Source organism: Pelophylax lessonae, assembly GCF_965119305.1.
Source record: "Pelophylax lessonae genome assembly, chromosome: 6".
NCBI classification, from domain to species: Eukaryota; Metazoa; Chordata; class Amphibia; order Anura; family Ranidae; genus Pelophylax; species Pelophylax lessonae.
Genome location: NC_138773.1, coordinates 291,873,702 through 292,017,880, shown reverse-complemented (window position 1 = coordinate 292,017,880; position 144,179 = coordinate 291,873,702). Strand labels below are relative to the sequence as shown.

Sequence of the window (144,179 nt, the reverse complement as noted above, 5' to 3'; positions counted from 1 at the left end):
AGACCAGTGAAAGATGGAAGTGCCTGAGCACTGACAGTGAAGCGCTGCACAACATCCTTTGACATGTAAGTCTGTTTTTGTGAAGTTTAATTCTGCTTTGAATAAATAAAATGGGAAGCCCTTGTAATTTCTGCATCAGATGTACAGACCTGGGTTCTCGGGAGCAAATAGCACACCACCAGAGACCCTATGACATAAAAGAAACTGCAGCTAACAGAATCTGGAATGTCATCTTTAGGTGAAGTTCTTTTTTAGCTATCAAGTTTATGTGATCATTGTTATTTAAATCAATCCCTCAAATGTATATGATCCAATACACAGGCTTTTCTTCAGTTTTAGTAATATTGAATTCCTTTACATCCATCCCTACCTCCTGCTGATGCTGGATGAAATGGAAATCCATAGACTGCAATCATTTCCTCCTATACACTTTGCAGAAGATTGTCTGCTATGTGACCCGTCCCCTGTAATTCTAAAACACGATAATATGCTCTTTCATTCATTGTGGCAGCCAGTGTCTTCCATAGACTGTATTGAGATTGGGAGTTAAAGTGACACTATTGCTGAAATAAATGTATAAAATAAAATGTTCCCTGCAATGAAGACTTATCTTGCTCTCTCCTGCTGCCCAGATCTCTGACATGATTAAGAGAAATCACTCTGCAAAATTTGACATTTCTAGGAGTGTCGATTTTCTGGTCTCCCTCTGCACTCTGTGGTTTCTCCCACTTAACCTGTCCTCACTGCAGAACACAGTAGTGACATGGGGGATGGTGGATTAAACCAGCAGAAGCAGCAGGGGACAAGAAAATTAACTCTCCAGGAAGTTTTAGATTCTGAAGACTTTTCAGCTGGTGGCTTCTTTTGACAACAGCAGAGATCAAGGGCATGGGCAGCGTGAGAGATAATGTCTTCAATTCAGTAGTATATTTCAGTGTGTTAGTGCACGTTTGACGCAGTATATTTCAGTGCGTTGCTGCGCGTCTAACGCAGTGTATTTCAGTGCATTACTGCATGTTTAACGCAGTATATTTCAGTGCATTACTATGCGTTTAACACAATATATTTCAGTGCATTACTGCACGTTTTACGCAGCATATTTCAGTGCATTACTGCATGTTTAACGCAGTATATTTCAGTGCAATACTGCATGTTTAACGCAGTATATTTTAGTGTGTTAGTGCACGTTTAACGCAGTGTATTTCAGTGCATTACCGCATGTTTAACGCAGTATATTTCAGTGTATTACAGCATAATTAATGCAGTGTATTTCAGGACGTTACTGCATGTTTAGCGCAGAATATTTCAGTGTATTACTGTGTGTTAACGCAATATATTTCAGTGCATTACTGCACATTTAACACAGTATATTTCAGTGCATTACTGCATGATTAATGCAGTATATTTCAGTACGTTACTGCATGCTTAGCATAGTATATTTCAGTGCATTAGTGCATGTTTAATGCAGTATATTTTAGTGTGTTACTGCAAGTTTAACGCAGTATAATTTAGTACGTTACTGCACGTTTCAAACAGTATATTTTAGTGCGTTACTGCACGTTTAACGCAGTATATTTCAGTGCGTTAGTGCACTTTTAATGCAGTATTTTCCAGTGTGTTACTGCAAGTTTAACGCAGTATTTTTCAGTGCATTACTGCACGTTTAACACAGTATATTTCAGTGCGTGAATCGAGGCATAATGTATGGCCAGCTTTAGTCTATTACTAGGGGTCTTCAAACTTACTAAACACAGGACCAGTTTACTATCCCCCAAACTTTAGTGGGGCTGGACTGTGGCCAGTGGGAGTAAAAAATGTCCTGGCGTCGGTAACAATGCCCCATCATTGGTGTCCGTGTGAGAAATAGTACCCCATCATTGGTGTCAGTGAGAGGAATAGTGTCCCATTGTTGGTGTCAGTGGGAGGAATAGTGCCCTATTATTGTTATCAGAGGTAGGGATTATGCCCCTTTGTTATTGTCATTGGGAGGAATAGTACCCCATTATTGGTATCAGTGGGAGGAATAGTGCCCCCATTGTTGGTGTCAGTGGGAGGAATAGTGCCCCATTGGTGGTGTTAGTGGGAGGAAAAGTGCACAATTGTTGGTGTCAGTGGGAGGAATAGTGCCCCATTGTTGATGTCAGTGGGAAGAATTGTGCCCCATTATTGGTTTCAGTGGGAGGAATAGTACCCAGGGCAGCCATCAGGGGGGGACAGCCCATACACATGTAGGGGGCCCAGGCGTCCCGAGGGGCCTGGCCGCCTAGGCCCCAACCAACGAGACCAAGTTGTTGCTGATGTAGTAACTAGAAATTGCTAAAGCATGGCGGCTGCAGAGTTAGCCGATGCAGCTGAAGGGATGCGCTGTCTCTTTGCTAAAAGTATAAGGATGTCTCTTTGCTGGATTGGGATGTGTCTGCTGAATATATGAGGCTGTCTCATTATTGGATTGGGATGTTTCTTTGCTGAATACATGGGGATGTCTCTTAGATGGATTGGATTAATTTTCATTTATTAAGTTGTAAGAGTGTTAAAACAGAAGTGGGTACACGTAAGGACTTGGTGGGATGGCGAATGGGTGGATTCGGTGGGACAGCCAGAGGGTGGGCCCTGCAGAATGTTGGTGGTCAGGCCCGGAGGGGCCCAGGCCTAAAGCTGTGTAATGGGCCCTACAATTTCTCATGGCTGCCCTGATAGTACCCCATTATTGGTATCAGTGGGAGGAATAGTGCCCCATTGTTGGTGCCAGTGGGAGGGATAGTGCTCCATTGTTGGTGTCAGTGGGAGTTATAGTTCCCCATTGTTGGTGTCAGTGAGGAATAGTGCCCCATTGTTGGTGTCAGTGGGAGGAATAGTGCCCCATTGTTGGTATCAGTGGGAGGAATAGTGCCCCATTGTTGGTATCAGTGGGAGGAATAGTGCCCCATTGTTGGTATCAGTGGGAGGAATAGTGCCCCATTGTTGGTATCAGTGGGAGGAATAGTTTCCCATGGTTGGTGTCAGTGGGAGTAATAGTGCCTCATTGTTGGTTTCAGTGGGAGGAATAGTGCCCCCTTGTTGGTGTCAGTGGGAGGAATAGTGCCCAATTGTTGTTGTCAGTGGGAGGAATAGTGCCTCATTGTTGGTTTCAGTGGGAGTATTGGTGCCTCATTGTTGGTGTCAGTGGCTGGAAATATGCCCCATTGTTAATGTCAGTAGGGGGAACAATACCCCAAGGGCCTGGATAAAGGCAAGCAAAGGGCCGCAGATTGGAGACTACTGGTCTATAAGCTCTGAGTTTAACCCCACAAGATTACTTTAAATTACAAAAGACAGAGTTAAGTGATGCAGTCACCTCATTAAATGTCACAGTTCATCAGTAAAACATGTCAAGGACTTTTCGCTTAGTCAGCATTCGTTCCATCTGTCGGGATGGCGTACATCTGCACCGCAGGCCGCGGTATGCTCCTGGTCAGCAGAAGGACCCGTGTATCTCCGCAGAAGATCTGACTGCAACTTTTTAAAAGTGAAATATGTTTAGAGCAGCAAAACTATAAATAAAACTGCTTAAAGCATAGCACACGTTATTAAATCACTTTTTTCCTCCTTAACGTGCTCGTAACTTTAAATCAAGGCTAAGATCAGTCCGGGGCTTGGCAGTTCTCTGGTGATAGAGTGTCAGATATTCTTTGATGCATACCCTGTAGCTGGAATTATTTTTTCCTAGCAAATTTCTACTCTGCTAAAGGAATGGAAGCTTAAAGGGACTCACCAGGCCCCTGTGTGATTGGGCTCTGATGGAAGCAACACCAAACCCCTGTGTGATGGAAGCTTAAAGGGACTCACCAGGCCCCTGTGTGATTGGGCTCTGATGGAAGCAACATTTCCTCACTCATGTGCCATGTGTTCTGAGGCAGGAAAGGTCACACTTTGCATAGTGTGAACATGCGTTCCCGCTAGATTTTTTTTTTATTGTACGTTTTTTTTGCGTTTCTGCACATCTTTCATAGGACATCCCATTCACCTGAATGGGCTCTCCTATGCGCGCCAAATGCACCAAAGAAGGTCATGTGCCAAATTCTGCACCGAGCCAGGTGCGTTTGGCGATGCGTGTTTTGATCTGCAACAAATGTGACAAAATTTACCACATTTGGGGTGGCATTAATAAAAATGGCCCTGCAAGCAGGTTGCGCAAGCAAATGCCACATTTTTGCAAATGAGGGCAGAAACATGGGATTCTGCCTGCGCTATTAGAGCAGACAAGTGTAAATGGAGCCTTAAACCTACTTAGAGACAGTTCACACTGGAACGCGCACATTCTCGGTGCGTTCCTGTGCAGTTCGGTTTTGCAGTCTATTAGTTTGAATGAGCTGCAAAACGCACTAGACCGCAGAAAAAGTAGTACATGCAGTGCTTTTTTAAAAAAAACTGCACCAAACCACGTGGTACTGCAGTTCTATCCATTTTTTGTAGCCTGCAAATGCGTTGAGTTGGCGATTTGCATTTGGGGTACCATTGGCACCCGCATGCAGATTAGAGGGGCAGCGTGCTTACCTGTGGCGACCAACAGAATGGTCTAGTGTGAACCTTGCCTAAGACTTTAGGAACTGATTTTTAGGGTCAATCCTTGATATTTTTAGCAGATCATTCTAGGCTTTCTAAGCCTAGCATGACTTAGTCATGTATTGACACCACTTACTCACCCAGCTGTGTGCTGGGAATAAATTTGACTAGTGGTGTGACAGACCCAACCAGGACAGGGGCTTTTAGAAAGGACTAGGGGCATGCCTCCTACCCACTGATTATGGCCCATGGAGAGAGCAGATCATTCTATAATGATGGACATGGACAACTAGGGTTGCCACCTAATCCAGGACACCAATTCATTACAAAGTCCATTCAGTATTATCCACCCACCTTGGAGTTTGGATTGCTCTCACCCTCCTTGGGATTAGTGATGAGCTGGACGTGAATGGGTTTGGTTCAAGCAGGGTTTGGCGAACATTGGATACATTAGATTAGGATAAAATAAAAAAAACAATGGGAGCCTACTCTTTAAAAATTGCCAATAGTTATTTCTGGGCTATTGGGCTAGGGATTGTCAATTAAATGGCAAGGGGGCTGGGCACCGACCATGACATGTAATATTGTAATTACAAATAAATTAATAAATAAATTAATTAAGAATGTAAGCAGCCATTTTAATATTGCTTAAAGCGGAGTTCCACCCAAAAGTGGAACTTCCACTCATTTGCTTCCTCCCCCCCCCCCCCTCTGGTGCCACATTTGGCACCTTTCAGGGGGGAGGGGGGAAACGGGTACCTGTTTTTGACAGGTACCCTTCCCCACTTCCGGGAGACAGCGCTGTGGCAATGTCCCTCGGAAGTTCTGTCCGATTTCTCCTACCGCCGCCGCCGAGCCAATAAGAATGCGCAGCGTGCTTCCCGCATGCTCAGTAGGGAGCCGGCTGTGAGGCTGAAAGGCTTCATTGCTGATTTCTCTTACAGCGAATGGCGGTGGCAGCACCCAGTAGCCCATCAGAAAATCAGCTGGGGTGCTGACATTGCGGGCTCCCTGGACAGGTAAGTATCTATATATATTAAAAGTCAGCAGCTACAGGATTTGTACAGAATTTGTAGCTGCTGACTTTTATTTTTTTTCCCACAGCTGGAACTCCTCTTTAAAGTGAAACATTAACCACTTCAATACTGGCCCCTTTCACCCCCTTCCTGCCCAGGCCAATTTTCAGCTTTCAGTACCCAAACTACATTTTTATCATTTTTTTTTTTTTTTTTTTAGACAGATAGAGCTTTCTTTTGGTTGTATTTAAAACAGCTGGGTTTCTTGCTAAACAAACAAAAAAAGATTGGAAATAAAGTGTGAGCTGGAGTTTGGCTTCCATTTGTTAGTGTATTTAAATCTACTAATTCAAAGAGGACTCCCCTCCCCCCAGACTGACAATGCTGCTGTCCATTGTGCCTCCTGTTCTCCTTCATCCAGAGTGGTGTCTGTATAATACAGAAGGCGTGTTTTTGGCCAGATCCCCAGGTGACAAGAGAGGGGAAAAAACTCTAAAAAAAGAAAACGAATGCAGCCACCACATGTGATAATTGGTAATCTGCTATCATAGTTGTGCACAGCCTAATGCATTAGGGTGTGCAGCCCAAAGCTCAAACACATAAGCATGTGTGTGTGCATGTGTATAAATACTGACAGTGTCAGTAGGGTAGAGATTGGTGTCAGTAGTGCAGTGGATGGTGGGAGTAGGGCAGAGATTGGTGTCAGTAGGGCAGCGAACGGTGTCAGTAGGGCAAAGATTGGTGTCAGTAGGGCAAAGGAAGGTGTCAATAGGGCAGAGAAGAGTGTCAGTAGGGCAGTAGACAGTGTCAGTAGGGCAGAGATTGGTGTCAGTAGGCCAGCAGATGGTGTCAGTAGAGCAGAGATTTGTGTCAGTAGGGCAATGGATGGTGTCAGTAGGGCAGAGATTAGTGTCAGTAGAGCAGAGATTGGTGTCAGTAGGGCAAAGGAAGGTGTCAACAGGGCAGAGATGGGTGTCAGTAGGGCAGCGGACAGTGTCAGTAGGGCAGAGATTGGTGTCAGTAGGGCAGCGGGGGGTGTCAGTAGGGTAGATATCGGTGTCAGTAGGGCAGTGGATGGTCTCAGTATGGCAATGGACGGTGTCAGTAGGGCAGAGATTGGTGTCAGTAGGGCAGTGGACGATGTTGATAGGGCAGAGATTGGTGTCAGTAGGGCAGTGGACGGTGTTGATAGGGCAGAGATTGGTGTCAGTAGGGCAGTGGACTGTGTCAGTAGGGTAGAGATTGGTGTCAGTAGGGCAGTGGATGGTGTCAGTAGGGCAGAGATTGGTGTCAGTAGGGCAGTGGACTGTGTCAGTAGGGTAGAGATTGGTGTCAGTAGGGAAGTGGATGGTGTCAGTAGGGCAGAGATTGGTGTCAGTAGGGAAGTGGATGGTGTCAGTAGGGCAGAGATTGGTGTCAGAAGGGAAGTGGATGGTGTCAGTAGGGTAGAGATTGGTGTCAGTAGGGCAGTGGACGGTGTCAGTAGGGCAGAGATTGGTGTCAGTAGGGCAGTGGATGGTGTTGATAGGGCAGAGATTGGTGTCAGTAGGGCAGAGATTGGTGTCACTAGGGCAGTGGATGGTGTCAGTCGAGCAGAGATTGGTGTCAGTAGGGCAGTGGATGGTGTCAGTAGGGCAGAGATTGGTGTCACTAGGGCAGTGGATGGTGTCAGTCGAGCAGAGATTGGTGTCAGTAGGGCAGTGGACGGTGTCAGTAGGGTAGAGATTAGTGTCAGTAGAGCAGAGATTGGTGTCAGTAGGGCAGAGATTGGTGTCAGTAGGGCAGTGGACGGTGTCAGTAGGGCAGAGATTGGTGTCAGTAGGGCAATGGACGATGTCAGTAGGGTAGAGATTGGTGTCAGTAGGGCAGTGGATGGTGTCAGTAGGGTAGAGATTGGTGTCAGTAGGGCAGTGGACGGTGTCAGTAGGGCAGAGATTGGTGTCAGTAGGGCAGTAGACGGTGTCAGTAGTTTTTATTTTTATTATTTTATTTTTTATACATTTTTTATTATTTATAATTTAATTATAATTTTATACATTTTTATTTATTTTCTTTAACAATTTTTTTTAGTAGCCCCATTAGGAGGCTTTGGTGAAATACCAGGAGTCTAAACAGAGTAAATCTCACAAAGGGTGATTGGGGTGTACCCAGGCACATCTGGCACACCCTGTGCGCACCCCTATAGTTGCAATATACATTTCTGGTTTTGGTTTAATATCGCTTTAGGAATTATATTTAAGTTAAAGTTTTCATGCCTGGGGTTCAGCTTTAACATGGAAATAGCAGTTTTGTGTGGACTAACACTTTATTATATGCAGCACACATTGCAGCAGGTTAGTGAATCAATGCCAGCAGAGTCCGGCTCCCCTGCTGCTCGGCAAGGCTGTAAAAATATGTGACTTAGCTGGCAGCAGCCGCAGCCACAGAAGCCGTGACTCTGCACTCGTGTGCGGCTTTTCTAGAGGCGTAGCAACTATCAATGCTAGAAATAACCGTGATCGGGACATTTAATAGAAATGTCAGTAAATAACTTTGTGGAGTGTTATAGCAATATGTCTTACCCCCAGGCAGAACAAAACTTAATCTACTGCACCCTAAGACTAGAAAATTTAATTAAAAATAACAGCATTCTTTAGTTCATACGGAGTACATTAGATTCCGGTAATGGCCTCTCAGTTTGCATGTGACACTTTTGGAAATTACAATGTTTTTATTTTGTTGAACATATACATGGGCTGGAATTTAACCACTTGCTGGCCGCCCGTCATCTGCAGGCTGGCTCAGCTGCGCGAATCGAAGTACCTATACTTTGGTTCACGGGAGCCCCCATTAGGCAGTGGGGAAGCCAATCCACGGGGCCGGCAGCCGCGATTGCCGCCAGGCACCCACGATCGCTCCCTGTGGAGAGAGAACAACAGTCTGATTTTGTAAACACAGCAGACCGTTGTTCTCTCTGGAATGAACACAGAGCGCATGTCAATCCCTCTCACAGTTAGAAAACAACCCCTAGGCTCACACTTAACCCTTTGATCGCCCCTGGGTTTACCCCTTCCCTGCCAGTGCCATTATTACAGTAACAGTGCATATTTTTAGCACTGATTACTGTAGTAATGTCACTGGTCCCCCCAAAAGTGTCAAAAATGTCAGTTAGGGGTCCGATCTGTTTGCCGCAATGTCGCAGTCATATATCTTTATGTTTGAAGCCTGAATGTGGCAAAAGGTCGCAAAGTTCAAGGGGACAGAATACTTTCGCAAGGCACTGTATATATATATATAATGTTTAGGGGTTCTAAATAATTTTCTAGCAAAAATTACTAATTTAAACTCGAAAACAAAAAGTTCCAGAAAAGGCCTGGTAAGCAAGTCGCTAATCATCCATGCTTGGACTAAGACCCGGTTCACACTTCTGCGTGTGCCGGGTTCGCATGTCATGTCGGAGCGCACTGCTCCGACATGACATGCGATCAGCTGTGCGGTGCCAGTTTAGCCATACAGTTTGTATGGCTAAATTCGCACCGCACCCGCAGCAAAGACGCACAGGAGGCATTTTTGCTGCCGCATCAGGATCGGATCGCACAGCGGTTCACACTTGTGCGATCCGATCCTGTGCGAACTGCACGATTGCACTGCGATATTGTGATCAAACTGGGGGTGACGTTAAGATTACATTGACACCCCCAGCGGATCGCATATGGCAGTGTGAACTGCCGGGGGTGCGTGTGCGACGCGGGAACAGGCTGCGAATTCGCAGCCTTCCCGCATCGCAATAGTGTGAACCGAGCCTAAGAGTTTGCTATGGATTTTGGAGAGACCTTTTATTTGCATGGTGTTCCCCCTTAACACTCATGCCAGATCTGGGTGACGTAATACAGAACTATTCAGCTCTTCAGTCATACAGATTTTTTTTTTTTTACTTTTTTTCAAGATGCCCTATACTTCCTAGAATATGACACTGGCGCAGCCAAATAGAAACTAGAGAGGGCTGAAAACTAAGCACTGAGAAGGAAGTCATGCTCTACAGCAGGGTTTCTCAACCAGGGTTCCACTTCCTCCAGAGGTTGCTAGGGGTTCCTTGAGCAAGGAGAAATTTCTACCTCTCAGATAAGACCCCACTGACACCATTGATCTTTTTAGTGATCTGTAAGGGGGAAATTATTCCCAATGACCGCAAGTGTGAGGAGCATTTTTCCTACTGACCATCACACTATTGTATCACGAATTGTAGATATAGAAATTTTTAGCAGGGGTTCCCTGAGACCGGAAAGTTATTTCAAGGGTTCCTCTTGGTGGAAAGGTTGAGAAAGGCTGTTCTATATTATGATTGCATAGCAGAAGAATCCCATATGTGTGCAGCAATCATACTGATCCTATAAAACCAACATCTTCCAACAATAACTTCACACTTGCGCATAACGGGAACATGCAGAAAATTGCACTTTTTTCAACACACACATAAGTATGCTGCCCTTTCCTAAATAGTAAAGATGCAGTGGTGCTAATAATTCTTATATAGTTGCCAACATTTGAAAAAAATTTCCAGGGACACTTTGCAGCACAGCTACCAATTATTTGTCACACCCACTTCCCCGAAGCTCCGCCCACTCTGCATAATTAATCTCCGCCTATTTATCAGATTATAGGGTCTACTCAATAAAGAGAGAATTACAGGAAATTGAAAAGAGAATTTCAAACTTAAGGCCAAAGTAGCAGAGTTGGAATAATTCTCCCATTCAGCTGCACCAGGCGGCGCCATTACATAACGCCAGGCCGAGCCTGTACGAGCTTTCCCGAACCCGGCAGGATTTGGAACGGCGCATGCGCAGTTACAATGTCGGCCTACAACCATTTCTTTTTATGGGCACCGGCTGCCCTTAACGGGCATTTATGGGCAACCCGATTGACGGGCGCTTGCCGGGACAATGTAAATTACCCGGGACAGGCTCCAATTTGCTGGGACTGTCTCTGCAAAAACGGGACAGTTGGCAAGTATGTTCTTATGGGCACCCCCATGCACTTGCTAACATGGCCGTTTTACTGTGCACCAAAAGGCATTTCAACACAGCGCTATTTTGCAAAGGAGTCAGGGACATCTTTGCATTTCCCACGTGTAGGGCAGCCAATTAAGGCTGCAATCACACTTGTTTTAGGAGCATGCGCAAAATCGTGCAGTTTTCTGGCATGCACAGAAATGCACTGCCCTTTAGCACCCCCACGCATCTGCTAACCTGCATGGTGTGAACAGAGCGCTATTATATTAGGTATATTATCAATAAGACTGAAGTCGAAGTTCCTGGTTTACAATTTCAGGAACCGTCCGCAATTGCAGCCTCCATGTTTCTCAAAGCACAGGTTTCCTTGAAGGAAAAAAACAATACTGTGCAATAAATAACCACTTTCTAATACAAATATTCTTTTATGCAAATCCCTATTTACTGAACAGTTTTACTCACCTTTTCCATCCTTTAATTGGATGTGTCAAGAAAATGACTGCTCTTCCTATTGGAAAATTTGTGCTAATGATTTGTTTTCTTTAATGGGCAGATACAGGAGCTGCATAATTACTGCGATAGTAATAGACTGTCACAGAACTGAATGATTCCATTACATGGATCAATGCATGAACAGATTCTGTGCCTCTATTTTAAATATGAGCATTTTTCAATCGCTGTAAAAAAAAACAGAAAAAAAAAAAAAAGACATCCAGTTGTAAATGCTAGCAAAAGGCAGTCCTTCCTATTTAGTCCTTCAGGCAATGGAAACATATATTTTGACATGTAATAAAGAGATGCTGTCGCCAAAATAAAAAAAGATAAAAAATCAACACAAAAATGGCAACCGTACCAATCAATTTGTTGCTAGCTTTTTACTCTTCTATGTTTCTGTCGAAAGAGTAGTTGATGCTTAAAATAGACTTCCAGCAGAGGTAGTGAGTTAGTCAACAGTAAGTAGATTCAAACACGCCTGGTACAAAATATAGATCTATGCTGAGAAAAAAAAAAATTATTAGGGATCAACGATATCAGTTTTTCGTTGCCGATACCGATACTGATATTTTGGCCATCGCATATTGGTATGGGCTGATATTTTGTACCTCCTATGTCAGAGTCCGAGACTAGTCTTCTCCTCCTCTAACCATTAGGTGGTGATGCTCATGTAAGGGTATAATGATGTCACATAGCATAATTCCGTTTACAAATGTTATTGAATATGCCATTAACCACTTTAGCACTAGCCACTGTGCTGCTACTGCGGCACAGTGGCTTGTTATCGTCTAGCGACGTAGACCTACGTCGCTAGACTCCTCCCCTGTAGGCGGCGCTCGCGCGCCGCCGGAGGCGCGCTCCCGCTGTTTTCATTCACAGCGGGAGTCCGGCCAGGGGAGGAGCGGCGGCGATCGCCGCTGCTCTGCCCCGATCGTCGGGGAATCCAGTTTGGAGATCCGCCCGCCTGTGTAAACAGAGCGGGCGGATCTCCTCAGTGACAGGGAGTGACAGATCGGAGTGTTCAGCATAGCTGGACACCTGATCTGTCCCTGGCTCACTCAGTCACCTCCCCTCCCACACGTTAGTAAGCACCAGGCATACATTAACCCCTCCCTCTCCAATAAAATTAACCCCTTCCCTGCCAGTGTCATTTTTACAGTAACAGTGCATATATATAGCACTGATTACTGTAGTAATGTCACTGGTACCCCCAAAAGTGTCAAAAATGTCAGTCAAGGGTCCGATCTGTCCGCCGCAATGTCGCAGTCCCGCAAAAAAAATTGCAGATCGCCGCCATTACGCGTTAAAAAAAAAAAAAAACCAAAAATGACATAAATCTTTCCCTTAGTTAGTAAACGCAATAACTTTTGCGCAAACCAATCAAAATACGCTTATTGAGATTTTTTTTTACCAAACATGGGTAGCAGAAAACAAATTGGCCAAAAATTAAAAAAAAAATTGTTTTTTACATCTTTTTTGGGGGGAATTTCATATAAAAAAATGTTAAAAATATTGTTATTTTTTCAAAATAAACGCTCTTTTTTTTTATAGCGCAAAAAGTAAAAATCGCAGAGGTGATCAAACACCACCAAAAGAAAGCTCTGTTTGTGGGAAAAAAAGGACGTAAATTTCGTTTGGGTACGGCGTCGCATGACCGCGCAATTGTCAGTTAAAGTCGCACAGCACCGAATCGCAAAAAGTGGCCCAGACGTAAGACAGCAAAATGCTCTAGTGGTAAAGTGGTTAACATATGTACAAATTAAAGATATAAGCAATTCCACATTAGCAGATCTGCTGGTCGATGGGTATCTCTCACCCATTTGCTGTAAGTGATACCCGGTTGATACCGCTCCGTTCGGCATCCACTCAATACTGCTCTGTCTCTCACCCGCTCCATCTCCCACCCACCCGATACCGATCCGTGTCTCACCAACTTGCCGTAAGTGACACCCGGGTGATACGGCTCCGTCCGGCATTGCTTATATCTTTAATTTGTACATATGTGAGTGGCATAATCAATAACATTTGTAAATGGAATTATGCTATGTGACATCATTTTACCCTTACATGAGCAATATTTGGAATATCGGCCAGTTCCAGGGCCGATACAGATATACCGGCAAAAGTCAATATCGACCCTCGATATATCAGCCTTGCCGATAATTGGTTGATCCCTAATATATATATATATATATATATATATATTTATTTATTTATTTATATTTATATATACTTTATTACCAAAAGTATTGGGACACCTGCCCTTACATGTGTGACGGTGGTGGGTATCAGACCCGTGGCCTTCTCATCCAACTCATAACCAAAGACCAGGCAATCACACACCCTGCCGTCACTTGAGTAACAATGCCACTCTCAGCTGCACCCGGCACACAGATTGTCCAGCTTGCGGGACCACAATCTAGATGCCAGCAGGCTGAGAGCGGGCTGAGATTGTCACTGGGCTAATTAAGCAATTAACCCTTTCTCTGCCCCCACCGCTACGTTAGGATGAGCCCAGCAGACGCTTGTAATTTTAAAAATACCAATTATGACTTTAGAATAATCATCTGTAACACACACTGTCACCTCAGACAGGAATGTTCAGGGGATGTATTCTACACAGTAGCACTCTTCCAAAAGGCAGGTTCTTTGGTTAGCTTGCGTTAAGAGCTTAGAGACAAAATTAACACTTTTGAAAATAAGGTTTAATTATAAGAAAGGTTAAGATTGGTGCAAAAAAAAAATATTTACAGAAAAATGGGTTACAAAGGAATAGAGACACAATACAGCAATTTAGAAGAATAGATAAAGAATTAGAAATGAAATACTTGCATTCAAAAGTCCTGGGTATTTCAGAGTTTCAGAGGCTGAACACGTGTGATCGGTTCTTCTTCAGCGATGTTACTGCTTGATGTAAAAATTGAGAACTGAGAGCTCCATCAGCTCCTGTCTTTTTCTCTGGCCCGCAGGGGGTGTCACCAGAAGTACTTGACCAATAAACACTGAGCCATGGGTGGCCCCGGAGCTCATAAACTGCTAAGGGACCTCCCGGTTAGACAGATTTCTAACAGAAGTCATATCTCGAAATATGTAATGGTTACATTCTTGAAACTGATATTTTATTGTCCGGCATTAAATTTATTATCCACAGACACTAAACACGGGCTATCTCGGAATAAACTCTGACCCGTAAGGCATCTGATCGCTAGCTTGTCTTCCCTAGGATGAATGTGATCATGTGTGATCTTAATTCAAACGGTATTTTATTTGCCATTCAAATATATACTTTTTGTCAATATGTCATGTTCGGGTAAAAAGTTATGAATTTGTGTGTAACGGTGTCCAAATAACAGAGCTCTTGAATGCTTTGTTATATGACCTATTAGCCATATGGCTTTGCTCAGATTACAACATAGCTCTGAGCAGGAAGAGACATATCGGCTAGGAGGTCTGTCTGCTGCTTAAATAAGAGTTGTTTGAAGCCTTGCATACTAATGCAAAAGGGACCCAGGGGGTAATTAACACTGCAAAAAGGAGCTGGGGTGTGGGGCTGGTAAAGGAATTACCTTTTTGGTTTTGAAAACAGTCAGCTGAGCTCTGAAACACAAAATGGTTACTTTTATATCCCAGCGCAGGATATTCAGTGTACGATACCATTACAACATGCACAAGAACTTTAATGGTATCCCAGTCTTAGTCCATAGGGTTCAATATTGAGTTGGCCCACCCTTTATACAGCTTCAAAGAAAATAGAAATACCAATGCGCTACCAAGTGTAAGTAGAGGAAAAAAATGTGTATAATAAGTATCAGGATAAAACAGAGATAAAGCTGCCAATCCATGTAGTGTCACCGACTCACCGCATACAATGAAAGTAAAAATAGAAAAGTATGGAACGGTGCTATATCTACTCAAATACAGTGAAATAAGAAATAAATCTGCATATATACAGATTCCCAAAAAGGTTGAGCCAAATCATTTTAAAATACTAATCAGATAATCCTATCTGTAAAAATAGATACTGAATATAAACAAATGTGCAATATCTAAACAAAATCATGAATAATGTGCAACATACAGTCAGGTCCATAAATATTGGGACATTGACACAATTCTAATCTTTTTGGCTTTATACACCACCACAATGGATTTCGAAATGAAACAAACAAGATGTGCTTTAACTGCAGACTTTCAGCTTTAATTTGAGGGTATTTACATCCAAATCAGGTGAACGGTGTAGGAATTACAACAGTTTGTATATGTGCCTCCCACTTTTTAAGGGACCAAAAGTAATGGGACAGATTAACAATCATAAATCAAACTTTCACTTTTTAATACTTGGTTGCAAATCCTTTGCAGTTAATTACAGCCTGAAGACTGGAACGCATAGACATCACCAGACGCTGGGTTTCATCCCTGGTGATGCTCTGCCAGGCCTCTACTGCAACTGTCTTCAGTCCCTGCTTGTTCTTGGGGCATTTTCCCTTCAGTTTTGTCTTCAGCAAGTGAAATGCATGCTCAATCGGATTCAGGTCAGGTGATTGACTTGGCCATTGTATAACATTCCTGATTTGGATGTAAATACCCTCAAATTAAAGCTGAAAGTCTGCAGTTAAAGCACATATTGTGTGTTTCATTTCAAATCCATTATAGAGCTAAACAGATTAGAATTGTGTAGATGTCCCAATATTTATGGACCTGACTGTACATGTGTAGCAAACAATGCAATTCATGTAGAAAATCCAGTGGTAATGTGAATAAAAACATTTTTTAGACAAAAAAATATAGTAAAAGTATCCAAGTACAGTGCCATATAATGGTGAAATCAAGAAAAACAGTCTGTATCAATATGTGCTGTGATCCGATGAAATCAAAGTAAGTAGTGATTCAAACGGTGCTCTATCCCAGCCTTTTTCAACCAGGGTGCCTTCTGGGTTCTTCAGGGGTAACCTTGACAAAATGCCTAAAATTTGCCCCAAATTAGCCAAAAACTCATCAAGTGGGTGGATCAGGTCTGCCTTTTTGTTAAACAAAGCCACAGGTTTTTATTGTGCAGTACTGGAACCTTGGGCACTGTGTTGGTTAGATACCAGTATCTAAGAACCAATGACATCGGTTGATAAGGTGGACGTCAGGTGCCTGGGTAAACCATAGTTTGCCCTTCCCCTGCTCCTCTTTTTCAGCACTCTGGTCAAGTTAGCTAAGTGAGGGAGAGAAACTGAAAAAGAAGAGAAACTCTCAATACTAGTCAGTACCAGCGTACAAAGGTGTATTTGCTTTTTTAAAAATAAATGACCTCTAATTTTGGGTTTCCTACGTGCATGCTGCTAATGTAAGAATATTAGTTTTGTTTTTAAAATTTTAGTATGGGGTGCCTCGAGACTGTGAATAATTTTAAAGGGTGCCTTGACTGAAAAAAGGTTGAGAAAACCTGCTATATCCCAACAATCCACCACTGTGTGCAGTGGCCGCTCACCTTAAGATAAATATATTGTGCTTTCAAAGGGTCAGTCATCGACTGGTGAAGACCATTTTGTAGCAGATGCAGCTCAGCTCACACATGAAATGAAAATAGGGGTCTCCATAGTGCAGTAAATTAAAACAACTTTACGGAACATAATATTCACTTACATATAAAATCAGAAAGAGGTGTGTAGAGGAAGATGAAAGAAGGGTCACCCAATACTGCAAAGTGGAAAAATTCAGAACTTCCGGTCTCGGCCATAAACCGGAAGAAACGTCACCCGGCTTCTCCCATCTTGGATACTCTTACTCTATTTTTTTTGTCTATAATTGTTTTTTATTCACATTACCACTGGATTTTCTACATGAATTGCATTTGTCAGGTGCTAGGCAGAGAGAGTAGTTTTGGCTCTATCTGCTTATCAGAAGAGCAGCAGGCAAAACATATGTGGACTCTGCTTATCAGGGAGCATGATTTGTAGTCAGGTCTACTCAGTGTGCCCAGTGTGTATTCATCTGGTCTCAGGGAGTGTCCCCAGCTGATCCATTGGGGAGGCACGTTGGAAGCTGGAGGAAACCCGACCAATGGTACACAGGCTTTTGGTACTGTCCCAGTGGGTTGGCACAGACAAGTGGTGCATTATGGGACAGGGTATAAAATGCCACGGGCACATGAGGTAGAGGTCTTTGGGCAGGAATCCAGGTTCCAGAAGGAGGGTGGTGGCTGCCTCCTTTTCTGCAACAGTTGGTGGTGGTCACAGGCAGTTGGCCTGGTGAACCAGTGCATGTGAGGTTGAACCCAGAGGTCCAGGAGAAGCTGACTGCAGGAGATGGAGCATCAGTGAATCTGGAAAAATAGTGTCCGTGAGTACAGAGGAACTTGCCCAGGGGTCTGCCCAGGAAGGGGACCACTCCGGAGTGTCGAGTCTGTGGACGGGTGTCAGCTAGCACAGAGAGAAAAGGGGGTACTAGGGGAGTACCCTGAAGAGAAGTATCATAGCAACACTTACCTTATCTTCATTCAAGTGGCAGGATGAAGCAGCAGCCTTGCCGCACTCTCAAGTTAGATGTCCTCAGCATTGTGAATAGTTAACAGTTGGAGTATTCCAACCATCCCTTCTCCCATCCCAGTTCTAAATAAAACCACAAAAACAACACCCCCTGGCCTGATCTTTGACTGAGCCAAGAACCTAAAGTGCTAAGATACCTGCAAACAGTTGCTACAGGTAACCCAGGGGAATCCTTAAAGTGTAATACACAGCAGTCTTCTAGGGGTCAGTGCTACACATTATTTGCTACACATGTTGTATGTTGCACATTATTCATGATTTTGTTTAGATATTGCACATTTGTTTATATTCAGTATTTATTTTTATAGATAGGATTATCGAATTAGTATTTTTAGACAGTTTGGCACAGCCTTTTTGGGAATCTATATATGCAGAATGCAGATGTATTCCTTTTTTCACTGTATTTGAATAGATATAGCACTGTTCCATACTTTTCTATTTTTATAACAGCTTCAACTCTTCTGGGAAGGCTGTCCACAAGGTTTAGGAGTGTGTCTATGGAAATGTTTGACCATTCTTTCAGAAGCGCATTTATGAAGTCATGCACTGATGTGGACGAGAAGGCCTGGCTCGCAGTCTCTGCCATAATTCATCCCAAAGGTGTTCTATCGGGTTGAGGTCATGACTCTGTGCAGGCCAGTCAAATTCCTCCACCCCAAACTCACTCATCCATGTCTTTATGGACCTTGCTTCGTGCACTGGTGCGCAGTCATATTGGAACAGGAAGGGGCCATCCCCAAACTGTTCCCACAAAGTTAGGAGCATGAAATTGTCTAAAATGGCTTGGTATGCTGACGCCTTAAGAGTTCCCTTCACTGGAACTAAGGGGCCAAGCCCAACCCATGAAAAGCAACCCCACACCATAATCCCCCCTCCACCAAATGATTTGAATCAGTGCACAAAGCAAGGTCCTTAAGGACATGGATGAGCGAGTTTCAGGTACAGGAACTTAACTGGCCTGCACAGTCCTGAACTCAACCGATAGAACACCTTTGGGAGGAATTAGAGTGGAGACTGCCAGCCAGGCCTTCTAGTCCACATCAGTGCCTAACCTCATAAATGCACTTCTGGAAGAATGGTGAAACCTTCCCATAGACACACTCCTAAACCTTGTGGACAGCCTTCCCAGAGGAGTTGATGCTGTCATAGCTGGAAAGTGTGGGCCAACTCAATATTAAACCCTACGGACTAAGACTATAATGCCTTTAAAATTCATGTGTGTGTAAAGGCAGGCGTCCCAAAACTTTTGGTATTATAGTGTATATCCCCCTCTCTATCCGGGATCCCCACCAGCTATAGAAATATCTGGCTTTTTTTTTTTTTTTTTTATAAATTCTTAATTTTCTAAACCTTCAGAACAGAGCTAGAGGATATAGAATACAGTAACATGGTGGCATACAAATTAAAATCTCTTCAAAGGAGGGTCTATGTGAAATGTCAAAGACAGATACAAATGCACATACCATGGAATCTAAGTCATGGGTAATAAGAAATAATCCAAATGACCCTTAGGTAACCAGTGCTTAATCTCCTATTCTCTATTATCTGGGATGGGTAAAGAAACATGCACAAGGGGTAGATGAGACAAGCAACAAAATTAAGGTTGGGTCTGGCATAATAGAGAAGGGAAAAGGAGGATGAAGGGGGACAGCTCCCATGACCCATCACCCAGAGGATCTTTCGATGCGGTTAACTTGCGTGGTCTCAACCACCCACCACAACCACTACCACCATAGTTTTCCAGTGCAGCAAGGGAGCAGCAAAAGGCACTTATGGCAAGTGCCAGACTATGCCCACCCTTTTTTCTCAGTTCCGCCATTCAAAGAAGCCATACTATATCTATGAATAGAAGGGTGGACCTTTCAATTAGGGATCGACCGATTATCGACAAAGCCGATATATCGGGGACTGATATGCACTTTCCCCTATATATTGGAATCAGCCCCTGAGGTTACCGATATTGCCGATATTTTGGGAAAGTGCATGTACCGAAATGATGCCTGCAGCTAGAGGCATCACCCTGGTACTGGTGTCCATACCCGACGGTCGGCTGTCTTATAATGACAACCGATGTGGCTGAGAAGCCGCTCGGCTGTCATTACAAGGAGCGGGAAGGGACGCCCCCCCCCCCCCAGCCGCCTTCTGCGGCTCGCCCGGGTCTCCCATCCCCCAGGGAGACCCGGGCAACCAGCCTGCACAGATGCCAAAGACCCGTTCAAAGCCGCATTCTACTCTGATTGGGTCTCCATGTAAAACCCGGAAGTGATGTCATGACTCGGTGCCAGATTCAAAAAAATTACAGCATTCAAAACAGCCAAACTTGGCATTTTGAATGCTTTTAAGTGCAGAGGAGGGGTTTGGGGTCCTTTAGACCCCCAGATCCCTCCACAAGAGTACCTGTCAAGTGCTTAAAAAAAATTTAAAAATCTTAAATGTATGAAAATATCGGCCAATATCGGCCGATAACGATATGCATTGGCCAAAATATCGGTATCGGCCACGAAAAACCGATATTGGTCGATCACTACTTTCAGTTATTCACCCATCCTCCATTATTAGATCATGTTTCATTCATAGAAGCTTCAGTATAGGTTCTATGAATAGAGGAGCCAGGCGAAAAGGATGGGCATAGTCGGGCACTCTTAATGAATGTTTTTCACTTGTTTCACAATGTTTTTTTGCTTCCTCTGTTCTTTTGACCCCCACCCACCCTGCAGTGGAAGATTACAGTGGTATAAAGGATGAAAATTTCAAGGAAAGCGTGAGCTAGCAGCACACTGGAATAATGGTAAGTAATGTCCCTTGTGTGGACTTTAGTTTTTTTTTTTTTTAAACTTAGGTTTAAAAGCTCAATTCCATAAAAACTGTCCCTGTGACAATTATTTATTCCCTCTATAGGTATCACAGTTACAGGAAGTAAGAGAAAATCTCCCCGATGACAGAGAAAAAACTGACAAAAATTTTACATTTTCCCCATTTAAAAATAAAAAAAAAATTAAAAAAGGCTGAAGATTGGCATTAATGCAGGGTACACTGATGACACAAGTGTCATAAAGCATTTTGTGCCTTCAGGCAGTCAAACTCGAATTGAAACCCCGATCAAAGCCAATCTGAACTCCAGTGTCACCGAGATCAATGGACCAATTGTGTTACCAAGTACAATACCTACAACAGGCAGATCAGATGTTAAAGTGATATAAGGCCACAAAGCAAGGAGCAGACAGTAACAGTGTCAGAAGGCTGATGGTCAGATCAGATGGAACAGAGTTCAGGTTGCAAGCAGGTAGATAGAGCACAGACCTGGCAACAAGCCGTCCATCAAGATAAGCACAGGCAAGATGAATAACAAATGCAATCCAAATAATTTGCAGGGATAATCAAGGACATGAACAGCTATACGTCAGAAAGACCTAAATCCAGGGCAAGAGACCTGTTGATCAGGCACAGGCAGAATGTCCAGCATCCTTGTTAAGGTGTGCACTGCATAGATCAGAGCTGCAGTGCTGAGTGACAACAAGCAGATGGAAAATGTCTAAAGTGGTTCTAAAGCCTAAACATTTTTTACCTTATTGTATTCCTTGCATTAAGGTAGAAATGTTTAGGCATCAGCATCCCCCCCTATTACTTACCTGGGCCCTCACTCAATCCAGTGCTGTGCATGTCTGCAGCTCTTCACTCCACTTTCTTCTGGGTCTCACTGGCTTTGTGGGGCACCAGGATCTATTGTCTCCCAGCACAGTTAATCAAAGCCAGTGACGGGGAATGGGGGGGGCTGTCCCGCTGTCTGTGTCAATGGATGCAGCAGGGGGGCAAAATAATTCAATTTTTAGTCTCATCTTTACCACTTTAAACATACCTTGAAGTTTCTGAGGCCACATGGAAAAAGGTGTTATGGTCAGATGAGACTAAAATTGAATTATTTGGCCTCAACACCAAACGATATATTTGGCGGAAATCCATTACAGCTTAGCATCCAAATAATCCCATCCAAGTAAAGCATGGAGGTGGTAATATCCTGTAATGGGGGTGTTTCTCTGCAGGGACTGGAAAATGGAGAACTTGTCAGGATAGAAGGAAAAAGGGATGGGGAAAAATACCGTGAAATTCTTGAGGAAAATCTGCTGCCCTCTTCCAGAAAGTTGTCATTGGGAAGAAGGTTTACCTTCCAACATGCCAATGACCCAAAGCACACAGCAAAAATGACCACACAGTGGTTGAAGGAGAAAAAGGTGAATGTCCTTGCATGGCCTAGTCAGAGCCCAGACTTAAATCCCAATGAAAATCTGTGCAATGACTTGAAGACTGCAGTCCACAATTGGTCACCATCAAATCCAACCAAACTTGAGCAGTTCAGCAAGGAAGAGTGGGCAAATATTGCAAAGTCTAGATGTGCAACGTAGAGACAAGTCCCAACAGACTAAAGGCTGTAATTAAAGCAAAATGTGATCCAACAAAATACTGACACAGGGGGGTGATCCTTTTTCCAACTCAGTGATTCTATTTTTGAATTGTTTTATTTTTTCTGACATGTTGGTGTTATATCTTTCACTTGGATGTTACAAGTTGCACTAGTAAATACAAAGAAAAAAACGGAAGGTCAAAAGGTGATCCCCCTAAAAGTAGTTAATGAGGACTAACTGCAGTTTTCTAGAAATATGAAAAAAGCTTTATTATTGCAAAACAAAAAATTATTTCAGTCTATGGTTAAGTGACCAACAACCCTCCAAACTGTCAATAAAATAATTTGGACAAAGTTGTCTAAATTATTTTAGTGACAGTTTGGTGGCTTGTTGGCCATTTGGCCATAGTCTGAAATCATATCTTTGTAAAAAAAAAATAAAAGCTTTTTTCATATTTCTAAAATACTGCAGTTGCTCCTCATTCACAACTACTTTTAGGGGGGGTCACCTCTTGACCTTCCATTTTTTTCTTTGTATACTTATCAGTTGTTAAGGGACCTCACCCTAACGGGTGAGACAGTTAACCACTTGCCGACTCCCTAACGACTTACGTCAGCGGTCAGTCCCTCACAGGCAAAGCGACGTAGGTCTACGTCGCTAGCCTGTGAGGGTCTAGGGAGCAAGCGCGTGCCGCCGGAGGCGCGCTCCCGCTCCCACACGGTCACAGACCCCCCCCGCGCGTGTGACTGGCGGACCCGATGTCCGCCGGTAACTCGTGATCGTCGGTTACAGCGGGAGAAAGGCAGGCGGCTAATGTAAACAAAGCCGCCTGTCAGTCTCCCCTGTGTAACAGCACAGATCATACGGTCCTGCTATGTAGGACCGTTGATCTGTGCTGTTACACACACAGCCACATCCAATCACAGTAAGAATCACGCCCCTAGGGACACACTTAACCCCTCCCTCTCCAATAAAGTTAACCCCTTCACTGCCAGTGCCATTTTTACAGTAACAGTGCATATGTATAGCACTGATTACTGTAGTAATGTCACTGGTCCCCCCAAAAGTGTCAAAAATGTCAGTCAAGGGTCCGATCTGTCCGCCGCAATGTCACAGTCCCGCAAAAAAATTTGCAGATCGCCGCCAAAAAAACAATAAAAATGACAAAAATCTTTCCCTTAGTTAGTAAACGCAATAACTTTTGCACAAACCAATCAAAATACGCTTTTTGCGATTTTTTTTACCAAACATATGTAGCAGAAAACAAATTGGCCTAAAATGTTAAAAAATTTTGATTTTTACATTTTTTTGGGGGGGGATTTCATAAAAAAAATGTGAAAAATGTTGTTATTTTTGCAAAATTGTCGCTCTTTTTTTGTTTATAGCACATGATCAAAAAATCGCACAGGTGATCAAATACCCCCAAAAGAAAGCTCTGTTTGTGGGAAAAAAAGGACCGCGCAATTGTCCGTTAAAGTCACGCATTGCCGAATCGCAAAATAGGCCCTGGTCAGGAAGGGAGTAAAATCTCCCGGGGCTTAAGTGGTTAATTGACCTTTTCAATACGGTAATTCCCGACCATAACAACTGGTGAAAAGCCTTGACCCCATGTTTTTTTTTACCGATTATTTAGCACTAATAAATACAGCTGGATAAAACAAAAACTATGTCTGTCTTCAGTTGAGGCTTCACAGCAACAAAATGTGATTATTTTAAGGGGGGTGATACTTTTTTATATCCACAGTGCTACAATTTCTGGCTAAAAAAAATAAAAATAAAGGATATTCAATTCATATGCAATCCTTCAGACTTACTTGACTAAAAAAATATATTTTTCAGATCTGAACATAATAAAGAAAAGATATACAATAATACGATCCCTTTAAGGGTTTCAGTGCTGTCTTTCTCATTGGAAAAAGCACTGACATCTCGTAAGGCTCTTGATTAACTAGATGTTGTCTATAGTTCTCTTCTAGAAGGATGGGCTTTTCCCTTTTTTCATTTCTCTTGTGGCTCTTGATTCCATCTTTCTATCTCTGCTCATCACGAGCTTAGAATCCTAGTGACGTTCCCTGATACTTCTCCCCACCATGCTTCTGCAGCCCATTTATTGATTGTGCTGCACTGAGGGAAAAAAAAATTCAATTCGAGTTATTGACCTGTACATTTCACAAAGTTCATGCTCCGTACTATTATACATGCGGTCTATAGGTAAGAGCTGTAATATTTCTTTCATGCTGGATGATGGAGCCTCACTCTCCTTTAGCTAGTTTTTTCTTTTCTTTTTTCAATATTTCATTAATTAAATACTCGCATTCATTGGATTTCCTATTAATGAAGGGTCAAAATGATAAAACTGATATTATAATGAAAAGCTTTGATGCCTTTTTGCTGCCAAAAGGTCTAATATGCCTCCTCTGTATACATAGTTACATAGTTACATACATGGCTACATTTATGTACAGTATCTCACAAAAGTGAGTACACCCCTCACATTTTTTTAAATATTTTATTATATCTTTTCATGTGACAACACTGAAGAAATGAAACTTTGCTACAATGTAAAGTAGTGAGTGTACAGCTTGTATAACAGTGTAAATTTGCTGTCCCATCAAAATAACTCAACACACAGCCATTAATGTCTAAACCACTGGAAACAAAAGTGAGTACACCCCTAACTGAACATGTCCAAATTGTTCCCAAAGTGTCAATATTTTGTGTGGACACCATTATTTTCCAGCACTGCCTTAACCCTCTTGGGCATGGAGTTCACCAGAGCTTCAAAAGTTGCCACGGAGTCCTCTTCCACTCCTTCATGACGACATCACTGAGCTGGTGGATGTTAGAGACCTTGCACTCCTTCACCTTCCATTTGAGGATGTCCCACAGATGCTCAATAGAATTTGGGTCTGGAGACATGCTTGGCCAGTCCATCACCTTTACCCTCAGCTTCTTTAGCAAGGCAGTGGTCGTCTTAGAGGTATATTTGGTGTAGTTATCATGTTGGAAAACTGTCCTGCGGCCAGGCCCGGATTAACGTAGGGGCTATTGGAGCTGCAGCTCCAGGCCTCCACCTTAATATAAGCCCGGGCTGGCCAGATTCCCTGTTACCGCTCTTTACTGTCACTTGTAAACATAGAAGTCTGGCTTCTGTGCTACAAGGGAAGGCAGCTCTCTCAGAACCTCCCCACACAGCACGAAGGCCAGACACAGAGGGACAGTTCACAATGCATGGATGTGTTTATGGGCTTCAGAGAGGGCATCTCATGTTGTATTAGGCCTGCGCCGCTGCACCCCTCCTCTTCAGGGCGCATGTCGAGGCACGGACCTTAGGCTTAAGGCCCTTCAAAATCCTCAGCACTAAGCCTATGATGCTCTTAATCCAGCCCTGTCTATGGCCCAATCTACGAAGAGAAGGTTATGCTCTGCTTCAGTATGTCACAGTACATGTTGGCATTCATGGTACCCCCAATGAACTGTAGCTCCCCAGTGCCAGCAGCACTCATGCAGCCCCAGACCATGACACTCCCTTCACCATTCTTGACTCTAGGCAAGACAAACTTGTCTTTGTACGCCTCACCTGGTTGCCCCCACACACGCTTGACAAAAACCGCTGTATGGTCTTGGCCACCATGCTGCTGCTCAGTTTCAGGATCTTGGAAATCTTCTTATAGCCTAGGCCATCTTTATGTAGAGCAACAATTCTTTTTTTCAGAGCCTCAGAGTTCTGTGCCATGAGGTGCCATGTTGAACTTCCAGCGACCAGTATGAGAGAGTGAGAGCGATAACCAAATTTACCACACCTGCTCCCCATTCACACCTGAGACCTTGCAACACTAACGAGTCACATGACACATGGGAGGGAAAATGGCTAATTGGGCCCAATTTGGACATGTTGACTTAGGGGTGTACACACTTTTGTTGCCAGCAGTTTAGACATTGATGGCTGTGTGTTGAGTTATTTTGAGGGGATGGCAAATTTACACTGTTATACAAGCTGTACACTCACTACTTTACATTGTAGCAAAGTGTAATTTATTCAGTGTTGTCACATGAAAAGATATAATAAAATATTTACAAAAATGTGAGGGGTGTACTCACTTTTGTGAGATACTGTAACTATGCCTCCTCTGTATAGTGCTTATGACATATTCTATTAATTCTTTATTGTCTTTATTGTCTAAATCAGGGGTCTCCAAACTATGGCCCATGGACCACATCTGGCCCACTATGAGGTTTTACCTGGCCCACAGCTAGGGTCAGTGGTATATCCTCAATGTGCACTGATTGAGGATTAAAGTGGTTGTAAAGTTGTAAAGGGATTTTTTTTTAAATAGCAAACATGGTATACTTACCTGCTCTGTGCAATGGTTTTGCATAGAGAAGCCCCGATTCTCCTCTTCTCAGGTCCCCCGCTGCACTCCTGACTCTTCACCCCTTCTAAGTGCCCTCTTAGCAGGCTGCTTGCTATGGTGGGCACTTATGCAGGCTTGATTCCAAGCTGTACTGCCTGCATCCATTGACACACACAGTGTGGCTCAGGCCCGCATCCCAGTCTCTCCTCACAGGCTGTAATTAACAGCCAATGGCTCCTGTTGCTGCCTGTTTGGCCAGTGGGGAGAGAGAGAGTGGAGAGAGTCGCTGCTCTTGGGCACAGCGCTGGACCGAGAACCCCAGGGGATGCAGAGGATGAAAAAAACCTTCTGCTTTTAGAACCACTTTAAGGTCAGCTTTAGCTGCTTATGGTCTCCACCCTAAAGGAAGGGGGACTATTATGAGGACCCTGATGGAAGGAAGAACTCCTGAGGCATATTTTGAAGTAAGGAGGCTCTGATAGGGATCCTAATATAAGAAGGAACTCTGATAGGGACCGTGATGTAGGGGGGACTCTAATGGGAACCCAGATGTAATGGGGACCCTAATGGAAGGCAGAGCTCCTAAGCAGTGCCATCTTAAGAGCGTTAAAGGGCCCCAGGCAATGCAGTGCACTGGGGCCCCGCCTACACAATCACCCACAAGAATAAAAATGCAAATTATCGATAAGGCGATATTTATTGGTACAGCAGTGCCAGGCTAATGACAGCTTCCAAGTTGGGCGGATGGGTTCGGTGAACACACACAAGGACGAGAGTCAGACTCGACTGTCCTGTATGTGCCTGTTCCCGTGGAGGCGGATAGGCATTCCTGCAGTTGTGGGCTCCACCTCCATGACCGAAGTAGCCTGACAGCAGCGCAGGGCTGACAGACGCTTGCCACTTGCTAAGTTAGGCAGCGGGATGCACACGGAAATTGGGACTAATGCTTGGCTGGGGGTGGGTCGCTGGGCAGGTGGGGCCCCCCAAGCAAATGGGGCCCCTGGGCAACTGCCCAGCGTGCCCATTCGGTAAGATGGCCCTGCTCCTAAGGCAGACTCTCTTGTAAGGAGGGCTCTGATGGGGAACCTAATGCAAGGGGGGCTCTAATAGGGACCTTGCTTTAGGGGGATTCTGATTTAATGCAAGTCTCTGATGGGGACCCTGATGTAGGGAGGGACTTTGGTAGGGACCCAGATGTAAAGAGGACCCTGATGGGGATTTTTTTTTGGCCCATGATTATTTGTAAAAGATATAACTTGGCCCTTGTACTAAAATGTTTGGAGACCCCTAGTCTAAATAAATAAAGAAAACAATTTCATGCTTCACCCACCAGTATGCCATGCCATGCCCTTCCCTCGTGAGGAAACACTTTTATGAGCTGGGTGCAGCTTTTCTATCCAAACTGCACAAATCCCACACACTCCAGAAGAGCTCCATTCTGTTTTACTAAAATATAACTGGCCAGAATCCAACAAATTACCAAAGTTCCAAGACTTCTTGTGGTCTCTTTCTCAAGGTACAAGTAGGACAATCAAAGCAACAGCAAATGGTTGTACCCATACACTCTAAGTGGTAGCTTGAGAGTGGAAAAAGTTGCTATTGCTATTGGATCCAGAATAGTAAGTAGGCATTGAAGCTTGCTGACACAGGAAGTTTCATCCAGGTGGACCAGGTACCCGAGGACAAAAAAGGGATGCTTGTGCATGTAAATGGGCATATTAAGGCATATACTGTAGGTAACACTGATGTATGTGAATTGGGCACCCAGAGACCTATAGGGAATGCTAGTGTATGTGGACTGGCCGTCTAAGGGCATATAGGTATAGCTGGTGTGTGTGCCTGGAGGAAAATTAGAAGGATTTAGAAGAAGGAGATGAAAATCAAGGACCAGGGGGAGAACCAGAAAGCACACTAAAGGAAACCAGCAATAAAAGAAGAGTAGGAAGAACAGAGGAGGGAATGAGGAATAACCTCCACCACCAACACACACACACCACACGCAATCACGCAAGCAACCCCCCCCCCCCCACACACACACACACACAATCACCCACACACATGAAATCACACACAACACAAGACAGGTTGCTCTCAGCGAGGACTCTGATATAGGTGCCACATCCCTTAACCGGTTGCCGACCGCAGCAAGTACATATACTGCGGCGGTCAGCCCCGGCTAGGCAAAGTGACGTATGGGTACGTCACTTGCCTGTCACTTGCTTGTGAGCCAATAGCGGGCGAGCGCGCGCCCGCCCTGGCTCGTTCCCTAGGAAGTCCGTGCATGTGACCGGCGGACCCGATGTCCGCCGGTCACTCGGCGATCGTCGGTGGAGAGGGAGAAAGGCAGGCGGCTAGTGTAAACAGGCCGCCTGTCATTCTCCCCTGTGTAGGAATAGTGATCATACGGTTATACTATTTAGGACCGTTGATCACTGTTCCTACACCAGTAGCCATGCCCAATCACAGTTAGAATCACGCCCCAAGGGACACACTTAACCCCTCCTTCCCCAATAAAGTTAACCCCTTCCCTGCCAGTGTCATTTTGCAGTAACAGTGCATATATATAGCACTGATTACTGTAGTAATGTCACTGGTAACCCCAAAAGTGTCAAAAATGTCAGTCAAGGGTCCGATCTGTCCGCCGCAATGTTACAGTACCGCAAAAAAAATTGCAGATCGCCGCCATTACGCGTAAAAAAAAAAACACTTTTGCGCAAACCAATCAAAATACGCTTTTTGCAATTTTTTTTTTACCAAACATATGTAGCATAAAACAAATTGGCCTAAAATGTTAAAAAATTTTGATTTTTACATTTTTTTTTTTGTGGGGAATTTCATATAAAAAAATGTGAAAAATATTGTTATTTTTGCAAAATTGTCGCTCTTTTTTTGTTTATAGCGCAAAAAGTAAAAATTGCACAGGTGACCAAATACCACCAAAAGAAAGCTCTGTTTGTGGGAAAAAAAGGACGTCAAATTCGTTTAGGTACAGCGTCGCACGACCGCGCAATTGTCCGTTAAATTCACGCAGTGCCGAATTGCAACAAACCCCCTGTTCGGAATGGGGGTAAAATCTTCTGGGGCTTAAGTGATTAATTCTCACACACACACACACACACACACACACACACACACACACACACGCACACACACATCCTTTGTATTTACTGCAGGAGTAAATAATCCATATATAATAAAACAACAAAAGACCAAAACCCCTGCAAAAAACTGCCAGGCAATTACTCAAACTGACAAATATGTAGTGCAAGTGATTGGCTTGCAGGATTGTGGACAGTGTCACCTGGGTTTCTCACATATACATAGTGGGAGGGCTCCAGGGCTTATGGCCGATGTTGAAAAAACAAAATATTTAAAAAGTCCTGTACTGGGTCCTGGAACCGGAGACTTTTTAGAGCTTTATCTAGGATAAAGCCTCCATTACTAAATACACATCCTATCTGCTAGCCAGACCTCATTTATTAGCCTCAGCTTTTCACATGCGTTTTCATAGGTGAACTGGCTGACACACAGTAATCTCTATTTCTCTCTTTCTGCTGTGGGAATCTGCTGCTGGGTGAAAAGGCTGACTGCTGATGAACACTAAAAGGTTTAAGAGCCACTGGTTTGTTTTGGGAAACCCACTGCCGGCACCGTGTTAATCAGAAACTGACCTGAGTGTAGTTAGTGGCTCGAATTCGCTGATTTTTTGTTTTCTTTATGCTATGAACTTGCTTTACAAAGTCCTCCTGCGTACAACTGTATTTGTTTGCTGCCTGGTTGAATAAAGTACAGGACAAACCTGCTTGGACTGTTCCTGGCTGTCCCTGTCCTTACTTCCAATATCAGTTGAGCCTGTCCCCCTTACAATAAGATGAGTCACAGTTCTACGCCCTACGAAAAAACGAAACTGTAACATACATTACTTTGAATATGCCGGATACACCTAAAGATCAAAGGCACCTTTGTCCCAGAAAAATATTATTTTATGGATGGCAAAGGAAAGGGGATTTTGATGGTGCCAAAACACATAAATGTTAAAAAAAAATATTCTTTTTTTCATTCAAAATTAGTAAAAATTGGGGCAAGCAGTTGCTCCCAAATACCACAGTTCTTAAAAAGATTTTACCATGTATAACACACAATTATACAGTTATTCTGCTATTCACAATTCTTGTTGCTTGACATGTTTCGCTTTTCTGCTTCTTCAGGAGATTTAAGGCTATGTTTCCACTAGTGCAACGCCAAAGTCACGTGATTCAGAGTGCGACTTTGATGCAACTTTGAGTGCAATTTTGATCTGACTTTACACTCTCTGACTCAAAGTCACATCAAACGTCACATCAAAGTAGTGCAGGCACCTTTTCAAAGTCGCTGCATCTTTAGGTTGCATAAATTGGAGCGGGTGCCATTGAAATCAATGGACTGTGACTTGTCATTCGACTTTACGGGTCCAAAGTCGCACTAGTGGAAACGGAGCCATAAGCATGTATAACTATAAAAGATAAACTACAATCGAACCATGATCAAAACAAACAATGTCTACATACATATACATAATATTTGCATATACAAATATTACTAGACTGACAACCACATAAAATATACTGTATAGTATATACAAAAAATTGTACACAAATCTATGACAATTAATGAACTACATTGATCTCAATGAGAGTCTGACCACCCTGCAGAAAGACACAAGGCCAGGGAACACTTACCATCTGTATTAACCCACACAGGGCTGCTGATAAGGCAGTACAGCCAGCCCTCCTGTAGTGGGCCCAGGCCTCATCAGTTCAAAAGGGGGCCCAGATACTTGCCCTGCAGTACTGCCTTATTGATGACAATTGTACAGTCCTGCTGGCTTCTACTTTTCTTCCTCCAGCTGCACTTCAGGGGGAACGATTCTAGTATCTACGCTCCAAGCTGTCTGGGACCCCTGTGTGCCCCTTTCCCCGCAGTGCTGCCTGTTTCACTTCTCTCCTGCCGGAAGCTACTGGGGGCACACAGGGGGGTTATTTCAGGATGTTGAACAGGTTGGGGGGCTTACCATCCTGAATGAACACAGTGAGCGATTAGTACCGATCGCTCACTGTTGGGGTGTAAATATTGCCTCCGTGCCGATATTTGCTTGAATGGGTCTTATTCAATGGGGGAATAATTTCCTCTATGGCTGCAAAGCTCAGCAATGCAGACGTTGCATTTTAGCAAAAGTATCATTTAAAATTTTCATAGAAGGGGGGCCCTGTCAGGTAGGCTGTACGGGGCCCCATGATTTCTATCAGCAGCCCTGAACCCACATACACTACCTGCAAAAAGAAAGTGTTAAAATCAGTAGCCAACAAGCAGATGCCAGCTATTATTTCTGTAGTGTGAGTAACAAAATGAACAGGCTAACATACATTTGGTCTGAATTCTTTGGCTATGACCTCAATTTTTATTTTTTTGGTCAGCAATTGATCCTTGTCTTACAGATGACACATTCTGGTAGGCGCATTATAATTTACAACTGCAAATATGTCAAAGAGTATGGCTGGGCAAAAAGACAAAAGCTTTAACAAGCGTTGCTAATGCTTATTTCCTTAAAAAGAATAGTCAGCGCTAGAGACAAAGAGAATATTTATGCACCTAGCAAGAAACGTAAGGTGGTCTCCCATCCAAGTATTGGCCAGAACCAACCTTCCTAACTTCCAAATTTAGGTAAATGCAATACTTGTTTATAAATTTTATATTATATATTTGCACTTTATTATTGAGCAAGCGCTATAGGTAATCCTTTATTAAGGTTACTCCATACCCATTTCATATGGGCGCAGTGTAGCTGACCATGCAATTGTCATTTAACCACTTAAGCCCCGGAGGATTTGGCTGCTAAAGGACCAGGGGTTTTTTTGCGATTTTTTACTGCGTGACTTTAACGGACAATTGCGCGGTCGTGCGACGCTGTACCTAAACGAATTTGACGTCCTTTTTTTCCCACAAACAGAGCTTTCTTTTGGTGGTATTTGATCACCTGTGCGATTTTTTGATCACGCGCTATAAACAAAAAAAGAGCGTAAATTTTGCAAAAATAACAATATTTTTCACATTTTTTTATATGAAATTCCCCAAAAAAAAAAGTAAAAATCAAAATTTTTTAACATTTTTCGGCCAATTTGTTTTATGCTACCTATGTTTGGTAAAAAAAATCGCAAAAAGCGTATTTTGATTGGTTTGCGCAAAAGTTATCGCGTTTACTAACAAAGAGAAAGATTTTTGTCATTTTTGGTGGTTTTTTTTTTAACGCATAATGGCGGCGATCTGCGATTTTTTTTTCGGTACTGCGACATTGCGGCGGACAGATCGGACCCTTGACTGACATTTTTGACACTTTTGGGGGTACCAGTGACATTACTGCAGTAATCAGTGCTATACATATGCACTGTTACTGCAAAAATGACACTGGCAGGGAAGGGGTTAACTTTATTGGACAGGGAGGGGTTAAGTGTGTCCTAGGGGCGTGCTTTCTACTGTGTAGGGACATGGCTATTGGTGTAAAAGCAAAGATCAACCGTTCTACATAGTAGAACGGTCAGATCTTCACTTTTACACAGGGAGAACTGACAGGCAGCTTGTTTACACAAGCTGCTCTGTCTTTCTCCCTTCACAGGAGCGATCGTAGTGTGGCCGGCGGACATCGAGTCCGCCGGTCACACGCACTGACTTGCCTGTGAACGAGCCGCGGCGGGCGCGCGCCTCGGCGGGCGCGCGCCCGCCCGCGATAGGCTCGCAAGTCAGTGACAGGCGAGTGACGTACCGATACGTCACTCTGCCTGGCCGGGGCTGACCGCCGCAGTATATAGTCGTGCGGCGGTCGGCAACCGGTTAAAGTGCGACAGTAATGAAAGCTGAAAATTGGCCTGAGCAGGAAGGGGGTGAAAGTACCTGGTAGGCAAGTGGTTAAATATGTATATACATTTGGAGGTCTCCTAGGATGAATTCCTACATATTGTCAAATGATGCCTCTGTTTCAACTAGTTATGAATTTGTTTCTGCACACATTAAAAATTACGTTTTTGCAATAAATTGCTTTTTTTGTTTCAAACTATTAACTAGCTATTGAACAGAAAATCTTGATCATGATGATGAGGATAATGGAGTATTAATTAGATAAGAAAATAAAGCAGGTTACGGTACATTAAAAAGCTGAGCTGGTGTATCACCATCACAATGCATCAGCACATGGCTGCCATTGGCTGCTCCTACTCATTATAATACATCACGCATGCACTTCCACATTACATTTCATTAGCCCTAATTGCTGTAAACAAGCCGCTCCTTACTTTTTCACCAGAAAATCAATAACGGAAAGGTCAATAACTTAATGGAATGTGTTTTAAACACAAGGAATGTAAACGATTGCTGTATTTTAGGGAAAAGTGAGTATAATTTATTCAGATTCAAAGAATCCATGGAGTTCTCGCTAATTAATATTAATGGGACTCATTAAAAAGCGAGTAGAGGAAAGAAAAGTCTCACAATTGGCCATAACCACCAATCAGATCCTGTTTTTCCTTTCCTTGCTTAAAGGCCAACTCCGGTGGATGTTCGTTTTGTCCAGGAGAGAGAAGAAACCATTATACTTACCTAATCCTCCACTCCCCTGGCAGGCAACTCTCCTTCTCGATCCAGGGGCCTCCTAACATGGCAATGAACCCTACTTTGGTCTTGATGAGGTCAGAATCCTAGAACGGTAGAGCAAGGGGGTGCAGAATTTAGAAAACATTTGCAGAGCTATTTATCCTCAGAAATTGCATGTACATTTTTTCGGTGTGAATGCCAGCAAAGTCAAATGTTAGTAGGCTATTTTCTCTGCAGGTCAGATGTTGTTTATTTAGAAGAATAGCATAAATAAGGAAAATACTGCATTATGGCCACTAAATGGAGCAATCATATTTATTTCCTATGATCATCAGCTCCATCTATTGGTCATAATGCAGTATTTTTTCTTAATTCACATTATTCTTATGAACAAAGAACTTCCATCCTGGAGAGAAAATAGCCTAGTAATCTATTTTGCCATCATTTGCACAGAATGAAAGTACATGCAGTTCTGCGGGATACATACAGTATCTTACAAAAGTGAGTACACCCCTCACATTTTTGTAAATATTTTATTATATATTTTCATGTGACAACACTGAAGAAATGACACTTTGCTACAATGTAAAGTAGTGAGTGTACAGCTTGTATAACAGTGTAAATTTGCTGTCCCCTCAAAATAACTCAACACACAGCCATTAATGTCTAAACTGCTGGCAACAAAAGTGAGTACACCCCTAAGTGAAAATGTCCAAATTGGGCCCAAAGTGTCAATATTTTGTGTGGCCACCATTATTTTCTAGCACTGCCTTAACCCTCTTGGGTATGGAGTTCACCAGAGCTTCACAGATTGCAACTGGAGTCTTCCTCCACTCCTCCATGATGACATCACGGACCTGGTGGATGTTAGAGACCTCGCGCTCCCCCACTCTCCTTTGAGGATGCCCCACAGATGCTCAATAGGGTTTAGGCCTGGAGCCATGCTTGGCCAGTCCATCACCTTTACCCTCAGCTTCTTTAGCAAAGACAGTGGTTGTCTTGGAGGTGTGTTTGGGGTCATTATCATGTTGGACTAGTGCCCTGTGGCCCAGTCTCCGAGGATGGGGATCATGCTCTGCTTCAGTAAGTCACAGTACATGTTGGCATTCATGGTTCCCTCAATGAACTGTAGCTCCCCACTGCCAGCAGCACTCATGCAGCCCCAGACCATGACACTCCCACCACCATGCTTGACTGTAGGCAAGATAGGCTTGTCTTTGTACTCCTCACCTGGTTGCCGACACACACGCTTAACATCATCTGGAAAAAAAAAAAGTTTATCTTGGTCTCATCAGACCCTGGGACATGGTTCCAGTAATCCATGTCCTTAGTCTACTTGTCTTCAGCAAACTGTTTGTGGGCTTCCTTGTGCATCATCTTTAGAAGAGGCTTCCTTCTGGGATGACAGCCAAAGACAACCCCTGCATATGATGCTGAGCACTTGCACTCAACTCCTTTGGTCAAGTATGGTAAGGCCTGTTCTGAGTGGAACCTGTCCTGTTAAACCACTGTATGGTCTTGGCCACTGTGCTGCAGCTCAGTTTCAGGGTCTTGGCAATCTTCCTATAGCCTAGGCCATCTTTATGTAAAGCAACAATTCTTTTTTTCAGATCCTCAGAGAGTTCTTTGCCATGTTGTGCCATGTTGAACTTCCAGTGACCAGTATGAGAGAGTGAGAGCGATAAAACCAAGTTTAACACACAAGCTCCCAATTCACACCTGAGACCTTGCAACACTAACGAGTCACATGACATTGGGGAGGGAAAATGGCTAATTGGGCACAATTTGGACATTTTCACTTAGGAGTGTACTCACGTGTGATGAGTTATTTTGAGGGGACAACAAATTTACACTGTTATACAAGCTGTACACTCACTACTTTACATTGTAGCAAAGCGTCATTTCTTCAGTGTTGTCATGTGAAAAGATATAATAAAATATTTACAAAAATGTGAGGGAGTACTCACTTTTGTGAGATACTGTATACTTAACAAATGTGCCCCAGAGAAGCAGGCCAGATGGTCATTTAATTTAGTTGGTTGAAGCAATATAATAAACACCTAAATACAATGGTACCAATGAAGCAAGAAGCAAATTGAGACCTATGATCCATAATTTCAGCGATGAAGAATTCACATTCCATCAAACACTGATTCATGTGACAAAATGGCTATTTCCACTTTAATAAAATATATGCTTACGCCACTTTGGTTGATGGCGTTGGCCTTGGCCTTGGCAAGCACGATTTCTGGTGTATCAACCACATGGGAGAACTTTTCAAAAGACTTTGAGTCGACCTGCTTTTTCATTAGACCTTTAAAGAATTAACAAATCATGCCAAATTCATTAGTTATTTTCGTTATAATTTCTTTCGTATTAGTTTAAATTCTGTATTTTTTCTTTGTATGTTCAAAGGCAACCGAATGTCCGAAAGATGCAAAATTTGTCTGAATTTCAATTAGTTATGAAACGAATTGCACATGCCTAGTTATCTCATCCAAGCCACTCTTTCAGCTTTCTCAGTTTCATTATACTCATTAGAACAGAAGAAGTGGGTTGGAGAAGCTAAAAAACATTTTCAGCATTACAGAACAAGTCCAGTTGAATGTGATTAACTGCTACTGGATAATTGCCTATTCATCTTAAAATTCATTTGTAATTACCTTTAAGGAAACTGGTTATAAATGAGATTCAAGTCTCTCAAAACAGTACCAGAGAGTAATACAAACACAAACATTGAAAAATATCTCATTTGATTTCCTCATCCACACACTCAAGGTGGATTGGGGAACCCTGAGATGGATTGGGGAACCCTGAGGTGGATTGGGGAACCCTGAGATGGATTGGGGAACCCTGAGGTGGACTGGGGAACCCGCTGAGCCATTGTGTTCTGACAGAGGAGAGACATCCCGCCATCACAATACCATACTTGCCAACTGCCCCTTTTTTCCTGGGACAGTCCCTGCAAATAGGAGCCTGTCCCAGGTAATTTATATTGTCCCTGGAAGTGCCTGTTAATCGGGCTGCCCATAAATGTTACGCAGAAGTAGTGCAGCTGAATGGGAGAATTATTCAAACTCTGCTACTGTGGCCTTAAGTTTGAAATTCCCTTTTTAATTACCTGTAATTCTCTCTATATTGAGTAGACTCTATAATCTGATAAGTAGGTGGAGATTAATTATGCAGAGTGGGCGGAGCTTCAGTGAAGTGGGTGTGATAATTGATAGCTGTGCTGCAAAGTGTCCCTGGAAATTTTTTTTAATTGTTGGCAACTATGCAATACATTCATTAGTGTTGCAGGCTATAGCGGGGAGAACCTGATAGGGTGGTTGAAGAGAGGCTGATTGGTACATGGATTGAAATTCTGCCGGGCCCTCTGAATTTTGATCCATGTACGGATGGTTTTATTTCAAATCCACCTCGTTCCCTGCAGATCAGTAACACAGGGTTTATAATAAGAATATCAGCAGGTCCCACAGTTTCCTGCATTGGCAAAAGGATGAAAGCTGCTTAGTTCCCTTGCAGGTCCAGCAGGGACCGGCTGAGATTAGATCAGTCTATAGGCAGGCTGGTTGTCCCCAAGTTGATCCATCAGATTTTTTACATACGATTACTGCCGGTGGCTATAGCCACTAGTAGTAATCATTGTGTTCTGCCGGTCGGGAAGGCTCCCCCCTCCCTCCGTGCAGGCAGAACACAATGGATCTGTGGGAGACATTTCCCCATCAACACTTAGGCCCCTTTCACACATACGGTCCGTTCAGTTTATCAGTTCAGTCACGTCAAATGTATCAGTTTTCCATCCATTTTTCTTCCATTTTTCATCCGTTTTTCATCTGTTTTTCGTCAGTTTTTATCTGTTTTTCATCAGTTGCTATCTGTTCTTCATCCGTTGTCATCCGTTTTTCAAACGTTGTCATCCGTTGTCATCCGTTTTCATCCGTTGTCATCTGTTTTTTATCCGTTTTTCGTCCGGTCCGTTTTTTTGACGGATGAAAAATAGGGCATTCATCCGTTCAAAAAAACGGACATTGACGGAAGCTGATGAAAACGGATGATTATGCGTTGTCATCCGTTTTTACATAGAGATACATTGATGTCAGTTTTTCATCCGTCAACAGATGGATGAAAAACGGACAAACGGACAGCATGTGTGAAAGGGGCCTTACTGTGTTGATGGGGGAATTGAGCAATTTTCTTTCCTTCCACCTGTGGTGGTAGAAAAGAAAATGTAATCATTTATAGACTGCTTTGGGTTCTGTTTTTGTAGGACGTTGGATTGTGATTCCATACATAAAGAATTACAGAATATGGAGTGTAATATTTGGGACGCTGACTAATTCAAGCAATGACTGCACAAAAATAAATGAAAAGAGTAAGCAGGTAGGAAGTGATCATTTAGACGGGTCACAGATTGCACTGCCCTTTTCTATGAAAAAAAAATATATATTTTGCATATTATTTATCAAATTTAGCAGTGCAACAGCCATGACATGGAAGGATAGATAAATGGTGCCACCTGAAAGGTCCTCTCCTCTGTCTTAGGCCAGTCTCAGAAATAGAGCTGTGACAAGGTCGCTGAACGTTAGAAAGGATGCGGTTGGAAGGAAAAGCAAGTTAAAGGTTTCCAGTAAAGGTCATCCTGAGAGCTTCCATGAAAGTTCCAGAATTCACAGTGAGATTATTTTTCCAATTATCTACTTCACCTACAAAGACTGGATAAATGTGGAACTTTCTATTGGTCAAAGCAAATGTCCATCACCACTATCTATTCCCAAAATAACATAGGTTAATATTTGGTTTTGTGGTTTTGGCTATTACTAGTTCTAATATGTCTAACATGTCTTTGATAACGCCCATAATAGGCTGGCGAAACGCGTCGACGCACTTCCGGGCAGAGGAACATCACACGACGTCACTTCCTGAAACCACGGTGGAATGCACGCCGGCAGCGTACGCGGAAGTGGAATGATTCTGCTATATTCTAATGCTGATAATTACTGCACTTTTGTGTGTAGTTTTAATACATTTTATTTATTTAAAACACCCCACGGAACACCCTTTATTGTCTATGAATTTTGTATGTATTGATTATATTATGCACTGATTCACTTTATTATTTTTCACAACAATTATATGCCTGTTAGTGCTGCTTTAAGATTGTTTTTTAGTTTTTCTTGGTTTTTACCTAAGTGAGTAGCAGCTTCAGGAGGTATTTATTTTATTTATTTATTTCACTTTCACATAGCGCGGGTTTAAACACTTCGAGTTTTAGTTCTAATATACTGTACATTTCAGTTTTTCTAAGCAAAATTAGAGTTCTCAGCATTGCTACCTAAAACTAAAATCATCCATAGAGTTGTAGGTTTTCATTTACCCAGGTAGTGGTATAGCAATAGTAGTAAGTCACATTCAACTGGACTTGTCGTTTTTTCACAACTCATCTGAGAGTCTTCAATTTGAAGTTTCTCAGTTCAGGCTGACTTTTCACACCTCCAGTCATGTTCTTAGACAGTTAACAGCTGTGTCAAGAACATCACATTAGCTATCAGAGAGATCATGTCATCCATAAGGCTGCACATGTTTTTAGGCATAGGAGCCTAACTAAGCATGCAGAAATGCGCATGTGTGAACGCACAAAGGTGCATGCCCAGGGCTGCTGTTAGCAATCACGGGGGTCCCATACAGCCTAACTGAAAGGGTCCCCTCCACCCCCGGCCTAAAAGTGACTGAGGACATAGATTTATCAGTCCCTTTCTCTACAGACTTAGCTGCACAGATGAATGAACAGGAAGCGCTCTGAGGCTTCCTGCTCATTCACGTACTAAAGTATAGTAAACACAGTTTACTATGCTTCAGTGATGAATGGACACAGAAGTGATTGGAACCGATCACTCACTGTGTTAATTCATGAAAGGAAGGGGCCAGTAGTTGACATCCCCCTGTGTGCCCACAGCAGATGCCAGTGGGAGAAGAGGGAAGCCATCAGCACTGTGGGGGAAGCGGAATACAGGGGGCCCGGACAGCAGACGTAAGGGGCGCATGTGCTAGAACAAATCCCCCTGCAGTGCATCCAGAGGGAGGGAGAGGAGGAGAAGCTGGCAGTGCTGCAGTGGGAGACCGAAGAGGATAGGTGTCTGCAATAAGACAGTACAGCCAGGCCTCCTTCTCAGCAGGTGCCTGGGTCCACCTTTGGAACTGATGGGGCCTGGGCCCAGTACAGGAGGGCTGGCTGTACTGCCTTATCAGCAGCCCTGTGAGTGCCAATGGGTGCACGGGGATACTGGTGTCTTTTGGCCTATTTAAACCTGGTCCGTGGAGGGGATTAGTACTGAATTGTCTTTTAGCTTGTATCTCTGTTATCCTTGATCCTGAATCTACTTGACTCTGTTTTTGACCCAGCCTGCCTCTGGAATATCCCTGCCTGTTTATGTCTGCTGCCTTGCTGTGTTACTGACCTCAGCCTGGACTCTTGACAAAGATTGCCTACCAATTCTGTACTTCGTGGCATGTACTTTACCAACATCTGCTTATTTTTAACCTTGATCCTGACCATGATTTGGTGACATTCTGCTCAGCTGTTACAGAACTGTTACAGAACTCAGCTCTTGACCCAGTTCTGCTCCCTACTGATCTAGGTAAAGTCGAAGACCAATCTGCAGTTCCTGCTTCCAGGCATCTGTGCCCTTCCATTGTCATTGCAGTCCGTCTCAACTTTCAGGGGTGCTCGGATGGGAATTGTGCAAGAGGCTTCAACATCTTGAGCTCCTCATACAGACATGTGAGAATCTGCCTTGACACAATTTTGAACATGTACTGTGAGTGCAAGGTGTCATGGCCCCTTCCCCCGAGTGGGTGTCACCATGGCCTTTATTCATAATGTACTGGCGTAGAGAGTAGCACGGACATAATCGCGTCAGCACTGCTTTCTGCATCTGCAAGAACCACCCAGCCTGTAGAGGAGGCAGAGGACAATTCCATGTCATTTGAGTTGTCTGAAAACTTTGGAAAAGGTGAGTATTAAAAAAAAGCATAGAATACGTCCAGTGGGGGTAACAAGTATGGGAAGGGTGGACACAAAATTTGGAGTTATAATAATATAAATAATTTGAAAACTACATTTACATGTTGAAGCTTATAATATTTTTGGTGATTTGGCCAAGAAGTCCACCCCATAGCCTTTTTAAGAGGACCTACTCTAATTTAACTTCTCTGCTGAGTTAAAAAAACTCTGACACTGGATCTACTGGTCACACTTGGGTCCTTTGATACATTTCATAATGTAAATATTTGCCAGCACACCAAGGACCTTCAAATATGTCTAAAAGTTTTTTTTTATTGAAGAAAGACAACATCACAGACAGTGAAGTGCAACGTTTCGGAGCCCCTTTCTTATCACACCCTACAAGTGGCGGCCTGTCCATAAGGGACACAGGGGCGCCGCCACCCCTAATCCATGCGCCTGGTCCCTAATCTCCATGCAAGGCACCTGACACATCGATTCCAATAGTTTTTTTTTTTTGAAAGCACATGATTAGAGCCTGAGGCTCTAAATGGCTTAAAAAAAGGGTGGGCTCAGGGCGCAGAGCACTGCGCCCTGAGCCTACCCAGTTTTGTGACAATAGCAAAATAATATTCGCTATTGTCTTCCTGATTCTCCTACTGGCCAATCAGAAACCTGGTCCTGAGACCTGATTGGCCAGAGAGTCTTAGGACTCCCTGCCAATCAGGACCCACTTCCTGTTTGGCTCGGAGAAGAAGCCTGTCTGTTCGGCCGGGAGTAGAAGCCCCAGTTATTCCGTTGGCTGGAGCGAGGAGCAGCAGCCCTACCCCTCCTTATCTCCTAAGGTAACGCTGACCTTCCCATCCGTCACCCAGGCGGTGCAAGTAAGGAGGGGAAGTTTGTTTGCCGCCCCCCCCCCCCCAAAATATTGAGCACCAGTCACCCCTCGGCCCCATGCTTCTCTGAAACGTTGCACTTCTCTTTCTGTGATGCAGTCTTTTTTCAAGGACAAAAATGTTCCCAATTATTTGAACTATTGCTGCTGGAGAGTCACTGTAAGTGACGTGGTTGGAGATTTTGGTGAGTTGGAGTTTTCGGCAAAACACTGGCAATGGAACCGTTCATATCACCGTGACTCATGTTGCAGCGATTACCAAAAAGGTTCCTAGACTACTTTTTGAGGATTCCATTGCGACTTGCATAGACTTCTGTTAAATGAAGTCGCAAGCCACAATGCAATCAGCAGTGCAAATCGCACTAATGTGTGGCTTTGAAATCACTCTGAAGTAGCGCAATTTTAAAGCCGCACTGGTGTGAACGGGGGTTTAGTAAAATAGAGTTTTATTTCTTTTTCGATAGGCGTTGCATATGTTATAGTTTTCCAAATTTATCTACAATAATAAAGGTATAGTCACATACACTATATTACCAAAAGTATTGGGACGCTTGCCTTGACACACACATTAACTTTAATGGCACTACACTGACCTTTATACTGACCTACCTGACCACTACACTAACCTACCTGATTCCTACACTGAAATACCTAATTCTTACACTGCCCACTACACTGACCTACCTGTCCACTACACTGACCACTACACTGACCTACCTGTCCACTACACTGACCACTACACTGACCTACCTGTCCACTACACTGACCTACCTGATCTTTACACTGCCCACTACACTGACCTACCTGTCCACTACACTGACCTATCTGATCCCTACACTGACCACTACACTGACTTACCTGAGCCCTATACTAACCATTACACTGACCTACCCGATTCCTATCCCCTCTATTGGGAGGGGGGCTGTCACATCCTCAGCTCTGAGGGGCTTATGCTGGGACCTGTAGTCCTTCACTTTTGGGGGGAGGGGTCACATCCACCACAAATGAAGCACTACAAGTTCCAACATGAACTCCTTAGATCTAAGGATGTGACCCCCTCCAAAATTAGTCCCAGCATAAACCCTTGAGATCTAAGGATGTAACCCCTTAGATCTCCGGGGTTCATGCTGGGACCTGTAGTCATTAATTAGGAGGATGGGATCAGTGGCAGTGGTGGGGGTGGGGTTGATGAGTTAGGGTTGCCACCTCATCCCTTTAAACCAGGTCACACATTAGCCACAAATGTGGCTGATTAAAGTGGTAATTAAACTCACTTAGTGCCTGATGTGCATTATATTAGCCACAGAATCTGTGTCATTAATATGTGTCTTGTAATAAAAGGATGAGGTGGCAACCCTAGGATGAGTGGCAGTGCTGGGGGATGGGTTCAGAGGCAGTGCCTGGGGTGGGGAGGGATGGGATCACTAACTCTCACTTGCTGTCACCTGTTAGTCAATGTCCACTTGGTCCCCCCTCCCTGCATGCAAGAGGCGGGGGGGGGAGAGAGTGGTGTGAGAGAATGAGGTGGAAGAGGAGGTGTAAGAGAAAAAAAAGGGCGAGAGAGAGGGGGAAGTAAGAGAGGGGAAGGGGGAGAGAGATAGGGGGAAGGTGAGAGAGATAGTGGGAGGGGGAGAGGTAGAGAGAAAGGGGGGGATAGAGGGGGGTGGAAGAGAAAGAGGAGGGTGGAAGAAAGATAGAGGGGGTGAGAGAGAGTGAGGGTGGGAGAGGGTTAGAGAGAGGGAGAGTGGGAGTGAGGGGGGGGGGCCGAGGGAGAAAGGGGGTGAGAGGAGGAGGGAGAGAGAGAGGGGGTGGAAGAGATAGAGAGGAGGTGGGTGAGAGAGAGAGGAGGGTGGAAGAGAGAGAGAGGGAGTGAATAAGAGAGAGAGGAGGGTGGATGAGAGAGAGAGAGGGAGTGAATAAGAGAGAGAGGAGGGTGGATGAGAGAGCGAAGGGTGGGTGAGGGAGAGAAGGGTGGGTGAGAGAGAGGAGGGTGGAAGAGAGAGAGAGGGGTGGGAGAGGGGGTAGGGGGGAAGGGGGCGAGATGGGGAGGGAGAGAGAGGGGGTGGAAGAGAGGGAGTGGGAAGGGTGAGAGAGAGAGGGGTGAGGGTGAGAGAGAGGGGGGTGGAGGAGAGAGAGGAGGGTGGAAGAGAGAGAGGGGTGAAAGAGAGAGAGAGGTGGGTGAGAGGGAGTGGAAGAGAGGGAGGGGGGAAGGGTGAGAGAGAGGGTGAGAGAGAGGGGGTGGACGCGAGAGAGGAGGGTGGAAGAGAGAGAGGAGGGTGGAAGAGAGAGAGAGGGGGTGGAAAAGAGAGAGAGGGGGCTGAAAGAGAGAGAGGGGGGTAGGTGAGAGAGAGGGGGATGGAAGAGAGAGGAGGGTGGAAGAGAGAGAGGGGGTGGGTGAAAGGAGGGTGGAGGAATGAGGGGGGTGGTTAAGAGGGAGGAGGGGTAAGTGAGAAAGAGGGGGTTGGGTGAGAGAGAGAAGGGTAGAAGAGAAAGAGGGTGTGGAAGAGAGAGAGGGGGTGGGTGAGAGGGGGCTGAAAGGGAGAGAGGGGTGGGTGAGAGAGAGGGGGATGGAAGAGAGAAGAGGGATGGAAGAGAGAGAGGGTGGTGGGTGAAAGGGGGATGGAGGAGAGAGGGGGGTGGGTAAGAGGGAGGAGGGGTAGGTGAGAAAGGGGGGGTTGGGTGAGATAGAGGAGGGTGGAAGAGAGAGAGGGGGTGGGTGAAAGGGGACTGGAGGAGAGAGGGGGTGGGTAAGAGGGAGGAGGGGTAGGCGAGAAAGAGGGTGTGTGTGTGATGCACCTACCTCCTGCTCGTCCTCTTTCTCTGGGCCCTCGGTCAGCCTGTCTTACTTCTTGTTGATAACAGTGACAGCTGTGAGCGGAGGTTGGAGAAGGGGTGCAGGCTCTGACTTGGAGGTGCCAGGGATGCTGCGCCCACTGCTGCTCAGGTCAGGGTGGTGGTGAGGTCTTCTCCCACTCCCTCCCGGGCTGTTGCTTCTACCCAGCCTTGTGCTGCTCACGCTGTTTCAAGATGCGGCTGCCCTGCACCCCCAGCGGGACTGTCACCCCCATGACAAGGGGGCGGCGGCAGGGCTCAACTCAATGGGCATCTGCTTTGGGCCCCAGGAGCACTAAGCGTGGAGGAGAAGGAAGTTAAATCCTCCCATGCTTTCAACGCTGGGCAGGGAGGGAGTTGCGGCCATGACGTCACTGATTGCTAGACGCCAGGCGGCTCTAGCAACCAGTGGCCAGTAGTAGTCAGGTGGAGGTGGAGCCAGTGCTACGGCAGCTCAGTCCGCCCCTGTCCCCTGCATTCCAGACTGCTTCCAGTGCCAGTTTCATTCCGGGACACTGTATTGTCCCAGGATGAAGGTGCTTGGGACCTGGGACAGACCTGCAAAATGCAGGACTGTCCCGGGCAATCCGGGACACATGGTCACCCTACCACCAACTACCCATTAGGGTTGCCATCTCATCCCTTTAAACCAAGGCACACATTAATTAAAAAGGTTCTGTGGCTGATTAAGGTGGTAATTAACCACTTTACCCCCGCTCACTGTGCCTCTACTGCGGCAAAGTGGCTTGTTCCCGTCCAACGACGTAGACCTACGTTGCTGGACTCCTCCCCTTGTGGGCGGCGCTCGCGCACCGCCGGAGGCTCGCTCCCGCTGTATTCAGTCACAGCGGGAGTCGGGCCAGGGGAGGAGCAGCTGTCGGGGAATTGAGTGTGGAGATCCGCCTGCTTGTGTAAACAGAGCGGGCGGATCTCCTAAGTGACAGGTAGGGTCAGATAGATTGCAGGGTCCAGCATAGTTGAACACTCGATCTGTCCTTGTGTCACTCAGTCCCCTCCCCCCACACACGTCAGTAAGCACCAGGCATACATTAACCCCTCCCTCTCCAATAAAATTAACCCCTTCCCTGCCAGTGTCATTTATACAGTAACAGTGCATATATATAGCACTGATTACTGCAGTAATGTCACTGGTACCCCCAAAAGTGTCAGTCAAGGGTCCGATCTGTCCGCCGCAATGTCGCAGTCCCGCAAAAAAAATCGCAGATCGCCGCCATTACTCATTAAAAAATAAAACACCAAAAATGACAGAAATCTTTCCCTTAGTTAGTAAACGCAATAACTTTTGTGCAAACCAATCAAAATACGCTTATTGTGATTTTTTTACCAAACATATGTAGCAGAAAACAAATTGGCCAAAAATGTAAAAAAAAATTAGATTTTTACATTTTTTGGGGGGGGGGGAAATTTCATATAAAAAATGTGAAAAATATTGTTATTTTTTCAAAATTTACGCTATTTTTTTGTTTATAGCGCAAAAAGTAAAAATCGCACAGGTGATCAAATACCACCAAAAGAAATCTCTGTTTGTGGGAAAAAAGGACATAAATTTCATTTGGGTACGGCGTCGCACGACCGCGCAATTGTCAGTTAAAGTCACACAGTGCCGAATCGCAAAAAGTGGCCTGGACGTAAGGCAGCAAAATCCTCCGGTGGTAAAGTGGTTAAACTCACTTGGTGTCTTATGTGAATTATATTAGCCTCAGAACCGGTGTAATTATTATGAGTCCTGGAATAAAGGGATGAAGCGGCACCCTAGGCACTTTACCTCATCCATTCACCTGCCTGAAGTTGTAAAAATATCATTAGAATATTTCAGTACAGGTGATGCTAAACACAAAAAAAAAGCACATAAACATTTAATAGGCATTATAATGTATTAATAGGCTATTATTAAGCATGATTTTCCCTCAGTGAGAGAAACATGTTGCACGTGACTCAGCCTGCCGCTGCAGTGCACAGAAAACAGCTGCCGCGCATGCGCACACTGTCCTCTCTTTGACAGCTGCTCTATTTGAGTGCGCATGCTCCATTCTCCGCCTGACCCTACCCCTCCGCACTCCCAGGGCGCTTGCGCTCTGACATCTCGCGTCAACAGGGAGACCCGGCGGGACGAGAGTTGAGTGGCGCATGCGCGGAGTGTACGGCGAATCCTGTGAGGTGCCGGTACTCAGCTGGGTAGGAGTAACGGCGGAATAACCGGAAAGTAGCCGGTCACGTCCCAGCTGCATTATGTGACCTTCCCGGAGCCCGCGTGTGCCGAGGCTTGCCCATGGAGCCATGGAGTGCTGGGACTGAGAGCCCCCCGGCACAGAGAGCCAGGACTGTGTGTGCTGAGCCTGATCACCGATAGGAGGCGCCATGTCTGTCGGGTCCACAGCGCCCCCCTCCGCTCAGATGGCGGCCGGAGGACCTGTGGCTGAGAGCTGGTGTTACACCCAGGTAATGGGGAGACCCCATATTATACTTCTCTATTACTGCACCCAGATAATGGGGGAACCCCAATATTATACTTCTCTATTACACCCAGATAATGGGGGAACCCCCATATTATACTTCTCTATTACACCCAGATAATGGGGGAACCCCCATATTATACTTCTCTATTACACCCAGATAATGGGGGGACCCCCATATTATACTTCTCTATTACACCCAGATAATGGGGGACCCCCATATTATACTTCTCTACTACACCCAGATAATGGGGGACCCCATATTATACTTCTCTATTACACCCAGATAATGGGGGACCCCATATTATACTTCTCTATTACACCCAGATAATGGGGGACCCCATATTATACTTCTCTATTACACCCAGGTAATGGGGGAACCCCCATATTATACTTCTCTATTACACCCAGGTAATGGGGGAACCCCCATATTATACTTCTCTATTACACCCAGGTAATGGGGGAACCCCCATATTATACTTCTCTATTACACCCAGGTAATGGGGGAACCCCCATATTATACTTCTCTATTACACCCGGTAATGGGGGACCCCCATATCATACTTCTCTGTTACACCCAGATAATGGGGGACCCCCATATTATACTTTATTACACCCAGATAATGGGGGACCCCATATTATACTTCTCTACTACACCCAGATAATGGGGGACCCCATATTATACTTCTCTATTACACCCAGATAATGGGGGACCCCATATTATACTTCTCTATTACACCCAGGTAATGGGGGAACCCCCATATTATACTTCTCTATTACACCCAGGTAATGGGGGAACCCCCATATTATACTTCTCTATTACACCCAGGTAATGGGGGAACCCCCATATTATACTTCTCTATTACACCCAGGTAATGGGGGAACCCCATATTATACTTCTCTACTACACCCAGGTAATGGGGGAACCCCATATTATACTTCTCTACTACACCCAGGTAATGGGGGACCCCCATATTATACTTCTCTATTACACCCAGGTAATGGGGGACCCCCATATTATACTTCTCTATTACACCCAGGTAATGGGGGACCCCCATATTATACTTCTCTATTACACCCAGATAATGGGGGGACCCCATATTATACTTCTCTATTACATCCAGATAATGGGGGACCCCCATATTATACTTCTCTACTACACCCAGATAATGGGGGACCCCCATATTATACTTTATTACACCCAGATAATGGGGGACCCCATATTATACTTCTCTACTACACCCAGATAATGGGGGACCCCATATTATACTTCTCTACTACACCCAGGTAATGGGGGAACCCCATATTATACTTCTCTATTACACCCAGGTAATGGGGGAACCCCCATATTATACTTCTCTATTACACCCGGTAATGGGGGACCCCCATATCATACTTCTCTGTTACACCCAGATAATGGGGGACCCCCATATTATACTTTATTACACCCAGATAATGGGGGACCCCATATTATACTTCTCTACTACACCCAGATAATGGGGGACCCCATATTATACTTCTCTATTACACCCAGATAATGGGGGACCCCATATTATACTTCTCTATTACACCCAGGTAATGGGGGAACCCCCATATTATACTTCTCTATTACACCCGGTAATGGGGGACCCCCATATCATACTTCTCTGTTACACCCAGATAATGGGGGACCCCCATATTATACTTCTCTATTACACTCGGATAATGGGGGGACCCCCATATACTTCTCTATTACACCCGGTAATGGGGAACCCCATATTATACTTCTCTATTACACCCAGATAATGGGGGAACCCCATATTATACTTCTCTATTACACCCAGATAATGGGGGAACCCCATATTATACTTCTCTATTACACCCAGATAATGGGGGAACCCCATATTATACTTCTCTATTACACCCAGATAATGGGGGGACCCCCATATTATACTTCTCTATTACTACACCAATATAACGGGGGACCACATATTATACTTCTCTATTACACCCAGGTAATGGGTGACCCCCATATTATACTTCTACTACACCTAGATAATGGGGAGATTCCTATATACTTCTCTACTACACCCAGATAATGGGGAGACCCCCCCATACTATACTCTGGTAATGAGCAGAACCCCCTTATACTTAGGCAAAACCCCAAATACACTCTGCTAATCCTGCACTCAGGTAATGAGGAAACCTGTATGTCTTACTCCTCTACTACTATACTCAGGTTGTCAGGAGACCCTTCATATTCACCCCAAAACCCCATGCTAGTATTATAATACACCCAGGTAACAAGATATCCTATTCCCCAGAAACCTCATACTATAAAAATACTACCCACTGTAATAATACAACACCCAGGTACTAGGAGGCTGCTTCTCTCACCTCATACTAATATTACACCTACCCCCCCCCAATACTGCTTACATAATGTCACACATTACACCCAGTTAACCAGATGCCCTCATATACACCCCTAAAAACTCTGTACTCCTCCTACTATTAGAGCTATAATAATTCTCTCCACCCGGTCGGGTTTACTATATCCTGATCTGTCTAACTAGGCGATCCCTGAAAACTCGTCCCTTCAGGGAAGCCTATTCCATCTCCACCAATCAGCTGAACCTTTACTTTCTTCATCAACGGATCTGCACACAGTTATCACCTCTTCTATCCCTTGCACATCGCATTCAGATTGTAAGCTCTCCTAGGCGGAGCCCACTGATCCCTCCTGTCTCCCTTTTAAAGTGGTAATAATCCTGAAAGCAGAGTTCAGGGACACGCACCTCCATGGGTGTCAGTGTGAAACCAGAGGCTGTGTCCAGACTGCCGCTGTGTCCCAACAGACCTTAATAGGACTGCCTGTACTCGCATGCACGGCACACCTGCCTATCCTCTGTTGTCTCAAACAGCCCTTGCCATAGGGGTATGCTTCAGTACCCCCGTGTGATATGAGGCCTATATTTTAAATCTCTGAGCAAACTGTTGGTGCTATATAATTCCTCGATAAAAATAATACCCCCCCCCCCCCTCTCCCCAGTACTACTACTATATCCATATAATAGGACATTTTGGCTTGTTTTCCGGGGAATTGTAGTGTGTGTGGTGTTGTGTTTTGATTGTATGTGAAGTTGGCTCCATTGATTTAATTTAAAACCAGAAAAAGTGATGGAAAATAAAATCTATTTTTTTTTTCTGCTTTCCACTGTCCTTGCATCAGAATTTCATTTGTTGAACCCCTCTCAGACTTTTTTTTTTTCTTACATGTACATTTACCTATATATATATATATATATATATATATAATATATATTACACCTCTTAGTTCAATCATGGGTTTTTCTTACTCTGCAGTGGCAGTGGGTAAGCCTTTACTCCAGGGCTACTGTGAGCTGAGGCTGTCCTCAGCCCTGGGGTACTTTGGGCCGAGGCGGTGGTCGGTCCGGGGAGTATTTTGGGCCGAGGCGGTGGTCGGTCCGGGGAGTATTTTGGGCCGAGGCGGTGGTCGGTCCGGGGAGTATTTTGGGCCGAGGCGGTGGTCAGTCCGGTGATTCTTTGGGCTGAGGCAGTGGTCAGACTGGGGTACTTTTTGGGCCGAAGCGGTGGTCGGTTCAGGGGTACTTTGGGCCAATGTGGTGGTTGGTCCGGGGAGTCACCGTGGGCCGAGGCAGTTGTCAGTCTGGGAGCCCCCTCAGTGCAACCCCCTCCCCCGCCTTTTTTTTTTTTTTTTTTTTACTTTTATACCGTTCAGCCATAACCTGGACCACCCACCATAACTAATGGAGACATGGACTTCTCCAGTACATCTCTAAGGGTATGTTGGGGTATCTGGCACCAAGCTGTTAGTATCGGATCCTTTAAGTCCTGTAAGTTGGGGAGGTGGGGCCTCCATGGGTCAGACTTGTTTTCCAGCACATCCCACAGTTGCTCAATTGGATCGAAATCTGGAGAGTTTGGAGGCAAATTTAACACTTTGAACTCATAATGTTCCTTAAAAAGTAACTCCAGATTCCTATTTTTTTTTTTTTTTTCTTCTGAAGAAATAGCGGTTTGTGTGTCTGTGTTCATATTCAGAGTGAATATGTATGGGAGGGATTTCATAATTATCAATCAGCTGCTGCAGGGCTCTAATGAGGAAAGTGGCAGGATCTTCATCCCATTTAGATGTGATTTCCCTTTGGGACTATCTTCCCTAAAAATAGCATTTGTTTTGAATAGCAAAAATCTGATGTATCTTAGTGCAGACCTCTGGGAAAATCAGTGAGCCAATCACACAAGCAGGAAAAGACATTTCTAGGAGGCGTTTTATACTCCCATCTGTGAACAGAACACCTCAGGGTGGCCATATTGTATTTTACAGAACATTACAGAACTGCGGATTGAGAAGGAAAGGTAGTTTTTAATAAATTACAATACGACTTAATAATCATAATGGTATATGCTATATAAGTTTTTTTTTTTTTTTTTTTTTCCAGTGGAGTTACCTTTTAACCATTCTAAAATTCATCAGAGCAGGCCACCTTCTTCCATTGCTCCGTGGTCCCAGTTCTGATGCTCAATCTGCCCATTATAGGTGGTTTTGGCTGTGGCACAAGTCGGTACCACACCCTGACTGGTCTGCAGCTATGCAGTCCAATACATAAAAAAAAAACATGATGTGTGTTCTGAAAACTTTTTATGGGAACCACATTTAGGCCTTTTGCACATGGGGTAAAAACGCCACATTTTTTTTACTGATCTGGAACAAGATGCATTGCTGTCTATGTAACCATACACACAGCTGTGTAAAGATGAGTAATGGAGTGATGAGTACAGAGCCATAAAACAAAAATATAAAATTTTATATGTTTAAGCGCAGTCATCTATGCATGTATGCGTGTTTACTCGCCTATATGCATGTTTACACACGTACAGGGCTCGACAAGTCCCAGGTCACCATGGCAACAAGAAATTGCATCCTGGGGCCTGGACTGCCATCTGAATGCTCCACACAGCCCACCCATCCTGGGCTATACTTGCCCATCTGCGGGACTGGGATAGTGGTTGCTGCCAGGTAGAAAGGAGGGGAGGAGAGCGGAGACCCAACCTCCCCTTCTTGTCGCTGATCCAGAAGTGAGGTGTGACATCACTTCCAGGTCCCCGTTGACGGTTTCCCTGGCCATGAAGGCCAGGAGAGATTGTAATGCAGTGCGATGTGCATTGCATTTCATTTAGTGGAGCACAGGGGAGACATTGGGGTTCTTTTAGACCCTGGACGTCGCATTAAAGAGCACCTGTCACCTAAAAAAATCATCACCTTGTCCCCTGTGTAATAGGAAAAAAAAATGTAATTGTTAAAAATTTAAGTTGCACAGTTAAGCACATAAAATCCCCCCCCCCGCCCCCCAAAAAAATAAATAAAATAATTTGAGCCCCCACCACATATACACACATACAAATGTAAACGTACTTGGCGGGGCGCCTATGCCTGAAAACGTTGATTGCGATACACGTTGCATATGGCTGCAAATGCCGGAATTCTAGCACCAGACCTCCTTTGTAACATTAAACTGATGACCTGTAGGGTAATCAAGTTTGTCGCCGTTTCATAGGCGCACGCAAGTTTTAACCACTTTACCACCTGAGGATTTTGCTGTCTTGCGTCCAGGCCACTTTTTGCGATTCAGCGCTGTGATTTTAACTGACAATTGCGCGGTCGTGCGACGCTGTACCTAAACGAATTTGACGTCTTTTTTTTTCCCCCCACAAACAGAGCTTTCTTTTGGTGGTATTTGATCACCTGTGCGATTTTTTGATCATGCGCTATAAACAAAAAAAGAGCGTAAATGTTGCAAAAATAACAATATTTTTCACCTTTTTTTTATATGAAATTCCCCCCCCCCCCCAAAAAAAATGTAAAAATCAAAATTTTTTAACATTTTCGGCCAATTTGTTTTATGCTACATATGTTTGGTAAAAAAAATCGCAAAAAGCGTATTTTGATTGGTTTGCGCAAAAGTTAACAAAGGTAAAGAGTAATGGCGGCGATCTGCGATTTTTTTTTTTTTTTTTTTTTTGCGGTACTGCGACATTGCGGTGGACAGATCGGACCCTTGACTGACATTTTTGACACTTTTGGGGGTACCAGTGACATTACTACAGTAATCAGTGCTATACATATGCACTGTTACTGTAATACACTGGCAGGGAAGGGGTTAACTGTATTGGACAGGGAGGGGTTAAGTGTGTCCTAGGGGTGTTCTTCTAACTGTAGTGGGACATGGCTCCTATTGTAAAAACAGAGATCAACGGTTCTACATAGTAAAACCGTCTGATCTCCATTTTTACACAGGGGAGAATGACAGACGGCTTGTTTACATAAGCCACTCCGCCTTTCTCCCGCTCTACCGACGATCGTAGGGTGACCGGTGGACATCGGGTCCGCCGGTCACACGCGCGGACTCCTGTGTGAACGAGCCGAGGCGGGCGTGCGCCTCAGCGGGCACGCGCTCGCCCGCTATTGGCTCAAAACCCGGTGACAGGCTAGCGACGTAGACCTACGTCACTCTGCCTGGCCGGGGCTGACTGCCGCAGTAAATATACTGTGCGCAGTCGGCAAGGGGTTAAGCACGTAAAATCCCCCCCCCCCCAAAAAAAAATAAAATAATTTGAGCCCCCACCACATATACACGCATACAAATGTAAACGTACTTGGCGGGACGCCTATGCCTGAAAACGTTGATTGCGATACACGTTACATATGGCTGCGCATGCTGGAATTCTATCACCAGACCTCCTTTGTAACGTTAAACTGATGACCTGTAGGGGCTTTGAAAGCGTCTCCTACGGGAAAATATAGGGTAATCAAGTTTGTCGCCATTTCATGGGCGCATGCAAATTTTAAGGCTTGACATGTTGGGTATCTCTTTACTTGGTGCAACCTCGGCTTTTATATTTTACCAAAAAATTTATTATGTGTTTGTGCCCCCTTATATTGACATTTAATTGTTTGTTTTTTACTGAAATTTTTTGTTTCCTAGACCTTTGCGGTAATATTGTGTGACATAAAAAATTGGAACTACCCTTATTTTACTCTCTAGGATGTCTGCTCTCAGAAAATATATAATGTTTGGGGGATTTTATGTACAAACCCGATTCAAAGTTGGGACACTGTACAAATTGTGAATAAAAACAGAATGTAATGATGTGGAAGTTTCAAATTTTATTATTTTATTCAGAATACATCATAGATGACATGTCAAATGTTTAAACTGAGAAAATTTATCATTTTAAGGGAAAAATAAGTTGATTTTAAATCTCATGGCATCAACACATCTCAAAAAAGTTGGGACAAGGCCATGTTTACTACTGTGTGGCATCCCCTCTTCTTTTTATAACAGTCTGCAAACGTCTGGGGACTGAGGAGATAAGTTGCTTAAGTTTAGGAATAGGAATGTTGTCCCATTCTTGTCTAATTCAGGCTTCTAGTTGCTCATCTGTCTTAGGTCTTCTTTGTTGCATCTTCCTCTTTATAATGCGCCAAATGTTTTCTATGGGTGAAAGATCTGGACTGCAGACTGGCCATTTCAGTACCCGGATCCTTCTTCTACGCAGCCATGATGTTGTAATTGATGCAGTATGTGGTCTGGCATTGTCATGTTGGAAAATGCAAGGTCTTCCCTGAAAGAGACGACGTCTGGATGGGATCATATGTTGTTCTAGAACTTGGATATACCTTTCAGCATTGATGGTGCCTTTCCAGATGTGTAAGCTGCCCATGCCACTCGCACTCATGCAACCCCATACCATCAGAGATGCAGGCTTCTGAACTGAGCGCTGATAACAACTTGGGTTGTCCTTGTCCTCTTTAGTCCGGATGACATGGCGTCCCAGTTTTCCAAAAAGAACTTTGAATTTTGATTTGTCTGACCACAGAACAGTTTTCCACTTTGCCACAGACCATTTTAAATGAGCCTTGGCCCAGAGAAAACGCCTCCGCTTCTGGATCATGTTTAGATTTGGCTTCTTTTTTTGGCCTATAGAGTTTTTAGCTGGCAACGGTGAATGGCACGGTGGATTGTGTTCACCGACAATGTTTTCTGGAAGTATTCCTGAGCCCATGTTGTGATTTCCATTACAGTAGCATTCCTGTATGTGATGCAGTGCTGTCTAAGGGCCCGAAGATCGCAGGCATCCAGTATGGTTTTCCGGCCTTGACCCTTACGCACAGAGATTGTTCCAGATTCTCTGAATCTTTGGATGTTATTATGCACTGTAGATGATAACTTCAAACAGCAATTTTTCTCTGAGAAACTCATTGCTCCACTATTTGTCGTTGCAGCATTGGGGGAATTGGTAATCCTCTGCCCATCTTGAGAGCTGAGAGACACTGCCACTCTGAGAGGCTCTTTTTATACCCAATCATGTTGCCAATTGACCGAATAAGTTGCAAATTGGTCCTCCAGCTGTTCCTTATATGTACATTTAACATTTCCGGCCTCTTATTGCTACCTGTCCCAACTTTTTTGGAATGTGAAATCCAAAATGAGCCAATATTGGGCATGACATTTCAAAATGTCTCACTTTCAACATTTGATATGTTATCTATATTATATTCTGAATAAAATATAAGTTTATGAGATTTGTAAATTAGTCCTTTCCTTTTTTACTCACAATTTGTACATTGTCCCAACTTTTTTGGAATTTGGTTTGTAATCCTCAGGCCTAAAATGATATTTTAAACATGTGCAGAAAACGCAAAAAAGATCACCTTTTCCGAACATGTTACATGTTCCACCTGTAAATTTTGTTAGTTAAAAAAAATTGGCTACTAACTTTTTTTTTTTTTTTTTTGCTGGCTCCTAGATTCAAGCAAGTTTTGTCAAGCTCTATATGTATGTATGTATTATGTTGCAATACTGGCAATGAAAAATAATTTTCCGCTTGCACGTCTTTTACGCGCTTTCCTGCAAGGTCTTTATTGAACGTTTTAGTGCAGGTTCACACTTGTGCGATGCGGTAACGCTGCGAATATACAGCGTTTTTCCTGCATCGCATCCGCACCCCTGGCAGTTCACATGTTTTTTAGATTTTGCGCTCTAAACAAAGAGTGACAATTTTTAAAAAAAAACACAATATTTTTTTACTTTCTGCTATAAAACTTTCCAAATTACATTTTTTTTTTTTTAAATTCTAATTTTTTTTTTATCAGTTTAGGCCAATTTGTATTCTGCTACATATTGTTGGTAAAAAAAAATCCCAAAAAGTGTATTTGTATTGGTTGGTTTGCGCAAAAGTTAAAGCGTGTACAAACTATTGGATAGATTTTTGGACTTTTTTTATTTTTTATTAGTAATGGTGGCGATCAGCGATTTTTGCCTGTCTGACAGGAGAGCCGTTTGCTTTGTTTACATAGACAGGCGGCTCTCCTGTCAGTTTCCTCGAAGATTGCGGGAGGCCAGCAGGGATCAAGCCCGCTCCTCCCATGGTCTGGCTCCGGCTATGTCCAATCACAGCGGGAGCGCAGCTCCGGGCACATAATCGCGATAGATCTACGTGATTATGTGCAGCCGAACTGCTCTGCTGCAGTAAATCTGCATTGGGCGGTCGGCAAGTGGTTAATGTCTTTGATACCCGCTGTCGCCACAGACAGGAGTATCCAGAGCTTTACCATATAGTAGCACTCTTTAAAGAGACGGGTTCTTTAAATTCTGTGTTAGTCCTTTGGAAAACAATTTTAAAAACTTTATTTTTAATAACAGAAAATGTAAAACGGGTTGCATTTTTTACAGTTTTACATGGAAGAGAATTACAAAGGAAGCAAAGTCTAAAAGTGAAAATAGGTAATACATTTCTGTTTCTTAGTTCAGCCCAGTCAATGAGCATAAGTCTTCGGTGACTGAATGTGGCTTTGAAATCGCACAATTTCTAAGGTGCATGTCAGTGCGACTGCACGTGCCACTTGGAAGGCATCTGTGTGACTTCATGCACAAATGTCTCTGCAAGCCGCGCCCGAACTTGCAAAAAGTAGTGCAAGAACTACTTTCAATATCAGTGTGACTCCAATAAGAGTTGAAGTCGCACCGATTCGACTGCAAATTCTCTTGGGACTTAAATCTATCAGATTGCATGACAAGTCGCACTGGTGTGACCGGGGGCTAAGGTCGGCCATAGACGGTTGGTTCAACCAGAACCATGTATAGGCAGGGCAGGCTGAATGCACCAAGTTTATCGATCAGTCAGCTTGGGCACAACCAGCCTGCTGGATTTTACACGCAATTTTTGCTAGTAGCTGGTATACCGATAATCACTGTTGTCTTCCGGCAGGGACAGCTTCCCTTGTAAGAAGAATACTACGGCTCGGCAACACTGGTTGCAGTAAATAAATTTGCTTTGTGTATTAGGGATAGACCGATTATCGGTGGGGCTGATTTTTCTTTTTTTTTTTTTTTTTTGAAGTATCGGTATCTGCCACAAACTTGCTGATATGACCAATATTGCTTCAAGTAGTTGAACTGAAGTGATGCCTGCAGCTACAGGCATCACCCCGGTACTGTGTGGTTTTTTTTTTTTTTTTCTTTGAGCCGACCGGTTGGCTTTTTTGTAATCACAACTGATGCAGCTAAGCCACCGAAAGGCCCGAGAAACAAGCTGGCACATACACCGGCTGACCGTAGACCTGAACAAAGCTGGAATCGGCTCTGATCACGTCTTCGATGTAGTAACCTGGAAGCGATGTCCTGACATCACTTCCAGTTACTGAAGCCTTAAAGGTGCCAGATTTTGAAAAAATAAATAACCGTATTAAAAACAGTGAAACTTGGCATTTTTGAATGCTTTTAAGTGCAGAGGAGGGGTTTGGGGTCAGATCCCTCCATAAAGAGTACCCGTCACTGCCTATTACTGTCGCAAGGGATGTTTACATTCCTTGTGACCGCAATAGGCGATCAAAAAAAAAAATAAAAAATTTAAAAGGACAGTGTAAAAACAAAAACTTTAACTGTGCAGACTGTCTATCGGCCTGAAGGGTGGCAGGAAAATAAATATTGGCCATGAAAAAAAGATATTGGTCGATTCCTACCATGTATGACCTGCATCTGATGGATCAGTGGCTCCCATAGATCTTGGCTAATGTTTTTGTGTGATTGTAAAAGAGCTCCAGACTTCTGACCAGTTTCCCTTTTCTGGTCCCTGAAGAAGGTGTGGACAGAAATGATCTGACCAATAGGAATGTGTGAGGAGTGGCTGATGGGATATCAGTCTTTACAATCATTCAGCTGCTTCTTCTTCAAGTTTTCTGGATGTAATTATATTTTCAGCATACAGGCGGCCCCCAGGTTACAAACATCCGAATTACAAACGACTCCTACTTACAAACGGAGGGAGACAACTGGAAGTGAGGGGAAATCTACCCCTAGGAAGGGAAATTCTCTCCTGTAGGAGTTCTCATGGGAAAAAGGTGTCTCCTCTGAAGCTTTATCACCAATCTCTGTTTCCACAACAACCCAAAATTTTCAAAATTCAGTTGTCATAGGGACAGAAAGTGAGGTGAAATCTTCTGAACAGGGGTACAGACAGCAAAAAAAAAAAAAAAAAAAAATGGTACAGGGGTGTTAACCCTTCCCTATGCTATCCAAAAAACTTAAAAATTATTCTTTTGGCTGGGGCTACACTTAAAGAAATGTTACCTGTTCCAACTTGCAAACAAATTTGACTTAAGAACAAACCTACAGTCCCTATCTTGTTTGTAACCCGGGGACCGCCTGTACCCCACTTCAGGATCTGGTAACACACATATTATTGTGCTGCATGCAATTGCCATTTCAGAGATGCTAAATATGATATTCCTCAGATAGGCAGGTCATCCATGAGGTGGAAAGACCTCTATTCCGCCTCCTGTATTTAATAGCCTGGTCATGTGTGATCTTGATCCATTCTTTCTTCAACATTCAAAAATATAATCAATAGTACTATAGCATGGTAATGTCTGATCCAATATTACTATAGCTTGGTCATATGTGATTTTTGAATTGTGGAGATATTTAAACTGTGAGTTGGAGGTCAAGTATGATGGCTATCAGTAGAGATATGGGCAAAATGGCTTTTACGATATCAATTAGCCCTGGAGAAGACATTTTATTACACACCATGTACTTCTAACGGGTTTAATTACCCCAAGGCCCAGAGTGTGACAGCGCTGAAATGTGTTTACCACTTTATAATGGGATAATCACTTTACGGTGGGCTAATGCAACCACGGGTTGCAGGTAAGAAATTCACAGGATTCCCCCATCAACAGACAGTACTGACAGGGGAATCCCCCTCCTGCAGAGTAATTGTCTGTCTGCTCCCAATGCGAGGGCGGGCGGAGGAAGCCGTCCCTGCTGGGTGCTGGGACAAGACAGCGATTGCTAGCGGCTATAGCAGTCGATAGTGATAATCACAAGTGAATCAGACAGGCTGGTTGCACTCCTTTTGCTCCTAGCAGAAAAAAAGCCGCTTAAAAAACGCACCTAAAGCCAGATTTTGCAAATGCATTTAGGCATCTCAGGCAGTTAGACATTCATTCCATTGGCTGGAGTATTAATTTTATTCTGGTCATTGGAATAAATGAACGCTCAAGTGCTAAAGGCATCTAGTGTTTAAGCACTTTATGTGCATTTACACACGTTTATGCATGTTTTTTTTTTTGCACAAATGTTTCTCTCCTGAACACTCTGGGGGTTTTTAATTTTTTTTCCCCCGGTCTCTAAATGCTCCTCTTCGAATACATCTGTAAACGCCTATGTGTGCATGGACACACTGGCTACCATGGAGGAGTTTTGGAGGCAGGGAAATATACTGTATTTTCTGGCGTATAGGACTACTTTTGAACCTCAAAAAAATCCCCCAAAAATGGGGGGTCGTCTTATACGCCGAGTATAATATCTCCAAGGTAACCTAAGTATAACTATTACCGGTAGATGTAATCTCTCAAGACGCTGGCTGTGTGGGAATCCTGTACCGGTATACCGTATGTACCGTAGCTTCGGCTACATACAGTGTACCACGCTGAGCCAATCAGGGAGAGCGATGTATTCTATTGAATGCAAAGCCTGCTCGGATTGGTGGAGTTACATCAGCCCACCTCTCTGACTCTGCCAATCCGAGCAGGCTTTGCATTCAGAATACATCGCTCACTGTGATTGGCTCAGCGCGGTATACTGTATGTAGCCGAAGCTACGGTACATACGGTATACCGGTACAGGATTACCGCACAGCCAGCATCTTGAGATTACATCTACTGGTAATACTTAGGGTACCTTGGAGATATTATGAGAGATTACATGTATTACAGTACTTGGGGTACCTTGGAGATCTATGAGAAATCTGATGTTTTTCAATGGTGTTGCCTTGCTTTGGAAGGGGGGTAGTCTTATACGGCGAGTTTAGCCCAAAACCTATGTTTTAACTTGAAAAATTAGGAGGGTCGTCTTATACGCCCAGTCGTCTTATATGCCGGAAAATACGGTAAATGCCAAATGCTCTCAAAAGCTGCATTTTTTTATACGGCCAGCTGAACTCTGGGCAAAAGTCACTCCTTGTCACGTACCTGGCTTGAGGAGCCTTATACGATGAGGAAGTAACCCGGAGGTGCAGGAGTACAGAGTGTCATGAGTGCCTGTAGGTCTTGCTAGCAGCAAGTAGGTATCCATGCCAGGTAGGGGAAGTTGTCAGTGGCCTTTGATACAGTTGGTGAGCTGGGTATCAGCCGGTGAGCAGCAGGCGGTAACAGGCAGGTACTGGTGACTGCAGACAGGCAAGGTGTAGGCTGGTAGCAGGCAGGAAGTAGCAGTCGCACAAGCCGAGTCATACACAGGCAGGCGATTCAGGTACAGATGCATAGGCGAGGGCGGAGTCAGGATGCGGGCCAGGGTCAGCAGCAGATCAGCGAGACAGCACTTACAGGAGCAGGCAGTAGCGAAGGTCAGGAGACAAGTCGGGGTCATTACAGATGGAGTTCAAGGAGCAGTCAGCATGGAGTTCACCAGAGCTTCACAGGTTGCCATTGGAGTCCTCTTCCATTCCTTCTTGATGACATCACAGAGCTGGTGGATGTTGGAGACCTTGCACTCCTCCACCTTCCATTTGAGGATGCTCCATAGATGTTAAATAGGGTTTAGGTCTGGAGACATGCTTGGCCAGTTCATCCCCTTTACCCTCAGCTTCTTTAGCAAGGCAGTGGTCATCTTGGAGATGTACTTGGGGTCGTTATGTTGGAATACTGCTCTGCGACCCAGTCTCAGAAGGGAGGGATCATGCTCTACTTCAGTATGTCACAGTACATGTTGGCATTTATGGTTCCCTCAATGAAGTGTAGCTCCCCAGTGCCGGCAGCCCCAGACCATGACACCACCATGCTTGACTGTAGGCAAGACACACTTGTCTTTGTACTCCTCACCTTGTTGCTGCCACACACGCTTGACACCATCTGAACCAAATAAGTTTATCTTGATCTCATCAGACCACAAGATATGGGTCCAGTAATCCATGTCCTTAGTCTACTTGTCTTCAGCAAACTATTTGCGGCCTTTCTTGTGCATCATCTTTAGACAAGACTTTTATTCTGGGACGACAGTTATGCAAACCAGTTTGATGTAGTGTGCAGCGTATGGTTGGAGCTAGGGCTGCACTATATTGAAAAAAAATTACATTGCGATATTTTTTTCCCAACGATATATATTGCGATATTGAGAGCCATCAATCCAGGCTATGACCATACAGGGTTAATGTAGGGCAGTACTGCAGCCTTCTGATTGTACCATACAGGGTTAATGTAGGGAAGTATCACAGGTTAGGAGGGTTACAGGTGTACCATGCCCACAGCACTGCATCTCTTGTAGTATGCCTACAGCCCCGCATAATGGCAGGTAGTGCGGCTGTGGAGGAGTCTCACCTGTTCCTGAAGCACGAGGGCCATTCCTCTGGGTTGCCTTAGATTTAAAAATGGCGCCGCCCGGCGCCAACATGTCATTGCGCATGCGCTGCTGCTCGGGAAAGCTCGTATACGTTCGGCTATTCCCGGGAATAGCCAAACGTGTACGGCCTTACCCGAGCGGCGGCGGCGCATGCGCGGTGACATTTTGGTGCCGGGCGGTGCCATTTTTAAATCTAAGGCAACCCAGAGGAATGGCCCTCGCACCGAACGGCCCACCGGGAGAAGTCCCTATTAGCCAATCCGGGCCTGATGTCAGGCTGTGTTCTTCTACTCACTGTGAGTCCTGCCTTCTCTGCCTTCCACACTGTCTTCTTAACCTGTGATACTTCCCTACACCATCGCATGTTCCGGCGATGTGACTATCGCTCGCGCTTATATCGCGATGTCGATGTAAAAACCGAATATTGTTCAGCCCTAGTCTGAGCACTGGCAGGTTGACCCCCCACTACCCCCCCCCTTCAACTTCTGCAGCCACGCTGCCAGCTCTAATACGTCTATTTCCCAAAGACAATCTCTGGATATGACTCTGAGCACGTGCACTCAACTTCTTTGGTTGACCATGGGAAGGCCTGTTCTGAGTGGAACCTGCCCTGTTAAACCACTGTATGGTCTTGGCCACAATGCTGCAGCTCAGCTTCAGGATCTTGGCAATCTTCTTATAGCCTAGGCCAGTGATGGCTTAGCTTGGTACCCCAGATGTTTTGGAACTACATTTCCCATGATGCTCAACTACACTGCAGAGTGCATGAGCATCATGGGAAATGTAGTTCTAAAACATCTGGGGTGCCAAGGTTCGCCATCACTGGCCTAGGCCATCTTTATGTAGAGGAACAATTCTTTTTTTCAGATCCTCAGAGTTCTTTGCCATGAGGTGCCATGTTGAAATTCCAGTGACCAGTATGAGAGAGTGAGTGATGAAACGAAATTTAACACCCCTGCTTCTCATTCACACCTGAGATCTTGTAACACTAATGAGTCACATGACACCGGAGAGGCAAAATGGCTATTTGGGCCCAACTTGGACTTTTTTACTTAAGGTTGCACTTTTGTTGCCAGCAGTGTAGACACTAATGGCTGTGTGTTGAGTTATTTTGAGGGGACAGCAAATTTACACTGTTATACAAGCTGTACACTCACTACTTTACATTGGAGCAAAGTGTAATTTCTTCAGTGTTGTCACATGAAAAGATATAATAAAATTCTTCAGTGTTGTCACATGAAAAAGATCTAAAAGATATAAAAAAATGTGAGGGGTGTACTCACTTTTTTGAGATAGTGTATCATTTTATTTGTGTACAGGTCTGCTTTAGGCCCCTTTCACACATACGGTCCGTTCAGTTCTTCAGTTCAGTCACGTCAAAATGTATCAGTTTTTCATCCGTCTTTCGTCAGTTGCCATCCGTCTTTCGTCAGTTGCCATCCGTCTTTCGTCAGTTGCCATCCGTTTTTCGTCCGATCCGTTTTTTTGACGGATGAAAAATGGGGCATTCATCCGTTCAAAAAAACGGACATTGACGGAAGCGGAAGAAAATGGATGTTAACGGATGATCATCCGTTGTCATCCGTTTTTACATAGAGATACATTGATGTCCGTTTTTTCATCCGTCAACGGATTGATGAAAAACAGACAAACGGACAGCATGTGTGAAACGGGTCTAAAATGACGCTATAGAAGTATCTGTAATCAACTATGGCTAGCTTCACCACTACTTCCTGGTATGGGAAGCATGTACATCCCTCGTGACAGAGCTGGTGCTAGGCTGCTTAGGCACCTTGCCCCCTTCCTCAGCAGTCCTTGTCAGGGCAGAACGACACTGTCATCGCTGATGTTTGCTGTAAGCCAACCATGTTATTTTCAAGGCCCCATTAGGAGGGTGCAGCATCATGCAGGCTGGGCTTACACGCCATTATATGAGTGCCACTCAGTCCAGAAAGAACGCTGCCACCATCAGAAAAAGCTGCAGTGATTACACCGGACTGACAAGAACAGTTAACCACTTTGCCGCTGCTCACTAGAGCTCTACTGCGGCAAAGTGGCTCTTGTAGGACTGACGACGTAGACCTACGTCGGCAGACACTCCCCCTTCTCGGTGGCGCGCTCCCACTGTATTCAGTCACAGCGGGAGTCGGGCCAGGGGAGGAGCAGCGGCGATTGCCGCTGCTCTTCCCCGATCGTTGGGGAATCGAGTCTGGAGATCCGCCCGCTTGTGTAAACAGAGTGGGCGGATCTCCGAAGTGACAGGCAGTGACAGATTGCAGGGTTCAGCATAGCTGAACCTGAGATCTGTCCCTGTGTCACTCAGTCACCTCCTCCCACACATGTCAGTAAGCACCAGGCATACATTAACCCCTCCCTCTCCAATAAAATTAAACCCTTCCCTGCCAGTGTCATTTTTACAGTAACAGTGCATATTTATAGCACTGATTACTGCAGTAATGTCACTGGTACCCCCAAAAGTGTCAAAAATGTCAGTCAGGGGTCTGATCTGTCCGCCGCAATGTCGCAGTCCTGCAAAAAAAAATCGCAGATCGCCGCCATTACTCGTTAAAAAAAACCCACCAAAAATGACAAAAATCTTTCCCTTAGTTAGTAAACGCAATAACTTTTGCGCAAACCAATCAAAATACACTTATTGCGATTTTTTTTTTTTTTTTTTTTTTTTTACCAAACATAGGTAGCAGAAAACAAATTGGCCAAAAATTTAAAAAAATTTTGATTTTTACATTTTTTGGGGGGAATTTCATATAAAAAAATGTTAAAAATATTATTTTTTCAAAATAAACTCTTTCTTTGTTAATAGCGCAAAAAGTAAAAATCGCACAGGTGATCAAATGCCACCAAAAGAAAGCTCTGTTTGTGGGGAACAAAGGACGTAAATTTTGTTTGGGTACGGCGTTGCACGCCCACGCAATTGTCCGTTAAATTCGCACAGCGCCAAATCGCAAAAAGTGGCCCAGACGTATGACCGCAAAATCCTCTAGTGGTAAAGTGGTTAAAAAGTAAAACTAATGTAATATAAATAGAAGAAAAATTTCCGCGCTAGATGTGACAGAAAACCAAATGATTAAGAACAATAGTGAGCAGCTGGCACAAAATCAACTAACAGTGATTCAAAAAATACAATAAAAACCAAAAAGTGCAGCGCTGAAATCAGTATACAATTATATAGCTGAAAAGCTCATATAAAGAAAACAAAAAAGGAGAGGGGATAATGTCCAAATGAATAGTCCCAATATTAAGTGCAGAGATGTGAATCCACGTGCAAAATAACTTTCTTCCAGTGACACCAGGGAAAAGTGTAGGAAGGGGACACCCTTGTGCTCAGGTATAACAAGCAGCTTACCGAAATTCCGTGGCTGCTCAATTTAATGAGACAGCCTCTCCCAGCTAGTAGTAAACCAGTAGGTCAACCGATATCAAGCTCAGGTGCTTCGAAAGACTCCAAAAGCCGAAAGCCGTTTCCGGTGTGTTGTTAAACCGATCACATTAATATGTGGCACACTTGGAACTTCTCATATACTCCATTGAACGTAAAGCCATATGTAGAAAGAAACAGAGGCCCATAGCGTAATCCCGTAAACCAATAGGTAAATTTATTAAAAAAACTACTTACAATTTAAAAGACAAAAACAGGCATGTAGTATGTGCCGGTCATGGATCTAACCGCGGCGTCCCGCAAGTCTCCAGATCAGCATATGGATAAACAGCCGGCTTCGTTGGGGGGCGTGTGGACGTTTATGTCTGGGATCGCCAACGTTTCGTCATAAGAAAGACTTCTTCTGGGCGTGACCCCAGACGCAACACACACGCCTATGTACCCCCACACCTATGTCACATGACGGTCACCTCTGCCAATGGGTGTTCAATCCCAGGGGGGCGGGAGTAATATGTTAATAACTCGATTCCAATAGGTTAAAAGACCAAAGGAAACCGTCTGGAGATAGGTGGTACAAAACGCTAATAGGAAGTGATGATCCGTCTTCCTTAATGCCCATTCGTTCAAAAGGCAAAGGGGCAGGGAGACGGTCGTCACGTGATGCACATCACATGATGAACAGGAAGTGATGGTCAGTATCCTCCGATGACTCATCGTCATCCGGGCGGAAGTGACACGCTCACGCCCATAGCTGACAGGGTAAGAGGGCGGAGGCGGAGGTGCGGTCGTCACTCCAGACACATCCCTTGTAACAGGAAGTGATGATCCTCACTGTTCAAGAGTGGTGTCAGCAGAGTATGTCAAACCCTTGTAACAGGAAGTGACGATCCTCACTGTTCAAGAATGGTGTCAGCAGAGTATGTCAAACCCTTGAAACAGGAAGTGATGATCCTCACTATTCAAGAGTGGTGTCAGCAGAGTATGTCAAACCCTTGAAACAGGAAGTGATGATCCTCACTATTCAAGAGTGGTGTCAGCAGAGTATGTCAAACCCTTGAAACAGGAAGTGACGATCCTCACTGTTCAAGAATGGTGTCAGCAGAGTGTGTCAAACCCTTGTAACAGGAAGTGATGATCCTCACTGTTCAAGAATGGTGTCAGCAGAGTATGTCAAACCCTTGAAACAGGAAGTGAAGATCCTCACTGTTCAAAAATGGTGTCAGCAGAGTTTGTCAAACAACACCGTCGGTATTCAGGCGCCCCTGTGTACAGAGTGCAACCTCCAACAACATAATATGGTTAAAACCAAAATACATATATACCAAGGTCTATAACGGAATTAAAAATTATTAAGGATATGGTGGAATGCTAGATAATCGTTGAAACAGGCAAAGGAGTTGATGTCCAATTCCTTCTATGTAATGAAAAATTTCTTTTACATATTTAATAATTGGCCATTGTGATACTTCATTCCATTGATATAAAACGCCATCTAGTGGCCAAATAAGTGTGACACCACTGAAGGAGATAAAAATCAAAAAGGATAAAAATTAATTATGTGAAAAAACACTGTTGGTGAAAACAGTGAAAATGGGAGTGGGTTAAAATAAGTGATATTTAATCGAATAATATAAATTAACATGTGAATGAACACATATTATTTTGTGAAATAATTAACCCTTACTTACTCTCCCTATATCCAAAATTTCCATAAATTTTTTTTTTTTTTTTTTTTTTTAGTGAGTGAATAAAAATAGTGATAAATATGTATAAAATGAAAAATATGTGAAAAATGCAAAATATTAATAAATGGAATGTGTATCACACATAGCCTCACAATTTAGAACCAGCCTGTATAAATCAAGATATACATCAACTTATGAGAAAGATTAAAAGGATTAAAAAGGTTGAAATCAGCTATTATTAATAAAACAATTTACATCCCATTCCACATTTAACCCATAGGGAATATAGGATTTTAGGCAATAGATCCAGCGAGTTTCCATCCTGGAAATTTCTCGCCTTACGTTGGATCCTCGCCAGTGAGCTTTAAACCTATCTATCCCTATAAAGAGTGTGTTTTTTGGGTTCTTGTGGTGGCATTGGTCATAGTGTTTGGAGACACTATGACCGGGGAAGCCTTTCCTAATGTTGCCCACATGCTCTCCTAGCCTGATCTGTAATTTCCTCGTTGTGCGTCCAATGTATTGTTGACCACATTTACATTGCAACATATAAACAACGTTGGTGGACGAGCAAGTGATGAAAGAATCTATCTTGTATTCTCGTCCAGTCGTGGAGGATACAAATTTTTCGATTTTTCTCCCTTTGAATGAATTGAGGGAGCAGATCTGGCATCTGTGACAGGGGTAGAAGCCTCTAAAATCTCCAAAGAAAGTGGGCTGAATAGGCCTTTCAACAACGTTTTGAGCTATTTTATGTCTCAAAGATGGGACTCCCCTGAAAATAACTTTGGGATGTTCAGATAAAACAGGGCCCAGAACCCGGTCATTTTTAAGGACCGGCCAGTGTTTTTTAATAATATTTTTAATTAAAAAATGCTGGGTAGAATATGAAGTAATAAAAGAATTTTTAAAACTTTGGTTGTTATTACCCTTTAGACTTGGACGTAGCAACGAGGATCTGTCGACAGCCGCTACGTCTCTAATGGTAGTGTCTAATTGGGAAACGTTGTACCCTTTCTCTATAAATTTCATTTTAAGGGTGTTAGCCTGTTGAAAAAAGTCATTTAATTGGGTGCAGTTTCTGCGTAATCGCAGGAACTGTCCCTTTGGGACAGCATTGAGCCATGATTGGTGATGACAACTATCATGTGGAATGAAGCTGTTCCGGTCCGTTTTCTTAAAATGAGTGGTGGTAATGATTTTATCCTCCTGTACCACCAGATTCAGATCAAGAAACGTGATTTGTGTAGAGCTACTAGTGTGATCTAGTTTAATACCTCTATTGTTGATGTTTAAGTTCGAGATAAAGGAGTCAAGTGAGGGGGCATTGCCATCCCATAGGAGGAGAATGTCGTCAATGTAACGCCGCCACAGGATCAACTGCGGCGGTCGATTCGCAAAGACGACATCCTCCTCCCACTTGGCCATAAATAAGTTGGCCAAGCTGGGTGCAAATTTTGCCCCCATCGCGACCCCCCTGTTCTGCAGGTAATGAGTGTTGTTAAACCAGAAGAGGTTATGAGACATCGCAAATTTGATAATGTCTACTATAAACCTCTTCTGTTCGCTGGATAAAGAGCTCCACAGATCTAGATAATACTGTACAGCCTCTAATCCCTGCTCATGGTCAATTATGGTGTACAGGGACGCTACGTCCGCTGTAGCCATAATATACCCTTCTTTCCAGGAAATATCTTGGAGGATATTTAGGACATGGGTCGTGTCTTTGAGGTACGACGGAATTTGTTTAACAAGGGGTTGTAAAAATTCATCAGCATATTTGCCTATCCGGGAGCAAAGGGAATCTATCCCGCTGATTATGGGGCGTCCCGGAGGTTTAACGGGATTCTTGTGGACTTTAGGTAAAAAATAAATAATAGGCAAACGAGGTGCGGAAGGTATTAAAAACAATTTTTCTTTTTTGCTTAAAATCCCCTCTTCATGTGCCTTATCAACTAAGGATTGTAGCTCCTTTTTATACTTAGGAGTAGGATTGGAGGCTAAAACTTTATATGTCTCTCTATCGTTTAAGATACTATTCATTTCAGAAACATAGTCAGTTTTATCCAGAACTACTATGCCGCCCCCCTTGTCAGCGGGGCGGATCACTATGTCCTTATTATCACAGAGTTTTTGAAGCCCTGTATGGAATTTATCCTTAGTAGGAGGTTTTTTGATTCTGATGTTTTCTATGTCTTTCAAGACCAGATCTTTGAAAACCTGGACTGAGGGGGCGATTTTTCCAGGGGGGTTGAACAAGGAAGCGTTAGCCAGGGATGTGTGTACATACCTATGATCGGTATTAGCCAAAGTGCGAGTGGGATTAGAGATAATATATCTCTGAACGTTCAGTTTCCTGACGTACTTTTGCACGTCTATAAAGGCGCTGAATTTATTCAGCGCCTTAGGTGGTGCAAATTTTAATCCACGATCAAGAACGGCTTTTTCATCGTCAGAAAACTGAGCCTTTGACAAATTGAAGATGCCAGGATCTTTTACACTCTTCTTCTTTTCCTTCCTTGTCCGCCTCCCCCCTCTGGTCCCTCTCTGTGTTCTATATAGCGTTTGTTTCCTCCTCCCCTGTGAAAATCCCCTTGTTGATAATTATCTTCACGTGAATACTCGTAGGAAGGATAATTTGAACGGGGGGTATTCCTGGGTGGATAGTATTCATTTTGAGGTCTCCTGGTGGCTGACCATCCATTATTAGAGATATCACCCGGATGACGGGTGATTACTCGGTCTCCAGTGTCCAGGGGGGAATCCCATCCCCCATTTTCTAGGGGGGTGAACCTATTATAAAGGGGAACCTCAGACCGTCTTGGTGTTATAAAATTAGGGTTAGACCCTTGTTGATTGCCATTATTATTTCCCCTATTGTAGGGTGGATTTCTATAAGGCAATAGGGAATTATTTGAGTTGTTATTTCTCAAGGTCTGGGGTCCCTGTTTGTTTGGGGGGGGTTTTCGTCCTTTTCCCCTCCTTCCCACCTGTTGTGGTCTAGGGGGAAGGGGGGGGGGGAGGAAGAGGTGTGTAGGACTGTGTCTGGATCTCCATTTCCTCATCACGAGGGTTAGAGGTCGCAGAACCTTCAGAATTCCTTACCATTTGCCATTTAAAAACAGTATCATTCTTATAGTCCTGTAAATCCCTATTGTATTTCCGTTTCTTTTTATTTTTTTGTTCAATTATTTCTTTTTCCAAATGTTTCTTGAGTGTGTCAGATCTCTTTTTGTATTCCTCATCATCTTTAAGATCAGCAAGGGACGTCTTGAGAGTCTCAATTTCCTCATTGATCTTAACCAGTTTACTTTTTTTCCTACTGATAAGGAATTGGATAAACCTGACACCTGCCTCATTAAAGTATTGAAACCAGCCTTCTATATCTGGTTCATCGCTTTGGGGGTTGACTTCCCACCTGAGGCTGCGGGGGACCATTTTATCAACTACGTATTTTTCTAAAAATGCAATATCCCAATTTGTATGGGTTTCAGATGTCATCAAATTTTTAAGGCGTAGAAAACGGCCAGCGATGTCATCTGAAACGACTCCGCTGCCATCAAAAACGTCCCCTACATCTAGAATATAGTTACTTCTATATTCAAAAATGTCTATATTGGTTGCCATGATAGACACAAAGTTATAAGTGATAAGCTGCAGAAATGGTGTTAGTAAAAACCAATGTAATATAAATAGAAGAAAAATTTCCGCGCTAGATGTGACAGAAAACCAAATGATTAAGAACAATAGTGAGCAGCTGGCACAAAATCAACTAACAGTGATTCAAAAAATACAATAAAAACCAAAAAGTGCAGCGCTGAAATCAGTATACAATTATATAGCTGAAAAGCTCATATAAAGAAAACAAAAAAGGAGAGGGGATAATGTCCAAATGAATAGTCCCAATATTAAGTGCAGAGATGTGAATCCACGTGCAAAATAACTTTCTTCCAGTGACACCAGGGAAAAGTGTAGGAAGGGGACACCCTTGTGCTCAGGTATAACAAGCAGCTTACCGAAATTCCGTGGCTGCTCAATTTAATGAGACAGCCTCTCCCAGCTAGTAGTAAACCAGTAGGTCAACCGATATCAAGCTCAGGTGCTTCGAAAGACTCCAAAAGCCGAAAGCCGTTTCCGGTGTGTTGTTAAACCGATCACATTAATATGTGGCACACTTGGAACTTCTCATATACTCCATTGAACGTAAAGCCATATGTAGAAAGAAACAGAGGCCCATAGCGTAATCCCGTAAACCAATAGGTAAATTTATTAAAAAAACTACTTACAATTTAAAAGACAAAAACAGGCATGTAGTATGTGCCGGTCATGGATCTAACCGCGGCGTCCCGCAAGTCTCCAGATCAGCATATGGATAAACAGCCGGCTTCGTTGGGGGGCGTGTGGACGTTTATGTCTGGGATCGCCAACGTTTCGTCATAAGAAAGACTTCTTCTGGGCGTGACCCCAGACGCAACACACACGCCTATGTACCCCCACACCTATGTCACATGACGGTCACCTCTGCCAATGGGTGTTCAATCCCAGGGGGGCGGGAGTAATATGTTAATAACTCGATTCCAATAGGTTAAAAGACCAAAGGAAACCGTCTGGAGATAGGTGGTACAAAACGCTAATAGGAAGTGATGATCCGTCTTCCTTAATGCCCATTCGTTCAAAAGGCAAAGGGGCAGGGAGACGGTCGTCACGTGATGCACATCACATGATGAACAGGAAGTGATGGTCAGTATCCTCCGATGACTCATCGTCATCCGGGCGGAAGTGACACGCTCACGCCCATAGCTGACAGGGTAAGAGGGCGGAGGCGGAGGTGCGGTCGTCACTCCAGACACATCCCTTGTAACAGGAAGTGATGATCCTCACTGTTCAAGAGTGGTGTCAGCAGAGTATGTCAAACCCTTGTAACAGGAAGTGACGATCCTCACTGTTCAAGAATGGTGTCAGCAGAGTATGTCAAACCCTTGAAACAGGAAGTGATGATCCTCACTATTCAAGAGTGGTGTCAGCAGAGTATGTCAAACCCTTGAAACAGGAAGTGATGATCCTCACTATTCAAGAGTGGTGTCAGCAGAGTATGTCAAACCCTTGAAACAGGAAGTGACGATCCTCACTGTTCAAGAATGGTGTCAGCAGAGTGTGTCAAACCCTTGTAACAGGAAGTGATGATCCTCACTGTTCAAGAATGGTGTCAGCAGAGTATGTCAAACCCTTGAAACAGGAAGTGAAGATCCTCACTGTTCAAAAATGGTGTCAGCAGAGTTTGTCAAACAACACCGTCGGTATTCAGGCGCCCCTGTGTACAGAGTGCAACCTCCAACAACATAATATGGTTAAAACCAAAATACATATATACCAAGGTCTATAACGGAATTAAAAATTATTAAGGATGTGGTGGAATGCTAGATAATCGTTGAAACAGGCAAAGGAGTTGATGTCCAATTCCTTCTATGTAATGAAAAATTTCTTTTACATATTTAATAATTGGCCATTGTGATACTTCATTCCATTGATATAAAACGCCATCTAGTGGCCAAATAAGTGTGACACCACTGAAGGAGATAAAAATCAAAAAGGATAAAAATTAATTATGTGAAAAAACACTGTTGGTGAAAACAGTGAAAATGGGAGTGGGTTAAAATAAGTGATATTTAATCGAATAATATAAATTAACATGTGAATGAACACATATTATTTTGTGAAATAATTAACCCTTACTTACTCTCCCTATATCCAAAATTTCCATAAATTTTTTTTTTTTTTTTTTTTTTTTTTTTTAGTGAGTGAATAAAAATAGTGATAAATATGTATAAAATGAAAAATATGTGAAAAATGCAAAATATTAATAAATGGAATGTGTATCACACATAGCCTCACAATTTAGAACCAGCCTGTATAAATCAAGATATACATCAACTTATGAGAAAGATTAAAAGGATTAAAAAGGTTGAAATCAGCTATTATTAATAAAACAATTTACATCCCATTCCACATTTAACCCATAGGGAATATAGGATTTTAGGCAATAGATCCAGCGAGTTTCCATCCTGGAAATTTCTCGCCTTACGTTGGATCCTCGCCAGTGAGCTTTAAACCTATCTATCCCTATAAAGAGTGTGTTTTTTGGGTTCTTGTGGTGGCATTGGTCATAGTGTTTGGAGACACTATGACCGGGGAAGCCTTTCCTAATGTTGCCCACATGCTCTCCTAGCCTGATCTGTAATTTCCTCGTTGTGCGTCCAATGTATTGTTGACCACATTTACATTGCAACATATAAACGACGTTGGTGGACGAGCAAGTGATGAAAGAATCTATCTTGTATTCTCGTCCAGTCGTGGAGGATACAAATTTTTCGATTTTTCTCCCTTTGAATGAATTGAGGGAGCAGATCTGGCATCTGTGACAGGGGTAGAAGCCTCTAAAATCTCCAAAGAAAGTGGGCTGAATAGGCCTTTCAACAACGTTTTGAGCTATTTTATGTCTCAAAGATGGGACTCCCCTGAAAATAACTTTGGGATGTTCAGATAAAACAGGGCCCAGAACCCGGTCATTTTTAAGGACCGGCCAGTGTTTTTTAATAATATTTTTAATTAAAAAATGCTGGGTAGAATATGAAGTAATAAAAGAATTTTTAAAACTTTGGTTGTTATTACCCTTTAGACTTGGACGTAGCAACGAGGATCTGTCGACAGCCGCTACGTCTCTAATGGTAGTGTCTAATTGGGAAACGTTGTACCCTTTCTCTATAAATTTCATTTTAAGGGTGTTAGCCTGTTGAAAAAAGTCATTTAATTGGGTGCAGTTTCTGCGTAATCGCAGGAACTGTCCCTTTGGGACAGCATTGAGCCATGATTGGTGATGACAACTATCATGTGGAATGAAGCTGTTCCGGTCCGTTTTCTTAAAATGAGTGGTGGTAATGATTTTATCCTCCTGTACCACCAGATTCAGATCAAGAAACGTGATTTGTGTAGAGCTACTAGTGTGATCTAGTTTAATACCTCTATTGTTGATGTTTAAGTTCGAGATAAAGGAGTCAAGTGAGGGGGCATTGCCATCCCATAGGAGGAGAATGTCGTCAATGTAACGCCGCCACAGGATCAACTGCGGCGGTCGATTCGCAAAGACGACATCCTCCTCCCACTTGGCCATAAATAAGTTGGCCAAGCTGGGTGCAAATTTTGCCCCCATCGCGACCCCCCTGTTCTGCAGGTAATGAGTGTTGTTAAACCAGAAGAGGTTATGAGACATCGCAAATTTGATAATGTCTACTATAAACCTCTTCTGTTCGCTGGATAAAGAGCTCCACAGATCTAGATAATACTGTACAGCCTCTAATCCCTGCTCATGGTCAATTATGGTGTACAGGGACGCTACGTCCGCTGTAGCCATAATATACCCTTCTTTCCAGGAAATATCTTGGAGGATATTTAGGACATGGGTCGTGTCTTTGAGGTACGACGGAATTTGTTTAACAAGGGGTTGTAAAAATTCATCAGCATATTTGCCTATCCGGGAGCAAAGGGAATCTATCCCGCTGATTATGGGGCGTCCCGGAGGTTTAACGGGATTCTTGTGGACTTTAGGTAAAAAATAAATAATAGGCAAACGAGGTGCGGAAGGTATTAAAAACAATTTTTCTTTTTTGCTTAAAATCCCCTCTTCATGTGCCTTATCAACTAAGGATTGTAGCTCCTTTTTATACTTAGGAGTAGGATTGGAGGCTAAAACTTTATATGTCTCTCTATCGTTTAAGATACTATTCATTTCAGAAACATAGTCAGTTTTATCCAGAACTACTATGCCGCCCCCCTTGTCAGCGGGGCGGATCACTATGTCCTTATTATCACAGAGTTTTTGAAGCCCTGTATGGAATTTATCCTTAGTAGGAGGTTTTTTGATTCTGATGTTTTCTATGTCTTTCAAGACCAGATCTTTGAAAACCTGGACTGAGGGGGCGATTTTTCCAGGGGGGTTGAACAAGGAAGCGTTAGCCAGGGATGTGTGTACATACCTATGATCGGTATTAGCCAAAGTGCGAGTGGGATTAGAGATAATATATCTCTGAACGTTCAGTTTCCTGACGTACTTTTGCACGTCTATAAAGGCGCTGAATTTATTCAGCGCCTTAGGTGGTGCAAATTTTAATCCACGATCAAGAACGGCTTTTTCATCGTCAGAAAACTGAGCCTTTGACAAATTGAAGATGCCAGGATCTTTTACACTCTTCTTCTTTTCCTTCCTTGTCCGCCTCCCCCCTCTGGTCCCTCTCTGTGTTCTATATAGCGTTTGTTTCCTCCTCCCCTGTGAAAATCCCCTTGTTGATAATTATCTTCACGTGAATACTCGTAGGAAGGATAATTTGAACGGGGGGTATTCCTGGGTGGATAGTATTCATTTTGAGGTCTCCTGGTGGCTGACCATCCATTATTAGAGATATCACCCGGATGACGGGTGATTACTCGGTCTCCAGTGTCCAGGGGGGAATCCCATCCCCCATTTTCTAGGGGGGTGAACCTATTATAAAGGGGAACCTCAGACCGTCTTGGTGTTATAAAATTAGGGTTAGACCCTTGTTGATTGCCATTATTGTGTCTGGAGTGACGACCGCACCTCCGCCTCCGCCCTCTTACCCTGTCAGCTATGGGCGTGAGCGTGTCACTTCCGCCCGGATGACGATGAGTCATCGGAGGATACTGACCATCACTTCCTGTTCATCATGTGATGTGCATCACGTGACGACCGTCTCCCTGCCCCTTTGCCTTTTGAACGAATGGGCATTAAGGAAGACGGATCATCACTTCCTATTAGCGTTTTGTACCACCTATCTCCAGACGGTTTCCTTTGGTCTTTTAACCTATTGGAATCGAGTTATTAACATATTACTCCCGCCCCCCTGGGATTGAACACCCATTGGCAGAGGTGACCGTCATGTGACATAGGTGTGGGGGTACATAGGCGTGTGTGTTGCGTCTGGGGTCACGCCCAGAAGAAGTCTTTCTTATGACGAAACGTTGGCGATCCCAGACATAAACGTCCACACGCCCCCCAACGAAGCCGGCTGTTTATCCATATGCTGATCTGGAGACTTGCGGGACGCCGCGGTTAGATCCATGACCGGCACATACTACATGCCTGTTTTTGTCTTTTAAATTGTAAGTAGTTTTTTTAATAAATTTACCTATTGGTTTACGGGATTACGCTATGGGCCTCTGTTTCTTTCTACATATGGCTTTACGTTCAATGGAGTATATGAGAAGTTCCAAGTGTGCCACATATTAATGTGATCGGTTTAACAACACACCGGAAACGGCTTTCGGCTTTTGGAGTCTTTCGAAGCACCTGAGCTTGATATCGGTTGACCTACTGGTTTACTACTAGCTGGGAGAGGCTGTCTCATTAAATTGAGCAGCCACGGAATTTCGGTAAGCTGCTTGTTATACCTGAGCACAAGGGTGTCCCCTTCCTACACTTTTCCCTGGTGTCACTGGAAGAAAGTTATTTTGCACGTGGATTCACATCTCTGCACTTAATATTGGGACTATTCATTTGGACATTATCCCCTCTCCTTTTTTGTTTTCTTTATATGAGCTTTTCAGCTATATAATTGTATACTGATTTCAGCGCTGCACTTTTTGGTTTTTATTAAAAAGTAAAACTCGCATATTTTATATAGATGTGTTTTTACACAGAGAGTTATATATTTCAAGTATTTCTTTCTTTTAATTTTGATGATTATGGCTTACAGCTAGTGACAACCCAAAATTCAGTATCTCAGAAAATAAGAATATTACATCTAATTTTCTGAGATACTGAATTTGGGGTGGTCACCAGCTGTGAGCCATAGTCATCAAAATTAAAAGAAAGAAATGCTTGAAATATGTTCTGTGTTTAATGCATCTATATATACTATGAGTTTCACTTTTACAGTTTTTAATTACTAAAATAAATTTTTTGATATTCTAATTTTATGAGATGCACCTTTATGTAACATGCACATGCTTGCTGTGTTTCTTCAATTTGTTGGACCATTTTTCTGTACAACAAATCCCCAACCTCTGAGACCAATTTGTTTGCATCAGCACACAGATGGAGGTGTTTTCCACTCTCTTGCCTAAAGGGAAATCCCCTTTGTCTTTGCTAAAGCAGCTTTTATGTTGTTTCTATCTTTCCTTGTGTATTTCTACTCAACATCCCCTTAGTTTGCTTACTGAGCACTTCTTGTTGTTTTCCTTTTTAATGTTAGATTGTTGGTGAGGTAAATGTCATGTTTTTTGCTCCCTTCAGGTCAAGGTAGTGAAGTTTTCCTATATGTGGACCATAAATAATTTTAGTTTTTGCCGAGAAGAAATGGGAGAAGTTTTAAAAAGTTCTACTTTCTCTTCGGGGCCAAATGATAAGATGAAATGGTAAGCGGCCTTCCTTCACTGTATTATGGGAAGCGCATGTTTCCATCCTCTCTGTGAAACACATGTATTCATTCATTTGAAAAACGTACCTCCTTTTCTAGGTGTTTGCGAGTTAACCCCAAAGGGCTGGATGATGAGAGCAAGGATTATCTATCTTTATACCTGCTACTGGTTAGCTGTCCGAAAAGTGAAGTTCGAGCAAAGTTTAAATTTTCTCTATTAAATGCTAAAAGGGAAGAAACAAAAGCCATGGGTGAGTTGTTGTTTATATCTGAAAGATTGTATGTTGTCCAATTGGGGCCTCATCATTTGCAAACACAAGAATGGAATAGAATGGAGTTGTCTTTTTGTTTTTAGTATAGCTTTCAAGAATATGTTAAAAAAAAAAAAAAAAAAATATATATATATATATATATATATATATATATATATATATATATATATATATACACACACAGGTCCATAAATATTCGGACATTGACACAATTCTAATCTTTTTGGCTCTATGCACACCACCACAGTGGATTTGAGATGAAACAAACAAGATGTGCTTTAACTGCAGACTTTCAGCTTTAATTTGAGGGTATTTACATCCAAATCAGGTGAAAGGTGTAGGAATTACAACAGTTTGTATATGTGCCTCCCACTTTTTAAGGGACCAAAAGTAATGGGACACTTGGCTGCTCAGCTGTTCCATGGCCAGGTGTGTGTTATTCCCGCATTATCCCATTTACAAGGAGCAGAGAAAAGGTCCAGAGTTCATTTCAAGTTTGCTATTTGCATTTTGAATCTGTTGCTGTAAACTGTCAATATGAGATCCAAAGAGCTGTCACTATCAGTGAAGCAAGCCATCATTAGGCTGAAAAAACAAAACAAACCCATCAGAGATAATGAGGGGAGGGTGGTAACCAGCGCTATGGATAAGAACTACCAGGCTCGTGGGGTATTTAGGTTGCAGCCACATCACCCTGAACGCAGGATCTCGTCTGATCTCGGATGCTAAGCAGGGGCGGGCCTGGTTAGTACCTGGATGGGAGACCGCCTGGGAATACCAGGTGCTGTAGGTTTTCCTCTTTTATCTCACCCGCATTTTTGCACATGCGCTAGGTAGCGCCGTTTCCAACTTCCTGTCTCCACAACTTAAACCCATCAAAGAGATAGCAAAAACATTAGGTGTGGCCAAATCAACTGTTTGGAACATCCTTAAAAAGAAAGAATGCATCGGTGAGCTCAGCAACACCAGAAGACCCGGAAGATCACGGAAAACAACTGTGGTGTATGACCGAAGAATTCCTTCCCTGGTGAAGAAAATACCCTTCACAACAGTTGGCCAGATAAAGAACACTCTCCAGGAGGTAGGTGTATGTGTGTCAAAGTCAACAATCAAGAAAAGACTTTACCAGAGTGAATACAGAGGGTTCACCACAAGATGTAAACCATTGGTGAGCCTCGAAAATAGGAAGGCCAGATTCGTTTGCCAAACATCTAAAAAAGCCTTCACAGTTCTGGAACAATATCCTATGGACAGATGAGACCAAGATCAACTTGTACCAGAGTGATGGGAAGAGAAGAGTATGGAGAAGGAAAGGAACTGCTCATGATCCAAAGCATACCACCTCATCAGTGAAGCATGGTGGTGGTAGTGTCATGGAGTGGGCATGTATGGCTGCCAATGGAACTGATTCTCTTGTATTTATTGATGATGTGACTGCTGACAAAAGCAGCAGGATGAATTCTGAAGTGTTTTGGGCAATATTATCTGCTCATATTCAGCCAAATGCTTCAGAACTCATTGGACGGCGCTTCACAGTGCAGATGGCCAATGACCCGAAGCATACTGCGAAAGCAACCAAAGAGTTTTTTTAAGGGAAAGAAGTGGAATGTTATGCTATGGCCAAGTCAATCACCTGACCTGAATCCGATTGAGCATGCATTTCACTTGCTGAAGACAAAACTGAAAGGAAAATGCCCCAAGAACAAGCAGGAACTGAAGACAGTTGCAGTAGAGGCCTGGCAGAGCATCACCAGGGATGAAACCCAGCGTCTGGTGATGTCTATGCGTTCCAGACTTCAGGCTGTAATTGACTGCAAAGGATTTGCAACCAAGTATTAAAAAGTGAAATTATGATTTATGATTGTTAATCTGTCCCATTACTTTTGGTCCCTTAAAAAGTCGGAGGCACAGATACAAACTGTTGTAATTCCTACACTGTTCACCTGATTTTGGATGTAAATACCCTCAAAGTAAAGCTGAAAGTCTGCAGTTGAAGCACATCTTATTTGTTTCATTTCAAATCCATTGTGGTGGTGTATAGAGCCAAAAAGATAAGAATTGTCGATGTCCCAATATTTATGGACCCAACTGCGTGTGTGTGTGTGTGTGTAATATATATAAAATGTGTGTGTATGTATTTTATATATATATATATATATATATATATATATATATATATATATATATATATATATATATATATATATATATATATATATATATATATATAATATATATATAAATTTTTTTTATTTTTAATTGGATAGATTTTAAAATATTCAAGATATTTCCTTTCCAGTCCCAGAGACCCAGCAGGAAGTAAGAAGATGTTTACAAATTGAAAGGAAAATCCCCTTGTAGACAGTTGTGACTAGACAAACATTCCCATTGATTTTTTTTTTTCTTTCCTTGCTTTCTCTTCCTGTGACTACTCACAACCCCCCCCCCCCCCCCCCCATGGTGACACAGGTAGCAATAACCTTTCACAGCTCTAACCCCTCTATTCACAGTCCCAAAATACCAAATATTTTGGCTTTACATATACTTTAAACCATGGGTGCTAAACCTATGGCCCTCCAGCTGTTGTGAAACTACAAGTCCCTCTGCCTTTGGGAGTCATGCTTGTAACTGTCAGTGGCTTGAAATGCCTCATGGGACTTAAAGTTCCGCAACAGCTGGAGGGCCACATAGTGAGCACCCATGCTTTAAACTCTTCCTGCCAGTGTAACACTCATTCTTCCACACCTTAAATCGGCCTTAAAGAATATGTTCATCTTTTTTTTTTTTTTTTAAAGGTAAAATTGTGTGTGTGTGTGTGTGTATATATATATATATATATTAGTGCCTTGCAAAAGTATTCGGCCCCCTTGAACTTTGCGACCTTTTGCCACATTTCAGGCTTCAAACATAAAGATATAAAACTGTAATTTTTTGTGAAGAATCAACAACAATTGGGACACAATCATGAAGTGGAACGAAATTTATTGGATATTTCAAACTTTGTTAACAAATAAACTGAAAAATTGGGCGTGCAAAATTATTCAGCCCCTTTACTTTCAGTGCAGCAAACTCTCTCCAGAAGTTCAGTGAGGATCTCTGAATGATCCAATGTTGACCTAAATGACTAATGATGATAAATAGAATCCACCTGTGTGTAATCAAGTCTCCGTATAAATGCACCTGCACTGTGATAGTCTCAGAGGTCCGTTTTAAATAGCGCAGAGAGCATCATGAAGAACAAGGAACACACCAGGCAGGTCCGAGATACTGTTGTGGAGAAGTTTAAAGCCGGATTTGGATACAAAAAGATTTCCCAAGCTTTAAACATCCCAAGGAGCACTGTGCAAGCGATAATATTGAAATTGAAGGAGTATCAGACCACTGCAAATCTACGAAGACCTGGCCGTCCCTCTAAACTTTCAGCTCATACAAGGAGAAGACTGATCAGAGATGCAGCCAAGAGGCCCATGATCACTCTGGATGAACTGCAGAGATCTACAGCTGAGGTGGGAGACTCTGTCCATAGGACAACAATCAGTCATATACTGCACAAATCTGGCCTTTATGGAAGAGTGGCAAGAAGAAAGCCATTTCTTAAAGATATCCATAAAAAGTGTTGTTTAAAGTTTGCCACAAGCCACCTGGGAGACACACCAAACATGTGGAAGAAGGTGCTCTGGTCAGATGAAACCAAAATCAACCTTTTTGGCAACAATGCAAAACGTTATGTTTGGCGTTAAAGCAACACAGCTCATCACCCTGAACACACCATCCCCACTGTTAAACATGGTGGTGGCAGCATCATGGTTTGGGCCTGCTTTTCTTCAGCAGGGACAGGGAAGATGGTTAAAATTGATGGGAAGATGGATGGAGATGAATACAGGACCATTCTGGAAGAAAACCTGATGGAGTCTGCAAAAGACCTGAGACTGTGACTGAGATTTGTCTTCCAACAAGACAATAATCCAAAACATAAAGCAAAATCTACAATGGAATGGTTCACAAATAAACATATCCAGGTGTTAGAATGTCCAAGTCAAAGTCCAGACCTGAATCCAATCTAGAATCTGTGGAAAAAACTGAAAACTGCTGTTCACAAACGCTCTCCATCCAACCTCACTGAGCTCGTCTTGTTTTGCAAGGAGGAATGGGCAAAAATTTCAGTCTCTCGATGTGCAAAACTGATAGAGACATACCCCAAGCGACTTACAGCTGTAATCGCAGCAAAAGGTGGCGCTACAAAGTATTAACTTAAGGGGGCTGAATAATTTTGCACGCCCAATTGTTCCGTTTTATTTGTTAAAGTTTGAAATATCCAATAAATTTCGTTCCACTTCATGATTGTGTCCCACTTGTTGATTCTTCACAAAAAATTACAGTTTTATATCTTTATGTTTGAAGCCTGAAATGTGGCAAAAAGGCACTGTATATGTATATGTGTGTGTGTGTGTGTGTGGATATAGATATAGATGTATATCTTACAAAAGTGAGTACACCCCTCCACATTTTTGTAAATATATTTATTATAGCTTTTCATTTGACTACACTAAAGAAATGACACTTTGCTACAATGTAAAGTAGTGAGTGTACAGCTTGTATATCAACAAAAGTGAGTACACCCCTAAGTGAACATGTCCAAATTGGTCCCAAAGTGTCAATATTTTGTGTGGCCACAATTATTTTCCAGCACTGCCTTAACCCTCTTGGGCATGGAGTTCACCAGAGCTTCACAGGTTGCCACTGGAGTCCTCTTCCACTCCTCCATGACGAGTGGAAGAGTACTGCCCTCTAGGGACTGCCCCTGCGGCCTCTCCAAAAAGTACACTTTTTTTAGTTAAATAGGAAAATGGTAAATTTGATACCTAACATGTCATGCTTTCAAATTGCACATGCTTGTGGGATGGAACAAATTTTGGTTGGTGCCTAAAAATCTCCATAGGCGACGCTTTAAAGATTTCTATAGGTTATCAGTTTAGAGTTACAGAGGAGGCTTATTGTTAGAATTATTGCTCTCAATCTAACAATTGCGGCGATACCCCACATGTGTGGTTTGAACACCATTTACATATGTTGGCACGACTTGCGTATTGCGTATGCTTTTACTTCTGCGTGCGAGCTCGGAGGGACGGAGTGCAATTTATTTTTTTTTATTTTTTTTTTTTATGTCCCTTTTTCAAAAAGGAAATAATATTTTTTGATCACTTTTTTATTCCTATTACAAGGAATGTAAACATCCCTTGTAATAGAAATAGGCAGGACAGGTCCTCTTTTTTCATTTGAGATCTGGGGTGAAAAAGACCTCAGATTTTACATTTACACTTAAAAGCAATAATAATACATTTGGCCGGTTAAGGCCGTTGGGCCTCCAAGGACATAGTCGACGGGGGGGGGGGGCGCATCTTGCCCTCACTCGACTTCCTGCCCAGCAACACGGGATTGGATTATTTTCCCTGCTACTGACGGCTCCGGTAAGCGGGGAAAACGACCGGGGCAGGCGGGAGGGGAGTGGGCACCTCTCCCGTCGCTTAAAAAAAGTGATCTTGTGGCAAATTTGTCGCTGGGGCCACTTTTATGTTAAAGCGAACCCCTGGCCCTTTAAAAAAAATACTGGAGTTATGGCAGCAATCTGCTGGCAATAACCCCTGTATTTACCTTCAAAGTAGCGACGTGAATACACGGTGTGCGGTCTGAAAGTAGTTACAGCTTACGTATTTATACAATTGGCTGAGTTCACTGTTCTGTGCTGAGACCTAAGGACAAGGTGGGAATATAGGAATTCTGTATTTGCTGATCTCTCCTGGTGAAAAAGCTGGTCTCTTCATCTTCGCTCACATATGGTGGCAGAAATCTGATTCTATTTGGCACGCTATTGCTTTGCTTATAAAGAACACCCTTGTGACACCCTTTGGAGGCTTTGACCCACCTTTTTTTTTTTTTTTTTCGTTGTATGAGACCTTCCTAAGAGTTATCCAGCATTTCTCTTAAATGATGCTAAAACTAACGCCTAGATTCTGGAAATCCATGAAACGTCTTCCTTAAAGACCTGACATACTTTGGCTGACTACTATACATCTTTAGAAGCTGTGTCATGCTCTTCACACCACACACAAATACCCTGAGATATGGACTTGTTGAAACAAGTTCAAAAACTCACAATAAAGCCCTTGAATTATGTTGTGTCTATAATTTATATATCCTAAGGGTAAAAAGATGGCTGCCGAGATAAACTAATGCCTAAAAAAAGATGATTGTTTATTATTCTTTACCTTGCTTACACCCCTTTTGGATATTGCATGGTTTTCCTGACTTTTGGTGCTTTTCCACTGCATGGAACCGAACGGTTCGGCTCGCTTTTGTGCTTTTCCACTGCTGGTACCGCATGGTACGGTGTAGGAACGGTACGGTACGGCGGCGCTTTTCCACTGCATGGAACCGAACGGTACGGCTCTCAAAAACAGTACTTACTCGATTGTGGTTCCAAGAGGTACCATATCCTACAATCCTTTGCATGCAGTCACTACTAGCCACTGATTGGTCAGAGAATCGTTGTTATCCCACCCACTTAACTTTAGTACTACTTTAGTGGAAAAGCAAACCAAATGGCACTTTTCCACTGCAAGTACCGGCTAGTACCGGCTCGGCTCTACTCGGCCCTGCTTGGCCCGGTTTGCTTTTCCACTGCGGTACCGCATGGTATAGTGTCGGAACGGTTCGGTACGGTACGGTATAGGTTTGCTTTTCCACTAAAGTAGTACTAAAGTTAAGTGGGTGGGATAACAACGGGGTGGGTGTGATTCTCTGACCAATCAGTGGCTAGTAGTGACTGCATGCAAAGGATTGTGGGATATGGTACCAGTTTGGTACCTGTTGGAACCACAATCGAGTAGGTACTGTTTTTTCAGAGCCGTACCGTACCGTACCGTTCGGTTCCATGCAGTGGAAAAGCAAACCTATACCGTACCGTACCGAACCGTTCCGACCCTATACCATGCGGTACCGCAGTGGAAAAGCACAAAAGCGGGCCCAACCGGTACGGTTCCATGCAGTGGAAAAGCGCCAATAGCGTACCGTACCGAACCGTTCCAACACCGTACTATGCGGTACCAGCAGTGGAAAAGCAAACCAGGGCCAAGCAGGGCCGAGTAGAGCCGAGCCGGTACTTGCAGTGGAAAAGTGCCATTATTGTCTCGTCCAACTTTTTTTTAACCAAATTTACTTCTATGCTTACATCTTGTGGATGCTTGTACAACTGCCCAGGTTGAGCTCCTAATAATCTTGACTAATTCAGAGAAACTTAGGGCCATGAAGGCTCTGAGGATATACAATACCTGAAGTATTTGAACATCCGTTTATAGGGGTTGATTTACTGAAACTGGAGAGTGCAAAATCTGGTGCAGCTCTGCATAGACACCAATCAGCTTCCAGTTTTTATTTTTTTATTTTTTTCTTTTGTAAAAGCTTAGTGGTTCTAAAGGCAGAAGGTTTTTTTTATACCAATATATTCTATGCATTATGATACAAAAAAAAAAACTTCTGTCTTCATCAGCCCCCCTGAGCCCCCTCTTGATCCAGCAATGTTGCACAACAGCCTTGGCTGTCCGAGACTCTCCCTTCTCATTGGCTGAGACAGCAGCAGGCGCCATTGGCATCTGCTGCTGTCAATCAAAGTCAGTGAGCCAATGAGGACAGAAAGAAGACAGGGCCAAGCTGTCAGGTGCCCCCATAGCATGCTGTTTGCTGTGGAGGCACTCAGCAGAGGGGAGTGGCCAGAAGCGCAAACCATTACAAAGAGCTGATAAGTAGAAAATGTTTGGTATTTTTAACCACTTTACCACCGGAGGATTTTGCTGTCTTTTGTCCAGGCCACTTTTTGCGATTCGGCACTGTGCGACTTTAACTAACAATTGCGCGGTTGTGCGACGCTGTACCCAAACGAAATTTACGTCTTTTTTTTCCCCACAAACAGAGCTTTCTTTTGGTGGTATTTGATCACCTGTGCGATTTTTACTTTTTGCGCTATAAACAAAAAAAAGAGCGTAAATTTTGAAAAAATAACAATATTTTTCACTTTTTTTTTTTTTAATGAAATTCCCCCCCCAAAAAAATGTAAAATCTTTTTTTACATTTTTGGCCAATTTGTTTTCTGCTACCTATGTTTGGTAAAAAAAATCACAATAAGCGTATTTTGACTGGTTTGCGCAAAAGTTATTGCGTTTAACTAAGGGAAAGATTTCTGTCATTTTTGGTGTGTTTTATTTTAACGAGTAATGGCGGTGATCTGCGATTTTTTTATTTTTTTTTTTCTTCTTTTGCGGGTCTGCGACATTGCGGCGGACAGATCGGACCCTTGACTGACATTTTTGACACGTTTGGGGGTACCAGTGACATTACTACAGTAATCAGTGCTATAAATATGCACTGTTACAATGACACTGGCAGGGAAGGGGTTAATTTTACTAGAGAGGGATGGGTTAATGTATGCCTGGGGCTTACTAACGTGTGTGGGGGGAGGTGACTGAGTGACACAGGCACAGATCGCAGGTTCAGCTATGCTGAACCCTGCAATCTGTCACTGTTTGTCACTTAGGAGTTCCGCCCGCTCTGTTTACACAAGCGGGCGGATCTCCAGACTCGATTCCCCGACGATCGGGGAAGAGCGTCGGTGACCACCGCTGCTCCTCCCCTGGCCCGACTCCCGCTGTGACTGAATACAGCAGGAGCGAGCTTCCGGTGGTGCGCGTGCGCCGCCCACAAGGTAAGGAGTCCAGCGACGTAGGTCTACGTCGCTGGACGGAAACTAACCACTTTGCCGCAGTAGAGCTCGAGTGAGCGGCAAGTGGTTAAACAAAAAAAAGACTTTAATCACTTTAAAGTGGTTGTAAACCTCAGACATGAAATATGAACAAAGCATACCCCCTAAAGTTTGTACTCAATCTAGAGCAGTGTGATGCTTTTGGAAACCTTTAAAGTGATTGTAATTTTTTTTTTTTTTTCATTAAAATAATAATCATGTTATACTTGCCTGCTCTGTTCAGTTGGTTTTATACAGAGTGGCCTGAATCCTCTTCTCGGTTCCCTCACCTGCGCTCTTGACTCCTCCCTCCTGTCGGGTGCTCCCCACAGCAAGCAGCTTGCTATGAGGGCACCAAAGCCGAGCAGCTGCTCTGTGTCCGTTCACACACGAAGCCGCAGTTCGGCCTGTCCCCTTAATTTCCTGATTGGCTCACTTTCTGTGATTGACAGCAGTGGGAGCCAACCTAATAGCCAATCAGGAGTGTGAGTCCCCAGAGAGGCAAGGCTCTAGGAGGACATTGCTGGATCGAGAGGGGGCTTGCGTAAGTATTAGGGGGGTCTGCTGCACACAGAAGGTTTTTTTTACCTTCATGCAAAGAATGCATGTAGGTTAAAAAAAACCTTGTGCCTTTTACAACCACTCGAAGTTCTGCCACTCATGTGGATGTTACTAATCTACCTACCTAAGCATTGATGACCAAACACACCTCATTATGGAAATGCCATTCCCTGATGGCAGTCATCGGGCTAATGCGCCCTGCCGCACTGCAAAAATGGTTCAAGAATGGTTTGGAGAACACAAATGAGTTTGAGGTATTGACTTGGCCTCCAAATTCTCCAGATCTCAATCCAATTGAACATCAGTGGGATGTGCTGGAAAAACAAGTCTGATCCATACTGAACATTATCCTTATTCCTGTTAAGAAAAAAAAACAATAAATATTTAATATTCAAAAGAGCTAGATGCCGGAGTGTCCTGGTGATATAATGGCTTCAGTACTTTTGGAGTCACTGACCCCCAAACAAGCATGCAGATCAGGGTTTGTTACTTCACTTGCTACATAATTGTTCTAGGTCAGGGATTTGGGAGGGTCAGCATGACAACCAGGCAACTGGCACTTTCAGAAAAATGTCGTTCTTGCAGCACTTATGTGTGTCTTTAAATTTATATGTTTAGCCAAGGTTTTTCTTTTACCTTATGATATAGTGGGATGGGGTTAGAATCTGTCAGGATGTAATATACCCAGAACCATTCAGCCCAGTTCCCATGAGCCTGTTAAGCTGCCTGAATCCTCAGTCAGGATCACCCTGCCTTGGTAGAAGAGAACATGTGACCTCACATAGTGGTAGAAGACTGCAGGATTTATTATATGCTTTGGTGTGTATACAGTGATTTAACCACTTGCCGACCAGTCACGTTGACTGTACTGCGGCAAAGTGGTTCGTTATCGTCTGGCGACGTAGACGTCACCAGACATTCCCCTCTCTCGGCGGCTCGCGCGCGCCGCCGGAGGCTCGCTCCCGCTGTATTAAGTTACAGCGGGAGTCGGGCCAGGGGGGGAGCGGCGGTGATCACCGACGCTCTTCCCTGATCGTCGGGGATCGAGTGTGGCGATCCGCCCACTTGTGTAAACAAAGCTGGCGGATCTCCTAAGTGACAGGCAGGGACAGATTGCAGGGATCAGCATAGCTGAACATGCGATCTGTCCCTGTGTCACTCAGTCACCTCCCCCCACACGCGTTAGTAAGCACCAGGCATACATTAACCCCTCCCTCTCCAATAAAAATTAACCCCTGCCCTGCCAGTGTCATTTTTACAGTAACAGTGCATATTTATAGCACTGATAACTGTGGTAATGTCACTGGTACCCCCAAAAGTGTCAAAAATGTCAGTCAGGGGTCCGATCTGTCCGCCGCAATGTCGCAGTCCCGCAAAAAAAATCGCAGATTGCTGCCATTACTCGTTAAAAAAAAAAAAAACTCCAAAAATGACAAATCTTTCCCTTTAGTAAACGCAATAACTTTTGCGCAAACCAATCAAAATACGCGATTATTGCAATTTATTTATTTATTTTCCAAAAATATGTAGCAGAAAACAAATTGGCCTAAAATGATAAATTTTGATTTTTACATTTTTTGGGGGGGGGGGAATTTCATATAAAAAAAAATGTGAAAAATATTGTTATTTTTTCAAAATTGACGCTCTTTTTTTGTTTATAGCTCAAACAGTAAAAATCGCACAGATGATAAAATACTACCAAAAGAAGAAATCTCTATTTGTGGGGAAAAAAAGGACATAAATCTAATTTGGGTACAGCGTTGCACGACCGCGCAATTGTCCGTTAAAATAACGCAGTGCCTAATCGCAAAATGTGGCCTTGTCAGGAATGGGGTAAAACCTTCCGGTCATAAAGCGGTTAAAAATACGCTCATTGAGAATTTTTTTTTCAAAGACATGTAGCTAAATACATTGTGGCCTAAATATATGACAAAAATTTAATATATTGGATATTTTTTAACTGTCAAAGTAGAAAAATATTGTTGTTTTTTCAAAATTGTCGCTTTTTTTAATATCGCAAAAAATGAAAATCGCACAGGTGATTAAATACCACCAAAAGAAAGCTCTGTTTGTGGGGAAAAAAAGGACGTAAATTTAGTTTGGGTACAGCGTTGCATGACCGCGCAATTGTCAGTTAAAGTCGCACAGTGCCGAATCGCAAAAAGTGGCCTGGACTTAAGACAGCAAAATCCTCCGGTGGTAAAGTGGTTAAAAAAACTATAAAAATTACATAATGGGTATAAAAAAGCAGCATTTGACCCCATGACAAGAGCTTTCCAGGACATTTACTAGTCTTGTGCCTAATACACACTATGAGGAAAAACGTGGGGAAAAATATCACTTTCGGGAGCGATTTTTCCATTTCATTCAAAAATATCCCAAGGGACAAACATGCATGTTTTTCTCGTACAATACCAGAACAAACCATTTTCATGTACTTTAGTATAATATTTGTTTACAAAAATTGTGCGACCAAGACTGCGCATGCTCTGACATGAAAGAATACATTACATCCGAGATCCCCAACCCCGGGCGAACCGCTGCCGGTCCATGGCCTGTTGGGGACCAGGGTGGGCAGCGAGCGAACAAAGCTCCATCTGCATTGGCAGCCGCCTGGACTCCGCCTCTTGTTTGGTCAGCGGCAGGGGTCCTGGTGTGTGTGTGTGTCTATCTGGTCTATTGTGTGGGTCCAGTGCACTGTTGCCCCCTGAGCTTGAACCCTCCCCTTCTCCCAGTAGTACCACTCCCTTCCCTCTTTGTGGTCATGTCTCTCAGTAAAACCATCATTTGTATCTGTTTGGCTGATTATATGATCCCTATTTAATATTAATTTTGAATTGAGATCATGTAATCAGCCAGATACAAATAAAGATTCAATTTTTTTTTTAAAAGTAATACATGAGCTTATGTGGCCAGCTTATGTATTAGTATTATAAAAAAAAAAAAAAAAATTGATTCTGTTTCCTTATACAGATACAAGTGCTTGTGCTGTCTAACCTGCCCCTCTGGAAACTGTAAAAAAAACCTGGCTAATATTCTGCTAGTTTCTACCCTCCCCTCTGTAAACTGACCACAGTTTATCACGACTGCGGAGCCCTTACACCCCGGTCAGTTTACATGCCTCCGTCACCCGCTGTCTCTCCTCTCTGCTCTCCCCCTTCCCCTCCCCGCCTGTCAGCTCTGGAGTATGTGTCTGTCTCCACCCCCCCCAAGCTTCTAAATGCCTTTTTTGTGCTGTATCTTCAGGCCGGGCACGTGACTCCCGGCCGCTCTGCTACAACAATCCAGGGTTACAGCAGCAGGGGCCGAGCGGCCACGTGACTCCCAGCTGACGTCAGAGGGAGAGCTCAGCTCCTCCTGCTGTAGCCCTGGATCAGAGTATTAGACCAACCGGGAGTCACGTGACCGCCTTGAAGATACTTCACAAAAAGGTATTTAGAGGCATCGATGCTAACAAACGCTTATACAGTGCAGGATGGCAGCTTAAAATAGGGGGGGGGGGCTGGCAGCAAAGCATTATTTAGGGTTACAAACCCTTTTAATCTTTATTTGTATCTGTTCGGTTGATTACATGAGCTCAATTCAGTATTATGAATAATTATAATAACAGATTTTCAAAATTACATTTTCAGTAATAAGAATAATTTATTTTTCTAATACAAATAGACGTGAGTGGCTGGTGAGGTGACAGGCTGCAAATCCCACACAAGTGCTCCTGTCTGTGTTTTTAATTATATATTATATATATATATATATATATATATATATATATATATAAAAAAAATGTATTTCAGAGTGGCTCTTGGCGATCACGTGACCGGCCGTCTCCTCTCCCCCTGCCTGACGTCAGCAAGGGAATCTCTGTCCCGCCCCCTGCATCTGTTAGACGGAGAGAGGAGAGAGCCGGCCGGTCATGTGATCGCCGAGAATCACTCTGAAATACGGTAAAGAAGGCATTTCTGTTTTTCTTAAAAAACAGAGACAGGAGCACTTGTCAGGGAACAGAAAGGACTTAAATAGTCAAACTGGGTAAACAAACACTTTATTGTTCCTCCCTAACTCCAATAGCAAGAAGCCTGAGTTTATTAGTTATGTAACCGCAACTCACATTGATTTCCCCCCCCCCCCCTCCCTTAGAAGAACAATTTCTTTGGGTTTTTTCTCCTTGATTGAACACTTTTTTTTTTTTTTTTTCTCTTTGAAAGCTTTAATATTCATTTCTATTTATTTTGGTATTTTATTCAGAAAGTCAAAGAGCTTACCGGTTTGTTCAAGGCAAAGACTGGGGCTTTAAGAAATTTATTCGGCGAGATTTTTTACTTGACGAAGCTAATGGTCTCTTACCAGATGATAAACTTACCTTGTTCTGTGAGGTAGGTGGAATTCTTGCTTTCCTCAATGTTTTCACTGATTGCAATTGTAATGCGTGAAATGATTCTGTGGTTCATGGAATTCATTAGATCTTAAAGTAAAACTGTGGCCAGGCTATTGACATTTGTTTTTTGTGTTCTTAACATGAAGTCTCATTGTCTACGCACTTTGCTGTCTTTTTCGCTCTTCTTGTGTACCTGCTGTGTGTTAAAAGCCAACACTTGGCTTTCACTAAAAATATTTGATTGTCCCCACCCCCCACATATACATAATATATTTCTCTTTTAATCTGGGTTTATAATAAAGACCAATTCCTTAAACCTTGATCCTGGGGAAGCAGGTTTTATTCTTTGTCCTACAAAAACAAAGAAAAATTCCCAACTCAACTTACCAACCAACCAGCCACAATGTGGGCGTGCCCTCAGCCTTGGCACAAAGGTGAAAGGGGCAGACACATGACCAGTAAAGAGGAGCAGATTCGGGGGACCCATAGTCCGTCATTAAGGAAGCATGTGGGGCTGTAAAGTGAGGCATTCTTTGATCCACACTAAGCTAAAAATGTAAAGTGTGGCATCTATCAATTTTTGATAGACTGGAAGTTTGTCAAGTCACTGATGAGAGGGGGAGCAGGAGGACCTGATGTGATAGAACTGAAAGTATTCTCTGCTATAAATAGAAGACTAAATTATTCCTCAGTAGCCCCAGCTACAGAGGACAGCTGGGACTTGTTGTAAAGTAGAACTTTCAATTTTTTTAGGGTGTGATCCCCTTCCTCACCAGAGATCACTTTCTGCACAGATTTTGCAGGATGTGATTCCCCCTTCCCCATCAGTTTCCTTTCTGCAGATTTGTCAGGGTATGATCCTCCTTCCCCACCAGAGCTTCCTGTCTGTGGATTTTTCAGGGTGTGATCCTCCTTCCCTCTACTAGAACTTCCTCTATGGATTTTTCAGGGTGTGATCCCCTTTCTCCAAAGCTTCTGTGGATTTTTCAGGGTGTGATCCTCCCCACTAAAGCTTCCTCACTGTGGATTTTTCAGGGTGTGATTCCCCTTCCCCGCCAGAGCTTCCTCCTGTGAATTTATCAGGGTGTGATTCCCCTTCCCCGCCAGAGCTTGCGCCCTGTGAATTTTTCAGGGTGTGATTCCCCTTCCCCGCCAGAGCTTCCTCCCTGTGGATTTTTCAGGGTGTGATTCCCCTTTCCCGCCAGAGCTTCCTCCCTGTGGATTTTTCAGGGTGTGATCACCCTTCCCCGCCAGAGCTTCCTCCCTGTGGATTTTTCAGGGTGTGATCCCCCTTCCCCGCCAGAGCTTCCTCTGTGGATTTTTCAGGGTGTGATTCCCCTTCCCCGCCAGAGCTTCCTCCCTGTGGATTTTTCAGGGCGTGATTCCCCTTCCACGCCAGAGCTTCCTCCCTGTGGATTTTTCAGGGTGTGATTCCCCTTCCCCACCAGAGCTTCCTCCCTGTGGATTTTTCAGGGCGTGATTCCCCTTCCACGCCAGAGCTTCCTCTGTGGATTTTTCAGGGCGTGAATCCCTTTCTCCACCAGAGCTTCCTTTTGTGTAATTGTGATGCCAAAACCAGAAGTCCCATCTCTACGCATTTCGTCATACAGAAAGACTTCCTCCGCACAAAGGAAGCTCTGGTGGAGACAGATCACACCTTGAAAAATCTGCCCAGAGGAAGCTCTGGTGGAGAAGGGGGATCACACCCTGAAAAATCTGCCTAGAGGAAGCGCTGGGGGGATGGGGGAATCACACCCTAAAAATGGAAGTTCCACTTTACAACAATCTCTAGCTGATTTCCTAGATAGGTGTACTGAGGAGTAATTCTTATATTTATAGCAAAGAATTCAGGAAGTAGTGGAGCAGTGGTGGTCACTGAAAATTAATTCCGTTGACTAGTTTCTTCTGGTGCCAGACAAACGCAATTAAATTGTGAGTGAAAATTCTTTTTGTGGGTTATTTTTAAAAAAGAGATTTTTGAAGAAAAAAAAAAAAGGAGGTATGTGGTGATATTTCTGGTCCATGTCCTCTACATCCTTTGAGCATATGAGATGACCAACAGGGAAAGCTTTCTTCCATACTATTATCATCTCGGAGGGTTGATGGAGGAGAGCTGAAGATTTCGTTCTGCTTTTGAGTGCATTTAGAGCTGCTTTATTAATCAGGGGTCAATCAATATTGGTGAGTGAGCACTTTGAAAGGGTTACTATTTAGCACATGTGTGATTTTCTTGAAGATTTGGCATGATTTTCATGATTGGACACCTAATATATTTTTATTTTTTGTGCACAGGACATTATTAAAACGTGTTTTTTTCCTTTGGTAGTTTGAAGAGACTTTTTAGATAATGAGCATTTTAATTTTATTATTGAATTTAAATTAAAAACTTTTTTAAAATTGTCATGATAGCGCTTTAGTGCTGGTCACGTTGTTTAATGTAGAGAGGAAGTTTCCCCTTCTCCCTTCATGAGCATAAATCTGTAAACTAATCTTCTTCCGAGCTCCTCACAAGTTTAAAGTGGAAAAAAAGATGTGTGTGTGTGTGTGTGTGTGTGTGTGTGTGTGTGTGTGTATATGTGTATATATATATATATATATATATATATAATCAGTGGGTACGGAAAGTATTCAGACCCCCTTAAATTTTTCACTCTTTGTTATATTGCAGCCATTTGCTAAAATCATTTAAGTTCATTCTTCTTCCTCATGAATGTACACATAGCACCCCATACTGACAGAAAAACACAGAATTGTTGACATTGTTGCAGATTTATTAAAAAAGAAAAACTGAAATATCACATGGTCCTAAGTATTCAGACCCTTTGCTCAGTATTTAGTAGAAGCCCCCTTTTGATCTAATACAGCCAGGAGTCTTTTTGGGAAAGATGCAACAAGTCTTTCACACCTGGATTTGGGGATCCTCTGCCATTCCTCCTTGCAGATCCTCTCCAGTTCTGTCAGGTTGGATGGTAAACGTTGGTGGACAGCCATTTTTAGGTCTCTCCAGAGATGCTCAATTGGGTTTAAGTCAGGGCTCTGGCTGGGCCATTCAAGAACAGTCACGGAGTTGTTGTGAAGCCACTCCTTTGTTATTTTAGCTGTGTGCTTAGGGTCATTGTCTTGTTGGAAGGTAAACCTTCGGCCCAGTCTGAGGTCCAGAGCACTCTGGAGAAGGTTTTTGTCCAGGATATCCCTGTACTTGGCCACATTCATCTTTCCCTCGATTGCAACCAGTCGTCCTGTCCCTGCAGCTGAAAAACACCCCCACAGCATGATGCTGCCACCACCATGCTTCACTGTTGGGACTGTATTGGACAGGTGATGAGCAGTGCCTGGTTTTCTCCACACATACCGCTTAGAATTAAGGCCAAAAAGTTCTATTTTGGTCTCATCAGACCAGAGAATCTTATTTCTCACCATCTTGGAGTCCTTCAGGTGTTTTTTTAGCAAACTCCATGCAGGCTTTCATGTGTCTTACACTGAGGAGAGGCTTCCGTCGGGCCACTCTGCCATAAAGCCCCGACTGGTGGAGGGCTGCAGTGATGGTTGACTTTCTACAACTTTCTCCCATCTCCTGACTGCATCTCTGGAGCTCAGCCACAGTGATCTTTGGGTTCTTCTTTACCTCTCTCACCAAGACTCTTCTCCCCCGATAGCTCAGTTTGGCCGGACGGCCAGCTCTAGGAAGGGTTCTGATCTTCCCAAATGTCTTCCATTTGAGGATTATGGAGGCCACTGTGCTCTTAGGAACCTTAAGTGCAGCAGAAATCTTTTTGTAACCTTGGCCAGATCTGTGCCTTGCTACAATTCTGTCTCTGAGCTCTTCAGGCAGTTCCTTTGACCTCATGATTCTCATTTGCTCTGACATGCATTGTGATCTGGAAGGTCTTATATAGACAGGTGTGTGGCTTTCCTAATCAAGTCCAATCAGTATAATCAAACACAGCTGGACTCAAATGAAGGTATAGAACCATCTCAAGGATGATAAGAAGAAATGGAAAGCATCTGAGTTAAATATATGAGTGTCACAGCAAAGGGTCTGAATACTTAGGACCATGTGATATTTCAGTTTTTCTTTTTTAATAAATCTGCAGCAATGTCAACAATTCTGTGTTTTTCTGTCAGTATGGGGTGCTATGTGTACATTCATGAGGAAGAAGAATGAACCTAAATGATTTTAGCAAATGGCTGCAATATAACAAAGAGTGAAAAATTTAAGGGGGTCTGAATACTTTCCGTACCCACTGTATATGTGTATATATATATATATATATATGTGTATTAGTGATCGACCAATATAGTTTTTTTTTTTTTTTAATAAGCAAGTGGTTAAAGTAGTTGTACACCCATGAATAAAAGATAATCACAGCTCTAGGTTGGTTTCCATCTGTATCCCCTCCACTGCATGCTAGCAGGTGCCAACCCTGTTCATCACAGGCTTGACAGCAGAAGAGAGAAATCTGGTCGGCCTCACATCCAATAAAATCACTGTTATTTAGACCTATTGAAAAAAGACTCTCCACACTACATTCAAGGGAATATAGCACTCCAGCTAACGTTGCACTTCAGAGCTTAGTCATAGCTAATTCTAAAATGTTTACACAGGTGTGTGTGTGTGTGTGCCACCCACAGGCCCTGTACCAGCGACCCAGCCACCCACAAGCCCTTTACCAGCCACAGGCACTGTGCCAGCCAGCCACCCACAGCCCCTGTGCCAGCAATCCACCCACCACAGGGTGCTAGCCAGCTACCAACCACAGCGTGCCAGACAGCCAGCCACCCACAGGCCCTGTACCAGCCAGCCACCCACCTCAAGCCCTGTACCAGCCAGCCACCCACCTCAAACCCTGTATCAGCCAGCCACCCTCCACAGGTTGCCACCCACCACCACAGGGTGCCAGCCAGCCACCCACCACCACAGGGTGCCAGCCAGCCACCCACCACCACAGGGTGCCAGCCAGCCACCCACCACCACAGGGTGCCAGCCAGCCACCCACCACCACAGGGTGCCAGCCAGCCACCCACCCACCACCACAGGGTGCCAGCCAGCCACCCACCCACCACCACAGGGTGCCAGCCAGCCACCCACGCACCACCACAGGGTGCCAGCCAGCCACCCACGCACCACCACAGGGTGCCAGCCAGCCACCCATGCACCACCACAGGGTGCCAGCCAGCCACGCACCACCACAGGGTGCCAGCCAGCCACGCACCACCACAGGGTGCCACCCACCCACCACCACAGGGTGCCAGACAGCCAGCCACCCACCACCACAGGGAGACAGCCAGCCATCCTCCACAGGGTGCTAGCAAGCCAGCCATTAAGCATTAAACAAAAATGAACATGTTCAGTACCAGATTTGTGTCAAAAATTATTTTATTTTTCAATACTTTAAATGTGCAAAATATCAGCTGATACTGATACGTTGTGACCAAAATATCGGTATCGGCCCTGAAAAAAACATATCGGTCTATCCCAAAAAAATGCACGCACGCACGTGCACACACATTCTTAATGATTTCTTAATTGTAGGTAATCCTGTGAGGGACAATGAGGCACAGTTGCCAGCAATTGTCGGTAATTAACAGTTTCACAATCCGCAGAGCTAATACAGAAAAAAAATAGATCACATTGGAGAACTATAAAAATACAAGGTGAAAAAAAGCAGTATCCATGTGTATATTTGCTACTATCCATACACTTCCGCATGAATATAAGGGTAACTTAAATGGGTGTCCGCTCACTAACTAGGCACAACAAAAGCAAAAAACACCGACCATACAGAAAGAAAACCAATTAACTCAGTTTGAATGGATATTTCCAATATAAACCAAAACTTTATTCATAATAATATCCCATTCATGATTGAGTACGAACGGTTTCCTGGAGCCTAAAGTAAAGATCCAAAATACTTATTTTTTTGGTTGTACACCCATACATATATACCCAGTGAAGTGAGATGAAACCGATCCCACTACATAAGTTGTATCCGTTTCCCTGTAGCCATCTCATCTCTACAGCCTTCTAAAGCACACATTTTACATAGGATCACGGAGCTCCAGTAGGTAAGGGGACAGGAATCTGGCATCGCGCACAGCTCAGAGCGGAGAGCCGAGTGTATTCTGAGATCTGAGTGGAGGGATTACACCCCCCCCCCCCATCATACAGTCTCATTCGGAATCCTGCAGCGGTAAGGCTATGTGTGCTGGAGCACTGCCACACACACAAATCCATCCCTCCTTGATCCCTTGGAGTCCACAACCTGTCAGAAGTGACTCTGTCTGCTCTGTGATATGGATTGAGACAAGTACACACTACTATGATAGGAAATGCTTTGTTAGTTTTTAATTTCAGAGGTTTTCAGCTATTTTTAATAATTTTGTGTCTATAGTGTACTTGCCTAAAAAAAAAATATGCTGAAGTTTCCTTATAAAGCCAAATGATAGCTTTGGCTTTATAGGGAATACAGAGTTTGGTGATTGTAATTTCTTCGTTGTATGCTGCGCGGTGCTCAGCAATACTCCACCATGGCTGTGGCTTGCAGCATGACTTGAGTTTTTTTGTAACCCCCGTCATATGCGGAGGGGCAGATTCAGAAGTCGGCTACTAAAGACATTTTCATATGCGCTCCCCTCCCCCTCCCCCCATCTTCCCGCTCTGCTTGATTAGTAGCGTGCGTGGCTTGTGAACGGTTAATACACTTCCTTGTGGTCTGCGTCTCCTGAAAATGTGTAAAATTGTCAAGATTGCAACTTAATTATATGATATTATTGTGTGCAAGGGAATAATTGATATACAGCCCCTGAGACCACATGGTGCAAATATAGCACATCCGATTTCCATTTAGACAAGTGAAATGAGCTGTACAATGAATTTGTTATGAATACAATTAAGGGGCTGACAAAGAGGATGTAGCGTCTGTCTGTCTCGGAATGAGCACAATCTGAGCTGACTGCCGCTCTTTCCCCTTAATGGCCTAACCGTTTGGTAATTTTGGTAATCTTTAGGATGTTATTAGCAGATAGAGGAAGACGGGCATTTGTGGATTTTTATGAAGTTCATTGTTGCATGTATCGAAATAGGAAGACAAACGTGACCTGTATTTTAATAGGTACAATGTATTGCCTGAAGTATTAGTAATGTTACCTGCTTATTAGAGGTGCACCGACTTGGAATTTTGGTGCCGAAAATTCAGGATGCACTTGGCTGAAACTGAAAGTGACAGTTTTTATATATAATTGTATTCAACTTTTTAATTTTAATATCATGAATATAAATGAATATGACTTTGTCACCATTATCGGCACCTTTTAGTGCAAGAAATGCTCAAGAAGGTATCCCTTTAAAAATTCTATGTTTGTCTTCACACTGGTCTGTTGCGCTTCTGTTGAGGTGTTCTTGCTTCTTTCTTGGTCAGTTAAAAAAAACGCACCTCCCCGTTTAAATGCATTAACACAGCTAGAACGCTTCAATAATGCACCCGTGTTACGTTTTTGATGCGGTTTTTGAGTCCCATGACCTGGTGAAAAACGCACCATAAGCACAGTAAAATCACAGCAAAATCGCTTGTGTTTTTGGCGCCATTATCGGAACCTTTTTCTCTATTCGCAAAGTCTTGAAAACTCAATTTTCTGCCGATTTACGTTTTTGGCAGCTGAAATTTCTAATTCTTTTATAGACCGAGGTTATTCTTGGTAAAGGCAGAGACGCTGGACATGCTTCTCTGTACATGTGTTGATGGCTTTATGTAAAATATAGGTGTATTGACAGCTGTATTTGACAGTCACCTTGACCCTGTGTCCACCTTCTAGTTCTTAGGCAAAGTACAATCAACTTACTAGGTGTGTGTGCGTGTGTTTTTTTTTTTTTTTTTTTTATGGCAAAGCAGTGGGTCTATCTACAGCCTTCATTTTGCTTCTCTGCTACCAATCCCCCTCCTTGAAAAAGTGTCTGTGGGTGTGTGCACCCAACCAGAACTGTATGCATGCACAAAACGGGAGGGATCATTTCACAAATGCGTGAGAACCCTGCTCAACAGCCTTTGTCCATAGTTACTGACACCGTTGACCAAAAAAGATGGTGGTGTCCTGTGGATCATCGGATGACATCGCCTTTCAAACCAAGCGGATAGGTTCTCGTTTAAAACCTCAGGCAACTTAAAAATTACCCTTTGCAGTAAGGCTTTTACTGCACTACAAGGGTTAATAGCTGGTTTTGTTTAGGGGGACCCTGGTGTAAGGAAGGGACTATGATGAGGGACCCTGGTGTAAGAAGGCCGCTATGATGGGGACCCTGGTGTAAGAAGGTGACTATGATGGGTACCCTGACGTAAGAAGGCGACTATGATGGGGTACCCTGGCATAAGAAGGCGACTATGATGGGGTACCCTGGCATAAGAAGGCGACTATGATGGGGTACCCTGGCATAAGAAGGCGACTATGATGGGGTAATCTGGCGTAAGAAGGCGACTATGATGGGGTACCCTGGCGTAAGAAGGCGACTATGATGGGGTACCCTGGCGTAAGGAGGCGACTATGATGGGGTACCCTGGCGTAAGAAGGCGACTATGTTGGGGTACCCTGGCGTAAGAAGGCGACTATGATGGGGTACCCTGGCATAAGAAGGCGACTATGATGGGGTACCCTGGCGTAAGAAGGCGACTATGATGGGGTAATCTGGCGTAAGAAGGCGACTATGATAGGGTACCCTGGCGTAAGAAGGCGACTATGATGGGGTACCCTGGCGTAAGGAGGCGACTATGATGGGGTACCCTGGCGTAAGAAGGCGACTATGTTGGGGTACCCTGGCGTAAGAAGGCGACTATGTTGGGGTACCCTGGCGTAAGAAGGCGACTATGATGGGATACCCTGGCGTAAGAAGGCGACTATGATGGAGTAATCTGGCGTAAGAAGGCGACTATGATGGGGTACCCTGGCGTAAGAAGGCGGCTATAATGGGGGACCCTGGTCTAAGAAGGCGGCTATAATGGGGGACCCTGGTGTAAGAAGGTGGCTATAATGGGGACCCTGGTGTAAGAAGGCGGCTATAATGGGGGATCCTGGTGTAAGAAGGCGGCTATGATGGGGTACCCTGGCGTAAGAAGGTGACTATGATGGGGTACCCTGGCGTAAGAAGGCGACTATGATGGGGTAATCTGGCGTAAGAAGGCGACTATGATGGGGTACCCTGGCGTAAGAAGGCGACTATGATGGGGTAATCTGGCGTAAGAAGGCGACTATGATGGGATACCCTGGCGTAAGAAGGCGACTATGATGGGGTAATCTGGCGTAAGAAGGCGACTATGATGGGGTACCCTGGCGTAAGAAGGCGACTATGATGGGGTAATCTGGCGTAAGAAGGCGACTATGATGGGGTAATCTGGCGTAAGAAGGCGACTATGATGGGGACCCTGGTGTAAGAAGGCGGCTATAATGGGGATCCTGGTGTAAGAAGGCGACTATGATGGGGTAATCTGGCGTAAGAAGGCGACTATGATGGGGTACCCTGGCGTAAGAAGGCGGCTATAATGGGGGACCCTGGTCTAAGAATGCAGCTATAATGGGGGACCCTGGTCTAAGAATGCAGCTATAATGGGGGACCCTGGTGTAAGAACGTGGCTATAATGGGGACCCTGGTGTAAGAAGGCGGCTATAAGGGACCTTGGTGTAAGAAGGCGGCTATAATGGGGATCCTGGTGTAAGAAGGCGGCTATGATGGGGTACCCTGGCGTAAGAAGGTGACTATGATGGGGGGGACCCTGGCGTTAGAAGGCGACTATGATGGGTTACCCTGTCGTAAGAAGAGGTCTATGATGGGTTACCCTGTCGTAAGAAGAGGTCTATGATGGGTTACCCTGTCGTAAGAAGAGGGCTTTGATGTGGGACCCTGGTGTAAGAAAGCAGCTATGATGGGGGACCCTGGTGTAAGAAGGCGACGATGATGCAAAATGTAATCTAACGGGAACCCTGATTTAATGGTGGTGGTGGTGGGGCGGGGTGGCAGAGTGGAAGACTGATGGCCTGCAAATTTTTGCAAAAAAATGCAATGTGGCTCTGATACTGAGACGTTTGGAGACCTCCGCTCTAAGGAATGTATTTTCCTTTCTTTTTCCCATTTTTTTTTTTTTTAGGTGAGTGTGGTTCAGGATTCTGTGAACATGTCAGGCCAGTTCAATACCAACAACTTGAAGGTGCCAGAATGTCGTCTAGCGGAAGACTTGGGGTATCTCTGGGAGACAACCCGATTCACAGATTGCAGCCTCTATGTAGGAGGTCAGGAATTTAAAGCTCATAAATCTATCCTAGCAGGTAATTGCTCAATAACCATTCCCATATCTCTGCTGCTTTCCCTGAAAACACTGACGCTGTCCTGACTGCTCTCTCCTGCTTTGTTCCAGCTCGCTCCCCCATATTCAGTGCAATGTTTGAACACGAGACGGAGGAAAATAAAAAGGTATTAATGTTTTACTGTTTCCTAGCAGGGTGATAAATCTGTCTTTTTATCTCTGTAGTTCTGTTTTGGTTTTGTTTCCTAATATTTCACTGGAAAACCTTTTACAGTCAGAATCCGGTGTTATTTACAGCTGTGCTTCCACTTTCATTGTTATTGTACTTTTTCTATCGCTTCTCTTGTTACATAACACCAGACATGTTTTCATTGGTTCTGTGAAATATCTTCTGGTTTTTGGATCATTGCAGTGATCTATTTATAGGCTGTTGGTGTCTACCTAAGTAGAATTGTGTAAGTTTAGAGGAGTTAACTCCACTTGAGCTGAAAAATAGCAACAGTAATGTTATATGGCTTATACAGTGCCTTGCGAAAGTATTCGGCCCCCTTGAACTTTGTGACCTTTTGCCACATTTCAGGCTTCAAACATAAAGATATAAAACTGTAATTTTTTGTGAAGAATCAACAAGTGGGACACAATCATGAAGTGGAACGCAATTTATTGGATATTTCAAACTTTGTTAACAAATAAAAAACTGAAAAATTGGGCATGCAAAATTATTCAGCCCCTTTACTTTCAGTGCAGCAAACTCTCTCCAGAGATTCAGTGAGGATCTCTGAATGATCCAATGTTGACCTTAATGACTAATGATGATAAATAGAATCCACCTGTGTGTAATCAAGTCTCCGTATAAAGGCACCTGCACTGTGATAGTCTCAGAGGTCTGTTTAAAGCGCAGAGAGCATCATGAAGAACAAGGAACACACCAGGCAGGTTCGAGATACTGTTGTGGAGAAGTTTAAAGCCGGATTTGGATACAAAAAGATTTCCCAAGCTTTAAACATTCCAAGGAGCACTATGTAAGCGACTAATTTTGAAGTGGAAGGAGTATCAGACCACTGCAAATCTACGAAGACCTGGCCTTCCCTCTAAACTTTCAGCTCATACAAGGAGAAGACTGATCAGAGATGCAGCCAAGAGGCCCATGATCACTCTGGATGAACTGCAGAGATCTACAGCTGAGGTGGGAGACCCTGTTCATAGGACAACTATCAGTCGTATACTGCACAAATCTGGCCTTTTATGGAAGAGTGGCAAGAAGAAAGCCATTTCTTAAAGATATCCATAAAAAGTGTCGTTTAAAGTTTGCCACAAGCCACCTGGGAGACACACCAAACATGTGGAAGAAGGTGCTCTGGTCAGATGAAACCAAAATTAAACTTTTTGGCAACAATGCAAAACGTTATGTTTGGCGTAAAAGCAACACAGCTCATCACCCTGAACACATCATCCCCACTGTCAAACATGGTGGTGGCAGCATCATGGTTTGGGCCTGCTTTTCTTCAACAGGGACAGGGAAGATGGTTAACATTGATGGGAAAATGGATGGAGCCAAATACAGGACCATTCTGGAAGAAAACCTGATGGAGTCTGCAAAAGACCTGAGACTGGGACGGAGATTTGTCTTCCAACAAGACAATGATCCAAAACATAAGCAAAATCTACAATGGAATGGTTCACAAATAAACATATCCAGGTGTTAGAATGGCCAAGTCAAAGTCCAGACCTGAATCCAATCGAGAATCTGTGGAAAGAACTGAAACTGCTGTTCACAAACGCTCTCCATCCAACCTCACTGAGCTCGAGCTGTTTTGCAAGGAGGAATGGGCAAAAATTTTCAGTCTCTCAATGTGCAAAACTGATAGAGACATACCCCAAGCGACTTACAGCTGTAATCGCAGCAAAAGGTGGCGCTACAAAGTATTAACTTAAGGGGGCTGAATAATTTTGCATGCCCAATTTTTCCTTTTTTTTATTTGTTAAAAAAGTTTGAAATATCCAATAAATTTCGTTCCACTTCATGATTGTGTCCCACTTGTTGTTGATTCTTCACAAAAAATTACAGTTTTTTTTATATCTTTGTTTGAAGCCTGAAATGTGGCAAAAGGTCAAAGTTCAAAGGGGCCGAATACTTTCGCAATGCACTGTACTTGCCGTAACATCATCTTTCATGTTATACAAAAAAAATGGGGTAACTATTTTGTTTTTGTTTTTCAATTCATTAAAGTGTAGTTTTCCAAAAAAATTGCGTTTGCAAAACCGCTTTACTAATACAGTGTGACATAAAAAAAAATGCAGTTATCGCCATTTTATTTCTAAGGGTCTCTTAGAAAGTATAATGTTTGTTTACAAGTTTAGATCAATATTTTTTGCTAGAAAATTACTTAAAACCCCCAAAGTACCAGAAAAAGCCTTGTCTTCAAGTGGTTAATCACAGGAAAGCTAACCCAAAGTTTAAAAAAAAGAAAAATCACTTTTTTTTTTTTTTTTTTTAGCTGTGTATATAGATTTCTTGCTCCTGATGATCGCAGAGATACTGCATATGTGCATGTTGTTTTTACCTGCAGTAGGGACAAAAAACAATGGTGTGCATTTTGCTTTATCTTACCCAAAACACACTGATGAGGATACATTTTTATTTATTTATTTTTAATCCTAAAATACATTGATTTTGACCCTGGCCTTAACCGTAATGTCTCGTACACACGTTCAGATAATCGTATGAAAACAATCGCTTTTGATTTGATCGCACGATAATCTGATCGTTAGTACACAGCTTTTGACAGCCGATCACGACAGTTCGTCCAACAAAATCGGAAGGGACAAACAGGAAAACTTCTGTCGTACGATAGCCTAGCGACCGACAATCGTTTAATCAGTACAGTATTTGTCCGCTAAAGATCAATTGACAAAGATCGTGCAAGATCAGAAACACGAAAATAACCCGGAAAAAGCCTGGCTTGCCTTTTGTTTTTGTTTTGCACTATCTGATACGTAGCTACGCAACCAGGAAGCTTTTCCAGAATCGTGCGACAATAATCATACGGTTAGTACCCATTGTTGAATTTTGATATTAGTATCATGCGACAAAATAAGAACGATAAGCTGTCAGATTATCTGAACGTGTGTATGAGGCATAACACCTAGATTGAACCCTGATCTAGCTATTCTTTCTTTTCAATTTGTTGGTTTTAACTTTGCAAAGTAGCAAACAATGCATAGCAATGAAGTAGAGGCCCACAATCCCAGGTTACAGCAATTTGTGAAAACAATAAAGTAAGTTATAGTAAAGATATCTTTAAAGTGGAGTTCCGGCCACAAAATCTACATAATCGATTTTGGGCCATCCGCTTGCTCTTGGTGACTTGAAAAACAAATGGATAGTTAAGATTTTTTTTGTTTTTGTCTACTTACCTTGTTATTGAAGAAAAATATACTCCCCTTTCTTCCACTTCCTCCCTCTGCGGCCGCGGCCCGCGCCGTCACTTCCTCCTTGCATTGATTCCTGGGAGCTGAACGTCATCGCTCCCAGGAATCAATGCACCTGCACCGGCTCCGCTCGTCACTTCCGCTGTGGGTGCCTCATTCCCTGCTAAACCGCTTCTGGGCATGCCCAGAAGCTGTGGAGGGATGACGCGCCCGCACCGGAAGTGAGGAGCGGGGCCGGTGCAGGCGCATTCTGGGAGAAGAGGACACAGAAGAGGACGCGCTGGCTTCAGATGCCCACATCTGAGATGGCAGCGCTGGAGAAGAAATTTTCAAGGTAAGTATTTCTTCTAAAACATGGGTGTCCAACCTTTTGGCTTCTCTGGGCCACATTGAGTGTAGAGAAATTTTCTCAGGCCGCATATAAAATCTATACTATAGTTAAGGTATATAAGTAATAAAATCCCGCCCGCGCCCCCCGCACTAATTTAACACAACTAGAGGCTGATCAATTGAAATTGAATCAGTATACAGAGGTCTACTTCTTCTGAGAGATATTAAAGGAACACTCTAACCACCATGACCACTTCAATGATTTGAAGTGGTCATGGTGGTAGGAGTCAGAAACACTGCATATGCCCCCCCCCCCCCCCCCCACCCCTCTGTGGCAGCCTCTGCCTACCGTTAGTTGGAAGCTGCTGTGACCGTGCCCCCGACCTGACTTCTTCCTCCCCAGCAAAAAAAAAATTGTCAGGTGGCAGTGGGCCGCATTGCCTGAGGTTGCGGGCCGCAGGTTGGACATGCCTGTTCTAAAAGGTAAGTGCGACCTGGGACAGTTCAGAGGCTATCCATTGTGGAATGTACTAGCTCTGACTGTCCTGTGGGTATTTTTAGCTAAATTTCACCCCCGTGGCCGGAACTCCGCTTTAATACCTTAGTGATCTAGCTTCTTTTTTTTTTTTTTTTTTCTTTACGCATTCTTTTTTTGTTTACATTTTTCTCCTCTAGCAAGGAAAAAAAAAAAAAAAATGCACAAATGTAACTTTCATTCAGAGGGGCAAACATACAGGGGCTGTACAGTGATTGATCGCTGTGATAGTCAGAGGCTAGCAGAGTGATCAGGTGATTGGGAACTAGGCAGCTCTCTACTCATGGAGCTGTGGGAACCGAGGGATCGGCAGTGTTCTCAGTGCAGAGGCCCTGGAGGACAGATGCAGCATTGGAGAATTGGAGTAAGTATAAATTTAAAAAAAAAAAACTCATGCATCTCCTTTTAACCGCTTGCCGCCCGCCCGCCGTCATATGACGGCGGAGCGGTGCGACCATTATCCTGGGCCGCCATCATATGACGGCGGCACTTTAAGCAGGGCAGGCGCGCGATCGCGTGCGCGCCGCCCTGCACTGCCGGTGTCGGGGTGTCCCCGGGACACCCCCCGTCACCGGCAGGGGGGAAACAGCCAATGGGCGTGGCTGTTTCCCACGTGATCGGCTGTGTTCCAATGACACAGCCGATCACAATGAAGGCGCCCACAAAATGACCGCGCATGCGCGATCGGGAGCGCGCAGCGCGGTCATGTCGGTGGCACTGTGTTCCGTAGGAACACAGCTGTCACCGGCGGTAGTAAACAGTCACTGACAGTGACTGTTTACTATGTGATCGGCTGTGAATCCATTCACAGCCGATCAGAAAATGTAAACAAAGAGCAGTAACTCACTGTTACTAGCTCTTCTCTCCTCATACAGCTTCCAGTATGAGGAGAGCAGAGCTAGAAATAGTGAGTTACTGCTCTGTACACATGTAAAAAGTAAAATCACACAAATAAATGTCCCCACACAGTCCTCAGCCCCCCCCAATGTCACCTGTCACCCAACAGTCACCTCATCAGTGCCCAGAAATTGACACCCATAATGTTCACATGTGAGCGCAGCGATCGTGGGCAGAATCACCGCGATTCTGCCCGCGATCCGGAAATCATTGCAAATCGCGGGGCGCCTGTGCGTTGCCCGTGATTTGCAATAGCACCCCAAACGCTGTGCGATGTTGCCGCCATTTCCACCTGCCGAATCGCGGTAACATCGCGCAAACAACGCATGACGCCCAAAAAAGGTACAAGAGTTTCTTTGGGGCGTCATGCGTTGTTTGCGCGATGTTACCGCGATTCGGCAGGCGGAAATCGCTGCAACATCGCACAGCGTTTGGGGTGCTATTGCAAATCACGGGCAACGCACAGGCGCCCCGCGATTTGCAATGATTTCTGGATCGTGGGCAGAATCGCAGTGATTCTGCCCGAGATCGCTACGCTCACATGTGAACGTAGCCTAAAGTTCACCGGTCACCAGACATGAAAGTGGGGGGTGTCATGGCGCTCTTCTAATATCCCAAGGTGATACAAGGAATGTGGGTGGATGGGAGGGGGGGGGGTTATGGGGCTGCGTGGGGGGTAACAAAGTTTGGTACTGTAGGGAAGCTATAGTCCGCGGCAGCCGGCTGAAGCGTGGAGAAGCCCTGAGAGATGCAAGAAAGGAGAGAGCGGCGCCAGCTTAGTATAGTACAAGTTTATTTAACACTGTTAAAATTGGTGACTCACTGTCCGAGGTTGGGTGAGACCGGTACACAAAGACTGTTAGGGTCATCCATCTTCCTCTTCCAGGATAGTGGTCATAGGAGAAGGTGGTGAGGTTCCAGAGGTATAGCCGAGCCGCTGTGGGGCTGCTAGTTGTCACTGGCCGCTGCGGAGCATGCACAACAGGGCTCCGGCTGCCGACTTCTGATCCCTGATGACATCACTTCCTGGCAGGAGAAAAATAGGGGTTGCACGCGTTCAGAGCATCTGTGCTCCTTCGTCAGGCGATGGGAGTGTCTCAGGTGGGGCAGGGAATTTATACCCTGTTGCCGGACTAATTGCAAAGACATCTGTCTGTGGGGTACACAGCGGCTCGGCTATACCTCTGGAACCTCACCACCTTCTCCTATGACCACTATCCTGGAAGAGGAAGATGGATGACCCTAACAGTCTTTGTGTACCTGTCTCACCCAACCTCGGACAGTGAGTCACCAATTTTAACAGTGTTAAATAAACTTGTACTATACTAAGCTGGCGCCGCTCTCTCCTTTCTTGCACCGGTCACCAGAGACTGCCATCAGTACCGCCGTGCACCATCGCCCGTCACCCATCAGTGACCATAGCCCGTCACCCCATCAATCATCGTCATCTGTCACCCTATCAATCATCGTCACTTGTCACCCCGTCAGTGATCGTCACTTGTCACCCCGTCAGTGATTGTCATCTGTCACCCCGTCAGTGATTGTCATCTGTCACCCCATCAGTCATTGTCACCTGTCACCCCGTCAGTCATTGTCACCTGTCACCCCATCAGTCATTGTCACCTGTCACCCCATCAGTCATTGTCACCTGTCACCCCATCAGTCATTGTCACCTGTCACCCCATCAGTCATTGTCACCTGTCACCCCATCAGTCATTGTCACCTGTCACCCCATCAGTCATTGTCACCTGTCACCCCATCAGTCATTGTCACCTGTCACCCCATCAGTCATTGTCACCTGTCACCCCATCAGTCATTGTCACCTGTCACCCCATCAGTCATTGTCACCTGTCACCCCATCAGTCATTGTCACCTGTCACCCCATCAGTCATTGTCACCTGTCACCCCATCAGTCATTGTCACCTGTCACCCCATCAGTCATTGTCACCTGTCACCCCATCAGTCATTGTCACCTGTCACCCCATCAGTCATCGTCACCTGTTTGCCATATGCATGCAATCACTTACTGACCGCCTAACGACTATATGCGTCGGCCATTAAAAGCTAATTACTGGGGTTATGGCAGCAGATAGCCCCCATAACCCCGGTATTTTTTTGAAACGGCGGGCGGTCAGCTTTCAGATAAGGGTGGTCCCAGTGGCGGATTCGCCGCGGAATTACCCTTACGGTGCAGGGGAAGAGGTGCCCCCCCTCCTGCCGCGTCCCAGACGTTTTCCCAGCTTACCGGACCCGCCGGCAGCGGGGAAAACTATCCGGTCCCGGTGTTGTAAAATTTTGTCGGACCCGTGAAAAAATCGGACCTCGTCACTTCCGGTGATAGAGCATCACAAAACAGCGGATGGGAGTCGTCCGTGCGCATGCGCAGAAGACATTTTTCGAGGTTTGGCAAAATTATAACAGAGAGCGGACAGCTGATTGAGAGGAGGCGGGGCTGAGGTGCGACGGAGGACGGAGGACACATATGCAGAGCTGGTGGAGGAGGCGGGACGGAGGTGCGGCCGTGTAATATATGCAGGACTTTAGCGACTCCTTATGTTTTATTATCTTTAGCAATTATCGTATTATTTATCCTTAGGATTTCATTACATTTAGTATTTCTTATTTTGTATTATATAAATAGTAAATGTAATGAAATCCTAAGGATGAATAATACGATAATTGCTAAAGATAATAAAACAAGGAGTCGCTAAAGTCCTGCATTTATTACACGGCCGCACCTCCGTCCCGCCTCCTCTCCCGCCTCCTCTATTCAGCTCTGCAGATGATGCGGCGGTGTCTTCCGTCCCACCTCAGCCCCGCCTCCTCTCATTCAGCTGCCCGCTATGTGTTATAAGTTTACCAAACCAAGATAATGTCTTATGCGCATGCGCACTTGAGACTCCTATCACCGGAAGTGACGAGGTCCGTTTTTTTTCACGGGTCCGAGAAAATTTTAGAACACCAGATCCTCAGAGACAGGAAGCCGAGTGAGGGCAAGATGGCCCTCACTCGACTCTATGGTCTTGGAGGACCGGAGCTACGTCAAGACGTTGCCTAGCAACCGGTTTAAAGGGCCGCTTTTTTTTTTCTTTTTTTTTTTTTTTTCCTCTTTCAACAATTTTTTTTTTTTTTTTTTTTTTTTTTAGTGTAGTTGTGAGGTCTTTTTGACCCCAGATCTCACAATAAAGAGGACCTGTCATGCCTATTTCTATTACAAGGGATGTTTACATTCCTTGTAATAGGAATAAAAATGATCAAAACATTTTTTTTTTTAAACTGTGTAAAAATAAAAAAATAATAAATAAAATAAATAGGAAAAAAAAAAAAAAAAATTAAAGCACCCTGTCCCCGTTTGCTCGCGCGCAGAAGCAAAAGCATACGCAAGTCCCGCCCACATATGTAAACGGTGTTCAAACCATACATGTGAGGTATCTCCGCGATCGTTAGAGCGAGAGCAATAATTTGAGCCCTAGACCTCCTCTGTAACTCTAAGCTAGTAACCTGCAGACATTTTTAAAATGTTGCCTATGGGGATTTTTAAGTACCAATGTTTGGCGCCATTCTGTGAGCATGCGCAATTTTGAAGCATGACATGTTGGCTATCTAATTACTCGGCGTAACCTTATCTTTCACATTATGGAAAAAAATTGGGCTAAATTTACTGTTTTCTTATTTTTTAGTTCAAAAAAGTGAATTTTTTTCAAAAAAATCGCATTTGGAAGACTGCTGCGCAAATATGGTGTGATAAAAAATATTGCAACGATCTCCATTTTATTCTCTAGGGTCTCTGCTAAAAAAAAAATATATAATGTTTGGGGGTTCCAAGTAGTTTTCTAGCAAAAAAAATGATTTTAGCTTGTAAACACCAACACGTCTTAAAGTGGATAAATGGACAACTTTGTGTAAAGCGCTACTTGGATGTTAGGCCTATGTATGTGGCCAGGCTGTGAAAAAGTGTTACACATGTGGTATCGCCATACTCGGGAGGAATAGCAGAATGTATTTTGGGGTGCAATTTTTGCTATGCACATGCTATGTGTTAGAAATATTTCATAAATGGACAGCTTTGTGTAAAAAGTGTTTTCATTTTCTTTCCACATTTTCCAAAAACTTGTGGAAAAAAATGACATATTCAAAAGACTCATTATGCCTCAAAATTATACGTTGGGCTGTTTGCTTTCCAAAATGGGGTCATTTTATGGGGGTTTTCATTGTCCTGGTGCTCCAGGGCCTTCAAAAGTGCGATAGGTTGTCAGGAAATTATATGTGTAATTTGTGCTCCTAGAATGCCGGACGGTACTACTTGGATGTTAGGCCTCTGTATGTGGCCAGGCTGTGAAAAAGTCTCACACGTGTGGTATCGCCACACTCAGGAGGAGTAGTAGAATGTGTTTTGGGGTGTAGTTGCAAGTATACATATGCTGTGTGAGAGAAATAACCTGTTAATACGGCAATTTGTAAAAAAAAAAAAAAAAAAATCTTCATTTTGCAAGCATTGTGGGAAAAAATTACAACTTCAAAAAACTCACCATGCCCCTTATTAAATACCTTGGAATGTCTACTTTCCAAAAAGGGGTCATTTGGGGGGTATTTGTACTTTCCTGACTTTTTAGTGTCTCAAGAAATGAGATAGGCCTTCAGTACATCAGGTGTGATCAAGTGTGATCAATTTTCAATGATTCGCACCATAGCTTGTGGACTCTATAACTTTCACAAAGACCAAATAATATACACTTACTTGGGTTATTTTTACCAAAGATAAGTAGCAGTTTAAATTTTGGCCAAAATTTGTGAAGAAAAATGACTAATTTGCAAAATTTTATGACAGAAACAAAGAAAAATGCGTTTTTTCACGATATTTTCACTCATTTTTTTATTTATAGCACAAAAAATAAAAAACCCAGTATTGATCAAATACCATCAAAAGAAAGCTCTATTTGTGTGAAAAAAGGGACACAATTTTTGTATGGGTACAGTGTTGCATGACTGAGTAATTCTCAGTCAAAGTGTGAGAGCGCTGAAAGCTGAAAATTGGTCTGGGCAGGAAGGGGGTGAAAGTGCACTGTAGGCAAGTGGTTAATGGGCATAAATCAGTAATCAATCAGTTGTGACATTTTTGAGCCAAAAAAAAAAACAAATGACAAGTTTGGAAAATGTTTCTGCCGAATGATAAATGAAAAGGTTAATGTGGTTCTCGTCCAAAATGTTGGCACTAGGCACATGTGACAAAATGAACAAAAAACTGATTCATTTATGTCCTTTGAACAATTTATTGATCAAAATTCGGTCGTTGCATGATGGCAAAATTGTTTGCTCTCATGGCTGATTGTTCGGAAATCGAAAAGGATTTTGAACTGTTTTTCGTATAGTGTTTGGCCAGCATTAGGCAGGACATATACATTATACAAAAAATGCAGCAAATCGTTCTTACTGTGTTGTGCTCTCACGGTGAGGAAGAGGCTATAGCCAGCAGCACTGATCATTTGGGAATATCCTGACGGAGTGGTTGTACAGAAGTCGATTGATCAACTTCAGTACAACCGGGGTGCCCATACATGGATCATAGTTCAGCCGATCTCTGCAGAACCAGCCAAATTTCGATACATATATGGCTGGCTTTACATGTATAGCGCTGTAATCTGAATATCTATTGTCCTCTGTGGATTGGCGAGTCCTAGCTCTGACTCGGTGGTATGGGGAGTGAGGGGTGCCATGTGTCGGACCTCTGCAGAGAGGCTGCCACTTCCACAGAGACGAGGTTCCTTCTCTACAATGTGCTGGCAGGGGACAGGTTTTTCTACTCAGCTTTTTTTCTTTTTTTTGTTACTTAACTGTAAGGCCTCTTTCACACGGCGCGGACCGTATTTCGATACGCTCCGGCACTTTTTTTTTTTTTACGGACACGGATGACACTTGTGTCATCCGGTCTGTATGTCTGCACATCATCCCATCCGTTTGCGGATGATATACGGACATAATGTATGTCTATGGGGTTGCAGATGTCAGCGGATGACACCGCTGACATCCGATTTTGCGTCCTTTCCGTTTTTTAAAGGGAATAAAAATAGGGTTCTGTTCCGTTCCAAAAAAACGGAACAGAACTGAAAGGACGCAAATCGGATGTCAGCGGATGGCCATCCGCATTCCCATTGACATGCATTATGTCCGTATATCACCCTCAAACGGATGGGGTGATATACGGACATAAGTAACGCCAGTGTGAAAGAGGCCTTAGAGATTGTACATATATCATTTTCATGCCCTTGAAACATATTTAGCAGATTTAAACTGAATGCTTAGCTGGATTAATAATCTTTAAATTTGTTTTATTAATTTTTTTCTTTGAGGTCTCTGTTCACTAAGCTGCTTTCCTGCTTTGTGTATTTGCTCTTTTTTTTTTTTTCCTTGTACAGAATAGAATAGACATTCAAGATGTGGAACCTGAAGTATTTAAAGAAATACTGAGATTTATCTATACAGGAAAAGCCCCCAATCTAGACAAGATGGCTGCTAACTTGTTGGCAGCAGCAGATAAAGTAAGTCCTTCGCCAATTAAAAGTGTTTGCGATTTTTCACACCTTTTACTTAACTGCTTGAACTGCCTGTGACAGCCTTTATAAAGTGTCATTTACAAGCAAGTTGTCTTCCCAACACCACAATCTCATATTAAAGCGGAAGATGCAAGGTAAAACTGTTACATTGCGGTTTGTATGATTATTATTTTAGTTTTACCTCTCAGGGCTAACGTTGTGTGCTGTTGTATTCTTTCCATATCAGGGCAGAATGGTCAGGACGTAAGACCCCCCCATAAAAACTGACTTGTCTGCTGTTTGAGTGCAGAGCTGATAATTGACACCTTCTGGGCTTCTGGAGGAGATAACATTGCCAGCTGAACAGTGACTGCATCCTTTTAGATGCATTCCCTGTGTGGGTATTTAAATAGTCGCAGGTGCTGTAGCTGTGTGAATACAATTGCCGGCAGTGACGATTCCTCCTTTCGCCTTCTGTGTGCTCCCACTGATTTTCCGTCCTCAAAGTTGTTACTGGAATGGGCTCGGCGTGTTCAGGTTCCCTCCTGCCTGATCCCACACATGGCTAATCGCAGGCAGTGAGACATTTTCCAGTACGCAGCTGCACAGATCGTCTCACTGCCTGTGGTTTGCCGTGTGCAGTTTCCGCTTCCTGGTGGGATCCCGAACACGTCCAAGCCCATCTCAACTCACTGTGCTTGCTCCAGTTTTACTCTGAGAGGAAGTCATGTACTTCTTTTCTCCCCATGAAGCAGCCCCACATGGTCCTTCTCATTGGCTTGCTTGGGCCTTATATGAAAGAACTCATTCATGGCATTCCTTTACCCGTGCATGTTTCTCCTGGCTGGCCACTGGGTGTTGCAGACTTCAGCCGTGCAATCTGTTCCAGAGGCAGGTTTGAGTGTAATCAAGCAACTAAGCAGCAGAATGCACCGGTAAAGTCAGCAGCACCCAGTGGGCAGCAGGGAAGTGTATGCACACCTGAAAGGGTGCTGGGTATTTATTCTTTAATTTAATGGTTAAACTCAGAGCTTCGTCACACGCTAAAACGAATCTCTGCCTCACTAGGATACAGTCCCATCTTGCAGATGATCGAAAACCACGGCTGCTGGAGGTGCTCACAGGGCTGGAGGGAGACGTTCCAGGGCCCCTGTGGGTATAGAGCGGAAGTGATGTCAGCTTGGGGGCAGACCGCTATACATCTCCTCCCAGCCTTGTGAGCACCTAAAGCATCCGTGGTTTTCTATGATTGGTGGGATGGGGACACTATGCAGAGTTGGATTTGACCAGATATGTACCTAACTTTGAGGTTTAATATCCTATTTCTTAAAAACTGCTCACTAGAGGGTGCTTCGCTTTCTGTACTGGGTTTACACACAAAGGAGCTATGGGGGAAATCGCATGCGATTCGGACAGGATTTGCGCCCATTCTTTCTCTTACGTCCTCCGACAGTCGCCGCCTCTTCATATTCGTCACTATGGGGGTTATTGACCTTTTGCTCCGTAGGAGTAGCTAGGCAACAGAATATGTTAATATCAAAGCTTTTAGCATACCCCACCCCTAGGGGGTGGTCCCCTCAGTCAATACCCTCCTGCTTTCTGCATTCCTACCTCAGTTTCAATTGTCTAGCTCAGGAGTTAGCAGGCTTATCCTGTGCTGGGATTTCAGTCTCCGCCTCTATTCTCTTTTTGATTTTATTTCAAGTGTTTTCTCTTCTTTACTTAGCTGTTATTTTTCAGCATTAGTTTAGTTCTTCGGATGAAGATGATCATGCAGAGCTGGGTCTCGGGCTGGCCTCCCTGGTCATCCGGGGTTCAGGGCCAGTGGCTTCCCAGCCTGCCATCGAGCGTTCAGCTCAGGTTTCCCTGGCATATATGAACGACCCATCCCTGTTCGTTGCAGGGATGCTGCGGTGAGGTGTCTACCTCACCGGACGCCATTTGCGGTTTCGCACCGCAGTTCCACTGCGTCCTGGCTGCGACTCTCCCTGTCCTTTAGTGCAGTGGTTTGATCGTTTGTGCGGGTTCCCCACGCCATCCGGATGGTAAGTGTATTCTGTGTGGGGACCTGTCTGTTTTGGGTGTCAGTCTGGGACTGTGGGACCCTGCATGTCTGTGAAAAAATGTTGAGCTCCTTTTCTGTGGGCTGAAGAGGGGGGGGGGGCTCTCCTGCTCTGCTCTGTGTAACAGGCTGAGTTTTCTGTGAGTCATGCTGTATGCTGTGTTTGACATGCTTGTGCAACATTTTTGGAGCATACTGTGCGGCGACCGCTGCTGCGGTCCGCCATTTTTTTGCAGCGAGCTATGGTGGCCGGTCCTGTGTGGAAAGAGCGCCATTTTGGCGGTGATTGCTCCGGCCTCATGTCAGCGCTGTTTCTGTATCTGCCTATGGAGCCTCAGCCAGCGGCCATGTTTGTGTAGCCTTTACATAGGCTTCATAGGGGCGGTCAGTCTTGCATCACTTCCTTTTCCTCTGGGACAGCGATCGGTGCAGCAGCCTGTGTGATCTCTCCAGGTTTTACCTTTCCATATTCCTGTATTCCTTGCCTTGTATTCCTATCCCTGTGGGGGTCAGTGTATTCTGTGAGTGCGGTGGGCTACGCTCTGGGCGATCTTAAAGGGGCAGTACTCCTTTTTTTCCTAAGTCTACTGGGGCATGGATTCTCAGGAAAGCAAGTTTCCCCCCACCTTGGTAGGGGGCCAAGGGGCTGCTGCTTCCCCCGAGGAGGCTGATCTGGCTACTATTGTGGCTAACTTAGCTGCTCATGTGCAGATGCTGGTGGCTGATCGATCCACAAAAAGGCCCAGAGTGTCAATTTCCTCTGATTCAGAGGGCGATGGGGATGCTATGGCTGGAGTGCCCTTCTCAGGGTCTCGCTCATCTCTAGACCTTGCGGGGTCTGAAGGGGAGGCTGAGGTGGAAGGGGTTGATAATTCTCCCCCTGGCTCGTCTGAAGAGCTTGCACTCATGGATGAGTTGGTTGCTTCTATCAAGCAAACACTGCATTTGGAGGATGAACCATGTCCTCCTGTTTTGATGTCCTCGTACGGGACGCAAAGAAAACGCAAAACGTTGCAGGTTTTTCCTTGCTCTACGGAATTTCAGCGCGCTGTTGATGAGCAATGGCGCAATATAAAGAAGCCTTTTGCTGTGCCGAGTAGGTTCAAGCTGCGTTATCCCCTTACACCAGCTACTGATGAGCGTTGGTGTGTGCCGCCTCAGGTGGATCACGCGGTGGCGATTTTGAATAAATCCACTGCGATCCCTGCTGAGGATACCCCGGTGTTCCGGGACCCTACGGACAGGAGATTGGAGTCTCTGGCCCGTCACTCTTATACGGTTGCGGGCTCTATGCTGAAGCCGATTTTTGCTTCCATTATGGCAGCCCAGGCTATTGCCGATTGGACGCAGGTGCTCAGGCGCACCCTGGTGACTGACTCTGCTTCACCGTCAACATTGGCTATGGTGGATCAGATTCATCAGGGTGTCATGTACTTGTGTGATGCGGACTTAGATATGGTCCCTTTGGCTGCGCGTCTCCAAAGTGTGGTGGTGTTGAACCGTCGCCTGATCTGGCTGAAATGTTGGTCTGTTGACCAATCTTCTCGCAAGACTTTAGCTAATTTGCCCTACGCGGGCTCTCGCCTTTTTGGCTAATCTTTGGATACTCTGATAAAGGGTATTTCTGGGGGTAAGAGCACTCTCTTGCCCCAGACTCACAAGACTAAGTTTGTTCGCGGTAAGAAGGATACCTCGTTTAGACCCTCTCAGGGGTCCTTTCGTGCCTTTCGGTCGCACTATAAGGGCAAGCCCTTCAAGGGACAAGGCTCCCAGAAAAAGCCGTGGGCAGGTAAGCAGAAGTCCGGCCAGTCCGGGTCCGCTGCCCATAACGATGCGGCCTGAAGGGGCGCCCTCACCCAGTTCTGGGGTGGGGGGACGTTTGCTCGGTTTTCTTCAACCCTGGCTGGCCCGCGTTCGGGACAGGTGGGTTTCAGGAAATCGTTCGATCTGGATACAAGATCGAGTTTCTCTCTCGGCCGGCGGGCAGATTTTTTTCCCTCAAACCTTCAGCTGACTCCGGAGCGCTTGCAGGATCTGCACCGGGCGGTGCGGGACCTGCGGGCTCAGGGAGTGGTGGTTCCGGTGCCTCATCGGGACAGATTTCAGGGGTTCTATTCCAATCTGTTCACTGTGCCCAGAAAGGAGGGCAAGGTACGTCCGATTCTGGACTTGAAAGCTCTGAACCGCTTTGTGCGGGTTCGCAAGTTCCGCATGGAATCCCTGTGATCAGTGGTGGCTGCCCTGGTTCCGGGGGAATTCATGGCCTCTATCGATCTGAAGAATGCGTATCTTCACATCCCCATTTTCGAGGGTCACCAGAAGTACCTTCGATTCGCCATTGCGGAGGATCACTACCAATTCGTGGCGTTACCCTTTGGTCTCGCTTCGGCTCCGCGGGTTTTCACCAAGGTGCTTGCGCCGGTTCTGGCTTTATTGAGAGCTCAGGGCATCTCGGTCCGGGGGTATCTGGACGACATTCTGGTTCGGTCTGCGACCAGGCAGGGTCTGGTGAGCGACCTGTCCGTCACGATGCAGACGCTACAGGAGTTTGGCTGGACGATAAATTTTCCAAAATCGACGCTGTGTCTGTCGGTTCGTCTTCCTTACCTGGGAATGATCCTGAACTCTGTTCAGGCGAAGGTCTTCCTGCCGGAAGACAAGCTCCGGAAGCTTCAGGAAGAAGTCGGGTCCCTCAGGGACGTTCAGTGCTCGTCCCTCCGGACGTGCATGAGGTGTCTGGCATTGATGGTCTCGGCTTTCGAGGCAATCCCCTTTGCCCAGTTTCACATGCGGGGTCTCCAAAGGGAGATTCTGGCCGGGTGGGACGGGCGACCGCAATCTCTGGATCTCCAGATTTCATTGAGCCATCGCACCAGAAGGGACCTTCTGTGGTGGCTCCAGTCCCCGGCGGTGTTGGGGGGCAAGTCCTTTCGCCCTTTTTCGTGGACAGTGATCACCACGGATGCCAGCCTGTCGGGCTGGGGTGGTGTTCTGGGCGTTCTGCCCGCCCAGGGAACTTGGTCGGAGGAGGAGTCCTCCCTTCCGATCAACATTCTGGAATTGCGAGCGATAAATCTCTGCCTTCGGCGTTGGTTGGACAGGCTGCAGGGCCGTCCGGTTTGGGTGCAGACGGACTATGCCACAGCGGTGGCCTACATCAACCACCAAGGGGGCACCAGGAGTGCCCGAGCGGCTCGGGAAGTAGCCGACATTCTATCTTGGGCCGAGACGCACGTCCCGGCGATATCTGCAGTTCACATTCCGGGGGTGGAGAACTGGCAGGCAAATTATCTGAGCCGCCAGACCCTGGACCAGGGAGAATGGTCCCTTCACCTGGATGTCTTCCTGATGTTGTGCGAGAAATGGGGGTCCCCAGATGTGGACCTGTTCGCGTCTCGTCTAAACAACAAGGTGGAAAGGTTCGTGGCAAGGACGCGCGATCCTCGGGCAGACGCCTCGGACGCGTTAGTGACGCCTTGGCATCAGTATCGCCTGTTGTATGCCTTTCCACCGATTCAGCTGCTGTCCAGGTTCCTTCGCAGGTTGGCCTCGGAACCGAAAACGGTGATTCTGGTGGCACCAGACTGGCCTCGCCGGTCTTGGTACGCAGATCTCGTGAATCTGACGGTCGACGCTCCGGTGCGTCTGCCTCTTCGAGAAGATCTCCTGTCTCAAGGGCCGATATTCCATCCTGCTTTACAGTCGCTGGCTTTGACGGCCTGGCTGTTGAAACCAAGATCCTGAAGGATAGGGGTCTCTCCCCTGAGGTCATTCACACTTTGATCAAGGCTAGAAAGTCCTCTTCGGGAAAGGTTTACTACCGTATTTGGAAGGCCTATTTTGCTTGGTGTGAGTCCAGGGGGTATTCCCCTCGCTCATACTCGGTATCAAGAGTGTTGGCTTTTCTTCAAACGGGCGTGGACCAGCGTTTGGCGTTGGCCACGATTAAGGGTCAGACTTCTGCTCTGGCCGTTCTCTTTCAACGCCCTGTGGCGTCTAATTCTTTGGTTAGCACCTTTGTTCAAGGGGTGCGGCATCTGGTCCCTCCTAGGAGGGAGCCTTTACCTCCATGTGACTTGAATCTTGTTCTGTCCGTGTTGCAACATGCTCCCTTTGAAAAGATCAGGGAGATCTCGTTGTCTGTTGTCCAAGAAGGTCGCCTTTTTGGTGGCAATCACTTCGGCTCGTAGGGTGTCGGAGCTGGCAGCTTTGTCCTGCAGATCTCCGTATTTGGTGGTTCACTTGGATAAGATGGTCTTGCGGCCTAACCCGTCTTTCCTTCCGAAAAGGATTTCGAAATTTCACCTCAATGAGGACATTGTCTTGCCTTCGCTTTGCGCAAAGCCTAAACATCCAAAGGAAGTGGATTTGCATTCCTTGGATGTTGTTCGGGCGATCAGGGTTTACCTGTCATCGACTGAATCCTTTCGCAAGACGGATTCTCTATTTGTCCTTCCAGAGGGGCCTCGGAAGGGCATGGCGGCGTCGGCTTCTACCATCGCCAAATGGATCAGACAGGTCATTGAACAGGCCTATGCTTTGAAGGGAAAAGTTCCCCCCCATGCCTGTGAAGGCGCACTCTACAAGATCTCTGAGTACGTCTTGGGCCTGTCATCATCGGGCTTCTGTGGCCCAGGTGTGTAAGGCGGCGACTTGGTCGTCCGTTCACACCTTCTCAAAGTTCTACAAAGTGGATGTTCAGGCATCGGCAGATGCTTCCTTTGGCTGCAAGGTTCTTTGTGCGGCAGTGCCTTAGGGTTCCTTGTTTTTTTCTCGGACCCTTGGCTGTTGGGATGTTTTTATCCCTAGGTTATTTGTTTTCCTGGGTTGTTGCTCCTGTTGAGCAAGTTTTTTTCATGTTGCCCAGTTGGTTTCCTTCCTTTGGTAAGGTTCCTTTTTCTCTGATGTGGGTACTGCGTTGCCTTGGGCGCAGCTGCGATTTTTCTCCCACCCCTCATGTCTACACTGCTTTGGGACGTCCCCATAGTGACGAATATGAAGAGGCGGCGACTGTCGGAGGACGTAAGAGAAAACTGAATTTTTGTAAAATCTTACCTGTAAAATTCCTTTCTCTGAGTCCTCCGACAGTCGCCGCCCCGCCCCTCTTTTGGGGTTTTGTTTATGTACTCTACTGCTATGCTACTGAAACTGAGGTAGGCATGCAGGAAGCAGGAGGGTATTGACTGAGGGGACCACCCCCTAGGGGTGGGGTATGCTAAAAGCTTTGATATTAACATATTCTGTTGCCTAGCTACTCCTACGGAGCAAAGGTCAATAACCCCCATAGTGACGAATATGAAGAGGCAGCGACTGTCGGAGGACTCAGAGAAAGGAATTTTACAGGTAAGATTTTACAAAAATTCCGGTTTTTGTATTGATGCAAATTGCACCGCAAAGTATAGTTTTCGGTATTCAGAGCATTTTACTTGTGAAAAAGCTTTAGTATCAGCACCAATACTTGTATCAGTGCATCCCTAGTTTACATACACTTTAAGCAGAGGGAATCTGCCCACAATATCTCACTTCGTAATCACTCCCACTATGCCTTTTCTCCATTCCAACCATCAAACCCTCCTCTGACCAAACCCCCTCCCATCCTCACCCTTATCCCTCCTACCATACTTTAACCCCTCCACTCTGCTTAAAGTGATACTAATATCTTCTTCTTTAAAATAAAAAACATGTTCCACTTACCTGCTCTGTGCAGTGGTTTTTCACAGAGCAGCCCAGATTCTCCTCTTCTCGGGTTCCTCGCTAGCGCTTCTGGCCCCTCCCTCCTGCCGAATGCCCCCATGGCAAGCAGCCATGCCATGGAGCACCTGAGGTGAACCACTGCTCTGTGTGTCAATACAGACATAGTCGTGGCTCAGCCCTGCCTCCTCTTTCTCCTGATTGGCTCGCTGTCTTTGACAGCAGCGGTACCCAATGGCCCCCTCTGCTGTGTCTCAGCCAATCAGGAGGGAGAGTCCAGGACAGCTAAGTGTCTCATGCAACAGCGCTGGATCGAGATTGGGCTCAGGTATTAAGAGGGCTGCTGCACACAGAAGGTTTTTTATCTTAATGCATAGAATACATTAAGCTAAAAAACCTTCTGCCTTTCAAACCACTTAAACACTCTATCCACTACCCTTCCTCCTGCCTAAACAAAAGAAAAGGCAACATCATGTAGGTGACCATCCATTCCACTTCATCCTGCTGAACCTTCCTCTGCACAGCAACAAGCTGTACGAACTGTGTTCAGAACTCCTCTGATGGCGCTCAGTATCTATATGACATATCACAATACTGTATAAACATAAGAGGCTTCATTTACATGGGCAATACTTAAAGTGAAACTACACCTTATCTGAGCAGCACAAACCAATTTAATTCAATTTTATTATTTGAAGCAAACTCCTCCATCCATCCGCCCCTTTTATCTGTGCTTTAATTTGCTGAGAAATCACCTTTAGAAAAACACCCTTAGCATGTCTGGCTGCGGCTATCTTGAATAAGGGCAGATGATTCATGTAGCATTTACCTTTGGGAATCCATCTCCCCCTAGCTAAGGCATGCAGACAAGGAGGGTGTGCTTGGGTGAGAAAAACCCCTCCCCCTTTCCTGAAGACACCTGGGATGTATGACCTAATGTCCCTCGACAAAACACCTAGAAGTAATCGAAATGTAAAAAAAAAGTTCAAAACAAATAAATGACATATTTGTAGAGCATGAACTACCCAACTTGTGCCATCATCCAAAATTGATAAAGAAAAAGGAATTGTGGGGAATCATGGGTTGGAAAACCAAGACCCAATTGGTTCCTCACAAGAACGGATAACTGGACTTTCTAAGGCACATCATGAAATGAATCGTAGCAACTCACAAAATATTTTAAAACATAATTTTATTACAAAAAATTGCAATTAAAATAATTGTAAAGACAAAATGTCCTCAACAGAACATATGACATGTGTGAAAACAGTGGATTGTTTAAAAACAAATAACCTAGGACTATTTTTTACCCATATAGTCTACAATTGACGAATGGGAAAAATGTGTAGGTTATTATATATTCACAAATTTTTAGAATAACAACATAAGATACATAATCACATCTGATCTTTGGGTGTACGCATTTCGCAGCGTGCTTCTTCAGGACCGCATTTATACATCAGAAGTTTCTTAAAGTAGACAGAATATTTGTTAGTATCAACATAGACAAAATAACATTTATGCTGGAGTCTGTATGCTGTGTAGGAAAACAAACCTGTGGTAGGGTCTAGCCAACGTCTCCCAGGCGAGCAAAGAGGGCGCCAAAAAGGGAATATATGCGGCAGAATTGATGAATAAGCAGATATCTATAAGCATAAATCATCATTCGAATTCACTTCTTTCTGATAAAGGCAGTTTTAGTTTGATATAGGGAATGGATTTTACCTTAATGTTATGCTTTTATAATGTAGGCATTTAGGATAAACCCTTAGCTGTGTGAAATTACGCAGATAGGGTAAACTCCGGATTGGTAAATCCTGGGGTCAAAACAAGCACTATATAGTGAAAGAAGAAAATAATAACCAAAATATGTAAATTGCTCACCATCACTTAGGGGTGTACTCCCTTTTTTTGTCCAGCAGTTTAGACATTAATGGCTGTGTGTTCTTATTTTGAGGGGACACTAAATGTACACTGTTATACAAGCTGTGCACTCACTACTTTACATTGTAGCAATGTGTAATTTCTTCAGTGTTGTCACATGAAAAGATATAATAAAATATTTAGAAAAATGTGAGGGGTGTACTCACTTTTGTGAGATACTGTATATTCCATACCCATTTTGTGGATGAAAAAAAAATCATGCAAATCTCTTCCTACTTCTGCTCTTAATTGATGAAAAATGATCGCTGTGGATTATTGCACTTTTTGCCCCATCACTGTTCTTCATCTCGTGAAACATGTTCAGTGCTTGCACTCTTTAATTTTTATTTTTTTTCCCCCTAACACTTTGTGATCTGGTCTTTTTTTTTTTGGCAGTATGCATTAGAGCGATTAAAAGTCTTGTGTGAAGAGGCTTTATGCAGTAACCTTTCAGCGGAAAATGTTGCTGATGTCCTTATCTTGGCAGATTTGCACAGTGCCGAGCAGCTGAAAGCACAAGCAATAGACTTTATTAACAGGCAAGTACAATTGTGCTGCGTTCACCACAAGATGCCAGTTTGGTGTTTTTGATACATGACCCCGAGTCACACAGCTGGTTTAAAACAAAAGCTTTCTTTTTTTCAGGCGCCTAATGGCAGAGATCTTCAGATGTAAACTTATTAATTTATATTTTTGTTCCTCAAGCTGGGGAGATCTGACCCAATTCCATAAACCAGACCCCTACAGTAATTCAATTTTTGGGAGTCCTGTGAAAGTCGTCTTGTGTCCATGCTGGTGAAGAGCGAACTACTCCACATTTCTGAAATTTTATATACCATTTAATACCATAAACATTGATTTTCCACAGAAAAGGTGGCTGATTACTTGAGATTGCCTTGTTTTTGTGTTGCAATCAGTTTCAGTGGAAGAATTGCTTAACGAAGTTTACTTTAAAGCATGGGTGTCCAACCTTTTGGCTTCTCTGGGCCACATTGAGTGTGGAGAAATTTTCTCGGGCCGCATATAAAATATATACTATAGTTAAGGTATATAAGTAATAAAATGCTGCAGCACCTTTTCCCACACCGCCATGCACCCCGCACTAATTTAGCACAACTAGAGGATGATCAAATGAAATGGAATCAGTATACAGAGGTTTACTTCTTCTGAGCGATAATAAAGGAACACTCTAACCACCATTATCACTTCAGTGATTTGAAGTGGTCATGGTGGTAGGAGTCAGAAACACTGCACATTCTCGCCCCCCTCCCCCCCCCCCCCTTCGAGGCAGCCTCTGCCTACCGTTAGTTGGAAGCTGCTGTGGCCATGCCCCCGACCTGACTTCCTTCCTCACCAGCAAAAACAAAAATGTCAGGGGGCAGTGGGCCGCATTGCCTGTGGTTCTGGGCCGCAGGTTGGACATGCCTGCTTTAAAGGCTCGCACACACTAGAAGCAAATCGGGTGCGAATTTTCATCCAAAGAACTTTCGTACGAGTTTTCTTTCATTGGTTTGGCTTTGCTGCGAAACGAGGAAAATCGAAAGATCGTTTGCTTTATTTTCTTATAGTGTTATGCCTCGTACGCATGATCAGATAATCGTACGAAAAAAACCGCTTTCGAATTGATCGCAAGATACTCTGATCGTTAATACACAGCTTTCGACAGCCAAGCATGACATTTTGTCCAACAAAATCAAAAGGGACAAACTGCAAAACTTTTGTCATAGGATAGCTTTGCGACCAACAATCTTTTTAATCAGTACAGTATGCGTTCGCTAAAAATCGATAGACTACGCATGATCAGAAACCCGAAAATAACCCGCAAAAAGCCTGGCTGCCATTGTTTATGTTTTGCACTACGCAACCAGGAAGCTTTTCCAGATTTGTATGAAAAAACTCATACGTTTAGTACGCATTGTTGAATTCCATACTAGTATCATGCAACAAAATGCAAACGTTCAATCGCCTGATTATCTGATTATGTTTACAAGTCATTAAGGCTCTATTCTCACTTGTACGACTCCAAAGTTGCATGACTTTGGAGTGCAACTCTGAGGTTACTTTGGATGGATGCAACTTGAATATGACTTTGGTCAATGATAATGGACAATTGTTGCACTGTATAACCTTCAGGTATGACTTTCACAAAACTTTTGAGAGTTAATATAGAAGTCTATGGCCCACAAGTTGCATGAAAGTTGGACCAAAGTAGTGCATGAACTGAAGTCACATGACTTTAAGACGCACATTTTATAAATGGTTATCATTGGAAAATATTGGAAACGACTTGTCATGTGACTTTGGTGTCTTAAGTGTGAAAGGGGCCTAAACCTCAGATATAAAATGCAAACAAAGCATCCCTTCATAGTGTGTACTTGTCTCAATCTAAAGCACTAAGAGCTGGTTCACACCAAAAAAAACGCACTCCGAATGCGTTTCTGCATTTGTGTTTTTGATGCACCTTACTGTGTTCCAGTGCAGGAAAAAATGCAGCATGTCCTACTATATATATATATATATATATATATATATATATATATATATATATATATATATATATATATATATATATATATATATATATATATATATATATATATATATATATATATATATATATATATATATTATAAATTTATTTTTTTCTGGAACAGACCGCACTGGTGTTAACATTGGAAACCATATGACCTACTTTCCATGCGTTTTTGATGCAGAAAAAAAACGCACTGGACTGCATGTGGTATGAACTGGCCCTTAGTGTCATTTCCGTCTGCTGCTTCATTCCTCTATCAACATGAGTCACTTCTGACAAGTTTTCCTGACACCAAGAGAAAAATGCTGACGGGAGGGACCTCCAGTGGATTGACAGCCTCAACTCTGTTCCTGTGTGAAGGTTAGTGTATCCCTTCCCTCGAATCAGCTGTCTGCTCTCCTCACTCTGCAGAGTGTAACTTCAGCTCTCTGACCCCTTTTTCTGAACTTTAAAACAAGCTTTATAAATTCAGCACATTGAACGGATGCAGAGAAGAGAAGAATGCAGATAGACAGGTACAACTTGTACAATTGTAGGATTTGTTTCATCTCTGTGTATCCCCTGTGGCCAGTCACTTTGCTGGGTATATGTAAGGGTTTACAACCACTTTAAGCCTGCAAGAACCATAAAGACATGGATGAACTTGACTGGCCTGCACAGAGTCCTGACCTCAACCCGATAGAACACCTTTGAGACGATGGTATAAACCACCAATGAAGTGGCTGTATAGAAGGGCAACTTTGGCATCCGTCCCAAATTAGTATGGCAAAAATACCACATAGGCAAAAGAGGGGAGAAGGACTTTGGCGCTGCGCTGAAAATTATTCAATGGTAATACGAATAAAATTCAAATATTTATTGAAATATTAAAATAACTCCTAAAACATACCTTTTGGATGAATTGGAGTGGAGACTGCGAGCCAGGAGAACTCCAACATCGGTGTCTGACCTCATAAGTGCGCTTCTGGAAGAATGGTCAAACATTCCCATAGACACACTTCTAAACCTTGTGGACAGCCTTCCCAGAAGAGTTGAAGCTGTTATAACGGCAAAGGGTCGGCCAACTCAATATTGAACCCTACAGACTAAGACTGGGAAGCCATTAAAGTTCATGTGTGTAAAGGCAGGTGTCCCAATACTTTTGGTAAGTGTGTATGTATGCATGTAATATATATATATATATGTGTGTATGTGTGTGTGTGTGTGTGTGTGTGTGTGTGTGTGTGTATATATATATATATATATATATATATATATATATATATATATATATATATATAATTAGTGTCTGTACAGCTGTAACCAAAAGTTTCAAGAATGACACAAATATTTCTTTCTAAGTCTGCTGCCTACGCATTTTGATTTTCCTCATCCGTTGCCTTATTTCTAGAAGTGAATGCAGATTGCGCTTGTTCTGAGGTATCAGTCTTTCTGAAAGGTTCCATGTAAATGTATGATTTGTTTACATTGTGGAACATATACAATAAATCAATAAAATGGCATAGCAAATCAATGTAGATACATATTAGATTAAAGGAATTTTCTACCTTACCCACACATTCATCTGATCTCCCCTTTAGCCCGGGTTCAAAGCTGCAGATCAGTGCAATTTTCACCTGATTTTATTGCGACTTTGTTTAACCACTTGTTGACCGCCACACAGATTTACTGTGGCAGGGCGGCTCGGCTGTGCATAATCACATATGTACATGATTAGGTGCACGTGGCCTCGCCGGCGCGTGCCACTGGAGCCATGCTTTCGCTATGATTAGACACAGCGGGAGCCAGACCGCGGGAGGAGCGAGCTCGATCGCCGCCGTCCTCCCGCGATCTCAGAGAAACTGACAGGAGAGCCACCTGCCTATGTAAACAAAGCAGGCGGCTCTCCTGTCAGGCACAGTGAGATTGTGTGTCTCAGCCAAGCTGAAACACCAATCTCTCTGTGCCTGTCACAGAGCCCCTTCCTCCCCCCCCCCCCCCCCACACACACAGCACAATTAGGCTCACACTTAACCCCTTGATCACCCCCAGTATTACCCCCTTCCCTGACAGTGCCATTTATACAGTAACAGTGCATATTATTTAGCACTGATTACTGTATTGTCACTGGTCCCCAAAAAGTGTCAATGTCAGGGGTCCGATCTGTCCACCGCAATGTCTCAGTCCCACTAAAAATCGCTGATCGCCGCCATTACTCAGAAAAAAATAAATATAAAGCCCAAAAATCTATGCCATAGTTTGTAAACGCAATAACTTTTGCGCAAACCAGTTAAAATACACTTTTTGGGATTTTTTTTAACCAATAACATGTAGCAGAATACAAATTGGCCTAAAATAAAAAACAAAACTGATTTTTTATTGGGAATGTTTTATAGCAGAAAGTAAAAAATAGTTTTTTTTTTTCTCAGAATTGTTGTTCTTTTTTTGCTTATGGCGCACAGTTTAAAAACCTCAGAGGTGATCAAATACCACCAAAAGAAAGTTCTATTTGGGGGAAAAAAGGACATCAAGGCACGACCACGCAATTGTTAAAGTAACGCAGTGATGAATCGCAAAATATGGCCTGGTCATTAAGGCGGTAAAACCTTTCCGGAGCTGAAGTGGTTAACAGTCTATTGCAAATCGCAGAGAAATTTGAAAAAGGTTTCCGGCATTACTTTTTTCCAAGTCCCTTCGACATGAGTGATGGCAATGTGAACATTTCCCTTGACCGCAATGAGGTGGAACTGTCAAATCGCACTGGTGTGAACGGTGGCTAAATCTCTTTGTAATTAAAGTTTCCATATTTTGTTAAAGTGGTTGTACATATACCCAATGAATTGACTTGCATCAGGTGATACAGAAATCATTCTGCATAAGTTGTACTCTTTTATCTGCAGTCTTCTTTTCTCTGCAGTCTTCTTTTCTCTACATCTGTTCAAAGTGCTGAATTATAAAGCTTCTCTGAGGGTGAAGAAAAAAGGGGGCGGAGAGCTGAAGTCACACACTGCAGATCTCAGTGAGGAGAAGTCTGAGAGCTGATTGGAGGAAAGGGACACACCCTCCTTCACACAGGAATGGAACTGAGGCTGTCAATCAGTTGGAGGTCCCTCCACTGTCACCTTTTTTTCTTTTGGTGTCAGACAAACTTTCCAGAAGTGACTCCTGCTGATCGCAGAGGAACAAAGCAGCAAACGGAAATGACACTTTTTTGGATTAAGACAGGTACACACTATAGAGGGATATGCTTTGTTCATATTTAATGTCTGAGGTTTACAACCTCTTTAAAGAGGTTGTAAACCCTCTCTTGGAAGTTGTACCTATAGGTAAGCCTTTAAGAAGGCTGTCCTATAGGTACTGTAAAAATCTCCTAAACTTGCACCGTTTAGGAGATAATTACTTTTAATGCAGCTGATGATGTCCCCGGCGCATGTGCTCTGAAGGAACGGCCACCCGTGCCGTTTCTTCAGAGCCCTGTAGTGTGAACAGCGGCATGCGCGGGAGTGATCTAATTTGCGCCTCCGGCCAATCAATTACAGGCAGATGAAAGTTATCAGCCTCACTGCAAGGATTCATAGGTAGAGTAGAAACTGTGTTACTTAACCTAATCCTCTGATCTGGCAGTGGATTTTGCTGGGCGTTGTCATGTCCAGAGCAGGGCTATTGACCCTGCTCTTGTCTTGAGGACATCAGGACTCGTGAGTGCGGGGGAGCCGATGCTGTGGGGCTCAGTCCTAACTGCAGAGGGGAATGGAGGCTCGAGTACGTATATCTCCCTTTATTTTCCGAGACATGAACAAGCCATTAACCTTTGCCATGTGGGTACAGCCCTTCTGCAAGGAATATTTTATTTGCCCAGAGTTGGGCTTTTAACATATTTTGGTTGTGTCCTTGAAATCTAGAAGGGGTGCCATGTAATCCGTTCTCTTTGTGGGCAAAATTCCACGGTATTTAGGCTTCTCCATTGAGCCATTTCCTGAGCCATTAGGCACCTTTTCTGCCAGACCTAGCTCTCCAATGCCATTTTCCACGTTAACGTCCTTAGTGCGTCTGTCACTATATAAGAGGGGTCTTCAAAAAATTTCTGCTCTTTCTTTCTTTCTTTCTTTCTTTCTTTCTTTCTTTCTTTCTTTCTTTCTTTCTTTCTTTCTTTCTTTCTTTCTTTCTTTCTTTCTTTCTTTCTTTCTTTCTTTCTTTCTTTCTTTCTTTCTTTCTTTCTTTCTTTCTTTCTTTCTTTCTTTCTTTCTTTCTTTCTTTCTTTCTTTCTTTTTCTTCACAAATGACATCACTTTTCCACATAGTCACCTTTTGTGATGCATTTTTCCCAGCAACGTGCCAACTTTTAATGTCATGTGCAAAACTCCTCCTGCTCTTGCTGTTTCCACTGAAAATATAAGTGCGGAAACTTTTTAAAGACCCCCCCCCCTCATATTTTTGGGGTTCAGCTTATGAAAATGGTTTTCAGGTTTATCTACAAATATATTGTGCATTGTGTTGACATTGCTTCTAAACACTCTTTGTTTACAGATGTAGTCTTCTCAGGCAACTAGGTTGCAAGGACGGCAAGAACTGGAATGGCAGGTAAGTGCTTATAATTTCATTCCATGGTGGCTCCTTCCGGTACAGAAATCTGCTTCCTTGTGTAAAGTAAACAAATCAGCTGGGCCTGTGTGCATTAAAAAAAATAAAAAATAAAAATCTTATGTAGATGATGCAGAGTACTTGTCATTCCACACTGAGGGTGGATATGTACATTCTGTACTTGGCAGAGTGATGCGTTCATTTTAAAGATTTCTGCCTAGCGTCGCTCTGGTCATGCTTGATCAAACCACCCCTGGTAATCAAAGAGTTAAAGTGTAGCTGCCCCCTCACTACACACAATTATTAGTTGCTATAACACTTTTCATGTCTGTGTGAAATGGTTCAGTTTATTGTGGACTATAGTCCTGACTCCTCCAGACACCCTTTGCTGATGCATTTTGCGTCTTAATTAGGAAATCATGGTGTACTCATTCAAGGTGATAATTGTAAAGTTCTCTAAAGGTAATCTTCAAAGCGGATGTTCTCCAAAAAAAAGTACTGCTCATCTGTCCCCCCCCCCCCCCCCTCCCTTACACAGCAGCACATACATTTTGTGCGTTAAGCACGGTGTTGTGGTATCAGCCACCCACCTGGGATGTTCAGATCCCACATCCTGGTAGGCTGTGTTTTAGTTAGGGATGAAGCATCACGGTATTTAGGAGCTGGCAGAGAGCCCTGCGGCATGTGTGCACCACAAGGCTCTGTCAGGTTCTAAATGCTTGCTAGAGACCTGCGACATGTCTGTGCATGCGTAGGATTAGGAAATTGCTAACCTTCATCTGCCATAAAAAGAGTTTAGGATGGTGGTGCAGGGAGAACTTCAGCTGAGGGAGGGGCTAGTAAGCTATATTTATTTATTACAGGTACTTATATACTGCCATCAATCCACACAGCATTTTTTTTTTTTTTTTTTTGCCGACCCCGGACCCTGTGCTTTTTGGCGGGTTCCAGTCACGTTTCCTCCCAGCTGTCTTGAGAAAGAGAGCATCATGCCTCTTTCTGTGGGAGGGTACGATCGGTACAGGACTCGGTTACAGTCCTCCTACAACAGCCTATGTCCTCACCCCCCGATTAGCAAAACCACATTTTTACAGAGTAGCTAGTGACATCATGGATATGAAAAACATTCTTTATAACAAAAGTAAGGCATTGATTGCTAAAAATTATCAGCAGTTTACTTATTAATGGGGAGAGGGATCTGTAAATAAGGGTGCATGATCCTGGAGTTGGGTTTTAACTTATTTTCTTTAGAATCGTTCCATGGTTTTATAATAAAATTTCATACGGAGGTAATAAATTCTCTCTGAGGATTGTCTTTACATTTTTTATTTGGCAGGGTGTTAATAAAATACATAATACAATTGGGTGTCATATAATAAAGCAACATGCAGTGCTGTGAAAAAGTATTTGTGCCCCCCCCCCCCCTGTTTTTTTTATTTTTCTGCATATTTGTCGCTTAAATGATTCAGCTCATCAACAAATTGTAATATTACACAAAGCTAACCCAAATATATACAAAATGCCGTCCTTAAACTATATTAAGGGAAAAAAGCTGTCCAAATCTGCCTGGTCCTATGTGAAAAAGTAACTGTCCCCCCTGCTAAATCATGAAAGAACTGTGATTAACCTGATTTTTTTTTTTTTTGGAAAGTCAAGTTAAATTTCACTTGCCACACCCAGGTTTGATTACTGCCAGACCTGTTGAATCAGGAAATCACTTAAATAGAAGCTGTCTGATAAACTGAGGCACGCTAAAAGTTCTAAAAAATAAAATTACTTTATGCTGCGATTTAAAGACATTCAAGAACAGGTGATAAAGTAATTGACATGTATCCACTTGGAAGGGGTTACAAAGCCATTTTAAGGCTTTGGGACTCCAGCGAACCACGGTAAGAGCCATTATCCACAAATAGAGAAAACTTGGAACAGTGGTGACCCTTCCCAGGAGTGGCCGGTTTACCAAAATTACTCCAAGAGCATAAAAACGACTCATCCAGGACCTCATGAAAGAACCCTGAACAATATCTAAAGAACTGCAGACCTCACTGGCCTCATTTAAGGTCAGGGTTCATGATTCAACATTCAACAATACGAAAGAGACTGGGCAAAAATGGTATCCATTCTAAAGTTCCAGGGCAAAAGACACTGCTGACCAAAGAACACAAAGGCTCCTCTCACATTTGCCAAAAAGCATCTGGATTATCCCAAAGAAGTTTTGGCAAATATTCTGTGGACTGATGAGACAAAATTTCTCTTTTGTTCATTGACGGACACGGCTTCTGATCTCCATAACCATTGGGTTATACTACCCCCTACAGGAGTAGGACACTAGGCAGAAAAAAAGTCTGGCTATGCCCACGGGCAGTCCCAGGGGGGTATACTCCCCCTCTCTGCTGTAGGCTGTTTTTTTTTTTTTTGTTTTTTTTTCTGTCTAGTCAGGAGTAAGGACCTAGTTCCTTACTGGTATCTTTGGTCCTGGCAAATTATTTTCAATTTAAAATTTTTTTTTTTCTCCTGTTGTTTTTTTTTTTCCTGTGAGATCTACAATCAACTGCCGTACTGGGCTACGACCTGGATAATCTAGGTCCAGTGGTCACCCCAGTCTGGCCAGCGAGCGCGGGCAGACCTCAGCTCCTTTCTAGGTCAGCCCCACTGAGCAGGGGATGGCCTGCAAGTTAAACGTCTCGCAAGGTTGCATATGACAGAGTCTCGGCCTGAGTCACAGCGTTCCTCCTGACCGACAGCCCCCTCATTTCGATGGAGAGGGGTTCTGTCTGGAGCGGTGCCCATCTGGTTCCTGGTATGGTGGTGAGTAGCTGGCCCCCCCCCTCCCCCTGGACGGTTTGGGGTGGACGTGTCTCCCTCCCTGGGATGGTCTGACCCCCTGAGTTTCCCTTCTCCCTGTCAGGCACCCCTCCTTTTCATCTGTCCCCCATCCTACCCCTCCTCTCCACATATGTTGGGGCTGTTTGGGTGGTCTGGTCCACATCCTGGGGTGGGGGCAGGGTGCAATGCTGGCGAAGTGGGGCCGGGGGGGATGGTTTGTACCTGTGGGGGCTCCTGCCATAGCCCCCATCCTGCCTGCGTCTGTCCTTGAGGCCTGGGTTCCCTCTTGGGTCCCTGTAAGCCTTGTGGTGCCACATGGGGCCACTATTTTGTTGTAGCCTGTGTGTTTTTATACACAGTGGCCTTATTTGTGTAGTCCGGCGGCCATTTTGCGGGGGTTTGCCATTGAAAATAGCAGGGGCCATGACAGTGGAGCCCTGTGGGCGGCGATTTCGGTGGAGGGAGCCCCTCCTCATCCCCTGGTGCTGACTCCTGGATCCTTTCACTTCCTGATCGCCTGGTCCAGGGGTTGCCGTTTATCTTTGATGCCTCTTCTGGATGTGGCACAGCTTTCTGTTATGGCAGGGATCCTTTTGTGTCTTTTGGCTCAAATGCTGGTCTGCAGACCAGACTTCTAAAAAGGCCTTGACTGATCTTCCCTTTCAAGGAGATCGCCTGTTTGGAGTTATCCTGGATGACATCATAAAAGATCTTAAAAGGGGGGAAGAGTACCTTTCTTCTGCAGGCTACTAAGGGCAAGGAACCTCGTCGTAGACGTGGCCCTTCCTTCTCAGCTCATAATTTTTTTTTTTTTTTTCCTCCCTCAGGGTCGTCTGATAAGGGCCCGAAGCCTTTCAGGGCTGCCTCTGGAGGATCCAAACGAACCCGGTCTGGCAAACCGTTAGCTGACTTCTCCAGACCTGCAGGCAAGGCTCCTTCAGCATGAAGGTGTGCCCTCACCCGTATCTGGCTTCCGAACCCGTTGACTTCCCTGGTACAAGACAAGTGGGTCCACAAAGTCATTCAGTCCAGCTACAAGACCGAGTTTTGCTCTGGTCTCATGGCATGGTTCTTTCCTTCCAACTTGCTTATCTCCCCAGACCACTTACAGGGTCTGTTTGGGGCGGTACAAGACATGTTGCTTCAAGGGGTGATTGTCCCGCTTCCGACTTCAGAATGTTTTCCGGTTTTTACTCAAACCTGTTTATAGTTCCCAGGAAGGAAGGCAAAGTGCGTCCAATCCTGGACTTCATGGCGCTCAACTGCTTTGAGTGGGTGCAGAAGTTCAGAATGGAGTCCATTCACACGGTGGTGGCATCCCGGCATCAGGAGGGTTTTCTTGCTTTTATCAACATCAAAGATGCCTACCTTCACGTTCCAATATGTGTCAGTCACCAGTGCTTTCTCAACTTTGCCGTTTGTGGCTTTACCCTTTGGTTGCGCCTCCTCGGGTCTTCACAAAAGTGTTAGCTCTGGCGCTAGCGTTGTTACGCCAACAGGGGATCGCTGGGCTACTTGGACAATCTCCTTCAGTGAGCGGAGTCTCCTACTGCTCTGGTGGAAAACCTGGAGATCACAAAATGAACTCTGTGGGAGTCTGGCTGGATTCTGAATTTTCAGAGGTCTGCTCTGGTTCTGTCCACAAAACTGAACTATCTGGGTCTGACTGTGGACTCTGCCTTAGCCAGAGTGCTCCTTCCTGTAGATAAACTCCAGAAATTGCATGCTGCAATTTGTCTCCTGCTGTCCAGCAGATGGCCATCCCTCCGGACTTGCATGCCGGTGAAGGGCCTGATGGTGTCTCCCTTGGAGACGATTACGTTTGCACAGTTCCATACTAGGTTCCTGCAAAGGGAGATTCTGGCCAAATGGCACAAGACTCTGCAGTCTCTGGACAATCTGATCCGGCTGAGTTGGGGAACGAAGGTGTCCATGATGTGGTGGTTTCGGCTGGGCAAATCCTCCCCCCCCCCCCCCCTGTATTGGACAGTGGTCACCACGGATGCCAGCCATCCGGCTGGGGAGGCATCCTCTGCAGGCATTCTGCTCAGGGGATCTGGACACTGGAAGAGTCCAGACTACCGATCAATGTCTTGGAACTCCGAGTAATCAGATTGTGCCTTGACCATTGGATGGATTGTCTTCAGGGTTGTCCAGTGTGCATTCAATCGGACAATGCCACAGCTGTGACTTATGTCAATCAACAAGGGAGCACAAGAAGTATCCTGGCGGCTCTGGAGGTAGCTGACATTAGAAGGTGGACAGAACGGTTCATTCCAGCCCCCTCCACCGTACACATTCCTGGGGGGGAAAAACTGGTAGGCGGATTACCCCAGTCGGCAGGTGTTGGACCAAGGGGAGTGGTCCCTTCACCCGGAGGTTTTATTAGTTGTGTCTCCACTGGGGCATCCCCGAGGTGGATCTGTTTTGGAGTCTCGACTCAACAAAAAGACACGCTGGTGACCCCGTGGGGTCAGATTTACGTCTTCCCTCCCCTCAAGCTTCTGCCAAGACTTCTACGCAGGATAAAGGGTGAAGGGATTCCGGTCATCTTGGTGGCTCCGGACTGGCCTCGCCAGGCTCGGTACGCCGACCTGGTGCGGCTTGTCGCCGACGCTCCTTGAAAGCTTCCTCTCAGGTACGATCTGCTGTCCCAGGGACCAATCTTCCATTCTGCTTTACAGTCACTGGCTTTGACAGCTTGGCTGTTGAACACCAGGTGCTGAAGAATAGAAGTTTATCTGAGCTGGTGATTCCTACACTGTTAAAACTTAGGAAAACTACTTCTAGGAAGATCTACCATCGTATGTGGAAGACGTGCATTGCAGTCTCTTGGGGTTCGTCCTCGCTCCTTCTCTGTGGCTCAGATCTTGACCTTCCTTTAATGGGAGGTTGAACAGAAATGGACCTCAAGTACCATCAAGGGCCAGGTGTTGGCTTTGGCTGTCTTCTGCCAATTACTTTTGGCCACACACTCCCTGGTGCTTACCTTTCTACAAGGAATAACTAAATTAAAAACAAAGGACGGAAGGTATGTAGAAGAGAATAAAGGGCTAGCCGACTGCCTTAATGAATACTTCTGTTCAGTTTTTACAGAAGAAAAAGAAGGACCTCCACTTGAAAGGATGACTAATGAATCATTTGATGCATGTGTCTTTACAGAGGAAGACGTTCTAAGATTGCTGTCTAAAGTGAAGACAAATAAGTCACAGGGTCCTGATGAGATACACCCAAGATTATTAAAAGAGCTTAGTGGTGAGCTGGCAAAACCATTAACAGATCTATTTAACCAATCATTAGTAACAGGAGTCGTCCCGGAAGATTGGAAATTGGCAAATGTTGTGCCCATTCACAAGAAAGGTAGTAGGGAGGAATCGAGCAACTATAGACCAGTGAGTCTGACATCAATAGTAGGCAAATTAATGGAAACCCTATTAAAGGATAGGATTGTGGAACATCTTAAATCCCATGGATTGCAAGATGAAAAACAACATGGGTTTACTTCAGGGAGATCATGTCAAACAAATCTTATAGATTTTTTTGACTGGGTGACTAAAATAATTGACGGTGGAGGTGCAGTAGACATTGCATATCTAGATTTTAGTAAGGCTTTTGACACTGTCCCACATAGAAGACTTATCAATAAACTGCAGTCATTGAGCATGGACTCCCATATTGTTGAGTGGATTAGGCAGTGGCTGAGTGACAGACAACAGAGGGTTGTAGTCAATGGAGAACATTCAGAACAAGGTCATGTTACCAGTGGGGTACCTCAGGGATCTGTACTGGGACCAATTTTGTTTAATATCTTCATAAGTGATATTGCAAAAGGCCTCGATGGTAAGGTTTGTCTTTTTGCTGATGACACAAAGATATGTAACAGGGTTGATGTTCCTGGAGGGAAACGCCAAATGGAAAAGGATTTAGGAAAACTAGAAGAATGGTCAGAACTCTGGCAACTGAAATTTAATGTGGATAAGTGCAAGATAATGCACCTGGGGCGTAAAAACCCAAGGGCAGAATATAGAATATTTGACAGTCCTGACCTCAGTATCTGAGGAAAGGGATTTAGGAGTAATTATTTCAGAAGACTTAAAGGTGGGGAGACAATGTAATAGAGCAGCACGAAATGCCAGCAGAATGCTTGGATGTATAGGGAGAGGTATAAGCAGTAGAAAGAGAGAAGTGCTTATGCCGCTGTACAGAACACTGGTGAGACCTCACTTGGAGTATTGTGCGCAGTACTGGAGGCCATATCTCCAGAAGGATATAGATACTCTAGAGAGAGTTCAGAGAAGAGCTACTAAACTAGTACATGGATTGCAGGAAAAAACTTACCAGGAAAGGTTAAAGGACCTTAACATGTATAGCTTGGAAGAAAGAAGAGACAGAGGGGATATGATAGAAACTTTTAAATACATAAAGGGAATCAACTCGGTAAAGGAGGAGAGCATATTTAAAAGAAGAAAAACTACCACAAGAGGACACAGTTTTAAATTAGAGGGGCAAAGGTTTAAAAGTAATATGAGGAAGTATTACTTTACTGAGAGAGTAGTGGATGCATGGAATAACCTTCCTGCAGAAGTGTTAGCTGCAAACACAGTGAAGGAGTTTAAGCATGCATGGGATAGGCATAAGGCTATCCTTCATATAAGATAGGGCCAGGGACTATTCATAGGATTCAGATATATTGGGCAGGCTAGATGTGCCAAATGGTTCTTATCTGCCGACACATTCTATGTTTCTATGTTTGGTTCCTCCAGTGCAGTCTCCGTTGCCGCCTTGGTACCTCCATTTGGTCCTTTCGCCCCTCCAGAAGCCTCCCTTTGAGAATCTTCAGGAGAATCTCCTGCTTACGCTGTCCCAGAACGTGGCCTTTTTGGTGGCTATCGCCTCTGTGCGCAGGGTGTCGGAACTGGCAGCGTTATCCTGTCCACCTTACCTGGTGATTTACAGAGATAAGGTGGTTCTTTGCCCGTGTCCATCGTTCCTTCCAAAGGTTGTCTCTGATTTTCATTTTATTGAAGAAGTTTTTCCTTCCTTGTGTCCCAGGCCTTAACAGCCGAAGGAAATTGCCTTGCATGCCTTGGATGTGGTCTGGGCAATTAGGGTGTACCTGGCAGCTATGGAGTCTTTTAGGAAATCAGACTCCCTATTTGTGCTCACGGCTGGGCCTCGTAAAGGGTTGTCCGCTTCCTCTGCGACCATTTCCAGATGGACCAGACAGACTGTGATTCAGGCCTATTCCATCAAACGTCAGGTTCCTCCTTTCCCTGTGAAGGCGCACTCTACAAAAGCACTTAGTGCCTTCTGGGCCTTCTGCCATCAGGCGTCGGTGATGCGGGTTTGCAAGGCAGCCACCTGGTCGTTGGTGCACACTTTATATAACTCTGTGAAAGTGGATGTGTTGGTATCTGTGGATGCTTCTTTTGGCCGCAAGGTTTTGCAGGCTGCTGTTAAGGTCTTTATCCTCTTTGAGGATGTATTGTTTTTTCAGGTGGGCTCCTGTTGCCTGGTTGGCTACTGTTTAGCCCTGGGAGTTTTTTTGTTGTTCCCACCCCTCATGTTTAACACTGCTTTGGGACGTCCCAATGGTTATGGAGATCAGCAGCTGTGTCAGTCAATGAACGAAAGAGAAAATGGGCTTTTTGACTTACCAGAAAATCCATTTCTCTGATGTTGACGAACACAGCACCCACCCCTCTGGAGTTGTAATTCTTCTGACACTAAACTGAGTGCCTATAGCAGAGAGAGGAAGTATACCCCCCTGGGAATGCCCATGGGCATAGCCAGACTTTTTTTTTCTTTTTCTGCCTAATGTCCTATAACCAGTGCCAGTATAACCCAATGGTTATGGAGATCAGAGCCGTGTCCATCAATAAACATCAGAGAAATAGATTTTACGGTAAGTCAAAAATCTAATTTTTTTTTTTTTTGGAAGGCGTGTGCCCCGTTGCTTCTGGCGTAAAATTAACATAGCATTTCATAAGGAACATTATACCAACAGTCACACATGATGGTAGTGTCATGGTTTGGGGCTGCTTTGCAGCTTCAGGATCTGGACAACTTGACATAATTGATGGAAATGTGAATTCTGCGCTCTACCAGAAAATCATGAAGGAGAATGTGCAGCCATCAGTTTGTGACCTCAAGCGCACTTGGGTTATGCAGCAGGACAATGATCGGAAACACACCAGGAAGTCCACCTCTCGCTCAAAACCTCCAAATGAAGCTTTTGGAGTGGCCTTAGTCAATGTCTGGGCTTTTTAACCTACAACATTAAAATCAGTCTGTATATGCAGTAAAGTATGCTTGTTATACTCATTGTGGAACCTAAGGGGTTAATCCTCTGCATTGTGTATAAAGGCTGTGTAAGTCAGGCTGCTCATGCTTAGTTTGGTGTGTATTGCTAGAGAGTTTTTTTTTTCTTGGGAGAGTGCATGTGATCAGCACGCGGCCAATCAGCATTGTCCAGACAGAGGGTCAGGGGAGAAAAGCTCCTTCTGCAAGCTTAAGCAGACACTGATACAAGTCCCAAAGCTGCTATATACTGCTGATGAGAAAAGGTATTTAGCAGTTTATATTTACTAAAATAATTGCATTTCCATGTACTGTGGGAGACCAGATATAGTGAATGCAGGGTCCTGGGTTTAGTAACACTTTAAATCAGAGTTAGATGCTGTGGCATGACCCTAACTAGGCCGTTTCATGCTGGAAAACCCTCCAATGTGGCTGAATTTAAACAGTTCTGAAAAGAGTGGGACAAAATTTCTCCACAGCGATGTGAAGACTCATTGCAGTTGTTGCCGCCAAAGGTGCCACAACCAGTTAAGTGTAGGGGGCAATTACTTTTTCACATAGAGCCAGGCAGGTTTGGACCGCTTTTCTCCCTTTTTAATAAATTAAATCCTGATTTAAAAACTGCATTTCGTATTTACTTGGGTTATCTTTGTGCAGTATTAAAATTAGTTTAATCTGATTTGGTTAAGGGTGTCAAATATACAAAAAATAAAAAATAATCAGGAAGGGGGCAAAATACATTTTCACAGCACTGTATGTAGTATAGTAACATACAATACTAATATAGCAATGATCTAGATGTAGAATTGAGCATATTAGTGTCAGAAAAATACATCACTCATTGTGCATATATACAAATCTGCAACATAATATAGTTCATTACCAATCTAAAAGTAAATCTTTCCCAGAGGGTGCTAATGCTGATTTCTCATTTTGAAAAAAGCATAGCTTAGTTGCTCAATTCCAGTGGTGTGAATTTTTTCAAATAAAACAAGGAGAGACCCAAAGCAACATCGGACATGCATATGTCATCTCAAGCAGCTTTAAAAAAAATGTCTTACTCTAAATGTGTTGGCATGGGCCATCTTGTACACCAAAATCCAGAACCCTTCTCTTCTGCACAGGTGGCTAGTGGACTCAGAGCTTGCCACAGTATTCTGTAGGCAAAAAGAGTACAGCTCCTTCATCGGGAAGACTGTGCTGCGCTGAGGCTTGGACTTTCGAGAGCAGTGGCCACAGCACCAGCTCTAGCAAATCCTGCAAGCCTGGTTTCAGCATGATGCTCTATTTTGTATAATCAAGCTTTTCTTCCTTTAGGATTGTGTGTTGCACGATTCTGTTCAATATACTCTTTTTTGCTCCAAAATATAATCTGCAGTTCCAAGCACCATTTTATGTCTGTTTTGTACAAGGCCTTAGCTGCTTTGGATGCTTCCTCACCTACTGGTTTTCTTGGAGTAAGTGACATTTCTCTTGCTCTAGTTATCATTTCCTAGGGCTGTCTTAAGTGTATTGGGAACAAGCAGAACTGTATATTAACTGTTAAAGCCAGTGTCTAGAGCGGGGGTCTCCAAACTTTCAAAACAAAGGGCCATTTTACTGCCCTTCAAGCTTTAGGGGGGACAGACTGGCCAGTGGGAGTAGAAAATGCCCCAACATCAGTTGGAGTAAACTATAGGCTTTGGTGGTCATTGGGAGTAAAAAACCTACGTCATTGGTTTCAGCGGGAGGAATAGTGCCCCATCGTTGGTGTCAGCGAGAGAAATAGTGCCCCATTGTTGGGGTCGGCGAGAGAAATAGTGCCCCATTGTTGGGGTCGGCGAGAGAAATAGTGCCCCATCGTTGGTGTCGGCGGGAGAAATAGTGCCCCATCGTTGGTGTCGGCGAGAGAAATAGTGCCCCATCGTTGGTGTCAGCGAGAGAAATAGTGCCCCATCGTTGGTGTCGGCGAGAGAAATAGTGCCCCATCGTTGGTGTCGGCGAGAGAAATAGTGCCCCATCGTTGGTGTCAGTGAGAGGAATAGTGCCCCAAGGACAAGATAAAGGCAAGCATAGGGCCACGGTTTGGAGATCCCTGGTCTAGAGCAACACGCTTATAGTGAGAAGCATCAACCCTCAACATTTACAAATTAAAATTTGTTCTTATTTTGTTAACCAATTGTGGCTAAATGCAACTTGAGAAATGTAGGGGAGGATGTGGTTCAGGGGATCTTCAGCAGAGTCAGAGGGCTATTTTTATTTTTGGAAACCTGAAACAATCATTTCTTTCTGTTTACTGGTCTGTGCAGTTCTAGATTATATATATATATATATATATATATATATATATATATATATATATATATATATATATATATATATATATATATATATACACACACACTCCATACTGCTCCCTCTGGTGTATTCTAGCATTATTTGTTGACCGGCATGGTGGGGGGTGGCTTATGCTAAATGACTAGGAAAACATGAAGTCCTGGGAACAGATGCTTATATGGTGCATGCAGTGCTGCTACATTGTCCTTTCCCACACTAAGCTCTTTTGGTGTATTCCATTTTCAGTCAAGCAACCGACATAATGGAGACTGCAGGCTGGAAATCCATGATCCAGTCCCACCCACATTTAGTGGCCGAGGCCTTCCGAGCACTGGCGTCCGCACAATGTCCGCCCTTTGGAATTCCCAGAAAGCGACTAAAACAGTCCTGAAACGTGCTCATGAACTGTGTATTTCCACCAATAAAGGATAGGACACTCAGTGTTCTAAACTGTTGTACCACACAAGCTGAGGCATCCTTTCTCTCCCACTTCAACTGTGCGAGCCCGGGAGGGACTGAGGACATCGCTAGCATTGCGGATGGATGATGTGATCTAATCCACAGCTTTAAATTGGACTGGTTGATCTCAGACTCACTGAATGGCCTTAAATTACCCTCAGCAGATCCCATCTATATTGTGTTACGTACGACAGTTTACGTTTTTTTGTTTTTATAAATAAACTGTGCCTTGTCGTGTGACCAGGCTATGCAGGATTGCACTAACTATAATGCGGTAAAAAATTTCTGTTTTTTCAGAAGGATAATGTGTTTTTTTTTTTTTTTGTTTTTTTTTTTTTATGTTCTGTGGAAAAAAAAGTTGTTTGGCTTTGTCAATGTTCTGTGTCATAGATGGAAACCTTTGGCTCTCCAGATGTTGAGACTACAAAAACCAGCATGTCGTGTTGCCTTTAGCCATCAGTGGGTTGCTTTATATCGCACTCCCATACTGCACTAAGAAAAGGGGAGGCTGAAAATGTGACTTGAGCTTTGAAAGAATCTGATTAGAACTGTGGGTCTGAGACTATTATTTAATTGGACATGCTGCTGGTTGAATTAAACATGTCGCCATCTCTCATATACTTTTGTCATTAGTCTAGCACATTTCAGGCTGTCTGCACATACCTTTCTTTTTTTTTTTTTACAAAGGGGCATCTGTATACCTGAGACATTTTGGGGCACATGTTAATCTCTTAAGCTTTATTTCAGCAGAGAGCTGCGATACACATCCTTCTTTGGTTGGGATCCTGGTTGCAGCTCAGTCCAGTTGTGATTTATGTATAGCTTACACCCAGGTTTGGTAGAGTTTAAAAGGATGCAGACGCAATTTTGTCAAGATTGGAAGGAAAATGTAATATGCTTTATTTTCTGATGGTTTTAATCTGCTTTTTTTGGATGTCTTTTGGCCAGTCAAAAGACGCATAGGGTCCTGTTTTGTCTATCTTTTTGACAAGGGATGCATGTTCCTTAATGAAGCAGAGAGTGCAGCACTGACCTAAATCATCAGCACTGTTCCCTGCAGGGCAATGTGATAACCCAATCCCCTCCTTCACAGTGGCCCACTGGAAGTGGTTTGATTGATTCTGGGGAACAAACAGCCCAGAAGAGGTCCAACAATAGATCATGGAGCAGTGAGTTTTTGGGGGACATTGCTGGGTAGAAGTTAAGTACTGCAGTTAAAGCTGCTTTTTATTTTATTTTAAAAACTGCAGGGCAATGAACATGTTAGAGTTGGGAGTTGGGTGTATTGACGGGCTTACTTTAAATAAAACTGGAGCCAAAAAAAAAAAAAAAAATTGATTCGTTTTCTACGTTTTTTTTTTTTTTTTTTCTCGACCTTGAGGGACACAGGAAGAATTTCACCTTTTGTGTTATACTGTCTACAGAAGGATTGGATAATGTAGGCCAGTCCAGGATAACCCATTTTACAAACAGAATAGCCCAGTTTTTTTGTGCCTAGTGTCCTAAGAGGATAGACATCTTCTTTCAGCTCTGCTCTGTGGACATATTTTTTGCTGCAGCTTTATTTCTTAAGGCCCGTACACACGTACCGATCGTCGGCATACAAACGTCGGCGGACGAAAGATCTGCCGATTGTACGCGTGTTAGTATGGTGCCTCCGACAGATGTCTGCGCACAATCCGCGGACAAAAGTCTTTCTTGCAAACATGAAAATTTTTGTCTGCGGACACCAGAACGGACGATTGTTCGCCTGTCAGTACAGAATTCGGCCGACAGACCGCAGATTTGCAAGACTGGGCATGCTCAGAAAATTAAAAACACAGGGAAAGTTAACCATTACATGACATCACTTCTGCAGTCAGCTGAAGTCTGCAGACAAAATTCTTGTGCTGTCCTTGTGCTGTCTTTGCA

The 144,179-nt window shown here is 44.0% G+C and overlaps 1 protein-coding gene across 1 annotated transcript; it reads left to right on the top strand.

Annotated features, from left to right (window-relative positions):
* The first annotated feature begins 46,811 nt into the window (after nt 1–46,811).
* On the top strand, nt 46,812–142,442 carry SPOPL (speckle type BTB/POZ protein like). The gene is made up of 10 exons (XM_082261011.1): nt 46,812–47,139; nt 77,466–77,587; nt 77,689–77,840; nt 91,459–91,586; nt 101,719–101,896; nt 101,986–102,041; nt 113,482–113,604; nt 123,671–123,813; nt 130,314–130,367; nt 142,056–142,442. Exons 1-10 carry the CDS (start codon nt 47,059–47,061, stop codon nt 142,198–142,200), a joined length of 1,182 nt encoding a protein of 393 aa, XP_082117137.1. The 5' UTR covers nt 46,812–47,058; the 3' UTR covers nt 142,201–142,442.
* The last annotated feature ends 1,737 nt before the right edge of the window (nt 142,443–144,179 follow it).

Bases quoted from the DNA above. Each gene is read 5' to 3' on its own strand.
- SPOPL (XM_082261011.1), top strand. From the start codon at position 47,059: ATGTCTGTCGGGTCCACAGCGCCCCCCTCCGCTCAGATGGCGGCCGGA. The intron at 77,841-91,458 runs GTGAGTTGTTGT...TATTTTATTCAG, and splicing joins GGAAGAAACAAAAGCCATGG to AAAGTCAAAGAGCTTACCGG. The intron at 101,897-101,985 runs GTAATTGCTCAA...GCTTTGTTCCAG, and splicing joins TCATAAATCTATCCTAGCAG to CTCGCTCCCCCATATTCAGT.